Source organism: Primulina tabacum, chromosome 1, assembly GCF_025594145.1.
Source record: "Primulina tabacum isolate GXHZ01 chromosome 1, ASM2559414v2, whole genome shotgun sequence".
Classification (NCBI taxonomy): Eukaryota; Viridiplantae; Streptophyta; class Magnoliopsida; order Lamiales; family Gesneriaceae; genus Primulina; species Primulina tabacum.
The window spans coordinates 97,071-241,249 of record NC_134550.1 but is presented as its reverse complement, the minus strand read 5'-3'; the positions used below and the strand labels follow the sequence as shown (position 1 = coordinate 241,249).

Genomic DNA, 144,179 nt, shown 5'->3' with positions numbered 1-144,179 from the left:
TGATGCAACACGGTTTAATAATTTTCTATTTTTAATTTCCTGATGTATTTTGTATATTATTTTTTAAACTGCCTAATAGCATTAAAACTAGAAACTTAAACGCAATAGAATTACTATTACCTAACTGAACTAGGACTATTATTGGTATCTATCCTATCTATTTATACTATAGATAAAGGATAGGGTTCTTCGTGGTCCGACTCTGTGACACACTATAGAATATCTGAAGGTTGAGGCTTTTAATGGTCCAACTTTGTGAAACCAATTGATTTTTACGAAAATACCCGGATCAACTTAGAAAAGTATAACCCCGATCAACTCAGGAAAAAGAAAATTCAGAATTTACTCAATGATGAGCAAAAGGAAGCATCCATGTAATGCTGAGAGCATTGAGAAAATAATGAATACAGAAAAGCCACAAGTAATATGCTAAACACATTATATATACTAGAAGATCCTCGTAAGATGGAATATCATAGTTATAAGAAATGTGATGTGTATTGAGAAGCATTGGTATCATAAGCCTAGGCTCAAATATCAAGGCGTGGCACATACATTATTAAAGTGAAATACCTAGAGGGGTAACACTGTAAAGCTTAACGTTTGAAGAAAAATTCATAACACCTTAAAAACTGTTGAATAACAATGAATCAATATTCATGAATCTATGAACAAGATGATGCATTGTTATCTCGCATTACACCTAATTTACTATCCATGCAATTAACACACAATTAAAAACACCTCAGACGTTTAGCATACACCAAGGTTAAGACTTTGGTTTTACAGACTTATGAGGCACACTACATCAAAAAACTAAGTTTTCGCATGTGTCGAGGCACAAGAGCTGAGCCTCACTTAAATTCGAGCATAGGCACACCACACACATTGAGGGCTTTTAACAACTATGCGCAATGTACTTTTGATGCATTCTCTCACTCATTGTAAGTTTAACAAAACAACAACAATTTCTTGGATTAGACTTGGTCCTTGCTGGATAAGTCTTCAAAATAAATGAAACCAAAAGGCACAACTTCAAGGCCTCACAAAGTAGGTTCAAACCATGACAGCTGAATAGCTGATGAAAGGATATCACCAAATAAATTTAAGAAAAAATAAAAGAGACTTATTTAACGATATACAAACACAAAACCAAAATATGATAGCGGGAAAAGCGTTAAAACTCGATCAAAACAAAATAAGAAAATTTATTTGATAAAAAGGCCAAGAGTTGTTCAATGAAATATACAGAAACATAGATAGTACAAAAGAAAAGAATGCATATTAAGACTTGCCATATGAGGAAAGGATTTCCGAAATGGAAATTATCCCCAGCAAGCAATTCTTGAACAAGACTATCAGGCTCAGCTTCTTTGGGTAGAAATTGAGATAGAAGACTTCTTTCATTTTTGGAGAACAAACTCTGCCATACCTATACATAACAAGATTCATTGAACAGAAAATTCCGCAGCAGCGGGGGGTGGGGCGCGTACGACTTATGGAACCATGCATCCATAGTTACCTCATAAGTCAGAATCTCAGATAAATTTTCTAATTCAAATATCTCCTGAGGAACAGAAAAAACATCAGCCAATATATTATGGCTATGAGGTCCAGGCTCAATAAATGGAATCCAGTGCCTCTGAGAAATACCAATCTGATCCCTCTTTGAGACAACACTCTTCTTCTTGTTATCCCACTCCAGAGAGATAGTAGGTGCCATATTCAGGGCCAGCTGAGGTGGTTTCAACTTCTTCCTTTTTACCATATATTGTTCATAAGATTTGCAGCCAACCAAACTGGAAGCATTCACCCATTTTCCGCTGATTGGCTGTCATATTCCAAAAAAGATATATCACAAGAGTCCCCAAGGGAACATTGGCTATTTTGCCCTCAGCAAGCAAATCTATTCCTTCAACATGAAAAATCATCAGAAAAATAATAACGTCAACAGTTAAGCATGCACCCCCATTAAAATATACAAACTCAGAGAGATAACTTTGTTCCTCGAAAACACCAAAATCACTATATTTGTCCCATGAACGTCCTTATATAACATTTGTGATTCTTAAAAAGTTCAGCAAATATAGTCAAAACCATGCGTTGTGGAACTCAAACATTCTTCAGATAAAGAGATAAGATGACGCAGCATTCAACGCCCAACCACCTGATTATTACGTTTGTTTTTGTTTCTTGTGGGAGGGGGGCATAAAACCTAAAACAATGAAGAAATTTCACGCGGAAAAGCTAAATAGTGAAACAGACAAGCGACTGAGTTAGAATGTTATTTGACAACGAAGAAAACGAGGGGGTGAAAAATGGAAGGCAATCGCAAACAGAATGGGAAATCAGAGAGATGCAGAAACCCCAACAGGAAAAGGCAAACCACAATTAATTGAATCCAAAAAGACAATTGGCAAATAAAAGATGAAAAATTAACAACAGTCGCACGGTCAATTGAAAACATGAAATAAACCCTAGAAATATAATCGGAATACCTGAAACGTAGTGAACGACCGAGAGAAAAAAGGGAGCTCGACGCCGCGAGTATACGGTAAAATAATAATTTCGCGTGGGCAGGGAAGAAACAAGGGCTGGGGAAGAGTCTGTGGGTCGTTATGCGATTGACGAAGAGGAAAAGAGAGGGGAAATGAAGAAAACCCAGAAAAGGGAAATTTAGGGAAAAGGAGGGTATTTTGAAGTATTTAATAAAAAAGATCCATAAGTCAATTTAGTTAACTGTATTTGTATTTTAAGTGTAAATATATCATTAAATTTGATTACATATATATATATTTACTTTAAATTTAAACTCGTAATTTATTCTCATCGGTCGACTCAACCTAAATCTTCTCTGTCGACCTCCTTTTCATTTTCTTTCTGACTACAATTTTTCAACACAAATCGACGCAATGACTAATAATAATCTGATAATATTAACGTTTATTTCGATTTATTGTTTATTTTCGTTGGTCGATCGACTGATTGAAAAAGAAAACTTCGACCATGTTTTGGTCGACCCAAGCATGAATCGACCAAGCTTAGATCGACCATCTATCAATGGTCGACCAACCAATGGTGACCATTGTTTGGTCGACCATTGCATTGGTCAAAGACCAATTGTTGGTCGACCAAATAATGGTCGATCAATCATGGTCGACCATTGTTGATTGTTGGGTCTATCCAAGCTTGACATTTAGGTCGACCAAAAAACAGCGTAGGTCACTCATGTTGTCGACTCAATGACAGCCCCAATACATTGGGTCGATCATGGTCGACTATATTGATTTTGGATCGACATGTCTCGATTTGGGAAAAAAGACTCGTAAATTTTAATTGAGGGAAGATGTGTGTTGACAGAGAAGAAAACGAATGAGAGAATTAATTAAGTTAAAGAGTTTAATTGCAGTTAATGTAATAATCAAAAGTCAACTTCTTGTTTCTTAAAAAAAAGTCAGAGTCTTTATTTTCTAAATACTTTCTATCTCACTCTTACTTTTTTAACTGACCCGAAACAGAAGAAAACGTACTTGTGGAAATGTTTATTAAAAAAAATGGATCGAATGCTATTTACTTTTTTATTTCATTTTTTTAAATTTGTTTAATTTTTTTATTAATGTGTATAATTTATTATTTTAATTTTATATATAATAAAATTTATAATTTAATTAAATAAAAAACTTACATGACTCAATTCCACCCAACTCAACTCAATCCACATCTCATTCCATTTCTTCCCAATCTTCACAAAATATCTTCTTAAATTCTCAACCCTCCTTACCAAATATATTGTTATTTTTGTTTGGTTTCTGGCTAACAATGAGTCTACAAGGTATTCTTCTGCAAGAGATCGAACGAAAGAATCACGTATTGGTAAAAAATCAACTTTTTATTTTGAATTTTACTGCATCGAACTCGACCAATGAATTCGATTGATGCGATCGACCATTCGACTCAGGAGAGTGTGAAGAGCCTCGACCCACGTGGTCGAGGACTCGACCCAATTTTTAAAAATGACATTATTTAATTTTAATTTTTGACATCTAATAACATTTTTGCTTTTTTGTAGATTTACTTCTCCACTAGACTTGGAAGGAATCAATTCTTTGAATGTAAGTTAATTTTAAGATCAAAATACGTTGAGATTTGTAAGAAGATTGTATCATTTTTGAATGAGAAAAAATAGACTATTTTGTCCAGCATACACAATTCGGTAATTTAGTTATATGTGCTAAGGTTTATAACAATTCGAATAAATTGTTATAGTTTTTTATGAGTAGAAAATTTTATGACAGTGGATGTAATGAATTTTGGATGATATATCGTAAATGTCTTTTACGATTTTCATTGTTAGAATATTGTTTGCTAACGGGGCTAAATTGTTCAAATTTTTATCCTGATATACATGAGGAAGATGAATTTAGGTGGAGATATTTTGGTGAAAGAGACAATGTAGGTTTGGGGGATTTCATAATTATAATGGATGAGTAGAAAATGACTTAGGGGATGTGAGGATTTCATAGTTAGAATGGATGAGTACGAGAATGACAAAGGGGATGATATAGACATAGAGAAGTTGAAATTGGGTAGTCTTTAGTTCGTGGCAGGTGTATTGGATAAACAAAGAAAAAATAAAAATGATACAGTGGATTTTGAATGGATTAGATTAGTTAATAACTTTGATAGTTTTATTAACTATCCATGGGGGTAGAATAGCTTTCGAAGAAGAACTGTATGGACTTAAAAAAGATATCGAAAGTAAGTTCAAGAGCTATGAAAATTTGGTCGCACGCCGTGGAAATGATCTAGATTTCACGGTAGCTTCCATATAAGTGGATTTATCTATTCTTCACGATATCTCCAATCATATCATCAAATACATATATCGTCTGTCACAACCAACTCCCATCCTTCAAAAACGTCATCATTTTCACCACTTATCAAAATCATGCATATATATAATTTTTCCTTAAAATCAAGCATGCAACGTATTTTCATAATTATATAAAAATCATATACATGATGCATAAATATTTAAAAGCATGATAAATTTGTGATCGGGGCGCTGCCAGGACCAAAAATTCACCCTGGGTGCAAAATGATCATTTTGCCCATAGAAACCCAAAATGACTGTTTTACCCCCGGAACTCAAAATTTCAACCCGAAGTCAACCAAACACCTTAAAACACCCGAAACATAGTAATAAGCCTTTCTTAGACGTAAACTCGAGCCATTTTCAAAACTTAAACAATTCTTTTTAAAACTTGGACCGAGGTCCCGGTTTTAGCCTGAATCAACCCGAATCTTAACCAAATTTTTCTCAACTTAAACCATGACTTAAACCTACATTACCAGCCTATAAACCACCCATTCGAGACCACTTATGACCCATGAAACAAGCCCAAAGGTTGCTGGAAATCTCCAGCGTATGCACACAAATTTTCACAGCTTGAGCGCTGTTACAATAAAAATCATATCTATCTCATTTCTTATCAGAAAATTACAAATTTGCTATCGAATCGAAGATAACACAGAGTGCTACAATCATATGTTGAACATTTCCAAAAAAACCAAATTATAAGTCGCAGAATTTGAAATAATAGAGGATGATGGGTTTTGTGACACAGAAATTTCATAGCTTGCGCGGTTTTACAATAAAAATCATATCTCCCTCGTTTTTTATCTGAAAATTACGAATTTACTGTCGAATGGAAGATAACAGAGAGTGCTACAAATCAGATGTTGAACAAATTTCCAGAAAACCAACTTATAAGTCGCAGAATTCGAAATAACAGAGGGTGACGGGTTTTGTGACACACAAATTTCGCAGCTTGTGCAGTTTTACGATAAAAATCATATCTCCATCGTTTTTCATTAGAAAATTATGAATTTGCTATCAAATTGAAGATAACAGAGAGTGACACAAATCATATGTTGAACGTATTTCCTAGAAAACCAAATTATAAGTCGCAGAATTCGAAATAACAGAGGCTGACGGGTTTTGTGACACAGAAATTTCACCCAAGACTCAATATATCGATCAATTCTCTCGTAAAACCCACAAAGCTTCAACTCCAGCCTTACGACACCATCATTTTCAACGTGAACAGCCCCTTGAAAACACAACTTGGCAGCCCCCTTACACCAAATCAAGAAACGTGAGTTTGTAACAAAAGGAAGCACTTTTCATGTCAAAACTTTGGACAAATGAAACCACATGATAGATTAAGGGATTCCTCAAGAAAGTACATATATATCAGCATATAATTGGTGTAAATGATGAGAAAAAGAGATACATGGCGTGCCTTGATGTTTTTACACTAGAAAACTTGAAGATGCGCGCGTAGGATGAACACCAGATAAGCGGGGAACGTTTTCTTGAAAGAACCAAGCTATGGCTGAAATTTGCAGCAATGTCGCTACTGGTTTTCACATGAAAAGAGTGGCTGATGGAGGGGTGGGCGGCTCCTAGGGGAAAAAGTAGGTTTAGGGAGTGCTTAGGGTAGTAATTAAATAGTAAACAAAAATGCTAATGGGCCTTAATTATATTTCAAAAAGTTTACAAAGGGTCTTGAGCCTACTAAGCTTTAAAAAAGGCCCACCAAGTCCAAACACATTCTCGAAAAATATTTTGTTTAGGTACGTTTTTGAAAATATTGCCCGAGCTCTCAAAAAGCCTTCTGAATCGTTAAAATTTGTGTAACGGCTAAAAATATAACACGGCGGGTAAAAATATCCAACCAAAGCCCATTTTCAAAAACCATACTTAAAACACCTCATATTAATTAATTAAAAATAATTACTCAGTAAAAATATTTTCCTGAATATCACCGGTCTCCGTTCCTCGTTCGAGCGCGAAATGCAACTAAAAACCCTAATGCATGAAACTTTAAATAAACCATGAATTAAAACACATATTAATGAAATAAACATGCATTTAATGCTTTAAAAAGAATTTAATAAAATACCAAAAAAATTTAATAATTTGCATGTATGTAGTTCACGTGGACCTTCAAGTTTTCGGGACGTTACAACATGAGTCTCAAACTCATGAGCTACACTGATGTGATGGATGTAAGTTTGTTGCATGACATCATTATCATCCACATGCACTGCATCTATGTCCTCCGCATCATTTTCTCTTCTTCTCACATCATTCTCTTCCATATTTTTAGTTGAACATTAAGTATTTATATAACGTCCGAAAAATCAACATACGTAATCGGCATGCATACAAAATTATTTTAATTGCTTACTTGTTTTATTTAGTTGATTTTAAGTGCTAGAATGCTATTTATTATATGATTAAATGATAATATGACATTTTTACATGAAATTAAGTATTTTACCCGAATATTCGATAATAGACAGGAAAAAAGAAAACCGGGGCAACCAAGACAAGAATATGTATTTTTAATTAAATAATGACAAGGCTTCCTAATATGAGTAAAATTGATTTAATTTTCCTAAAAATGTTGGAGTTCGAATTATTTTACGAGTCGAGCTCGATTTTTCCCGAGAAGCCGGTTTTGGGTAAACAAGGAGTTTTAAAAGATCAAAAATATTATTTTATGGAAACTTATTTTATAAAATTTTATTATTTAATTAACTAAGTGTTATTGGGCCTAATTTAATTATTTAAAGTAGGCCCAATTACCCTTAAGATTGCAAGCCCAAAACCAAAGTTCATTAATATATTCATTAAATTATAAATAAGTGTATTAGGTCTTCAAAACCTCACAAATTACCTTCAATCAGCCGTGAATCACCTTTCACACACCTTCAATAATTTCAAAAAAATAAGGAGAAGGAAAACTTGTGTTCTTCGTCGCCCGTTCGTCCCTCCTCGTCGACGATTGAAAATTCGAGCGTTATAAACGCAAAGGCACATTTTATAAACCCTTTCAAATGTCATAAAAATCATACTATGTGTGTTTTAATTGATTATGCATGAAAAATACGTGGGTTTGATTATTTTATGGCATGATACGTAATTTCAACGTTTTTACGATTTTACATTTCTTTTAAAAGAATCGTTATGAACCCAACAGATATGCTGCCAAAACATGATAAAATATGATTGATTATGATCAAAACATGATAAATTTAAAAGAAAACAAGGCTGGAAACCATGGGTTTAATTCAGAATAAGAACCGTAGGTTTGTTGGGTTTATGCAAATTCAAGAAACTCGGTTACTGTGCATGGCGTCAAGGGGTCCGACCAGGTCTTGAGGATGGCTCTTACAGGATGTGGTTAGGTCCTAGAAAAGGTCCTAGAAGGGCTAGGACTCGCGCTAGGTGGCTGGAGAAGAGTCCTTGCATGAAAGGACTCTTCCCACGCATGTTCAAGGGTGGCCTAGAGGTTTCAGCGGGATGCTTGAGAGGGGGATGGGCTATATGGTTTAGGTGTTGGCTCAGGGTGGTCCAAAGAAGGCCAGGAAGGTTGGGACTCGAGGGTGGCTCGAGCAAGAAGTCCTAGCCGAAGTACGAAACTCACAGCGCCTAGGAAGAGCACAAGCGCGCGGCTGCTATCTCACTTCGAGTGGCTCGCGACGCTGTCTATGGTCTGGGCTGTGTGGTCTGGACGATGCCTTGGGATGGTCTAGTGAGGGTTAGGAATGGTTGGGCTCGGTGGTGGCATGGGTTGAGATGTCCCCGTGCAAAGAAGCATAGTAGCTATAGGGAGGACGCGCAGGCTGCTGTTCCCTTCATGTGGCTGGCGCGCTGGGTTCAAGGGTCTGGGCTGGGCTTGGTTGGGTCTGGGCATGGTCCAGGGATGGCTAGGGTCAGGTGGGGCTCGGTGGTTTACGGCTGGAAGAGTCCTGGGGTCACTAGGAGTTCTTATGCGTTAGTTCATCTATGTGCAGATTGTGTAGCTTGGTTCCAGGAGAGTTTGGATGAGCTAGGGGCTGGTTCTTTGGGCTGGGCTTGGTCAGGAGGGTGCCTAGGTGGATTGGCTTGGGTTTGGCTCGAGGTGGCTCGGGCGTGGCTCGTAAATAAGGAGATGACTCGGTGTGTTCGATTGTGTGTCAATTTCAAAAATAATAAGACTAAAATTGAATCCAATGGTCCACGGGTGTGACTCATGATTTGGAAGGGTAGAATAAATAATAAAAATGTTATGTTTAAAATTTGGGGTTAAAATAATGAGTTTTGGATTTATCCGGGATTTAATCGCCTCACGAAACGCTAATTAAAATTTAATTGAAAAGCCTAATTTTAGACTTTATAAAATTATGAAAAAATTATATTTAAGTTTAAATAATTATTTAGAATAATCTCATGTCATTAAAAGTGAGAAAAAGATAAATTCGAGAATTTTTAAATCCAAGGCAAAACAATAATTTTACACCTAGGAAAATACGAAAAATGCTTAGCAGCGTCCCGAAGGATCATAATGCTTGTAAAATGATACATGATTGAAAGCTTTACTATTTTAATGATTTTATGATATATGATTTATGATGATGATTAAAGCTATTTTTAAAATGATTTATTCATGCTCAAAGCTTATATTTAAATGATTTTTAAAGGATTTATTTATGCTTAAAGTTATTTTAAAATGATTTTACGATTTATGATTTAATTATGCTTAAATGATTTTAAACAGTTTATTTATGTTCAAAAGATTATTTTAAATAAAAATATGATTTTTAAATGCATGTGATTGTATATGTATTATTTGCTATCCATGTTTAAAACGTGTTGAGTCGTTAGACTCACTAGGTTTGTATGATGCAGGATTTGATGATTTATAGGAGGCGGTGACGATTGAGTGGATCGAGTGCAGCAGTACACACCTGAGGGCCTTTATGTTTTCGCACTAGCTTGATAGATTAAATTATTTAAAGATTATGTTAAAGATTTTTATTAGAGATATTTAATATGGAATATGCTTTATTTTATTGTTAGTTGATCTTTTAAAGGTCAATTTAGGAAGTTTTGGTTAGGTAATGATTTAGGATTTATTTTATGCACTTGAGATTTAAATTGTTAAATTATTATGATTCATGATTATGTTAAACTATTTTATTTAGTAATTTAGAATTTATAATTTAATATTAGAAAAAAATAGAGGTCGTTTCAATTTATATCTTCCAATATATCATTATTGGTACAATGATCATTTGAAACAAAAGTTCTATCAAAATAGTGATCATACAGATTTGTTTCATTATCGACACAATCATCATCCAAATGAGTCACATTTAAATCCGCTGACATGATATTTTCACTTTCAACAATATCAAGAGAAACCATATTAAGTTCAATTCGACATGAAGTACAAGTCTTTTTTTTGCACATCCAAAATATAAGTATGTTTTCAAATCATTATCGTTCTTAATATAAATTGGACGAATATTGCAATGCTTCACATCAGGAAGATAACTTAATTTCAATTTTTCTGTGCCAACTAGATTCATAATGCTGTATATCTCTCTTTCTATATGTTTCATTAAACAATTATCAGAATCCAAATGAATCGCTGCCCACTTACCACTCAACCATGAACGCCATTTGAATATATTATCTTCCTCAAAGACAATAACGATTGGCATAACCTACAAAACATAGATAAGACATATTATTAGATTCAATATTATATTAGATACAAGATTATTTATTCAAAAGAATATGCTATTGAAGCGTCACTGGAAAAAAATGAGTGCCTAGGCGCTACAAACTAGCGCCTTGCATTTGCGAACCTCAAGCGCTAACTATACAGCGCTGCAACGCTACCTCAAAGATATCACAACATGCAACACTCGACCCATGAATTGCAACAGATACACATCACTAGACCCATGAATTGCAAGCTAACATCATTCGAACAGAGCTTGACCCACTCTTCACACCGTGTGAGGAGCTCGACGCCACTCTTCACACCATGTGAACAGGGGTCGAGAGTGATGGGTGAATTTTTCCTGACATTTGGGTCGATTCAACACACATGCTCGACCCACACACATGACCCACACGTGCTCGACCAACATACGACCACACACATGACACACATGTGCTTGACCAACATACGACCCACAAATCAGCACACACGACCATGCTCGACTGTAAATATTAACGCTAACCCCACCCACAAACATTATAACAAAAAACAACCAGAACTAAGCTGAAACAAATCTAGTTACTACAACATAGCATTACAAGTACTTCTCTTACAAATCTTCAAAATTTCAGTTGTTTTTTGATTATTTTGCTGTGAAGAATAGGGAAGAACATCAAAATAATTAAAATGAAATTTTAGACAAGATCAATTTAAAAATATTTTTTAAAAAAGTTAAATCTAACTAACTAATTAATTAGCTAATTAATGATCTCACCTAACTAATGAGAGTCAACTTCCTTTCTTCGATTTAAAAAAGTGAAAATTCTTTTTATTTAATTAAATTTTGAATGAATCATATATTTAGGACAAATTACGTTTTTGGTCCTGTAATTTGCGCTTTTTCTAATTTTAGTCCTGTTATGAGACAATTTACGTTCTTAGTCCAGTAATTTATAATATTTTCCAATTTCAGTCCTTTTCCTCCAAAATTGAAATATTCCTCCGGAAAATGTATGTATCAGTGCAAACATTTTCCTCAGTGCAAACATTTTCCTCATTGACAACCATTCAAAACCATGGTTCGATAATGTATCAGCAATGGAATGACTTTCTTTAAGATTGAGCCACTTTCAGAGATTATGTTTAAATAATTGTTGTACTCTTTTTCTAAAAAAAAATTTGGAATATGTTTGTGGATTTATTTTTCAAAGTGATGTGGATTTAGTTTTATTTTTTCTATTATATTATTTACTTACGTGGACTTTGAAAAGGCCACCAAAAATCAAAAACCCCAATTCAAATTACAGCTCAGCATTCCGGCCGCCAGCTATGCATTTTCCGGAGGAATATTTCAATTTTGGGGGAAAAGGACTGAAATTGGAAAATATTATAAATTACTGGACTAAGAACGTAAATTGTCTCATAACAGGACTAAAATTAGAAAAAGTGCAAATTACAGGACCGAAAAACGTAATTTGTCCCATATATTTATCTAGATGCCACATCCAATAACTCTTGGTTTTTATTTTTTTTTCATTTGACTACCCGTCCTTAATTTTGCGTGTACTGAATAAATTAATATAATAGACTAAATCTAACTAATTACATAAATCACATAAGACAAATCTTATATGACATGTTTATCCCAAAAAATGTTGATCAAAAAAAAACTTTTTTTATCATTTGTTAATATTTTATCGACTTCACCAACTCGAACAATCCCTTAAAGTTAATCCACGACTCATAATTTTTATTCCTTGACGACTTGGCTGTAGGCAATGTGTCACATGAAACTTGAAAAAAATTAAGAATTTTCGTATATTTTTTATTAATAAACCTTCATCTGTATTTGTATCATTTTCAATTAATTATTTTAATTTGTTTTTTCAATTTTATTTAACTCTTTTGGTCATCAAATTTTTCTTCATTTGTATTTACACGTTAATCATATTAGTATCGTACACATGTGATCATCACATGTCCGAGTCTTGTTTGAGTCTATCTACGAATGGCATGGTCTGGCCCATCTCCAAGTCGGAGGACCGGTTGATAAGTATAAATCTTATAGCGCTTTAAAGAATTTATTATGTTGTATCCGTGTTTATCTTTTTATTCTGGATTTTGTGTTTTAAACATGCATATTTTTATTGTTTGTAGGTTTGACTAAAAGTTCAAGAAAGCTTAAAATTAGAAGAAAAAACAAAACTTTACGATGCCACGTTGGAATTTGCCAGGAAAATGAGGACGAATAAGATGAAACAAGAAAAATGGTTTTTTAAACTCAGTGTCCACACCATGGATGGGGTCTGGGACCACATTCGTGCATTTTGCCGAAAATTTCCATTCTTGCGCAGAGAATTTCAAAAACTTGGAGGAAACTTCCTTTTTGGCTCGATTTTTACACAATTTAGCATCGAATTAAAGGATTTTTGAAGATTTTGGGTAGGAAAAAATATAAAATAAAACCTAGAAAGAATTGAAAGAGACTTTTGACGAATTTTAAAGACTAAGGATAAGGCTTGGAGTGAGGAGAAAAAGTCGTACTTCACACAACATCGTTGAGATTTCTTTTTCTTCTTTTGTTTCTTTAATTTCATGAATTCAAACATTATATTTTTTTCTAGTTTTGATTTTATGGAATATTTTTCTTTTGACTGAGATCACGAAAGAGCCATATTGATTTTTGCTCATGTATTGGATTATTGCATGTGATGTGATCCGGGAAGAATGAATGAGCCAGGTCGGGTGCTCCACCGAATCTACTATCGAGATGTTGGGAAAAATAAGAGCGAGACGTCTGGATGAACAGCTTGCTTCCGGGGATAAATGTGATTCTGCAACCCAGAAGATAACCACGTGAATGGGCGCCGGAGGGGTGTCCGGCGTGACTACTCCGATGTTTAAGTCAGTGAATAACTCAAGCAAAGAACCAATGTAACCAATTGATGGTTGTGAGATTGGTGTGGAAGGTGAGTAGTAAATGCACAATAAATGAGTGTATTCAATATCTGAATAGAGAGTAAATGCAAAGAGTGAACCTGATATTTATAGTAGGAGATGCAATGATGACCTCGTTCTTTGTGTTTGAGCATTAATTATAGTAGGGCGGCTGATTATACCCTATTGTTCTGACATGTCAAATCTCATACTAGTCACATCCAGCCTACTTGATTTTGTCAACCACTTGCACTAGTGTCAGAGATAGGTCGGCTGCACGCACCCTACTTTATCGGCGTTATTAAATGCGGCACTCATATCGAAGTGGCATGAGTAAAACGTTTTCGGGAAATTATACGAGAGCTCGGGCATACAATAGCCCGGGTAGTTTAAGTCCGGGTGTTCCAATGACCCACCCTCTTGACTGGCACATCCATACACTCTCCATGTCATGTCACGCTCTCCACATCCCGGGCAGTCCGAGATCCGTGCTTCTGGATAGCTTACCATTTTACTGACCCGAATCATGCGTAACTCGGGAAAGATCCATCCTCCTGACCCGGGACACTATCCATAGCCCGGGACATCCCGGGGTATCAGCATGTTTTGATTTGTTTTATGTTATTGATTGATATTTGTGTAGATTTTTGCATATAACATGGCCAAATAATCCTTGCAAAAAAAAAAAAAAAAAACATGGCCAAATAATTGTATTTTTGTCGTTTGATCTTGACTAGAAAGAAAATATATTGAAAATAGTTTCAAAAATATTGATCAACACATGATTAAACCGACTAAAAATAGTATTCGGTTTAAATGTACGATTTTAGAGACAATGCTAGAATTTCATAGTTGTCGAATGTGTTTTCATTTAACTAAATTCAATTAGAAATAATTGGATTATTAAATAAAATATGGTTATTAATCTAGAAATAGTTAATAATTAAGATAAAAAATATCATCGTGAATTTAAATAATTCTTGCTTGATTAAATCTGATACATGACAATAATTAATATTTGGTATCGTTGTGTGTTCTTAGTCATTTTATTGAAATTTGAATTTCTCTTAAGCTCAATTTGTCGTTTAATTTAATTCAGATATTTGTTTTAGCATAATTTAGTTATCGTAGTTAGGTTAAGCTATTTATAAAAAGATCACTTCTTTGGTGTAGCCTATATTAAATTAATTAGATAAAAATATATTTGGGACGACTTGGATTCCATCCAATTATATTATTACTTGACTTAGTGCATTTACTAGAATTCCAAACCGAAATCATCGGTCACTGGTCCACTAGAGCGAGAAGTTGGGGCAAGTCATGACAAGTGTGCTAAGGGCCGACGGTGTGCTAAATTACTAAGATGTGTGGTAAGGGGTTAGGATTTGAAGGGTGGGTAAAATAGATGGAGTTGTGTCAATAGTAGCCAAGGCGGCAATGATGGAAATGGGATATGAAGTATGGCACGTGAGGAAGTAAGTTAAGGGGTGTGTGAAAGGGTGTTGAATGTGCTAAATATCAACGTTCAAACACATTCAGCTCCACAGTTAGAGCAAGATGAGGAAATTATCTCGTGTAAATAAGAGTGATACCATTATTAGAAGCAATAAAGATGGAAAAAAAATCATCATAGGAATTAATGATACCCCGAGAATATTTACAAGTCCTGACACCGAGCAGGGATTCAGAACATGAATTGTCTGGGTGGGTTTGATGACCCGAGGAAGTGGTGATCGATCTCCCTAGAGTGAAGGTTGATCTAGCATCTTTACCTGAGTCGCTACTAAACAGATTAATAAGCATGCATTATTAAAATTTAGTAACAACAATTAAACGACGAAAATCAATAACTTAACCATCATACAGCAAAAGCAGAACAATAATATCGGTCTTAAATTTAATAAAACCAAATCAAAATCATAATAATACACTAGAATACGAGAAACAAAATAAAACCTCCACTAGATCACCACCGAAACCCAATATATATATATATATATATATATATATATGAACCGATCACATTATGAAATGAGAGTGATTTAAAAAATGTTTAGGTATGTGACTGTGCAGGTGAAGAGTGCTTAAAAAATTTGATAGTAACTACTCATATCAAGAAGGTGCATCTTTTTTTTTGGGAGCTCATCATGTTAAAACTCCAAAGTTAAGCGTGCTTGACTTGGGGCAATTCTGAAATGGGTGACCCCATGAGACGTTTCTTAGGATATGTGTGAGTGAGGACATAAACATCCTGGAAAGACTCGTCTTGGTACAGTGGGTATAGTCGTCGAATATGGGACGTTACAGTTGGTATCAGATCCGACCTCTCCTAGTACGGTGTGATTCGGGGACGAACCAAGCAAAAGCTGGTGGGCATGTGAGGCTCGTGACAGAAGAGGGTAGGGGGTGATCGCTGATGCCATGAGGTTGCATGGACAATGAGCGGCTCCTGACTAGCTTCTAGGAAAAAGGGAATATGAATGAACCAATCACACACCGGAATGAGAGAGATTAAAAAACTGTTCGGGTATGAGACTGTGCAGTTGAGAATTCTTAAAAGATTTGATAGATACTACATAAACACGCTGGAAAGATTCATCTTGGTACAGTGAGAACAGTCATCGAATCTAAAGCGTTATATCCACTAGCCATTGCAATGGCCTTAAGAACTGTCCAGCCTAAGACCTGTCGTGGAATATGGTGTTTAAGATGAAAACAATGACGTTAGAGAATATCACCCGGTATGAGAATATAGAGTATACAAACCGATATAATGCATGTGAAATGTAATATGCTCGGATATCAAGGATCAAGTCAAGAATTTCATGCTCAATTTATAGGCACCTGAATGTATAGACTCTGATATGTTATAGGCATGTTTTGACTTTTACACTCATCATCAAGGCGTGAAATTACAATGTCCAGGGTCATCAGAGCCCGCGGGCATCAGGGGTCGTCGCACACCGTAGCTCTTGATACCCAACCATCCACAATTCAAAATAGGACCGAGTGGCTCCAACAAACGATGTGTATCTCCACAGATATCAGGCCCAACGTGATATGTCATACATAATGTGTCAAATGAGTAAAACATGTATCATGCAACTAATAAATATGCAACATATAAGTATGTATATTACACTTAGATATTTCAGTGAGTACATCATATATCTCACTAAAACAAGCTGACAGAAAGTCTACTCGTCTGAACTTAGATAATACCAACATAATGAAATCACTATCATGCCAGATCCAGAATTAATAAACTAATTTCAAAGTGATTCATAATGATCCTTAAATCATTATTTAAGGTTTTAAAATTATACATGCGTCTGTCGTCAGTCGGATAATGATATCTTGATCTGCATGTCCCAGTCACCGACAAATCCTCGAGTCACACTAGTTTCGAAACTTCTCAATACTAAGATGCCCTAGAAACTGGCTAGGAAACCTAAGGTCCGTGGCTAAAACTCGAAGAGAGAAGCTGAAGAAAAGCGGTGCAGGAAAAAAATGAAATCAACTTCTATTTACAGGTTTCATCCGGACTAGTTCAGAAGATCCAAACTCAATCTTATTTACCATGTGTCATAATCTCATTTGTCTAGTTGAATTTCTCCGGATAATATAGTCAGAACTAGATTGTGCGGTCCATTTTAAATTTGGTGGATTCCAACAAACAGATCCTCAATTAATAAAATCCTTAATAATCACTACAAGAAAAATGATTTTCCGCAACATATCATCAACAACGTGCATTAAAATCATGATGTGAATATTAATTTTAACGGCGTGCACCTATATGTGCGCTGTTAATATTGTTGCACTTGACAGAAATAACAGCGTGCATTAAAAGCACGTTGCGGATAGTAATACTCGCAACATTCATTTATGTGTGCTGTTATTAAATTATATAAATGACATCGTGCAGTTATATGTGAGCTGTTAATAACCTATGTAATTTTCGCAGCGCACAATAAAGGCACGCCGTTAATAGTATTATTAACAGTGTGTATGTTTATGTGCGCTGTTAAAAGTAAATCATTAAAAAAAATCATGTCTAAACATTATCGGCGTACATTAATCGCACGCTGTCAATATTATTATACACGGCATGCATATTAGCACGCTGCGAAAAATGGAGTGTAATTGCAATTTTTAAATTAGCGACGGTTTTGGCTAAACCGTCGCTAATTTAAAAGTCGCGACGGTTTAAAATAACCGTCGCTAAATATAGCGATGATTTAAAATAATCGTCGCTAAATATAGTGACGGTTTAAAAGAAACTGTCGCTGATTTTAAATCGACGACAGTTTAACAAAAAAACCGTCGCTATTGGTGGCGGTTCTAACCAACCGTCGCTAATAGCCTATTAACTTATGTCACTCATTTTCAATCAGCGATGATTCAATAAAAAACCGTCGCTATTAGTGACAGTTCTAATTCAACCGTCGCTAATAACGACGGTTTAATTAAAAACCGTCGCTAAAATTCACAAATTGTCTATAAACATCATATTTCCGTTCCATTTTCCTCCACATCACTTCACAACACTTAAAATTTTTCTCTTTTATACGATTTTAGTTTCGATTCAACGTACATTTTTTTGTTTAATTTTTTGTTAATTTTTTAAGTGTTAGTTAAGATCATGAGTATTGTCGCGACGGTTTTGTAACTGTCGCTAAAGTTAAACACCGTCGCTAATTGTGACAATTTTTTACCGTCGTCGATTAGCGACGGTTTTGTCAAAAACCTTCGCTAAATTTAGATGTTCTATGAATATTAATGGCGTACATTGCACGCTGCAGATAATTGTATTAACGACGTACATATGCACGCCGCGGATAATAGTATTAACAGCGTGCACATGTACGCCGCGGATAATCTTGAACTTTCAACAGCTTGCAGTTGTGCAGCGTGCAATGTGCGCCGCAGAAAGAGAATTTGCGCGCTGCGAAAAATCATTTTTGTTGTAGTGAATGTTTAATTAAAAACTATTTAATCATGTTTAATTAGTAATTCATTCAAATAATGACTTAGATCGTTACATCATCATCTCTTTACAAAGATTTTGTCCTCAAAATTATATGAAGTACAAATAAAACCGAATAAAATACAACTCAACACAGATACGGATACTCTGAACGCATATGACTCTCTAACTCCCAATTCACATCTACGGTACTTCAGTGTTGCCATTGCACTAGAACAAGTGGAATTGTCTTGTTTATGAGCTTCTTCTATTTTTTTACCCAGAATTAAGAATGGATTATCGACATAAGTCAAGTCTTATTCAAGTTGGACATCTGTCGGGTCCAGAACGTGTGATTCATCTACTACATAACTTCGTAGCAATGATATATGAAGTATATTGTAAATGCTGGACATATACAGAGGTAAAGCCAATCAATAAGCCAAATAACACATTCCAATATCTTGAAAGGTTCGATGAATATTGGGGCTAACTTTCCCTTAAGCCTAAATCTCATTACCCTGCGGAATAGTGAAACTTTGAGGAATATTTTTCCCTGGCTTAAACTGTCAGGATCTATACTTAGTATTCGCATAACTCGCTTGAAGATCGTATGCAATTTTAATTCTCTTCTTGATTACTTCCACTTGTCAATCACTTATTGCACTAATTCTGGTCATTCCACTTTTCATTCTCCTACTTTGTCCCAAAACAATGAAGTACGACAACGTCTACCATACAATACTTTGAACGGAGCCATACCGATGTTGCAATGGTAGCTATTATTATATGCAAACTCCGAAAGCGGCAAATGATCATGCTATGTCGGTCCAAAATTCATAACACAAGCACAAAGCATGTCCTCGAGTGTCTGAATAGTTCTCTCAGACTGACCATCAATATCTGGATGATAGGCAGTTCTCAGACTCAATGTCATTTCCAACGCTTTCTGAAACTTCCCCATAACCTTGAGGTAAAGCTTGAGTTCTATCATTGACTATACTTGTTGGCACACCATAGTATTTAAAAATATATTGGATGTACATGCTTGTCATGCGATCGAAACTATATTCCCGACTATACGAAATGAAATGTGCTGGCTTAGTCAGTTGGTACACAATTACCCAAATGACATCACAATTTTTGACAAAATCCATTGTCACATACTCTCACTTCCATTCAGTGATATGAAGATTATGAAGTAATCCTCATAGTTGTTGATATTCAGCTTTTACTTGCTGACAAACAGATTTGACTACAAACTGGTAAACATTTCTCTTCATACCTTTCATCCAAAACCTGATCTTCAAATAATTATACATTTTCATGCTTCCAGGGTGGATACTCAACTTACTCTTATGAGCTTGAGATAAAATCTCTGTCTCTCAAATCAGAAGCCTCTGGAACTAACATTCTCCCTAATAGACACAAAGTTTCATATGTTTGAAATGCAAAGTCAGATGTGTTGTCTATGTTAGCTAACTTTGCTAACTTTTGCACCTCTGGGTCAAAAAACTGAGCTTATCTGATTTTGATATACAACGTCGGTTAGGATAAAATGCTCATTACTCGAACACTTTCCATCTATTTCTTATGACGAAAATGAAATCATAGAGAACAACATCTTGGATTACACTTGTGATGATAATTTTCAAAAGTGCAGATAATCTCACCTTGCGATTAAAAGCGTCAACTTTGAGATTCGTTGATCCTGGATGGTACTTGATTTCACAATCATAATCCTTTAAAAAATCCATATATCTTCTTTGGAACATATTTGATTCTGCTTGAATGAATATATATTTCAAGCTCTTGTGATCATTAAAAATCTTAAATCTCTCTCCGTAGAGATAAAGTCGCGAAAACTTCAAAAGCAAACACAATCGCTGTCAATTCCAGATCATGAAATGGATAATTCATTTCGTGTTTTTTCAACAGTTTGGATGCACATGCAATCACATGACCATTCTAGGTTAAAACACACCCAAGAAATTGAAGTGATTCATCAGTGTGCACAATGTACCATTCTGATCCAGATGACAAATATGAAACTGGTGCAGTCATGAAACGTAGGCGCAGTTCGTTGAAACTATTTTCACAATTCTGTGTCAACTCCAACTGCACATTCTTACACGTCAGTTGTGTCAATTACTTGGAAATATGAGATAATCCCGAGACGAATATCCGGTAAAAATTTTCCAAGCCTAGAAAACTTCTTATCTCCTGAGCTAATTCCAGTCGTGCCCAACTCAACACTTCTTCGATCTTGGTAGGATCCACTGATATCCCATCTTTGGATATGACATGTCCCAAGAAGACAACTGTCACGACCCAACACACTTGTGATATTGTCCGCTTTGGCCCAAGGTCTCACGGCTTTAAAACGCGTCACATCGTGCGGCTACCTCTCACACTGGATCTGATACTAAATGTCATGGCACAGCTCACTTGTGATATTGTCCGCTTTGGTCCAAGGCCTCACGGCTTTAAAACGCGTTACATCGTGCGGCGCCACTCACACTTGCTCTGATACCAAATGTCACAGCTCAACCCACTTGTGATATTGTCCGCTTTGGCAAGGTCCTCAGGCAAACTCCCACATCGCTAAACCACGGGAGAGATGATGGGAATTTAAATGAGCATGTAGCAACCCCTTGTGACGCGTTTTAAAGCCGTGAGACCTTGGGCCAAAGCGGACAATATAACAAGTGGGGTGAGCCGTAACATTTGGTATCAGAACGACTCTGCGTGGGTTTTGGATGGTGGGACAAATCTCAGCGAGGATTTTGAGTCCCGAAAGGGGTGTGAGAAGACCCTTAGGCGAAATCTCACATCGCTAAACCACGTGAGAGAAGTTGGGCATTTAAATGAGCGTGTAGCAACCTCTTGTGACGCGTTTCAAAGCCGTGAGACCTTGGGCCAAAGCGGACAATATCACAAGTGGGTTGGGCCGTGACATTTTTTAAGAAGGGCCCTTAGGCGAAATACCACATCTCTAAACCACGGGAGAGATGCTGAGCATTTAAATGAGCGTGTAGCAACCCCTTGGGACGCGTTTTAAAGCTGTGAGGCCTTGGGACAAAGCGGACATTATCACAAGTGGGTTGGACCATGACATTTGATATCAGAGCGACTCCGCGTGGGTTTGAGATGGTGGGGCAAACCTCAGCGATGACGCTGAGTCTCGAAAAGGGGGGTGAGAAGGCTTTTAGGCAAAATCCCACATCGCTAAACTACGGAAGAGATGCTGGGCATTTAAATGAGCGTGTAGCAACCCCTTGTGACGCGTTTTAAAGACGTGAGGCTCGGACCAAAGAAGACAATATCACAAATGGGCTGGGCCATGACATTTGGCATCAGAGCGAGGTTTGAGCCAGTGTGTGGCATCGCGCGAAGTGTTGAATTTTAAAGCCGTGCGGCCTCGGGCCAAAACGACCAATATCACAAGTGGGCTGGGCCGTGACATTTGGTATCAGAGCCAGTGCGAGAGGTAGCCGCACAAAGTGATGCGTTTTTAAGACGTGATGTCTCGGGCCAAAGCAGACAATATCACAAGTGGGCTGGGCCATTACATTTGGTATCAGAGCGAGGTTTGAGCCAGTGTGTGGCGCCATACGAAATGACGCATTTTAAAACCGTGAGGCTTTGGGCCAAAGCGGACAATATCACAAGTGGACTGGGCCGTGACATTTGGTATCAGAGCAAGATTTTAGCCAGTGTGAGTAGCGCCGCAATATGTGACGTGTTTTAAAGCCGTGAGGCCTCGGGCCAAAGCAGACAATATCACAAGTGGGCTGGGCCGTGACATTTAGTATTAGAGCGAGATTTGAGCCAGTGTGAGTGGCGCCGCACAATGTGACATGTTTTAAAGCAGTGAGGCCTTGGGCCAAAGCGAAAATATCACAAGTAGGTTATGTCATGACATTTGGTATCAAAGCCAGTGTGAGAGGTACCCGCACGAAGTGACGCGTTTTAAAGCCATGAGGCATTGGGCCAAAGCGGACAATATCACAAGTGGGCTGGGCCGTGACATTTGACATCAGGGCAAATCTCAGCGAGGGCGCTGAGTCCCGAAAGAGGGGTGAGAAGGCCCTTAGGCCAAATCTCACATCGCTAAACCACGGGAGAGATGCTGGGCATTAAAATGAGTGTGCAACAACCCCTTGTGATGCGTTTTAAAGCCGTGAGGTCTTAGGCCAAAGCGTACAATATCATAAGTGGGCTGGGCCGTGACATTTGGTAGAAGAGCCAGTGTGAGAGGTAGCCGTACGATGTGACGCATTTTAAAGCCGTGAGACCTTGGGCCAAAGCGGACAATATCACAAGTGGGCTGGGCCGTGACATTTGGTATCAGAGCGACTCCACGTGGGTTTAGAATGGTGGGGCAAACCTCAGCGAGGACGCGGAGTCTCGAAAGAATGGGTGAGAAGGCCCTTAGGCGAAATCCAACATCGCTAAACCACGGGAGAGATGCTGGGTATTTAAATGAGCGTGTAGCAACCCGTTGTGACGCGTTTAATGTCGTGAGGCCTTGGGCCAAAGCGAAAATTATCACAAGTGGGCTGGGCCGTGACATTTGGTATCAGAGCGACTCCGCGTGGGTTTTGGATGGTGGGGCAAACTTCAGCGAGGACGCTGAGTCCCGAAAAGGGGGTGAGATGGCCCTTAGGCGAAATCCTACATTGCTAAATCACGGGACAGATGCTGGGCATTTAAATGAGCGTGTAGCAACCCCTTGTGACACGTTTTAAAGACTTGAGACCTTGGGCCAAAGCGGACAATATCACAAGTGAGCTGGGCCGTGACATTTGTGACGCGTTTTAAAGCCGTGAGGCCTCGGGCCAAAGCGGACAATATCACAAGTGGGCTGGGCCGTGACATTTGGTATCAGAGCGAGGTTTGAGCCATTGTGGGGTGCCGCACGAAGTGACGCGTTTTAAAGCCGTGAGGCCTTGGGTCAATGCGGACAATATCACAAGTGGGTTGGAACGTGACATTTGGTAACAGAGCGAGATTTGAGACAGTGTGAGTTGCGTCGCACAATCTGACGTGTATTAAAGCCGTGAGGCCTTGGTCCAAAGCGGACAATATCACAAGTGGGCTGTGTCGTGACATTTGGTATCGGAGCCAATGTGAGAGGTAGCCGTACGAAGTGATGCGTTTTAAAGCCGTGAGGCCTTGGGCCAAACCTGACAATATCACAAGTGGGCTGGACCATGACAACAACTCTGTCGAGCCAAAACTCGCACTTGCTCTACTTAGCATGCAATTGGTGATTTTTCAATGTTTGCAGTACAACCCATAAATGTTGTGCATGCACCTTAAGCGACAAGAGTATTCCAGTATGTCGTCAATAAATACAACGACGAACTTGGCAATATACTCTTGAAATACTCGGTTCATCAAATCCATAAACACAACTGGAGTATTCACCAAACCAAACAAGATCATTTAAAACTTGTAATGTCATACATTGTTCGAAATGCAGTCACTACAAGAAAAAAAGCCTACGACAACGATGAAAAACTGTTGTCGTAGGTCTTTTAAAACCGTTGTTAAAACCATTGCTAATATTTTCAGTAGAATACAAAAAATTACTTTTATTAATTTAATAAATTTAAAAAAACTTACAATTTGAATAGGCTAACAATGTTCATGATATTAACTAACACTTAAAAAGTTAGACAAAATTAAAGCGAAAAAATTTATCCTAAATCGAAACTAAAATCGTGTAAGAAGAAAAATTTTAAGTGTTGTAAAGTGGTAAAATCGTGTAAGAGAGAAAAATTTTAAGTGTTGTGAAGTGGGTGGAAGAAAATGGATCAGAAATGCGGTATTTGAAGAAAGTTTGCGACGATTATTGGAAAATCCGTCGCTAGTAGTGACGGTTATACTTATAACCGTCACTAATTGACATACAATCTACGGTCGCATTATACTTAGTCAATAGATCTATTCCCATAATACAATCGAAATCTTCCATGCCCAATATCATCGAATTGACATACAAGTGTATTCCTTCAAACTCTAACTAACTATCTACTATTAGTCGCTTAGCTAAAATCTCTTGTCTCATAGGTGTAGACATCGACATTAAAACATCTAATGACACGTATGGTAGTTTATACTTCTTAACAAATATTGATGCTATGAATGAATGCGATGCCCCAATGTCAATTAATACATGTGTAGGAATAGCATATAAAATAAAATTATACGGAATGATTCTCTCGGTTTCCTTCTCAGCTTGTTATTGGTTTAAGCCAAAAACTTGCCATGGACTCATGGGCATTGCTGAGATCATTGCGATGTCCTTCCAAGACGGGAACCTTGAGCGGGAAAATCTTTCTGTTGCATCGTGGTTCAGGATGTTTTCTACTATAAGACCTTGGCATTGAGCCTCCACCTCACATGTCACCTTTCGACATTTCTTCATCCATTGGTTGCATCCGCAGTGGCCACATTGTTGCATCTTCCTACCAAAACTGTGTACTCCTCCAGAACCGGAAGAAGAAGAAGATACAGACTTCTTGAAAGGCAAATTCCAATGAACTAGAACTCTTGTTAGCTTGCATAGCCTTCCACCTAGATCATTGCCTATTTTTTGTAACATTACAATGATGATTTTTTTGCATGGCATTCGAATTGCAATTAGATTAGGCGATTTGTTGTGCGACAACTTTTGTTTACTATTTTTTTCCCATCGCACGCATATTTTGTTCACACTTTTTTTCTTTCCAATGTTATTCTCTTCCATCCCAAGAGTTCATTTCGTGTGAATACGTACATCTATTTAGACTAGTCGCTAAGAAAGAGAAAACCTTGCGGCAATAGCTTTTGTATTGTTCGGTGATAACGAGATAGAAGATAAATATCTAGGAGTGGTGGGAAAAAATTGGGTGATGTGTATTGTGTTTCACACAGCCAATCTCCTATTATCCAAAAATATCTTCTTGAATTTAAATTGGAGACCCAGTTAAACTGATCATTCAAGCATCCAACGAAAATGCAGCAGGCAGCAGCTTTAACCCTATCATCCCCTCTCAATGTTCCCAGAATGCTCGCCCCCAATCACTTCCCCAAGCCAACCTGCTTTGCTTCGATCAAACCATTAAATGCTCTGGCAGTCAACTACAGCTCTCCGATCGTAAGATTATTAATTATCTTTCTGTTTTTGTTTGTTGTCTCTGCAAATCTTTCTTGCTTGATATGAAGGATCTTTCCTGCGGAAGCCTGTGAAACAATTGGTGGAGATAACTGTGTGGCGGACGTATATCCCGAAATCAAACTGGAAGCAACCAAAACGCCACATAATATTTGGTCGCGAGGCAGTTGATAAGGAGTATGTTGATTACACCACTGATCACAAGACGTAATAACATTAACATCTATATCCATTTAAAGTCTATATATACATTCATGTACTGATACATTCTTTACAATTACAGGGTGCTGCTAGGTGAGGCTTGTGATGTTCTTGAGGGAGAATTCTGCGAGCCTGCCCAGATGGGCATCTGTTGACTTATCTACTTTGGATGGTGTATATCTTTTTATACATATATGTACCCTCTCTATATCTGTAAGGGTAAATAAATACTAGTTTCTTGTTACATAACATCTATTGCCTACCAAAAGAATCATCAATTTTCATCTATCACTTAACTACCACTCAATCACACACAGTGTGAGAACCCAAATTTTAGGGCATATAATTAAATAAATATAGACATCTATAAGAATTTATTTTCGAGTATAATAAATTCGAAAATATAAATAATACATAGTAATCGAAATTCAGTACAAAATATCACATTATTTTCGAAATTTAGGAAGGATATCAACCTATTTAGAAAAGTATATTGCATGGAAGACAGCTTTTCCCAACAAAGAAGTATATCAATAGTTATGGAAGGGACATCTCCAAATTTTGGAAGGAAAATCAATCGGTTTATGGTAGGATTCTCACCCAGCACCTATAAATACCCCTTAAGCCTTCAAAAATTTCATCCCTCATTCTAGAAAGCAATTTTCGAAATTTGCTCTCACAAGTGCTCCCAAGAATTTTCGAAATTTTGTTCTCCAAAAATTCTGCACGAGTCATCAAATCTTTTTCGAAGTTCAGAAATTCGTTTCTCTCGCTCGGCTGCTCGGAATCCGATCTCCACCGTTCAGAATATGCTTTCGTATGTTTTGAATAACATATCTAAATTTCAGCAAAATCCAACGATTAGTTTTTTGTTTATAGCCTTCGCAAGAAAACTGCTCAGATTTTAGGCGAGAAACAGCATACCTACGGTTTTTCGTGCATAAACAGGTTAAAACCATTCCGAACCCGATCTCCACCGTTCATAATTTATTTAACGTACTTGTGAACGTACTGTAAAATTTGAGCCCGATCCAACGGTTCAATAAGGTGCAAGGAATTTTACAAGGCGTCTGATTTTTCCGTAGATATGCTTGTTGCGTTTTCGAAGCATGATTCTTCTCTGGTTTCCGAGTTCTTCACGTTTTCTTCCGGTCTAAGGTAAGTGGGCTTGTGTTAAAATATGTTGTGTATGAATTATTTCGTTTTCGAAAGTTTCGGTTGAGCACCTTCACTCTGTTTCTACGTTTTTTTGTGCGATTTTGGTACGTTTACGTGTTGGCACTGTGAGGATTCACTGAAAATGGGTGGGAATCCCAACATATAGCCCTTCACGGTGGGATAGAACCGTTTTATGGCCTCGCCCCCTTAGAGGATTAAAAATTAGGGACTGATATCAGTAAACCATAGAAGGTGGAAAAATCGCAGTGCTGTTATGATATGAATATGATGATATGTTATGAAAATCATGATATGTTCATGTGTTATTTTCAAAAATTGTGAAAATATTTTTATGTTGTGCTCGAACGGCCCCCACTTGCTGAGTGACGACCATATCACTCACCCCTTACTCTACTCTCCCCAGATAAATCAGAAAAAAAAAATCGAGGAAGATGAACAAGACCAGTTTTAGGGCTGATAATAAGATGATTCAAGAAGTTTATTTTAGTTTTGGCTTAGTAAGTTGTAAAAGCTTCGGCATATTATTTTTATCATTTCAAGAATCTACGTGGTAAAGACAATCTTTTGATTGATTATGAGTAGTAAACTGGTTTTTGGTTTATACTGTACTACGAGGCTTGTTGTTTTCAATTGTGTGGTTGTTAAACAACGCATGTGTCAACTAACCCCGGTCTCGGGACGTGACACACAGAACTACCTGGGTCGATAATCAAGTTGATTTTGAATCGGAACTCTGTCTTTACGTCCTGACCACCTCCTCCTGGCATTGCTGCTGTGTTCAAGACAAACTTTTGTTATCCATTTAACTTGCCGAATAAGATTTAATCCATGTTCAGAAAGATAGATGATTGGCTAATGAAAATAAATGTGCCTTGGCACAGAGACAGACATACACACCCCCCTCGAGCGGTTGATGAATTGAGAAGAGAACGTTGTTGGTGGTGGTGTGCTGTGGTTGGGTAGTACGTAGTAACATTGGCAATGAGTTGATTTGGAGCTGGACTCGCAGCAGTAGTATTATCATGATATTTGAAAATTAAAAGATCGACATAGTATAACTAATTAATACATTGAAGAAGTGGAATAATATTCAATATATAAATAATAATATATTGATTTGATCGATTAAATTTCAGATAAGATGATAAATTATAATTTTATATTTGTTGAATATGAATCGTATATATATAAAGAGTAATATTGAAATTTTAATTCGATGATTTGATTGAGGTTGAATCAATATGCACAAAATTGCAAACAAATATTTGATTGATTCTAGTCAACATACACTACGAGCTGCCTAGTATATTGTTCAAGTTTCACTATACGTGAATTTGATAAATGCAAATACAAAGTTTAGCATTCCATGTCAACATGTTCTAGTAATCAACAAATCTGATCGTAAAGTGCTGCATTTTCAAAAGCCTAATAGCTAAAGTCTGATAGTATAGTTGATCAGTGGAATCTTTTAAATCACAGATACTTATTTGATGATTAGAAAATTGGTCTGGTGTTATTGTAACAAGTAAAAATTAGACATGCACTCTACTCGAGGCAGAACATAAACAAGAGAAAAAAAAAATGAAGCCAATAATATATAGGTAGATGCTTTCGTTCGGTCGGGTCGGGTCCGGTCAGGTCGGTAGGAAATGAGACGAGATCCAGCTTGTCATGAATCGAAACATAAAAGGTTAATGAACAATTACAATCAAGAAGTCAGCAGGACATGGGCTCATCGCAGTCTACTCCTCCACATCAGTTACCCTCTGAAGATGAACAGCTACCACAGCACGACGAAGAGGAAGACGAAGAAGAAGACGAAGACTCCAGAACAACAAGAAGAATACCCATCGACCACGAAGCTCTTGTCAAGAAAATCCTTCAACAGGAGCCTGAAATGCTGCCCTTCCACACCTCCGCCTCCCCTCTTTCCCCTCAGCTCTCCACTCACAATACCCCTCGTATTGCTCCTTCCATCAAGATTTGGGACCCTTACAATGTCCTCGCTCCTCGCCCACCTCCACATTCCAACTTCCACCGCTCCGATCTCACCACCGACGTCTATTTCATCTGCCATGGCGAGTGCCACATGACTTTGAGGCCCGATTTGGTTGCCGGGAGATGCCCTGATGCCGCCCTCACCCCCAACGGCAAACGCCAGGCCAGAGCTCTTGCCGTCTTTTTGAAATCTCAAGGAGTTAGATTCAATGCCGTTTATACCTCGCCTCTCGATCGGGTGCGTGCCACGGCGCTATCCGTTTGCCAGGTACAAATCTCTCTCTTTCTCTCGTCACTAACTGGTAATATGAAGTTGCTTTTCTTTCCACTTCTGCGATCACTACTGCATGTGTTGATCTCATCAATTATGGCAAAATGGGATCTTTCTTTTCTTGGAGAACTTAACTAATTGAATTCTGAAAAATGTTTGTGGAAAAATCTTTAGCACTACTATCTTTGTAACCTGTGATTCTTTTGGACTGGTTGAGCAGCTGGGATGGCACTTGTTTCTTGTCTGTTCAATGTGAATAATATAACATACATACATGAGTTATCAAATTATTGCAGTGGGAGTCAGCCATTGGGAAATAGCTCAGGCTTTTTCTTCGTTGTGTGAAGAAAGGGATTTGGAGTTTTTATGTCATTTAACATTCAACCAAATTATAGGGGAGAGTTCACGTTTCCCTACTGGTGTCCGTGCTCTACTGAAATTACCTGTGCGTGGCTATGATATTACTGTTAAAAAGATGTCCTACTTCCTCTGAGTAAGTACTCAGAAATGATGATATGATAGAAATAGGGTGTTATGGCTCTGAAAGCTAGCGTTAGTCTTTTGCTGTAGAATCCGTGCATTTTGAAACCAGGATCACACTTCCCTGGAATTTACTAAATACATCTTATCCAGGTAAATTTGACTGAAATGTCATGCATTATCATACTTGTCATCTTTTTTAAAATGTATTTGTACATGCTTCAACTTGATTTGTGGTATTGTGTGTATATCAATTTGGGATCAGTGGAGTTTTTGAGCTATTCGAAGTGTGAAGAAGCTGCTGGTTGTAGCTCTTTTCTGGATCTGTAAAGACTTGGCAACTGTGAAATGTATTTGTACATGCTTCAACTTGATTTGTGGTATCGTGTGTATATCAATTTGGGATCGGTGGAGTTTTTGAGCTATTCGAAGTGTGAAGAAGCTGCTGATTGTAGCTCTTTTCTGGATCTGTAAAGGCTTGGCAACTGCTCATTGCAATCTTTCTTGCAATAAGAGGACATTAGAATATCTATTCCTCGTCATTGTGCTTTTTGTTGCCTACAATTTGTTCAAAGACAAGAATTTCGGGGGATGTAAACCTTGATATCTAAGATTGTTTCTTATCATGGAAAAGTTGGATCGCCAATTACCAAGTGCCTCATAAGTGGGTGAAATAAATGCTTTTGGGTTTTACAGTAACGTTAACCCAATTAATGCTCACAAGTTTTACCAACCATTGCTTCTTGATTCTGGTCACTAAATTTTTGTTAATGAAGCCCATATGAGAAATATTAATCGGTGAACAAAATAATATATGCAGGAGTTGAATTTCTCAGAGGAACAGATACAACCCTCAGATGCACTTGTGGAGATGAGTCAAGGGCACTGGGAAGGATGTCAAAAGTCAGAAATTTTCACACCTGAAATGGTGAGCTTGATGGAGAGAACTCAGCCTGATTTTTCAGCACCCTCGGGAGAATCGTTGAGACAAGTAGAATTCCGGATGGTTCAGTTCCTAAATGGTAGGATCACGTCATTTCCGGACTACAAATTTGGATCTGATTTCTCCCAACCAGATCACAATATGGACAACTACGATCCAGCACACTGGGAATCACTTCAGCAGAGGCACCTACGTCAAGTGGGGTTCCCAAGGAAGAAATCGGGTAAAAGCAGGCTTCAAATTGTGAGTTCCAGTGGAGATCACGAGGCTGATGATGAGATGTCCCCTCGAGAACCCCCCATTAATCAAGGAGGGCTCATGGGTGACCTAAGTCATGTGAGGAGCACGAGCACGAGATATTCTTGTATTGGGATTTTCAGTCACTCGATTCCAATCAAATGTCTGGTGATGGGGGTGCTTGGGTGTAGTCCAGTAACGATGGATAAGATTTGCATAGATGATTCTTCGGTCACGGTGCTGCAACATTCATGGAAACTGGGTTGGCAGATAAAGAGGTTGAATGATACATCGCATCTTAGGCTTCTTTGACTCCATCCGTATTTGTTTCCAGCATTGATCTTTAGCTGTATGCCAGTTGTTTGAGTCTTGATTCTTTCACAGTCACTTATATATGATTTGTAGCTTTACTTTGCAGCTTTTCATATTCCTTTCTATTATTGAGGTATCAATCTGCCTGCCTTTGTAAAAATTCAATTGACTGACCACCCCTCGGACAAACACAGCTCATGGATATAAACACCATTTGCTCTTCTTCGATATCAATATACAATGTCCATACATGTTTTGGATGAATAATATTTGAGTTGAGATTATTATTATTATTATTATTATTATTATTTTGAAAATAAAAGGTTGAGATTATTAAAGTTAAAAATAGACTGGTAACTATATATATATATATATATATATATATGTATGTATATGTATATATAACTATTATCTATATGAATTATGATAATTAATAAATCGAGTTTTTTCAAATATTAATAAAATCGAGTTGATTCATAAAATGTTATTATATTTTTAATTATTATTTGGATAACAATAATACAGTTACATTAAATATATAATTTATAAAAATAATATGTGAAGTTGTTACTAGGATTAGATATCGTATTTATGATTAAATTATATGAAAATCATTAATCATCTAAATATATAGGTTATTTTTATAAAAATAAATTGATGTCACAAAGTCGGACCATTTATACATTGTATTTATATATATTATCTATTATTATTATAATTATTATTATAAAAGCGTGATTTTTCATTGTTTGTTCACTAAATTATCATCATGCCTTATGTTTGTCTTTTGGTCGCTCGAGAAATAGGGGCAACTCAGATTGTCATTTATTTAAACTCGCAGCTAGTCATTCAGTAGATGAAGGGATATTATGAAGTTCGAGAGGGAGATTGATAAAATACTTGAAGACTATTGAAGAATTATCAGAAAGCTTCAATGATTAGAGAGGAGAACAGACTCCGAGAGAAAAGAACACGGAAGCCAATGCCTTGGCTAAAAAGTCATCTTCTATAACCGAGGTGAAGGGTCGAGAATTAATTCAGCAAACCGAGCTTGTCTCTATGATAGGGGCATAAGCTCTTCGAGAAAAAAACATTGATAACTCATCTGCTTGAATATATCTTGACCACTAGGTTACCCGAGTACCACGGCCAGGCTCAGAAAATCAGGAAACAAGCCTTTCGTTTGGTAGTGCTAAGCAGAGCCTTGTACCGACAGTCTTATATAGGCTCAATGCTCAAGTGCGTGTCCGGAGAAGAGGCCAAGTACATACTTAATCAGATCCATGAAGGGTGTTGTGGAAACCATGTTAGACCATGATTCTAGCCCATAAATCAATGTTGGCTGGATTTTTTGGTAGCCAACTACGAATCCGAATTTTGTCAGAGTGGTCTGATCATGTGTAAGGGTGCCAGCGACATGGCAATTTTCACCATAGGCCGACCTCATTGATGAAACCAGTCCGAACATCTTGCCTTTTTTTATCAATGAGGTCTGGATGTTGTGGGGCCCTTCCCTACGAAGCACTGTATGGAAGGAAGTGCAAATCGCCGATTCCCTCGGTGAGAGATCAGAACTTGGCCCAGAGATTGTTCAGCAGACTGCAGACATGGTGGTCAAGATCCGAGACAGGATGAAGACCGCCCAGAGTCGCCAAAAGAGTTATGCTGACAAGAGATGAAGGGATCTCGAATTTGCCGTAGGAGATCACATATTCATCCGTGAAGGGTGTTATGAGGTTTGGGAAGAGAGGCAAGCTGAGTCTGAGATTCATAGGGCCATTCGAAATTCTTGACAGAATTGAGACACTTGATTATCGTGTAGCTCTACCGCCAAATCTGGCTGGAGCACACAATGTGTTCTATGTTTCAATGTTGAGGAAGTATATGACGAATCCTTCGCATATTTTGAGTTATGAGCCGTTGCAGCTTGCTCCAGATCTGTCATATAAAGAAAGACATGTCCGAATTCTAGACAGGCAAGAGCGGAGACTTCAGAACAAAGTGACCAAGTTGGTCAAAGTCCAGTGGCTGAATCAATCAATGGGGGAGGTCACTTGGGAGGCCGAAGCAGATATAAGAAGTCGCTACCCGGACTTGTTTGGTAAGATTTAATTTTGAGGACGAGATTTATTTAAGTGGGGGAGAAATTGTAGAGCCCAAAATCAGTACACGTAAACACATGCATTTTATTTAATAATTTACTTATTTAATTTTTAAAATGAATTTTAACGATGCATGATTTATGATTTGCATTATTTTAAATTATTATATTTTTATTTGAAGCACGTTAAAATGTCTTTTTAAGTTTTATGTTTCAGGCGAATATTCTATACGAAATCGAGCAAAGAGACCGGCGACGTTTTAGAAGATTTATGAAAATGTGGTATTTTATTTCAAGTCAAGAAAATTGATATTTTAAATGATTTATGAAATTTTAAGCTTTTTAAAGCCTCATTAATTTATTAGGTGATTTTAGGATTTTAAACTTTTCAAAAATACTAATTTGAATAGTTGAGGGTTTTAAATCTTGAAAATTTGACACATGTGTATTTTTTAAAATAAGGGGTGCTAGTAAATTAGTGGGGGATAGTATTTTAATTAGCATGTTAATTAGTTATTAGTATTTTCATTTAACTAATTAACCTCTAATTATCTCTTTAATCAACACACACACCCCTACACGTTTCTATACACTCACACACACACTTGGCATTCTTTCTTTTTCTTAAAGATCTATGGTTCTCGAATTTCAGCATTAGCCACCCCTTTTCCATGCAAATTTTTGGAGTTTCACGTCCTTTTTTCGAGCAAAAATCGTGTAGTAAGCTTCTCCCGGTCATTTCCATTAATCCACCGCGTCAGTATTCGTTATCTTCGAGCTTTTAGTCAAAAAGGCATGTATATTATTTCATTTTCCCCATTGATCATGTCATAGTAAATATTTTGATGTATATTTTGGGTAAAAATCCGTTTATGTTATGCAAAGTTTGAGCAAAAATGTTTGAAACAATTTTGGAACGATTTTTAGATCTCAAAAATCAAATTTTCTATCATTTCAAATCATTTGAATTTTTGGTCGGGTTTCTGGAAAAGTTTTAAATATATAAAATATAGTACTTTTCAATATCTTCGATTTAATAGTAAATCTGTAATTTTTAGACAAGAAACGAATGAGTTATGATCATTTTAGTGTGACTGCTCGAACTGTGTAAAAATGTGTTTTTTGAGGATTTTCAAGCCCAACCAAGTGGGCGACGCCCGAGAGGTAAGATTTTACCGCCCGAGCGCCAAGCTTTCTGGAAAAAAAAATTAAATTTTTTCTTGGGCAGACATGCAAAATGTATTAGTTGTTCGACGTGCAAAGAAAATGTTTTATGTTTTTGAGGTCTGCGAATTGTCTTTTGACCAATTATGAACGGATTTGGAAGCTGGAAAAACGTGTCCGGGGACCTCTCCACGACTCCACCCTGGTAAAGCATGACCGGCTTATGATCAGGATTGGGAAACGGTAAAGCATGACCAGAGACTAATCCACCCGTTAAAGCATGACCGGGGATCTTATGTATGTGGCAATGGACATCTCTGTCAGCCCAATACCGTGATTTAGTCTGATCAGGTGCAACATGCATGGGTCACTTGCTTGGAAACATATCTGTAGAACCCAAAATCAGTACATGTAAACCCTTGCATTTATTAAATGGTTAAAATTATTTATTGAATTATGATTTTTAACCATGCATGATATATGATTTGCATGATTTTAAATTATTACATGTTATTGTGATGCACGTTAAAATTTTTCTTGAGTTTTATGTTTCAGGCGAATATTCGATGCGGGATCGGGAAAAGAGACTGTGACGATTTAAGCAATTTATGAAAATATGATATTTTATTTCATGCCAAGAAAATTGTATTTTTATTGATTTACGGAATTTTAAACATTATAGAGCCTGATTTAATTTATTAGGTGATTTTAAGATTTTTAACTTTTAAAAATTTCTACGTTTAGTAGTGGGGAATTTTAAGTCTTGAAAATGATTTTTATTAAAAATTTGTTTGTGGTTAAATAATTAGATTAGTATTATTTTATACCTAATTATTTAACTAAACAATTCTTTAACCCCTAATTAATTAATTAAGCAAAAACTATCCCCCTAAACTTACACACTCACGCACACACACAACACACACTAACGTTATATTTTTGAGCCCATTAGTATGCAAGCATATGCCATTAGCATGGTACAAGCCTATGCCCATTAGCATGGTACAATGGCTCTAATAAACCATTAATGCATAAAAAAAAATATTTCGTTTAGGAAAGTTCCTGAAATTATTATTCGAGTTGTCAAAAAGTTCATATTTTCGTTGAAAATCAAATACCGATAAAAATTACGTCTCGGCGTATAAAATCACCTCAAAACTCCTTATTTTCGAAATTAACAAAAAGCATCAACCTTATTTAAATAATTAAAAATAATTATTTAATAAAAATATTTTCTATTTTTCAACACTCGATCTCCGTTCCTCGATCGCATGTCGAATAACCTTTAAAAATACAGTTTTACGCATTCAAGTAGAAAACTACTTTAAAACCATATAAACATATCAAACATAATCAATTTAAGCAATAAAAATCATTTAATTAGTTATTTTCTATTTTTCCTAGATTTGTATGCAATTGGATTACGTCGTCTTATTTTTGGACTTCACTTACAAGTTTAATGTCTTTGTGCAAGACTCACTCAGCTATTCAATAAGCTCAATTTTTGTATATGTGAGTGATTGTGTGTAAGTGTGTGAGAACTGATTTATGAATACAACACGAAAGTGTTCTCATACACTGAGAATTTTTCTTCTAGACTAAGCTGTTGGCATGCCCTATTTTTCTCTTCTTTTCTGATCTTCACACACTTTTTTGTTGATGGTTTTGATCTTGTATTTATAGAGGTTTCGAGGCCGTGCCTCAAGACTCATCAAATATGTCTGTTGCAGTTGAATATGTTCCTCGATGTTTGCGACTTGTCCTTTCTGACAGTCATTCTGGAACGTCTTGACTTTAAGCTCTGCTGCAACATCCAATATTGTCCTTTTACTGGACAATTGCTTTCCTTATTACGCACATCTGGATTCCACTTAGAAAAGCTTGTCGTGTTCTGCAAACTGGTCGGCTCCTAACTGATGTTCTGAACTGATCAGTTGAACTTGTGTGGTGAAATCAGTTGGCTCGTCAGCTGAACTGCTTTCACTGATTCAGTTGAACTGGTTAGCTGGGCTCTTCATCAGTTGAGTTCTTCATTAGCTGGCCGAGATTCTAAATTTCTTCTGATGAACTACCTATCATCTGGACAATCAATTGAACTGGTCTTGATATATCAGTTGAACTGGTTCAGTTTGGGCAATCAGTTGGTGTTTTCAGTTTGCGTCTGGGTAGCTTCAAATTAGGCTCGATAGCTTTCTGCGCACTTAGGTAAATTCATTAGAAACAAATTAACAAGTTTTGTTAACATCAAAATCATGATTGCGAACATGAAATGTTCCAAAACTCACAAAATATATTAAAACTCAATGTTCATCCCTACAATGATAAAGTTAGTGTATATAATGTTTACAAATCCAAAAGATTTTAAAATCTAGTTACCCAAATAATTTGGACTCTAAACTAGGTAAAAATTAAATCTTCCGCAGGTGGGCGCGCTCGGGCACGAGATTCTACCACTCGGGCGCCGAGTGTTCTGGACTAGGCGTGATCGGGCGGTAAGATTTTACCGCTCAGGCGCGGAGTGTTCTAGAACTCTACAGTGACTGTGGCACTCGGGTGTGATATTTTACCGCCCTATCGCCAGGCACGCGCTCGGCCGCAAAGTTTTATCGCTCTAGCGCGGAGCTCTCGGGTCCAGGTTCTTGATTTGACATCTTCTTCATCATTTAGCACTTTAATAACATTGAAATGTCTCCCAACTTAATTTCTATGCATGTCGAATTCTTTGAAACTTCGAATTTGCTTGTACGATCTTGACAACGCAGCTGTCTAGATCTCCTTCCAAGATTCAGCACGTCACGCCTGGCCAAATTCATATCATACTCTCCTTCTTCAAAAAGATTTGTCCTCAAATCTTGACTACGTATGAAAAAACAAAGCACATTAGTAATAAAAAGAATTAAATTATCAACATGCTTACCTTTCAATATTGGATTGTAGGCCATGTCACCGGTGTGTTCCATGACTTTTTGGAACCTCAATTCCTTGTTTGCCCTCTCGATGCAATCATCAATTACACCAGACATAATAACAAGGGTCATGAAATGATAATGATAATATCTCATTAAGCATCATAAAAACTAAGTTCCTCCTTTCTTAGACATAGTTAGCAGCATAACAAAATTCATACAAATGTACGACCATGGTTCACTAGGAATAAGAATTAGTTCATGTAGTACATAATAATTTAGCCTAGATGCTATTTTCCTAAATACAATGCATGATTCACAACTCCGCTCAACAACCAACACATATATTCATGTAATATTTCAATTATCAAACCACTAGAATATGCTTAACCATCACGTAATTCATGCAATGAATATATAATGTCAAATTTATTCTATTTAAACATATATTCATCATGAACAAAGTAATTATCATTTCCAACCAACAATATCTCAAAACCACCACCAACCAAATTTAAATCATGCAAATAGAACACAGTATATGTATTATGCATGCAATCATTTAACACATCACAAAGGTTTGAGCATAAAGCATACAATTTATGACCATGACTAAGTTCTATCAATTTGAAAGTTTATGAGAAATCAAAATCAATAACATATGAGCTTAACTCAATCAATGCCTCACCATTCTCACCTCCATGAATCCTTGACAAAATCATTAATTCACAGTTAGATCCTTTAGACATCACATTTTCTACACTCACTCCAAATTATTGAATACAACACAACAACGAATTAAGGTAAGGAAGCACATCATACCTATCAGATGTTGCGTTGGCAACTAACATTACCTCATCGCGATTGCTCTTGCATTCTTGCGGCTCAAACCATTGGATTATCCCTTCAACAAGACTCATTTGTCTCCTCGTCATGACAACTCCAAAATCCCGCAATGAAGAAATAACAATGCTCGGGATCAAATCGGCTATATTATCATAATGAGAATAAACCACTTTGTACAAAGGGACATGGAAGGGTTTATACAAATAAGCAACTATCTATCTCACTCTTTTAGGCATTCAAGATATTTTTCTTTTTTTTTTTATCTCATCTCATCTTCTTTTATTTTGATGGACATCTCACTCATTTGTCATCTCTTTCTTTCGGCCCTTTTAAATTATTTTTCACTCACTTCAAGTAAATTCAATTGATCCTCAAGAACAACATTTGGATTCAATTGAACAAATGAAATATTTTGTTTCTCAACAAATTTATGTAAAATAATTGCTCATAGCCTACTCCCTTCATCCATAGTAGACAAATTAAGTACTTCTCCTCCATCTAATGATTCAACCTCCATTATACATCGTTTAACATCATTCGACTCATCAACTAGTGAAATATTATCATCAACAACTTTCCCAGCTACAACCTCAAATTCAAGTTCAACTACAACCTCAGACTCAATTTGAAATTCAAGTTCAACCGCAACATCAGCCTCCATTTGAGATTTAAGCTCAATTGACGATTTATTACTGCCATCTCCTCACGTGTACATTGACTAATACTATGACCGACTTCTAAACACTAACAACATTTAATATAAATAGTATGAGGACTAGAAGTTTTAGATGCACCTCGATGTTCATGCATTGTAGCTTCATGCCTCGACTCAACCATTGGCCTTCACACAATTTTCTCGTTTCTATTGGACCGCCAGGTGGATGCCAACGAGTCATCATACATGCCATGCTCATATCCTACTACCTCTCCTATTATCGTGATTTGGAACAAATTGCTTTCTCATCACCCTTTTCATCTCATCCCACGTAACTATAGGGTCATGCCCACATCGTCTCCTACCCAGTACTAACTTATCCCACCAAGTAGTACCGTAGTCGGTAAACTCAATACAAGCTTGTTTTACCTTCATTGCTTTGGTATAATCCTCACGGCTCTCGAATATACACTCCATCCCATCCTCTCACTCAAGGTACGCCTTTGGATCGTCTTCCCCACTGAAAGATGGAACTGTCATCTTCATGCCACTCAGTCTATACCCCTCCCGACTTCTATACCCACTATTCTCTTTACATCGCCTACATCATCACGATTCACATGCCACATTCTGTTTACATCAACTTCTCTACCTCGCCTATTCTCACCAACTTATCTATCATATGTCTCCTCTTCCTCGCACCGCCTATACCTTCCACGTAGAGGCTTAAGCTCCTTCTCCCACATTCTATCAAACTCCCTTAACATTGTTTAAAATTGGCGATCGTGAGACATTATACCTGGAAGAAAAGGTCAATAGAAAACAATAAAGAATAAAGTTTCTCACCACGAATCCTCACTAATCACTCCAATGAAAATTCACTCAACTCTTTTTTTTTGTCTTCACTATAAAACCTCGTATGTCACTCCAAGAAATGAACGCTCACCTTCAAGTATTTCACTCGATTTTGAGAGTTCACTTGTAGGGTATACTTTAGGCTCTATAGCTTGTGTGCATCAAATTCACAAATTCAAACTTCACGACACTTGAAAATCGACATACACGGATTGCGTAAGACAAGAAATTTGAAAATATTTTTTTCATTGTGAGAGATACTTGAATATGCCTCCCACAAGAGAATAGAACAAAATTTCGAAACCAAACATGACAAATTTTTGAATTTTTGGTACTTGTTTTGTTTTGTTTTTTTTTTGGATTTGCACAAGGATGATTGTGCAACTCGAAAAATAAAATCATGACTCTGAAAAATTTCAAGAATCACAGATTTACGAACAACGAAGAATGATAGAACAAATAGATTTGTAAACAAAACGAAAGAATAAACAGATCTGATAATAACAAATTATAAACTTACTTGAATCAAAAGGAACCAAAAGCTCTGATATCAAATGATGTGATTCATCAATCACAAAAAGCAAACACACTCGAAAACAGAGTCATGCCCTCGATTCGATGAAACAAAGAACATTGTGTTGTCCCGATATTTTTGAAACAAGTAATTGTTGTAATATTTACCTCTAAATTACGAAGAACTTAACAACAAATATTAATGAAGATAACAATCAATCTTGAACGAACCTTCAAAGAACTCGTCTTGACAACCCGAGTGAAGAACAATCAACAAACTCCACAAAATGTTAATCCTTGATAAGTTTGATTTGACAAACATAAAAAGATATATACAAAGTCAAGCTTTGAAATTGAAAGAAAAACTCACAGAATATATTAAAACTCAATGTTCATTCTTACAATGATAAAATTCGTGTATATATTGTTTACAATTCTAAAAGATTTTAAAATCTAGTTACCAAAATAACTTGGGTTCTAAACTAGGTAAAAATCAAATCTTCCACAGCTGGGCGCGAGATTCTACTGCTCGGGCTCCGAGTGTTCTGGACTGGGTGTACTCGGGCGGTTAGATTTTACCGCTCAGGAGCGGAGTGTTTTTAAACTTTGATAAGTTTGATTTGAGAAACACACAAAGATGTATACAAAGCCAAGCTTTGAAATTGAGAGAAAAACTCACAAAATATATTGAAACTCGATGTTCATTCTTACAATGATAAAATTTGTGTATATATAGTTTACAAATCTAAAAGATTTTAAAATCTAGTTACCTAAATATTTTGAACTATAAACTAGGTAAAAATCAAATTTTCCGTAGGTGGGCGCGCTCGAGCACGAGATTCTACCGCTGGGGCTCCGAGTGTTCTGGACTGGGCGCGCTCGGCGATAAGATTTTACCGCTTGGGCGCGGAGTGTTCTGGAACTCAACAGTGATTGTGGCGTTCGGCCGCGATATTTTACCGCCCTAGCGCCAGGCACGCGCTCAGGCGCGAAGTTTTACCGCCCTTGCGCAGAGCTCTCGGGTCCGGGGTCTTGATTTCACATCCTCTTAATCATTTAGCTATTTAATAACATTGAAATGTATCTCAATTTCACTGTTATGCATGCCGAATTCTTTGAAACTTCGTTGTTTGTACGATCTTGACAACATAGCTGTTTGGATCTCCTCCTAAGATTGAGCACGTCAAGCTCGACCAGATTCATATCACAACCTCGTTTCTTTCCTCAACAATGCCTCAGTGTTGATGCTTGTAGCCTATTTTACCATCATGTATTTCTTTTTTGCTTTTTTTTCTTGTATATGTGCAGTGTGCTCTTACTCTTTATCTCTTATTTCCCTAGGATGCGAAGAAACTTGGACTGTGGGGTCTCTTTACGGGAGGACTTCCTCTTTGCATTGTCATGATTGGAACTTTCACAGGAGCCCAGTGGGGTATCTATGATGCTTTCAAATTTTTGTGGGCTTGTAAGCTTAACCCTTCAAATTTTCTTCAGCAAAACAAATTTGTGTTCACATGATAGGTCATGATTGATTTGTCTATTAGCTTTACATTTGTATGTGGTTTTTGTATATTTATGGTTCCTCAATGATGTAATTCCAGGCCTACAACTGGTGGTGCTGCTCTTGTTCCTACTCCTGTTTCCGCTGAACTTGCGAAGGCGTAGAGTCAGTTGTAGAATTTATTTAGAATGCATACTTTGAGATATAGGATGGTTTCGGAAGGCTCGGTAAAATAACGCAGAATAGCTCATGCTGCTTGGCTAGCACCGTAGCAGATGGAGAGTATTCATCATGTTTTTAAAAATGGGTGATAATTTTAATGGACGACAAATTTGATATGGAAGTCTTAATTCTCGAAATTTATTAAAACCATAATGATATTTTTGTTGGAGTAGAGGCACTCAAGGTCTCCATACAATTCCGGCCACTTGTTTTTCCCGAAGATATATTTTTGGTTATGAAGATTGGTGTTTTCTTTTATAAATTAGGGTGGGAAATTTTGTTTGTTTCCATTACACGCATTCCTATGCTTCCGATTCTTGATAATCTTTGGGCATCTTTTATTATTATTTGTTGCCCGCATCAAGTACCACTTGTGGTGCGTGAGAATCAATACAGAAAACAAATGAAACGTAACCATAACCATATTTTGTGGGCGCCATAATAGAAAGGCCAAGATTTGAAGCCCATAATTATCCGAGAAAACGCAGGTGCGAACTCCATTAGTTCATCATGACCTTCAGATTTCAGCACGTACACGAAGCTTGATATATCCCTGACTTTTTCAGAAGTTGTTCGCAACATACCATATTATACATACGTATTAAAGTCTGGCGAAAAATCTGGAGGGCATTAAGATGACCAAGTTCATGTTCATAGAGCTGTTTCCTTGCAACAGTCCCACGAAGCGCCATCCAAACCCAAAACAAGCCAACAAACTGAGTTGCGTAGTCAAAGGAAATCATCAGCAGTATATTTGTCAAGCGCTTCAAAAGACAAGTGCGATCCGAGGCATGCCAAGTTACTGATCGATTCTCCTACATAGTCCAGAGGACAATCATCCAAGAAGGTGGTGTCCTACCCGAACAACATCTCGCTTCCATACAAACCGGTTGCTGGGACTGAAGGGAGTCTCAACTGAAGATCATTGTATATCCCATGCTCTTCATATTCTTCTGATTTCCTTGCTTCAATCACCTAAGAGGCTAAAACAATATTAATTAACAATAATCATGTTAACAAGGTTGATCTCTTGCTTTAAAACACATTATAAGTCAGTAACTTACATATCTTCGATCTTCAATGTTCTGGTACACAAGAATGTAATCGCCCGACAGCAAACCATGGGTGTTGACAAAATCCCCTGATCATGGTAATTATTTAAAAGATTGCATAGAAGTTTAAATGCTCGAAAGCATCAGATGTGGCAGGAAAAAGAAAGAGAAATGAGATTCTTGGGGAGATGATTACCAGTGGATTCAAGCACATACATCCTACTACTATTATTCGGCCAGTACGTATCTGCATACAGAGAAAAACACAAACCTTTTTTTCTAAAAATCTACCAAGTACAGCTCCATTGGAGTATAATTAGGAAGTTAGTCAAAGAAGATAAAACGGGCGGAAGAAAAGAATAAACAGTAGATACCTGAACTTGAACCACCACTCATGAATGCCATCCATGTCAAGCATGCTGATAGGAATCCCTTCCTTGGCATCAAGCACAGGAAGATGGGCCTCAGCATCTCTCTAAAAATATTTATTAATTCAATTTGATCCCATCAATATTTGATTTTTTTACTAATCATCATCAGTTTCAAATTGGAAATTAAACATGTCTCGAAGCTAGCCGAGGTTCCATATTCAAACCTTTGGAAAGACCATTCTTCTGAGGCCGTTTACGTAACTGTTCTTCAGTTGTTTCTTGACAAGATAACAAAGTTTCGTGAGATCAATTTCCTGAAACAACATATATAGTGTGTGTATAATTATTTTAATTTGTTGCAAGTACCCCGCTACAAGAGAAGACTACTAAATGTAAGTAAGCAAACTAACGAAGTACGGAGTATAATTTAAGTCAGAGTGGCATGATTATTATTTATGAATATTCTGCCATACATCTCTACCATTAATGAACAATTAATGCTAGCTAGAAGTATAACATAGTGATGCCCTGGGAAGGGTTAGAGCCTGGGTCATCGAACCCTGGCCATCCTTTGACTTGGGCGGCATGGGTAATGCTAAGATGGTGTCAGCCCAGATTTGGTCCTGGGAAATAGAAAAGACCAGATGTAAAACAGTCAGGATAGTTATCCCAAACTCAGGAAGCTTGTCATACCACTACAGACTCGTATAAGTCCGGGCTCCTAGCCAAACCCGGGCAGCATCTGGATCCTAATTGAAATTGATTGTGGACTTTGTCCTCCCTCCATGTTTCCAGGCCACCCAACATGAGGTTTACCTTACTAGTCACCATCAGGGTTCAACCATACTTGGTTTATCCTATTTGGACCGATCACAAAGAAATGAGCACTGGGCCCACATGTATAGGGTACCATGTTTTCAAAATCATTAGCATGGTAATCAGTACCTATGACAAGACATAAGGTGGTTGGGATCATCATACTTCTTCATAATGAGCATGGCAGGAACAGTGGACAGGGCATGGGATGATCGAGCATTGAAAACGAGGTTATCATTACCCTCTTCCTATAAATACCCAAGTGTGCTAATTCATTTGGGCCAAGTACACACTCATTTTTCACAACCACTTGTTACATATTACCCATATAGCACTTCCTTTCTTTGCATGCACTTAAGCTGACTTGAGCGTCGGAATGACCACAACTAAAAATCTTTTGACGCCCCATTAACGAATCTTGTTTTTAATTGTGCAGATTACTCTACCAGGGTTATTCCTACTTGGCCATTCGCATTTGCAAGGAAAGTGTATTTCTTTTTGCTCGGTAGATTGTCCACCCAACTTACCTAATCTACTAGAGCGACACCATTGACGCTGTCTTTGGGAAATCAGATCTATAGACATCGATATGCTTCCCACCGAAAATCAACTCGGAGGGATGACTCAAGAAGGAGACGACAGACTCAGATGTACCTCGAGGAAATCCACCTCCTCAACAAAAGTTTATTATTGATCCAGAATATTTAATCCAGTGGATAGAAAAGGCTATCCAAAAAGCCCTGGCAGACAAATTACCACCCATTAACATCCATGTGGGTCGGGAAGAGGAATCTGAGGATGAGTCTCATCCTTGGGACAAAACTAAGAAGGAAGAAAGCTCACAATAAGGTCTGAAGGCCTTCATTGTGGACGAGGAGCTGGAAGAATTAAGGGCGAATGTGAAGAAGCTGGAAGGACAGGCTGAGTCCTCAAGAATTCTCAAAACTTGGTAGGATGTCCTTTCTCTGTCCGCATAGTAAATGAGCCATTATCATCTCACTACAAATCAGCTAAATTTGATATTATCGTGGAAAAACTGATCTGGAAGAGCACTTGACCCGATTCAAAAACATGGTCATGCTGCATTGTTACGAGGACATAATCAAATGTAAGGCTTTCCTAACTACTTTGGTGGACGCGACCCAACATTGGTTCGAAAACCTTGAGCCTCAAAGTATCCATTCATTTGAGGATTTCAAGAACATCTTCTTGCACCATTTCAGTAGCAGCAAAAATATAAGAAGACGACCTTTAGCTTGTTTGAAGTAAATCAGAACGTGGATAGCCTTCGAGGTGTCATCATGTGCCTCTGAGACCAAGATTACTGCTTTCACCCAGGGACTCCGGGAAGGAGATTTTTTTTTTGTCCTTAGTGAAGAATTTGTCTCGGGACTTTGAAGATTTTTTGTCCCCGGCAGAGAAATATATCAACATAGAGGAGACCCAAAGACAAAAGAGAGAAGTTACAAAGAGAGAGCGAGGAGATAGTGCGGGAAAGGTAGATGACCGGGTACCGAGAAGAAACCCTCTAGGGCGTTTTTCCCAATACACGCTCTTAAAAATTTCGAAATACCGAGCTGTGCACATTTGTAATGAAGACAGGGCTGTTCCAAAGCCCTCACAATCCTCTTAGGACTCACATAAAACTATGAAATTTTTCACATTTAACCAAGAATGCTACTAGTGAGTGCAAACAATTGAAGAAGACCCGATTTCGACAGGGCACAGTTTTAGGTAGGTCCTATGTTGAAGAAAGTCTTAGGACCTCCATGTTCCAAGAATTCATGTTCTGTCATTTCCACAACTACCCAGGGTTTACAATCCACGCCAGAAGGTCGGGTTGAATCCTCTCGAGGAGACAGAGGCCGAGAAGAAAGAAACCGGGGAAAGTCTCCTATTTTGAGTGTGATCAAAATTATCTTAAGGGGATCAACAGATGGAGATTTCAACCGGGCTCGAAAGGCTTGGAGTCGGTAAGAAAGCTTGGGAGTAGACATTGTGACCCGGAGAGAGGGGCTAGTGATCCATTTTGGCCCTCGAGATTGGCAGAGCATCATCATACCCTGGTCATCCAAGGTAAAATTGCCAATTATGATGTGATGCGGGTGTTTGTCGATTCGGGGGAGTTTGGTAATGTCATATTACAGGAAGTTCTCGATCAGATGGACTTGGAGGATTACCATTTAGAAGCAGTATGGAGAGCTCTTTTCGACTTTGCTGGTCACATCGTGTACCCCAAGGGCGAAATAATGCTTCCTTTGACAACATGATCCAATAACTTGAGAAAGATAGTTATGAAAATATTCACGATGGTCCAACACTTTCCTCGTACAACTTCATTTTGGGAAGGCCAACTAGGAATGGCTTCATGGCCATCGCTTCAGCTTACCATCAAAAAATTATATTTCTCATTGGAAGCAAAATATGAGAGGTTTGGGGAGATTTATCATCCTCCTGAAAATCATATGCTGAGACAGTTTAGGTAGAAAACAAGAGGACGAGGATAGTAGGAAGTGATAGAAAGTTTGGGAAGGGGGAGGTGTGCTCGGTTGAGGAAGTGCGAATGGTGATTGAGGAAGAGCAAAAAGAAGTAGATAGTTCACGAGCAACTCGGGAGGAAATCCAAAATATCCTAGGATCTGGACCCGGTAGCTCGGGTCAAATTTTTGTCTTATCGAGAGGACAAATCTGAGATGTCAACTTCCCTACCTGGCTCTCAAATGTGGTGAAGTCCCAAAAGCCACTGGCAAGTAGAGAATGTATGTAGACTTCAGGAACCTGAATAAAGCTTTCCCCAAAGATTGTTATCTTAACTCGTATTGACCAACTGTGGATTCCACTCCCTTTGGCCCGAGAATATTAAGAGAAGGTTATTGTTCCTCTCCGTGTTTCCAGGCCACTCGACTTTAGGTTTACCTTATTCGATTCCCATCGGGGATCACCATACATGGTTCATCCTATTTGGACCGATCACGATGAAATGAGCATTGAATCAACACGTATGGGCTATATTTTCCAAATAATTAATATGATTATCAATGCCTATGACAAAACCTAAGGCAGTTGGGATCATCATACCTCTTCAACATGAGCATGGCACTAACAGTGGGCAAGGCATGGGCAAATCACCGTTCATGAACAATGATTGAGCATTGCAAACAAGATCATCTTTATCATTTTCTCTATAAATACTAAGGTTTACTCATTCATCTAGGTCAAGTACACACTCATTTTTCACAAGAACTAGTTACATATTCCCCATATAACACTTCATTTTTTTGTGTACACTTTTGATTGACTTGAGCGTCGGAGTGACTACGCCGGAAACCATTCTAGCACCCCATTAACGTCTCTTGTTTTTAAGTGTGAAGATTACTCTACCCGAGTTCCTCTTACTCACCCATTTGCATTCACAAGGAAAGGATACTGCTCGGTAAATTTTCTACTCAACATACTTAATCTATTTGAACGACATCACATAGAGCCATTCGAACCAGCATTAATCATCATAAAAGAGAATGGACTAGATGTCTTGAAAACATAGTTGTATACCTCAGTAAATTAAAATATGAAAGTTTTCTTAATCTTCGTGCAAAACAAAACAAGCTTACATATGGATATGGAAAAAATATATGATACATGTTCTTTAAAGTGCGACTCGAATGTTTTGCAATTAAATTTGAGGCAAGGGTGATTTCTATAACAATTACATTAAAATAATTTAAATAAAAATGAATATATATATATATATATATATATATATATAAAAGTTGGAAAGGATTACTACACGTGGGAGATGAAGAGGTGGCACGTGGGAGAGTGGAAAAGTGAGGGAATGAAGGCTTGCTCGCGTGGACCTGGGCATCCTGGGTCCTCTCTGTATGGTGAAGCCCGGAGTAGAGAAAAGGTCGGCCCGATGGGACAAGTTCCATTGCTTGCTGCGGCGGCGGCGGTTTCTGTTCTTCGCGTCCCGAGTACTGCTAGTGATGTTGCCATGAAAATTCATCAAATCATGAGTAGTGCAGTAAGTAACCGTGTGTGTCTCCTCCTCGTTTCTGGCCATTGGTTTTTCTTTTTGTTTCTGGATGGAGTAGGATGAAGATCAGTTGAATTAAATTATGATAGAAAGAGGAGTGAGGTCAGAGATGGTTCCACATTTAGCGTGGGTGACATTTGTGCAAAGCTCGTTCATGCGGGTGGTCGTTTTGTGGGAGTGAGAGCGATGAAGCAGACGGGGTAATGAATGAGTGATTAGGTGAATGGAAAAATGAGGTGGTGTAATTGCAGAGGAGATGATAGTCCAGGTGTTGAAAAAGCTCTGAGACCTGGAAATCAATGGCGTTTGCTTTGTTTTGTAGCAGATTGGCATTGAAAATTGAACCCGCCCCGTAGAATCGAGTGAGTGATTCCAATTACCATTACCTGCATGCACATTCATATAGATAGAGAGGAAAATTGCTAGAGATTTTTTGAGAAAACGGTGGTCCGCCATGCACCACCGTCACGTGCATGGATTATTATTGCCACATGTCCACTCCAAATTTTTATTATCTTTCATATACAATATTCTCATTTCTATATATATCTATGTATATTTATAATAATAATAATATGGAATGAAGATAATATATTTAATTTTAATAATATATCACATGCTCTTTTATATATAATATATATAATAATATGTATATATGCACCATTCATTTTCACATTCTTCTTTTTTAAAATTTTCCCATGAAAATACATGGTACCAAGTTTGCATGTTAAAACATTTTTATTGCAAAATTCGTATTTTATGATTATAATTTTAAATTATTAGGAATGTTTAACCAATGCCGATTCCGGGAGGCAGCGGGCCTCTCGTCGGAGGGAGAGGCCTCTGATTTTCTTATCCAAAAACATTTTTTATTCTTAAAAAATCTTTTTTCTTTCGCTAAATTATTCTATTTAGGTGAGTTAGGTTTCTGAAATCGAGTCAATTATATATCATATCATTTTTTATTAAATGTGTTTTTTCTTGTCTACTTGTATCTTGTTTTTAATTAATTTGATTTTTTTTGTCTCCGAGATTCTATAATCTTGTAATTTGCTTATTTGGCTCCTTGACCCCTTTTTACTCAATTCACTCGGTTTTTTCTTGCATATGTTAGTAATAAAATTATAATTTGTATTTGTTTTGTGACAAAAAATATTTATTTATGCATCCTTAATTTAATGATTTTTATTTTGTTTATATTATACACACATTTATGTTTGACTCGTGAGATTAACCCTATAGAGAGTTAATCCATTGAGTTTTTTTTTTATATGTCATTTTTTGTAATTTAATAATTTACACAACATGTTTGATATTTGTGATAATTATGTGAATTTAATTATAAGCTGGTTTTTAATATTTTTATATTTAATAAAAAAATAATTTAAGACCTCCTAAAGTCAGGGCCTCCGATTTTCTTGTGACGGCCCTGTCTTTAACTTTAGAGTTCTTATAGTTATCAAAACTACATTTTCATATACTTACCAGCATATGTTTGTTAAGTAACTATAATATCGATGTTTCTCGTTGTGTATCAATATTAATATATTAATTTTATTTAAGATACAAGATTAATTGTGTTGATTTGTTTACATCCGAACGTCCTGAATAATTTAAGAGTGAGTTTTTTGTGAAACGAAACAAATCGATCATGTACGTATTTATATTGAAAAGTAAAATCTTTTACATAAAAAAAAATTATGAGCCATATAATTAAATTAATAAATCGTCAAGAAACAATATCACAAGATTTTTTGTAAAAATATATCATTAGTTATGTTGCCATGGTGCTAGGGCTCATAAATGTGAGGATATATAATATTTTGAATGTACATGTGAAATCGATGGGCTCTGGATTATCTGAATTTATGGATTGGTGAGAATTTAAATTTTTTATAAAAAAATTATTGGGTCAATTTTATTTTTTTTTTTTGGTCGTTTGGGATTGTGGTGTCGCTAAACCCTAATCTCCAGACCCCACAACCACAAGTTTTGCTCCCTGTCGCTCTCTCTCCCTCTCCATGGCAGACCCCAAACTTCCCGAGCCCGACGAAGTTGAAATTGGAGAGAAGAAAAGGGAGGATTCCAACAAAAAGCAAAAACTCGAATTCTCCCCAGAAAACAATGGAACAAAGGCGGAATCAGAAGACGATGAGGACTACGACGGTGATGAGGATGATGAGGAAGCTGAAACTGTTGACCCCAAGGGGAAGGAAATTGTGATAAATGAGAAAGGTAAGGGGAAAATTCTCGTGGATTCCGATTCTAGTGATGATTCAGACTCAGATTTGGAGGATGATCTCCTCGCCGAGATTGATTTGGACAACATTCTGCCATCCAGGACTCGGAATCGTACAGCTCAAGCCGGCCTCCGCATTTCCAGCAATTGCGACAATAAGGATACAGTTTAAGCCGTTTTGTGGTAACCCAGCTTATGAGATGTTTGCCGATTATTCAAATTACTTTCTGAAGAGCAAATAAAGATGATTGTAGCCATAGTTATTTCATTCTCTTTATCTAGCTGAATAGAAAAAGGTGATCTAGTTTTTGGTGCTTGTCGCAAATCTGATATTTAGGTTCTAGCAGACTACTTCATTTTGATCTAATTTACAAGGATCTTAATTTCCCGCGTCTACTCGATTGTGTTGAATGTTTGCAACAAAATGCTATAAGCTGGCTTGTTTAGGCATTTCTCCATGTATTTGCAGTGTATTATTATAATGCATCCATTATGTGCAAGAGGTTCTTGTTGAATAATTATCATTAGATTGCTGCATAGGATGATTACTTATCGTCAATGTTGTGTATTTCCTTGCAGATTTTTCTTTGTGACAGCGTTCCCTAATTAAATTGCCTCCGTAAAGAAGCTATACTGCCCTCTGGAGACATTTAGTTTGGGAAAGAGATGGTTACTACTCATTCAACAAACATTGAAATTTGGTCCCTTTAAACCTGTTCTGAGTGAGTGACTAGGTGTTGTCACCTCAAGGAATCAAGCTTAAACACTATCTGTTATTTGAATTACTCCATATTAAAGTGACGGGGATTTTAGGAGCATTTAAATGGTGGTCTAGTCTGCAAAAAGACAATCGTTATCGGTTATCTAGTGTAATTGCCCATGGTATCTTCTCTTATATGCATTCATATATTTCTCTGTATGATAGGAAAGCTAGTGGAGAGTGTGTTGAAGTTTTGTATGATTTTTAATCTGGAACTGTTGCTCAGCCATCCGATTGTCGTATTGTCAAACAGTCAAAGCATGATTCCCACTCTTGTTGAAAGGTTGTAAACCATATAAGCAATCTCACATTTTCTTTTACAATTCGTCTCTATTGGTATTCTAATGGTATACATTTGTTTTGATCTTTAACTGCTCCTTTTTCAACCTTTGTTCGATAAAAATTTCCAAGCAAAGCTCGTTACTTATTGGTCTGCTTAAGTTGATTAAGAATCATATTTTTTACAGCCCAAGAAATCACACCGAACCCTAAATGCTGGTGCACAAATGAATATTTATTTATATTGTTATTTCATAGTTTGTGCCGTATTTATTGGATGCTTTTGCGATGTGAAAGCATTTCTAGAATATCGTTGCTCCTTAACCCTAGGCTTTAGGCTCCTTTGAGTTGTGTGACATTGTATATTTATATATGCATTCACATATTACAGGTATGCATGTTATCGTTTTTCAGTTATTTATGTAGTCCGGGATGAGGTGTGTTCCTTTCTTATTTATTAGGAATGGGTTCAAGAAACTGATTAGGTTTGAAATTAGGGAAAGTCCTTTGGTGGGGCGGCACACGCAAAGAGTATGAAACAATGTGATCCCTTGCATGTCTTCCTGTGAAATGACCTTTAGGGACTTTAGGGCATGTAAGAGTCTGGCTGTGAAGATGCCAAGACTGAATGAAGGCGAACATATTCACGAGGTTAGAGTTGGAAAAATGTGATTGTAGATAACACAATGAAATAAACGTTGTTGTCATAATGATCTCTCCGATGCACTCATCGCCTGCTCTAATGCACAAAAATTTATTTCGATTTTTTTTCCATGAAAAACTATTCTGACTTTTTTCTTGGCTGCAACAAGAAAGCAAAAAACTCTTTAACAGTTCAAAAGTTAGTAACAAAACAATAATATAAAAAACCAGTGTGTGTGTGGCTTTCCACGTTCAGCTAATCATGTGGTGCATGTGTTGGACTATTTCTCGAGATAGATATGAAATTTAAGGATTTAATACCGTTATTCTTCGATGATGTGTATATTGATTTGGTTATAACTTACCGGAACCCTTTTTTCCTAAAAGAATAAAAGAAGACAACCACCATATTTCAACAAAGTATCATGTCATGCGTGTGCATTTCATCAGTCAGGACAGTTGCAAAGCCAACCATAATAAATCCACTCCAACTTCACTTTAAATAACTCAAGAATAGAATAACACATGTTATAAGAATACATTCTCATGAAAAGAACGGTATTTTCATGAGCTGGAACAATGATGCCTGCCTTGTCCCCTCAGAAGCAGCATTCCTCTAATACACAACAGCAACAAAGGGCAGCTAAACTGCACAGACAAACAAAAAATACACGATTTCTTAAATACAAATACTACAGAGACCTCGTATATTAGTCTGCAAGTAAAGTTATACGAGGAAAAATAGATCATAGTGACCAAATAGAATTTACCTTCATAGGTAGACTGAGTAAAGTTATGAAATAAGATGATGATAAAGTTCCAACTTGTATTCCTGTCTTACTCTAAGATAACTGCTATCTTTATCCTACTCAGTCGATGGACTCTACATTGGTTCATAACATAATATAGATCAAGCCATTTTAGTCCACCACCAGCAAAATCAGGTATTCTTTATAGCATTTAAGAGATAAGCAATAGTTGAAACTTTGCATGTGACAATAAACTTCAAAAATTTATCAGTTTGTTTCCCTTCCCTGAGTCTTTGACAAGGGGGTCAAGTCAGCATTTTCTTCACTCGTAGACAGACAAAGGCTCGTGTCTCTCTTTAGCTTGATAGTGTCAATCTTAGGCCTTATGCATCCAAGACCTGTACTCTATACCAAAGGATGAAATCTGTGTCTAGCAATTTATAGATGGATATTTGAAGCTAGGCTCATGAATTAAGGCCGAGTACAACTCTGTAAGCCAATAAGTAAGAAAACGGGCTGCTGTAGCTACAGGTTGTTTCATAATACGACCTGAGCTTGAAGAATACATTACCGTTCAGATGCTCAAACCAGAGAGTAAATTTTGAACAAAACAGACATCGTAACAATTTGTCATGGATCGAGATCAAATTTGTAGTCACTAAATTGGAAAAGAAAAACGCTAACTAAACCTCTCAGACATATTAAAAAACTCTGGTATAATCAATTGAAGATTTCTGTAAAATGAAGATTAGGAACATACCAGCCTTGTAAAAAGGAGGTACAACCAGAACCGCCATCGTGATCGTGATGATGGCAGTGGGAATACTGCGGTGGTGGAGGATATCCTTGATAACCGGGATAAGGGTAGCCATATGGGGGCGGCGGCGGTTGAGGTGGGGCACAAGGGTAAGCCGGAGGCGGAGGATAGATTGTCCCATACCCTGATCGAACAAACGTTAGAATCGATTTTTTTTATTATTTTTTTTTTCAAAAAGGAAATGATACCTTGGTAGTTTCCTTGCTGGTAACTCATTTGAATTCACCTCCTCCTTGCCCTGATTTGAAGAAGAAGAAGATGGATGGAATAAAATGGAACCCTGAATTCAAAATGGGTATTGAGAGACGGAAAATGTATCAGATTATTTGATTACAAATTGGATACGGAGCCTGAGATCTAAAATTGGAGCACCACTGGCACCGTGGGACTAGTAGGCTTGTCAAATTGGGTCGGGTCCGTCGGGTCGGCCCGCCCCGGCATAAAAATTGAGCGGGTTGGGTTGATAAAATAGCAGCCCGTTTGGAGGCGGGCCAAACGGGCTGAGCCCGTTTGGGTTGTGGGCCAAATGGGTTGAGCACGTTTGGGTTGCGGGCTAGCCCGTCAAATTAGGGTAGAATTTTATATTTTTAAGTTTTATAAAAAAAATCCTATTTTTTCCTTATTTTTTCTCATGTGCCTAACTTCAATCACTCTGGTAAAATCTCTATGCTTCTATTTTTTTTTTTTTGAAGATGTTATACTCTCCAACCTCCTCCCTTTTTTTAATGTTTAACTCGAACTAATCCAGAATTATCGAAATAATATAGTAAATAAAGTAATTATGTGTATTGTTGAACACATAATGTTTTCTGAAATTTGCAACCGTCTGTTTCCTCGATTTTCTGTTATCTTCCAATGTTTCTCACTTTTTAAGAAAATGTGGATAGTAAGAGCTAGGTGCCTTGTGCGGACAAACCAACCCTTAAGATCGTTAATTTTTTTTTTCTTGTGAGGACAAACCCTTAAGAAACTGGAGAAAGTGTATACTAAAAAAAGATTTGGAATTCACATTTAAAGGTTTCATTGTATTTACGGTTGATGATATTACATGAGTTAATTTTTAGTACATGTGTACGATGAAATCTTGTGTGAATTAGAATAAACACTTTATTTTTTTATGGATTATATTGATTGTTTTATGCTTTCAATGTCTTATTTCAATGTTTTTAAGTTTATTATAAAACTATTTGACTGAAATATATTTTTCTTCTATGTTTATTTTAATACTGTTTAGTATTTTTTTTAAAAAAATAATAAGCGGGCTGGCCCGCCTAACCTGCGGCCCAAAGTGGGTTGGGTTGGGTTGGCTATTTAGAGGCCCGCCAAAATGGCGGGCTGGCCCGCCCCGCCCCGCCTAATGGCGGGTTGCGGGCTGGCCCGCCCCGTCAGCCCGTTTTGACATGTATAGGGACCAGGAATATAGACATGTAAACAATCGAGTAGGTCAATTGTGAGACGGTCTCACGAATCTTTATCTGTGAGACATGTCAATTATATCGATATTCATAATAAAAAGTAATAATTTTAGCATAAAAAGTAATATTTTTTCATGGATGACCCAAATAAGAGATCTATCTCACAAAATACGATCCGTGAGACCGTCTCACACAAGTTTTTGCCAACAATCCAAACCAAATTAAACAATATCAGGCTTGAGTTTTGTTTGTTTAGGATTGTTTGAGGAGCTCGAGCTCGATTCGACTTCTATTATCAGGCTCGAGCTCGGTTTGTATTGAAATTATTAAGGTCGAAAAAAGCTCGAGCTCGGCTAGTTAGAAGCTCGTTTATCATGTTAATCAAGTCGGGCTCGAGCTTGATTCATTAATAGCTCGTTTATCATGTTTAACAAGCATGGCTTGAGCTCGGCCTCATTTTCGAGCTCAGTAAAGCATAGAATTGAATTCGAGTTTGAGCTTGATTTGAGCTTGTTAAAAATTAAATATATATATGAAATAATTTTAAATCAGACATAAAAATATAAATTCATTCATAAATAATCAAAACGACAAAAAGAACAACTAAAAAAAACATAAACCCATTATATTATTGAACATCCCAAAATAATACATCTAACATCCAGATAACAAATATTCGTCATACACTAATATCACCATATAAATAACATTGCAATAATTTCACTCCTTTAATACTCCATTCGCTGTGTTCCAAATAAATTTTATTTCTTAATCAATATAAATTCATTATATTCAATTTAATATAATATTTTAGGATAATAATTTTTAAAGTTACTCAACGTGTATATGACTTGGTGGTGTAAATTTTTTGGAGAAAAAAGAATAAGTTGATGTATTTCTGTTAATTTATTATGTTTTAAAGAACATTTTAGTATAATGATATGCAAGTAAGATAAAAAATGTAATTGTGACTATGTGGTGTAAATTAATCTTTTTTTCAAATATATTTTGTGTTCAATTCCTTCCATTAACATTAATACTAATATTTTTATTTGTCAACTCAACAAACGAGTCGATCTCGAGCTTATGAGCCACCTAAACAAATCGAGCTCGAGCTCGCGAGCCTATTATCAAACATGTTTGCGAGCCTATTATCAAACATGTTTGCGAGCTCACGAGCCTAATATCCTTAGGCTTGAGTTTGGTTTGATTAAATTTTCGAGCTCAAATCGAGCTTGAGTTTGGCTTGATATGATTGACAAACGAACTCAAACGAGCTTTTTATCGAGCCGAGCTTCGAATAGCTCGCAAACTATTTGGTTCATTTACATCCCTTGCACTATTATTTCGTTAGATTGTTAGAGTAGGTGTCTGAAAAGCCAACTTGTGGCTCGGGATTTTATGAACTCTAATGTAAAACAATCTTTATTTTAATAATATTGTACGATTTCATTCGATTATGATATTATATTTTTTCTGTATACTCCTGCAACATGTATAGATAGAGTCTTTCAATATATCATAGGTATCATGATGTCTGCCTCGCAACGTAAAATCATGAAACTCATTAGGAAGTGTACCGTTTATTCTAAACAGGTTCTTAGTCGAATCAGCCGTCTAAAACAAGGATAAAGGTCGCTCGAGCTCGAGACTAGCATCTGTGATGTAAACATCATGTTTCATTGGCAAGTACATGGAGATGTCCATTCACACAGATGAGTTATCATATGATGATGCACTAAACAACCCTCCCTCGGACTGTCCAAGTAGTTCTCATTTATCGAGTGGAATAGTCTGCGGTTATAGTAGTACACCATTAGTCCTTTGATCCATTCACCGACTCCATTGAGGGTCATCAGGTGGTGAGGTTGTGTGTATTTCGAAACACATAGGAGCAAATGCATTGTAGTCGGAGATTCACTGTTTGTCTACGAGTGAATATATCATATTTGATATGATGAATTAATAGTGCAAGTAGTCTATGGCCAGAGAAAAAATATAACAAAGTCAGTCCTTGTGGAAATGAAACTCTTAATTAGATTAGGATTCTCACTCTATATATACACCATAAATGGTCAAATTATATATATAAGTTTTACATACAACTTTGCACACAAAATTTCCCATTACCCTCCCTTTTTGCAAGACAAATCTCTCGGCCACCTTGAGAAAAAGTGAAGGAAATTTTAGGCCACTTGTTTATTCCATCGTCATGGCCTTCCGACGCTACATCGACTCCAGATTTTGGAAATTCGGAGGCCATAGTCTCAACGTACAAATCGCTTATGATTTTTAGTGCAATCTAAGTGAGGAGGATAGCTTATGATCGTGGACCTAATTAGATGATCAAGTTCGAAAAGTCGTTCGTAGGATTTAACAGAAGAACTATCTCCACGTAAAACCAGAATAGTTTGGAGTCCAACGTTTAATATGCATAGGTATAATCGCTTAACACCTTATAAATGGTTTGTTAGACACACGATGCCCAAGCAACGTTTCGAATATCGAGACACAAATTTTTAAACTTTATCTGCGTCTTGGATGCGAGAATTCGATTTTTCAATAATGGTATCATAGCCAGTTTTTTCTCAATTGTGTCTTTTAATCGTGTTGAGTTTATATTTCTAATTGCGTAAGAATTTTTTAGAAAACAACGCATGAAATTTTTTTTGGAAAAAAAATATTCATGCGGCTGCCCGGAAGCGCATGACCAGCAGCTGCCCGTGGTGGGCAGCACTGCCCCTTGAATTTAAAATTTTTTTAAAAAAATTTTAAGGGGGTGGGCAGGGCAGTGCCCTCCCGCGGGCTGCCTAAAAAAGTTCAGACAGCGCACAAGATGCTGCCAGAAAAGTTCGGGCTGCAAAGGAAGCCTCGGGCAGTCGAAAAATTCAGGGGCTGAATTGATATTTTATGAAAATATTGACGATTTTACCCCTACAATAATTTTTGATAAAATTAATATCTTACAAAATAAATATTTGAAATCTTAATTATTTATGCTAAAAAGTGTTTTATAAGAAATTTAATTATTTGAAATTAAATAATTTACGAGATACACGATTTTTTGATAATATGTGATATTATCGGATTAATATAATATATTATATCATATGGTAAAAGGATGATCGAGAGTCATTACCAATGTGCTAGGCGTATGTTAAGACATTTTGCGTGCTGTAATTTTTGACTATTTGATGATTAAAAGTGGACCTGGTTTATGGTCTATTCTCATCCCCTAAATTTATATCTCGATGTGCCATGAATATTTAATGTAAATATTAGAATTAGTGGGAGATCAAGATTTGAAGACGGTATGCCCAATCCTCGTAATGAGTTTTGAGGATCGAAGACAAGTAAAATATTGGAATCTTATGTAATATTGCATTTGCATCCCTGCATTTACCTAGGTTATGGACATGGATCCGTATGTGGCTCGTACGGATCAATTCTCTCTCGGTTATCGATATTTCTTTATTATTTATGATGTATGTTATATATTAGAAGTAATCATTATGTGTGCTATTATTAATATAATAAAAAGAGTTGCATGAATTCGGCAATCATACAAACAATCATGGCACGAGTTTTTAAAATTAATGATGAGACAAAATTTTAAAATTAATATCCCTCATTTTGGATGAGATCCAAAATTTAAATCAGCCAATTATAAGGATAATTAAAAGAAATTTTAATAATTCATTGTCTTCCATCAACAGTGGCTGCATGATGTACGCTATTCGTAGTCAATGTCTAGCTCATATTTGGAGAGACCTGGATGCCGGAAAGCTGTGACTTACACTAACATTTTTTATGTGAACTACGTGGAATTCTCATGACTTCGGCTCGTATTATTAGGGGATATCATGGCGACCATCTACTAAGGTTCGACATTCAAGGGTCGGCTCGACAGGTGAAGAGAAATGAGATCATAATATTGGACTCTCCTCAAACGTGAGACAGAATTACGTCACGGTTGCAAGGAGTTGCAATTGGGCTCTATATTTTTGAAATTATGATTGGCTAGTATTATTCATGATCAATATTTCGCAATTGGGACTTGCCTACTCACTAAGAAAGTTGGATTTTCCGTTTTCATCAGATGGTGGTAAAAATATCAAAAATACTGGGAGATAATTAGTAAAAACAAAAGTCCATCTTTTACGTCTTACAAGTTATTTTAAAATAGTCGATAACGTTTATTCTGTTTCCATATCAGTATATTTATGATTTCATCACGTAATCCATTTCTGTTATTAAAACAAACTAACCTAACACTAATTTTTAAGATTGGCTGGGAAAATTATTCTAAATTCGGAGAAAATAGCATACACACTAATGTAAGTCTTGCTGAACTGACAAAGCATGCAAGATGGTGGGATCATAATATGCAAACTAAAGTGTAACATGTTCGCTTCTATGTCAAATGAATTGTAGAGACAGTTTGAGAAAATGTTGAATGCTGCTGACATTCGAATACACATGCAAGAGTCGTCGGGTTCTTAAGAATCATAGTCTTTTCTTTTGTATGGTGCATGAAACCCGTACAATCATGCACACCATTTTCAAGGAGCTCATGACTACATGGATGCAAGATGGGGCTCTGGCTCATGAGCGTGGTGTATATATGATTGGACTTATTGAGAAGTTGGTGGGCCTAGAATAGGTGATTCCAAACGAGTTAATTCATGACATCAATTTGTTGTCATTCTCTTCCTCATTTGACGGGTTTATAGTGAACTTCAATTTGAATAAGATAGATGATAGCTTTGATAAGCAAGTCAATACATTTATGACTTATGAGGCCACCATAAAGTACAAAAATGTTTTCTTCTTGTGGGCCTCTTGTCAGGGAAGAAAAATGACCACAAGATAAGGGAAAGAAATGTTTTGCCCCTTACAAGAAAAACAAGCCCAATAAGAGGCAAGCTCCAAAAGGCACTTAAAGAGCCCAAAAGGGCCGATAAGATAAAACATGTATGTTTCATTGGAAGAAGTCTGGACATAAGAAATTATTTGGGCCGGAAATGTTTTGGCAATGATAAGTGAATGTCCAAGTAAACACGATTTCAACAACAAACAAAAGAAAAACAAGATAGTCTATATCAAGCACATCTGTGGCACGTTAGGCTAGGACATATTTCCCAAAGAAGGATACACAAGCTAGTGGGAGATGACGTGTTTGACTCGTCAGACGTAAACTCTCTAGAGATATGTGAGTCTTGTCTAAAAGAAAAAATGACCAAGGCCCCTTTCCTAGGGATGGAAAGTGGAACGTGCACATAATCTGTTGATCCATACGGATATGTGTGGTCCGCCAAGTGTTAGCACAAGAAATGGTCATTCCTACTTCATTACCTTTACCGATGACCATTCGAGATTTGGGTATGTATTTTTAATAAAATACAAATATGAAACTTTTGAAAAGTTCAAAGAATTCAGAACAGAAGCAGAGAAATATTTAGGAAAAAGTATTAAAACATTACGATCATATCGAGGGGGAGAATACTTGAGTACTGAGTTTCAAGACTACGTTAAAGAGAATGAGATTCTCACAGTGGACGACGTTATGACACACGGCCTGCCACACCCCAGTGGAATGGTGTGTCAGAATGTCGTAATCGGACATTGATGGACATGGTTCGATCTATGATGGATTAACTGAATTTCCACCATCCCTTTGGGGATTTACACTTAAAACAGCGGCAAGGTTGTTGATTCAAGTCTATACAAAGAAATGGATAAAATTTCATATGAGATATGGATGAGAAAGCAACCCAAATATTCTTACTTGAGAATATGGGGATTGCCTGCTTACGTGAAGCAGGTGGTAGGAGACAAATTTGATAGTAAAGCCAATTTGTGCTATTTTGTGGTATATCCAAATAACTCTGTTATATATTACTTCTATTATCTCAGTAAAACAAAAGTGTTTGTTTCAAAGAATGCCACCTTCTTAGAGAAAGAGTTTCTATTGAATATAAAAGGTGGGATGATAGAACTCGAAGAGATTCGAGTACCACCCATTACACAAGTAGCCGAACTCAAAACCCAACATCCAACCAAAGAAACACAAATTCCTAGGAGATCCGAAAGGATTAAAAGACCGCCTAATAGGATGAACCTGCTTCTTGAATAAGGCCAAGGTGAACCCATTCCTAGATTTGATCCAAGAAATTTCAAGGAAGCATTTTTCTGATGCCGATTAATCTAAATAGCTTGATGCCTTGCAGTCCGAGATGGACTCCATGTACTCGAACCAAGGATGTTCCTTAGTAGATACATCTTAGGGAATTGTTCCCATAGGATACAAATTGATTTACAAAAGAAAATTTGGAGCGGATGGGAAGGTGATGATCTTCAATGCTAGATTGGTAGCAAAAAGATATACTCAAAGGCAATGTATTGACTATAAGGAAGCCTTTTCTTCAGCTGTAATGTTCAAGTCCATTAGGATACTGATAGTCATAACAACACGATATGACTATGAAACATGACAGATGGATGTGAAGACATCGCTCTTCAATGGAGACATTAAGGAAGAGATTTACATGTCTCAATCTGAAGGATTCGCATCAGTAGGAATTGAGCATAAAGTATGCAAATTTCATAAATCCATTTATGCACTCAAACAGGCATCAAGGAGATAGAACATCAAATTTGACAAACACTGCCACTGAGTTTGATTTTTCCAAGAATCCTGAGGAACCTTGTGTGTACAAGAAGGTTAGTGGGAGTGAACATTCCTGGTGCTTTATGTTGATGACATACTATTCATTAGGAATGATGTAGATATGTTACAATCAACTAAAGTATGGCTAGCTAGTAAGTTCTCCATGAAGAAATGGGTGAAGCATAATATGTATTAGGGATACATATCTATAGGCATAGATAAAAGAGGATGTTAGGGCTCACCCAATCTCTCACGCCCAGGAATGAACATCTCGAGCGTGGAGTTTACAAATGACCCAATTATGGGCAGAATGAGTGGCCTAATTATAGGCAGTCCAACACATAACGGTGGAACCCGTGCTCTGATACCATGTTAAGATTGGAACTTGGACCTAACTCAACCCCAAAAGCTAGCTCAAGAGGGGATTCTTCTTTCTTCCTTCGTACGTTGTTTTTTAGTTGGCAGAAGACTCTTTTCTTGGGCTTTGTGGTTGGAATAAAGGGTATTATAATAAAAGCCACGTTTGATAGAAAGAAGGACTATTAATAATGGGCTGGGGCACGAGTTTATTTAAAACAGGCTAGTGCAAGATAGTCCATTTGACAGTTGATTGGGTGGGTTTAATTAAAAATGAACCAAACATTGGATAATCATGGATAAAATAACACAAACCTACTTAATACATGCTACCAAACACAGCCTAATAATCAATGGCGGGTACATAACAGATAAACAATTAGGCTAGGAATATAAGTTTTTTTAAAAAAAACAAAAACAAAAACTGCGGTGGGACGGTCTCATGTGTCAATTTTGTTAAACAAAATCCATAAAATATATTATTTTTTCCAAAAATATTATTTTTATTATAAAAATGAGTATGGTTACAATATACATATTCTTTTATATATCTTCCAAATTGACACATTATATATATATATATATATATATATATATATATATATATATTTTAAAGCATTTATTTTTTGAAAGAAATATTGTTTTGTCTAAATGTATATTGTTTTTTTATAAAAGTTGTGCTAAAAATACACTTAATTTTTAGAAGTTATAAGTTCTGGCTTATGGCTCTATTTAAAAATAATAAAAAAAACGTTTTTCAATATTTATCTTGAATACTAAAATCAGTTCTGTTTTTAAAATAAAAACACTTGAAAAAATTGAACTTATTTCAACATTTTTTTAAAGTTATATCCAAATTGGCTCATAATTTACTGTTTGTGTGTGTAAACCAAAAATAGTTGCAGCTAGACTGATGGTGTGGGCATGGGTGGTCTCCCAACGACCTGAGATTGGGAGAGTACCTAGCTACATAGTATTGTGCATTGTTTGCACAAAAAAACTATAATAAGTGAAAAGATGGAACTTGTTCGTATTTTAAGAAGTCCATTAAATTAAATTAATCTACTCATGCTTCATGTGCTTTATTTGTACAACAAAAAAAGGGGTTATAAATTAAATGAATATATAATTTGAGAAATAAAATCCCTAAAATGACCAATTCAAGTAAGATTCATGGCATTGAAAGACAAATGCAAGATCATCATCATATAATATTAATGGTCATGTTATCCAAAATAATTATTAACTAGACAAACATGCATATATAATATATAGATTAACATTTCAAATAAAACCCCCTAGCTGCTTGATTAGATGCTAGCTATATACCCTCCAGCTAATTTTACTTAAAATCCATCTTCAATATTCATTAATAAAATTAGTAGAAGGCAACAACGAATTAATATATATAATCGTAGCTGGGCGAGCTGTTGAATATCATCCATTCACAGACGAAGCGTGAGGTCCAGGTTGACACCACGCTCATCCTCAACTACTGCTGAACCAGACGGAGGATGCACCCAGTAATGCGCCCCGGAGTTGATTTCCAGAGGTTGGTTGTGGAGGCGTGCATGCGAGAGGGAGTCGGCGTGCATGCGAGTGGCGGCTCGCTCGCGCTTGTGGGCATTCTGGTGGCCCCCTAAAGCTTGTGAAGTGCAGAACTTGCGGTTGCAGTAGAGGCAGGAGAACATTCGAGAGAGATTGGAGGATGATGGGTGGTTCAGTATTCTGTTGGATGGCTGGCCGCTGGTGTTTAGGTTCAAGAAATCGTAGGTGCTCGGGACGTGGTCGCCCATTGATTAATTAATATAATGCGAGAGATAGAATGAAGAGATACAGAGAGCGATATGCATATGTATATATAGCTGTACGTGAAGGAGATGATGTGCGTACCTACTAGTGTCACAAGAGTACGTACAAACAAATGTAGTGTGAGTGGTAGTGGTAGTGGTAGTGGGAGTGAAGAGAATTGAGTGACGGGGTTTTAAGTCTGTTTCATTGTTTTGTCTCTTTTCGCTGTTGTTTCTTTTTTGTTTGGATTTATAAAATGCTGCATCCTTTCATTTCTTGAACTAAATGTCATTAACTCCATATAGAATGGCTCCTGAAAATTCATCCCCCCATCCAACTCTGTAGGCCCGCCCTGCATGTTCCACACTACAGCAAACTAAAAATATGCCGCTCCTTGTTCCAACAACAAAGTCAGAGTTGTTGGCTTTTCTTACCATTTTTTCCATCCATTGTTGTTTCTCCAATTTTGGGAACCAACCCAAGAAACAACAAATAATACATTCGCATTAAATTACTTGCTGTTACTGTACATAAAAGTAGGGGTCGGTTCTGAATAATGCAACCGATCAGAGGAGTAAAATTTCTTTTTTATACTTGCTACACAAACGGTACATTTATACATTACTGGGTTAACTGAAAAGCAAAACTAAAGTGATGAGACTTTGAGAGTATGGGCTTCACATCCCCAGATTGGACAAAATGATGTGAGGAGACGTGTACGATGAGAATTTTGATACACAAAGGAAAGCCCACATTGTCCAATCAATCCTTAATTATATATATTATATTATATTATATTATATTATGAATTACTGATATGCACCAAATGGGTGGTGGTTTCGTGTTCATCGCCCCTGTTACATTAGATAAGTTTTCGTGCAAGTGATTTTACAATATATAGTGTTAATTGGATGAATGATAACAGATGGTGAAATTGTGCATGGTTGATGACCAAAAACCAGGAATTAATCAAATAGTCTATCTCACACACACTCACGATCATCAGTTTGCTAAAACCTCATATATTCCATTTGAGATATCACTCTCTGATTGAATCACCAAAATGGCAAACAAAACGTCAGTGCACCAATTATCTCTCTCCAAATTCCCATACTTAATTGGTTTTCATCACTTCACATATAACAGATCCAATCTGCTTAACTGGTATCCATGATTTCAGTCATTTCCTGAACACCATAATTCGACACTCAATTTATTGATTCATACCTTTTCGTCGCATTGTAAATAACACCAACAAACCCCCACCCCCACACACATTTATAATCAATAACATATACACAATGCATACATTATTCAAACCCAAAAATTATATCTATGCCCCAACTTTATATGGATGTTGTGGGCTTCGGTGAATAATAGAGTTTCATCGACTTTTCAAGGGAGCTGAAGCGTAAACGTGATGTTCTTGACCACCTGCAACCCCAACCACCAGTGCTAATTTTACTTCTCCAACTTTCAGTCGGCTCTAGCTAGTCAGTCGTAAACAAATTTATCGGAAAATTGATCCTTGATGATTGTCACCACTGCTCATGTTATTAAAAATTGGATAGCAGATACATACATAAAACCACTAGATCACACAATTGCAGGCAAATGAGCCATATGCTCATCCAGAGGGAGAAGCTCGTGAGGATTAAAGTGTAGCAGCGGAGTAAAATTTTAAAGAACTCATTTTTATAATTCGAGAAAACATAACGCAGCCTACAAATTACGTACAAATCATTCAAATTCTTATACGGACACTAACGTAATTGCACCTGGTGACTAAAATGGTCTCGCAGCCTCTTCCATCATCTTCTTCACTCTCACTAGTCTTTCTATCTCCTTCAGAACCTGTTCAACATAAAGAGCAGGTGCATTCTATGACTTGGTCGTCAATTAAACATTTTAAAAAAATACATCATTTCCAAATTCCAACAACTATTCACCTCCATACACATATCTTCTACAGTAACCTCATTCAGTTCATCATAACCCAACTCAGAAGCTAATTCTGCCACATACAAGCACAAGAGTGCATAAAAGAACGCCATCCAAATGAAGAGGAACGATACATGTATGAGGGGAACATACTCTGAAGTGAAATGGTTGCATCAGCTGTAGAATACCCACTTCGCCCACTATTGTACAATGTAGTTAATTGATCGAGAATCTGATATAAACCACTACAGATTATTCATAAAACCATAATACACACATTGCTAGGATTGGTATGTATGTATATTCTACATAAACTCAAATCTGAAATGAATGAACCTCATCAGAAGAATTGCATATGGTAGTGTCTGATGCAGATAGTTGAATTCTATCTTCCATTATCTCTCTGGCCACCAAGTCTAAAGGCACATCGATCCAGATTGAAATGCCATGTCTCAACAATGCCCTAAAAATGCAAATGATTAATCAGAGTTACATACAGGGCATAATGGATCTTTGTATTTATAACAAATCACAGACACTCCTACAAATTCGACGAGCTTTTAACAGCACCATTTCCAGCGCAAACAATCAATCGACCCATTGATGACAACTGCTTCAGTACTTCAGTCTAAAGACAGCAATTCCATGCATCAGCCATAAATTTCATCGTGCATGAAACTAATGAATTTTTCAAAAAAGGAGTGACCTCCGATGCAAGATATCCCTCTTTTTCGCTCTCAACCAATGATACTGCAGCGCCTTTTCCACCAACAGCTTCCTCCACCAAACTATCACTGCATTGTGAAACTACACTTAATGAAGGCAATCATTCTAGCATCTGAGAGAACATTTAATCGAGAAACAGCGGGCTTTAAAAAACCTGTCAAAGAAATAATATCGCAAAGCATCCGCCAGAATTACCCCCAAGCTAGATTTATAGGAGTTGTTCATTCCTTCAGTGATACAACCTCGACATTAAACTCTGAAATATGTTTGAAAGGAGAAGAAAAAACACGCTCACCAACTAAAAATATGGAGGTTCCCTTTAAATCTGAGGATATCTCCGAAGCCCTCTTCTGAAATAAAGTAAAGGGTTATGAATCCTAATCAGATTATCCAACAGAAGCATTCGAAGTCAAGGACTCACTTTAATGGCTGAGAAAGGATCGGCTTCAATAACTTTCTCCACCACAGAATCTAACAAAAAGAGAGACACAATTATAAAGACCATATGGAAGTTAAGCGATGGAGGACAATAGGATTTTACCTGAAGTGCTGTTCTCCAGGACAGCGCGGGCAGTAGAGTTAGGAGTTGGGAAAGATCTGCCGGAGAAACCGGAAAATGGACGGAAAAATGGAGGCGGCAAGCTGTAACGGCAACAGCCACATGATTGGTATTGGATTATCGACATTGTATTGTGTTTGGTTCGAAAAGTCGGATCACACTGTAATGAAATGTCTTAAATACCTTTGGATTTAAAAAAATATATAATTATTTTGTTTAACAGAGCATTGAAAGATGTACAAGAGAAAATTTGCATTGCAAACTCTAATAAATATAAGCCCATATCAAATGACAAGGAATATTTGCCAACCTAGACATTATATTATCAAATATAATAATCAATGAAGCACTTGTCATAAACTTCGAACATATCACATTATAATAATAACGATGCCACAAAATGAAAAACGAGGAGGATGATGATGATGGAATTTTTTTATTTTTTTATTTCGGGACTTACTTTGAACACTTGTTTCACAAGTATTGACAAAATATAAATTATTGTGGTAATGAATTTCCCAGTTTCTTTAATGCCATCTTCACATCCGAACGTCACCGAAATTGTAATTTTCACACCTTTTTCTTCAATTGAAAACATACACTCGCACACAAACATACACGTCTGTCTATACACACATACATTTCCACAATTTTCTAATATTTTAGCATATTAGCGGACGACACACAAACCTCTTATTTTGATGTTATTGTCGTATAAATGAATACGTTCCACCAACCTATGGACATAGTCCGCCACGCAATCCTCGGTGTATTATGGGCTTTTGTGTTGATGGCCCAAAAGAGCAGCTCATTATATTTATTGTTTAGATCCTTCCGTAGAATTTGTCAAATGAGAAAAATAGTGACAGTATTTGAAGAACGCTTGTGACATGATCTCAAGACCCAATTCATAATCTCTTATTTAGATTATCATGAAATAATTTTTTTTATGTCAAAAATATTAATTTTATTATAAATGTAGACAGTTGACATGGTACCTAACCTTTAACGAAAAACGTTTTTCGTTCTTACTATATATTAGTTTAATTGCTTTCAGGCACAAAAAACAAGTACACTAATCATATAAAACGTCAGCTATGGACCATTAAATTTAATTGACATCCAAATAAAAATTGCTGCCAAAGAAGCAATAACGTCTACTCAAGTTTATCTGCAGGTCTCGTTTAGACATAAACATACAGTAACATATATTCCTATTAGCACAACATATCATTCATATTTCCAAAATTTTCAAGAAGCAATTTTCGAATGGAGTTAGTTAGTTAAGAGAAATCAGCATACATTCTACAAAATCAAGCATATGATAATGGAAACAGCTCTGCAGTCAGAGCAAAATTTATGGAACTATATTTACAGACCTTTACCCAGCAAGAAGCTAATAAAACATACTCAGCCTACAAAGCCAAAAGAATGAACGCAGACACTCCTTGTGCATATGGAAGATAGTTCAGTTGCCACCTGTATCAATTGAACAAAGATTAGGATGAGTAGATTGTCTCCCAAATATCTAGTATTTTCTCTTTCCCATGCTACTTAATCGTTTGATATACTATTGTAACGGAGAGCAGGAAATAACAACAAAATCTTCTAAAATAATCAATCAGCCAATGCATTCTGGATTGTAAATCATGACTTACCTACTTGAGCACTAAAATGTACGTGCTTACGCATGTGTATCTACTATAATAGTGATTACCTTGTATTTGCCCAGAGTTTGGTAACTTCATGTTCAGCAACGCTATAGGTGTTAACGGAGGAGAAGCTACTTCAATGTTTTGTGAAATTTGAGAAGATTGTCGCCCCTTGCCAGCATGTAGAGATATGGCCTCTTGACTACTAGTACGTATAGAGAAACTTCGAGAGATGCTTAGCCGTGGGAGTGGAAGTGGTGAGCCTTCTTTAGATGACCGTAAAGGATTCCTATATGTTGGAGATATTTCTCGATTTCTATTGCCTAGAGGAGCAGAGTGCCCGAGAGCAACAGCAGAACGAACAGGATTTGAAGCCAACGAATCGGGAGGCCTAGGAAGCTCATGAAGCTCACTTATTTTAGGGGAAGATAGAAGAGGATGTGCAGCATTGTGAGGTAAGTTTAGAGACGAGGGTGGTGGGGGAGGACCACAAGTTACATGAGAAAACATTCCAGAAATTGTTTGGGGTGGTTCAGTAGAACCAATGGGTCCATTGGTAAATAACTGGAGCTTGTTAGATGATGGCTTGGGAGCTAATGGACCAGAGAATGCTTGTCTTTTAATTTTTTGAGTATCGATTCCACCATGTCCATCAACTTGTGGTACAGCAGCTACTTCGTTCAGAGGGCGAGGAAGTGGGAGAAAGTGCTTATCACTGTTCTCTTCGACTGCCACTAGAGATTTGGAGGTACTGTGTGCAGACATATGATCATCTGTGAATTTCTTGTGCTTTTCTGTGTCGAGTGGAGAAGAATGCCACAGATTTTTTGAGCTTTTATTGGGTAATGTCGTACTTGTAGGTGGTGTACAAGTATTTGTTCTTGAACTCTTAGCCTCAGCTGGAGTGGGCAACACATGGGTATTAAGTTTCCACACAGTAGCCTGCATTTCTCTGATTCTTTCAGCCGGACCAAACTTCTCTGAATTTATTGGAGCAGAATGACTGCCTGCTCGATGTTGTTGATTAAGCATCAACTCCGCTTGGTTGTCTTTCATTCTCGACATTTGTGGATTTGGAGCAACCACGTGGTCCAACTACAAATGCCATTTCACAAGCAAAGTCAAACATAAGGGCAGGACAAAATGACAACAAAAAATATGCAATGAGTTATGAGTCAACATGAAGTAATTCACTTCGGAAGAACACACTCCTCCCTATGCTAAAGGTGAGCAAAGAGCTTAGTGAAAGATTGATAGTTGATACGGTATATCATAAATACGTAGCACCCTAGTTCTCGCATTGTGTGCATTCACAAACATAATAAATTACTGCATCAATCAACTAATGGATATCTAGCTCAACAAATATATCCAGAACTTGGGTTTCCATAATAGCCTAAGGATCAAAGACAGGGATTTTCATTGTTTTAAAGTGCGCCAAAATTTATTAGGCATCCAAAACAACATTCAACATTTGAGACAAGAGATCACAGAGAAATTAGAAGTACTACGTTAATTATAATGATTTTCCAAAGAGCTGTTAATGGAAAAGACTGGGCTAAAATTTGAAACCAAATAATTAGCCAGAAAAAATCTACTCACCTCCATTGAATTTCTTGATACAGAAGCATTGTCCAGATCCTGCTTACTTTGTCTATAGTCAACACTCAACTCTCTGTCATCATTAGTATCAAAACTGTTCCCTTCATCATCAACAACTTCCCCATCACACAACTCACCAAGCTCATAATCAATGTGATGAGTTTCTGCAACATTTTTAACACGTGGCTCAACAGCTTCAAGAGATTGAAGTCCTTTCCGAAAGAAATTTAACTGTAGTTTGGAAATAGGGGTAAAAATAAGAGACTTCAAAAAGATTTATAAAACACATTAAACTTTGATCCGTGAAAATAAGAGAGAACCTGAGCTGCATGGTGACGAGCTGCCTGTGTCAACAGGCTTCGACATTGCCCTTGCTTCAGCGATTCAACACGAAAAACACAGAGCCTTGCTGCTTCATCATATTCTTCACGAACTGCATGGACTTGCTGTGAGGTAAAAGTCTCCCCTTTCCCATGTCTCGATTTTCCTTTTTCTTTAAGCTGTCCCACCATATATTCAAACATCTCTCTGCAAATTATCCAAGAAATTGTGATCCATGGCATAAGGAGAAAATATCAAAGTTCTTAAAAATGAAAAGGCGTGAACCTTTTCTCATCACATTGCAACTTCATCTCCTGCACCAGTGAAAAATAGATCATTACTGCCATTACAGACTAAAACTTGCATTATTAAATAGTCTATGTAATTAGTCAACATCTAGGGTAAAAAGTGTAAATGTGAGCCATTGAAAATACCTCTTTCCCACAGCGATAGATTTTTTTTGGTTTGGTTAGATTTGTATATTTTATTTGTTTGTTTTTTTGGGTACGGTGGGGAACAGCTGATATCCAATTGTTCTCTCAGCCGATGAAATGAAATTGCATGATATTATCTAGGACAGAGTCACACCACTATCCTGGGAGATTTTTTTTTTAAAAAAAATCCAAAATACTAGAACCCACAAAAGGCATTATTAATTGTTCAGACCACGTCAATTCTATATGCAAGTTTTTGCCAGGATCAAAGGATTTGATCAACAGTTTTGAACAAATAGTTGATTCTAGGTATAATAGATTTCACAATTAACTGGGTACTACAGAAGTCCACCACCCTCTTACCCAATTTCAGCACCTTGAGGAGGGAACAAACGAAAAAAGGGAAATAGAAAGGGAAATAACACAAAAGAGAAAACAATCAAAATATAGGAATTTTTTACTCACGCATCAACTAAAAAATTCAATCAGAGCTTCTAGCATAGGAGATATCGAACTTTTAACAGGCACGATAGGAGAGGAAAAAGACCAGTGTTAGCCTCTTGCTGTTATAAATAGTCTAGCTCATAACTAATCAGAGCATCACAAGTTAAAGCTCAACTCTTTATTATTGCTGTTGTTGCAGATAAGAGAAATAAATCGCTAGCTAAGCAAAAACAAAACTTATTCCCAATTCATGCCTTCAGATATTGTTATTGTCAGGAGATGTGCATACGGATGCATAACACAAATCAGAGAAGCCGTTCACTACCTCAGAAGCATCTCAACAAGAATTAAACAAAAAGCTTGAGATTCAGGAACAGATTTTCGATAACCAAAAATAAATCACTGAATCTGACGGATACCTCCACTTTTCGAAGCTCGCTAAGAAGAGATTCTGATGGATTTGTGATTGTCATGATGACATGAGACCGCTGAAATGTAGAGAATAGCATGTTATGATGGAAACCTCCATATCAATTGTAATTCAATTCTAAAAATGGCAACATATTATACACTGACATAAATATCAACAAATTTCCGAAGTTCAAGCTGCACTCTTCCGAGAAGTGATAATGTTCCTCCTGTGAAATCGCGGAAAACAAGGTGCCCATTAACTTTGATTTCAAAACAATTAGCACTAGAAGGCAACCATACCAAAAGTAAAATGGTAAAGCTTCAAAAGGTGAAACAGGAGGTGAAGGAATCAAGAATAACATAGATGCGAGATTAAATGCACCAGTATTTTACGAAACGAGCTGTGCATATCAAAAAATACCTTGAAACCACGACCATTTCCTATATATAAAAAAAGAAGTTATTTGTAAAAAGGTATTTGTCAGCGTAAAAATACGTAGTCATTATTCAAAAAATATAGCACCCTTCCTTAATACGAACATAGTAAGTAGCACGTTTTGTTTTTCACCAAAAGTGCCAAATATATGAACAGAATATTTCAAATAACATATACTGCAATAAAATGAGGCTCAAGATAGACCAGTCGAATCAGATCTGATCATTGACCAAATAAGCCGCTGTATAAATGAAAACATAAAATTAATTCAACAGTCGCTTGACTTCATTTTACATATCAGATAACGTCAAAGAAAGAGAAAAGCAGCAACATGCGACGATGCTCTGAGGGAAAAAAACTGTAGATTCTAGAGAGAGACGGAATTGATTGCATACCACTTTCTCCATCGTCATGAATTGCAGTTTTATCTAGTAGACAACTTCCCATCTCCAGCAATGACTCTGAAAACTCTGAAGTGAAACATGTATGCGTGATGATAAAATTTATGCAATGTGTCTAATAAGATAAATCGATAGGCACTCAGGCAGTTAGGTGATATTTCAATTTACAGATTGAAGTAACTGCAGAATAAAGTTTTACTGGCTAAAATAAACTAGACTTGGCTATTTATCTTTTTCCTATTTCCACCCACTTGATCATCAACCCAGTTTCAACTTCCCGCCATTCCAAAATCCTTCCGAGATCAGGCAAAAGCCAAGTAACAATTAATTTTGTTGTGATGCAATATCTATCAAATAAAACACTTTTTTACGACAGCATTCTTCACATTTTATACTTCCACTGTAAAGATGACAACAACTAGGTTCATGCTATCCATTATGGCCGCATAATCTCCATTAATAAACATCTGCCACTCTCCACTCCAAAAGAGGTATTTCTGCAGAATAAAAGGTGCAGGTCTCCCACTCTCTTTTCCTCAACTAAATGTGATATCAGAAACGTAATAAATGATTCAATTATTATTTACCGTAAGCGCTATTTGCCGTAGCAGCAGCCGCAGAAAGCAAGCTATCATAACAAGTTCTCATATCTTTCATATCCTGCAAACGATGCAAGTAACAAAACTCATAGTCTAAAAATGCAGAGGACATATGGAAAATCTTGGAATAACGCGGCATCTTATTGATTTCGATCGAATTTTGGTAGTATTAGCTACCAATCAAACTGCAAAATTAGGTCGACAGTGAAGAAGGAAATAATTAGGGCTGAATCAAAAGAAAGTAGAAGCACCTTAGCTGCTTGAGTCAATCCATCTATGTTGAGATCCCAATTATCCTTGGGCTCGCTCTTGTTCATCGCGATTTTTCTCAGCTTAACCAAAGACGATTTCATTTCCACGAACAGAAATTTCTGTGTTTTTTTGGACTCAGAGAGAGACCTCTTTACGCTACCAAATCAAATGAAATCAAAGGAAAAGTCAAAAGTCAAAGTTAAATAAGGATTTGTATTAAATAAGTAGACTAAATAAAATCGAGGAAGGCATATTTTTAAATAAATAAAATATCAAAATTTAAAAAACAAAATATCCTTGAAAATATCGCAAATTTATAATGATTTTCATGTAATGTCGTTGATTTATTTCGCAGGACTTTTATCGATATTTATAAATTTTTTTAAATATAATTTTATGAATTCTGTAATTTATAATTGTGTTTTTTAATTTATTTGAACTAACAGTTGAATATGAATAAATTTTAATTTTTTAAAATATTTTTACTTATTAATTTAATTTACAAAACCATAAATAAATTAGTACTAAATTTATTCTAGTTAAACTTCAATTATTCAAACATTAAAATGTTAACTAATTTAATGGTAAAAAGTTTCATAAAATTCTCAAGAATGACACAAGTTTCATGTATTCTTATTAATACAAATTTGAGTGTCAATAACGGCCAAAGTTCGAATGTGATGAGAACTCAAGTTATGATGATATGTCTTTTATAGTTCGAGCTACTTCAATGAACCGATATCCAAAGAATAGTGTGTGGTTTGTTTGCTTAAAAGTTTAATAGTGATACTCACTAGAATTTGATGGTCCATATTTGAGATCCGAATCCAACTTGAACCCAAAGCTTCAAGTCCAAGATGAACATGAAATCAAGCAAAGACTGTTAGAGGGGACCGAGAGGGTGTCCCGTTGTAACCCCTTCGATGCTCAAATCAGAGACTGGACGAATAAGCAAATGAAGGAGTTTGGGCGCCTCTTGAAACGAAAGTAATAAGTTACAAATAAAATGAGCAAACTTGGTATTTATATGAATAAATTTAGGGGACCACGCATACTCCGTAGGACCACATGTGTGTAGCTCACGCGCTTCTCATCCGAGCTCGCCCTCCTAGAGCAATCCAGTGTGTGACCTCACCCTTAAGGCAAGGTTGAAGCTACGGCCCTCGCCCTTGAGGCGAGGATGAAGCTAGGGCTCCCCATATCGGGCGCGCTCTACCTTAGCTATTTTCTTCCACCATCTGCTCATCATCTTTCACTTCTCTTTTCTCCCTTTCATCATTCAATTTATCTATCCAATCCTTGATTTCTCTTCTTAGTTCATCATTTTATATTATCATGCTATCTCTGCTCATACTAGGACCCTTATGGCTAAGGAACTTCCTTGGAAATCGTTAAAAGTTTTGAAACAATACCAGAGTCATCCTCATCTTCAAAATCCACTTCTAAGCTTCAACCATAGTAGGAAAAATGTGAACTCTTAGTCTCCACACTTCAAGTTCTTCACCTTCATCTTCAAGATCTTACACTGAGCTTTAGATATAGTAGGAAAAATGTGAACTTTCACTCTCCGCATTTCAAGCTCCTCGCTCTCCTCGCCTCAAGCTCATCACCATCATCTTCAAATCCTCTTCTAGGCTTTAGCCATAATATGAAAAATGTGAACCCTTACCCTCCACACTTCAAGCTCATCTATTTAGGGTCCAAGCTTCACCCTCACCACCTCAACTCATCTACTAGGCATCAATCTTCACTCTCACCACCTTAAGTTCTTCTACTAGGTTCCAACCATAGTAGGAAAATTATGGCCTCCATACTTCAAGCTTTTCACTATCACCACCTCAAGGTCATCTACTGTGGGGCCCTTAGCTCCTAATCGTTATTACAATGCAATCTGATTAGGGTTAAGTAATTACAGCGGAAAACGAGTTTAAATTTTCTTTACAATGAGCCCAAATCATTTGATTTGAATACTAAAAATAGTATTTCATTTCACGTCATAAACATGCCCACACGTAATCAAAACCAATCATATACAAACAGCTCATATCATCGGGACATGCCCCGGTATATAGATACATATACATATATACTGGGAACAAAACATAAACCTCAACTCAAACTGTGACTCCCTCCAGAAGTACTTCTCTCCGGTCTCCTGATATCCTGGAGTACTTGCCATTGTCCACATACAAAGACAACAACAGCCCCCCTTGGGGGTGAGCAAAGCTCCGTATGGAACAACCAATCATATATACCACAAGTATCTAAACAATGATATATGGTATGCAATGCATGTATGTCGTGGAGGTATCAGGTCAAATGCCCATCCACTGAGCACATGTCAGAATCAATCGAATCGCTATCAAATCAATGCTCGAGCTGGCACACCGGCCAATATGGGATAATCGTATGATAGCGTCGGCAAAGCGCCATCAAATCTCAAATCTCATATACAATCATATGGGGCCACAATTGTCTATGCTTTACGGGTCATATAATACCGGCATAGCGATTGTGTTCACAAATCCCGGAATCCAATCCAATCATATCAAGGTATCCAAGGATCATAGCTCAACGTGCATGTCATGTATCGATGTATGCATAAAATGATGTGTGTTAACAAAACATTTATTTTATACATCGATATCTCAATCTCAATGTCATGTATGACACATCAATCAACAAATAAGGCATATAGACACATAATCTTATTCCAATCAATCAAATCAATCCGACATATATCATATAATACAGATACCTGTCGTATGTTACCCGGTCGCAACATACATCAATTCTTCGTTTCCAGTTGATGTAGCCTCAAGATATTGAAATTACACTTTATCTACATCAATAACATACTCATTCCAATCAATAACATACTCCAAAATCATTAATATGAGTTTCAAATATCATTTGAAACTTCAAAAATTCATATCAAATCAAATTCATATCATAATTCAATTTCGACTTCGAATATAAGTTTCTTGTCGGTTATTCTACTACATATAGGAAATTCAACTTCAAATACATGCTATTCCAGCACTTTGATATTTAGAGCTGCTGGAACCAGAAGAAAATTGCCTCAGTCAGAAGCCCTCAATGTGAAGATCACAAATATATAATTTGTTTCGCGTTTAGACAGCGTTTCGAAGTCGATTTGGACGGAAGAAATCGAAATCTCGAACTTTCCTCTCGAAACTACGGTGAAGAAAAGAAGAAGAAACAAACAAAAATCTGATTCTTATCTCCACCGCTCTCGTGCTCGGGCGGTAGAATTCTCGCGCCCGAGCGCAAGACATTCTGCCCCCGGCTAACAATTGCACCGCGCTCGGGCGGTCACAAATTACCGCTCGGGCGCGTCATGTTCTGCCCGAACACACATTTCACATATCCTGGCGCTCGGGCGGTCATTTCCTACCGCTCGGGCGCCACATGTTCTGTACAAATATTGGCGTCCGGCTTCTCTGCTCGAGCTCTTACAACGTCAACTCATATTCAATATTCATTTTCTCAATTTCATTGTCATAATATACATCAAATGTATAATCACATATCAAATTCCTGAATTATCGATAATCATATAAGATTTACGATAATATGATACACGGTCCTTACATCTACTAGGCTCCAAACTTCATCCTCACCACCTCAAGCTCTTCTACTAGATTTTAGTTTTAATAGGATATTTCATACTTCAAATTCTCCACTCTCACCACCTCAAGCTCATCTACTAGACTCCAAATTTCACCCTCACCACCTCGAACTTCTCTACTAGGCTCCAACCTTAGTAGAAAAAATTATGAACTTTCACCCTCCATACTTCAAGCTCTTTACTCTTATCACCTCAAGATCATCTATTAGGCCTAATCTTCACCCTCACCACCTCAAGATTCTCTAATTGGCTCCAGATATAGTAGGAAAATTATGAAAACTCACCCTCCATACTTCAAGCTCCTCACTCTCCTCACTTCAAGCTCCTCTACCTAGGCCGAGCCATGGTAAGAAAAATATAAATTTAACTTCTATCACCTCAAACTCTTCTACTTTGCCTTAGCAGGAAAATAAAATTTTCAACTCATTGCCCGATAACTCCTATGATAGGTCAATCCTTAGCAATAAAATAGAATTTCTTCATCTTCATTTGATAACTCATTTGCAAGGCCATGACCTAATAGGAAAATAGAATTTCCACCTCTTTGCCTGATAACTCCTCTACTAGGAAATCCTCTAGAAATAAAATAAAACATCCATTTCCTCGCGCCCTTGACTCCTCTATTAAGACAGTCCTTAGCAAGAAAAATGAAATCTCCTTTAACTCAGCCCTTTATTTCTTTGCCAGGCTATTCCTTAGCTGGAAAATGAAATCTCCACCTGTAATGCCCTAGATGTGAATTGGTAATCAGCAGTTATTAATGCATGATTTGATGTATTTATCGAAGGCCGAAGAAGCGACGTTGTGATTCGATTTTAGTTGCAAAATATATTGTTGGGACAGCAGAGACAGTGCACCCGGGTTCAAAAGACAGTGCACCCGCGGTCGTTTATCATGAAATGTTGAAGGTTTACAGTAGGCGTATCGCACCCGCGCCAGAAAAGCCACCGTACCTGCGGTAACCAGACCGCACCCGCGGTAGAAAGGATAGCGCACCTGCGGTCGTCGCTTCTGCAATTTTGAGTGTGGATGAGTATGTTCAGCGCACCCGCGGTGAGACATGTTTTATGAAGAATAAGCCACTTGCCCCTTTTCATGCATGAGATGTATATATATATAATCGGCCCTTTTCTCCTTAGAACAAGAAGAAAACAAAAATCCAGGGAAAGCTTTGATCCTTGATACTAGAATTCGATTTGCGAGAAATCCGCCCGTCTGATTTTGAATCCAACTTCGGTACTGTGTTCCTATCGACGCAGGATACAACTGGACGTAAGTTGTGTTACGTTTTGATATGTTTTGAAATTATGATGTTGTTGAAATCGGATAGAATTCATATATGTTGTTCTTGCGATATCAGACATTGTATAATCGAAACCGGATCGAAGAACAGATACCGTATGAAATTGTTATGAATTTCAGAGTTGATTTGATTGTAATGAGGTTGAATTGATATCAGATTTGTGCTGTTATTGATTATAAGGTGTTGGGATTGATATCTGACTAATATTGTATTGCTGAGTATATTGATATTATTCAGATTTGGATCAGACGAGTTGTTGATTCGTATGTACTGATATTGTATCGCCGGTATTGCGAGATTATACAGATTTGAGATTATGGGTCGTACGAATACTGATTATGATTTGTGTTATTATATCTGTGATGTTGAAACTGACGGGGTTAGTGAGATTGTATTATTATGCCATCGAAACATCAGTAGATTGATTGCGATCGGATTCAGTATTGATTGAGATTGTATCATGATATCGTTGATATGGATCAAATTATGTTTGATTTGAGTATTGATTGGAACAAGTTTTGAATTTAGTTATACATTGATACAGTATATTCGATATTGTCATTTCAGATTTGATATGGATAGATTTGACTTCGAGACTTCGACTTCGTCAGATCGAGAAGACAAAGGTATAAGTCAATGTGGTATTGGGACATCGACTCAAGTGGGATATACTTGAGTTTCCCTAAATCACATACTTCTTATTATTATGTTCATTGATTTGACTTGATATGCTTGTTCTATGGATGTATAGAAAGCAGGTATTAGTCGAGTAATCTTTTGACATGAGTGCCTGATAGTGGTGGGATCGCCATGGGCACATTGCATTGATTTGATTTGATATGCTTGTTCTATTGCTTTATAGGGAGCAGGTATCAGATAAGTATTAGACGAGTGATCTTGTGACAGAAGTGCCTGATAGGGGTGGGATCGCCACGGGCACATTGCACGATGTCACAGGATAGGAAATTGGTGAAAACTCCAGTCTGTGACGGTTAGGTCAAGACACTGGATGCTTGGTTATATCGACGTGGATAGAATCAGAGTTTCTTCTATTACTGTTGGTCGATATAGGAATGCCAACGTCTGGAAATCGGGATCCCTAGACTAGGATTGAGTCTAGTCTGAAACGTGGAGTCACGAGTTTGATTGGCGATTTTATATGGATTATATTTCTGATTTTGTTACATGTTACTGATATCTGTTACATGTTTAACATGCTTTTACATTGTTGATATAACTGAATGTTTCGTTGATTTATACTGGGATTTATTTCTCACCGGAGTTATCCGGCTGTTGTCGTGTTTGTATGTATGCATGACAATAGGTGGGACAGGTTAAGGGTCGAGGAAATGAAGATAGATCGTGATTAGAGTGGAGACTACGGACTTGGATTAGAGATAGGGTTTGGACACTTGACATTTAGTTGTTAAACCTTAGTTGAATGATTGTATATATAGTACAGATTTGTACTTGTAATATACTGATATGTATATTTGCATGTATTCCATTACGTTCCGCAATTTAAAAAAAAATTTAGACCCTGTTTATTATAATTGATTAAATTGTCCTAATAATGATTAAGAATATGATTAGCGTCCGGGTCCCCACACCACCTCTTCACATATTTACTCATCTGCTAGGCTATGCCTTATTTAGAAAATGAAATCTCCACCTCTCTACATTTTTACTAATCTCCTAGGTCATGGCTTAGCAGGAAAATAAAACTCTCACATCATCACCTCATAACTTCTATGCTAAGCCATGTCTTAGCAGGAAAAATGAAATTTTCACCTCCTCATCTCGTAACTCCTCTGCTAAGCTGGGCCTTAGCATGAAAATGAAATATCCTTACCACCTTGCCTCTCCACATAACTCTTCTTCTAGACATAGCCTTAGCAGGAGATATGAAAGACATCTTACGACCTCGCCTCTCCACATAACTCCTCTGCTAGACATAGCCTTAGCAGAAAATTTGAAATACCCCTGAAAGAGGGCTGTAGCTCATAAACGTACAGAAATTAATAAATTGTGTGTATCAGAATTTAGTGTTGTGCTCGGGTGTTGTCAACACAAGCGAACAAAATGCAGCAGAAATTGATTACTTAACAAACACGTAAACTTTTAATAAATAAACACCAAATTTAAATTATGCACAAGTACGAATACTTGTGCAATGCCTCATGGCAAAAATTCACTAGAATATTATGTAGATCGTTTACACCAAAGCAATACTAGTGAGTTAAACAAAACTAAATTATTTGACACTCCAAGAAATTAAGATGCATCAAAAACTCAAAGTAAAGACTAGACGCACGAAACAAAAACGTATTGCTTAAAACTTAATGAAACCACTCTTCGCTCAACACTCTGCGTAAGTGTTGTTCTTTGAGTATTGGCCAAACCAATTAGCAACATGGTAAAGCGATCAATCCGATCACACAAAAACTTCACATGAAATCTTCAATACTGAACTTTTGAATGTTCAGAAAAAATCCTGTAGCTGTGTGAATATCTCTCTCCAAAAGTCGTGACATTCACCTTTCAATATTCCGTATATATGCAACAATATCTTGGCCACATTATCTTCCCATAATCAATCCTACAAATATGAAAACAAGAGTTTAATATGCATAAGACTCTTTCAAACAAGGATAAAATATCTTATAGATAAATAACATATTAAAATCAAATCTTATAATATCCAGAAATAAGTCAACCAAGATATTATCATCTAGAATTAAATCAAGCAAGATTTTATAATCTAGAAAGATATAATCTTAAATTGATAATATCAATTTTGCAAAATAATGAAGGAATAAAATATTCTTTCAATCTCCTCCTTTTTGTCTTTATGGACAAAACATCCAAAAATGGTAATCTTGGCAATCATCGCTGTCAATTAAGCTCCCCCGGGTAAAAGAGTATTTTTCCCCCTGCGATAAAGTTCGTCTCCCCCTGAATTAAAATCATGTTAGATAATTGGTGTTGTCGACAGTTGAAACGTCAACTACTCGTTTATCTTTGAAATATGCTAGAATTTTTTCCCCTATTCTCCTAGTCTCGACCGAACCATACATATACATGTATAAAATATTTTGACACTAATTTACAATAAAACATACCAACTAACTTTGAAAATTCAGAAGAAAGCAATCTGAAACATAAGTTCGCAAATCTTTTCAAAAACCTAACTTACCAATATTTCAAAATCATCCTACCTCTAACATCCTCTCCAAAATCACTCAAAATCATATTTTAACGTAAACTTAAACGTAAATCATAATCATAATGAGGAAAATCTAGCGTTGGTCATCGGGTTGTGTGCACCTTCAATCTAGTAGGATCAACCATCAAAACCTCCATCATCATTAATATCATGCTCATCTGCATCCATCACACCTAGTGAGTCTAATGACTCAGCAAACCATAATCTTGATAACAAGTAAAATATATATAATCTCATGCAACAGTGAAAATATTTTTACATAAAATAACTTTTCCTGGATATGCATAAACATAAACATTTTTCCTTTCATCCTTGCATAGCATATATCATTTCATCATAAACATTTTTTTTCATCATAAGCATATATGTTTTCCTTTATCGAATTCGGATCGTTAATTGTGACTTTCTTTTCATCATAAGGTCGATGGATCCATCTACATGTAACCACATTACTGGGCGAGGGGGACATCAGCGACACTCTCACCCGTCAACTTAGCCTTGGCCTATCATCATCATATGGAAATACGATCGTTGGGCTCTTTCTGAGGCCTTCTCCCATAGACAGGCTCCCTCTAGGGCCATCTCCAGTAAATGGGCTCCCTCTGGGGCCTTTTGCCTCACCTCACGATATCCCCAATCATATCATCATAACATCATAATAATCACAATTACCTTTTCTCCTACAACGTTTCAAATTTTCATCACTTATAAAAATCATGCACATAAATATCATTTTTCTTTTAAACCAAGCATGCAACATATCTTTTAGCTTTAATGTTTTATCATAAAATTCCTTAAACATTTAAAATAAGCATTTTATCATGATTACAGCATTTGGGGCACTGGCATGATGTCCACCCATTTTTCAGTGTAAAATGATTGTTTTACCCCTAGACGTAAAATTTCTCGAGTTTGAATTTTTCTTGCTTTCATTGACTCTCGACCATCCTAAATAATTATTTAAGCTTGAATAAAATTTCTTATATTTTTATTTGGACTAAATTCATGGTTTTTGATTTAATTTCATATTTATTAATTTGTTGACTCTTCGCTTACTGCTGTGCTTGAGTCCTAGCGTGGCTAGGACCCTTCCTCACACACAACCATGCCTAGCTCGAGCCCTGGTCGAGGCATGCGTTGGTTACTCCCTTAACCGAGACCCTAATGCATCAACATGCTTCTATTTCAATCAAGCTCAGTTTTTTTCGTGTGCAGCCACAAAACTGTGGTCTAGGGACGTTTAAACACCCTTAAAATATTCCCTTTTGGTGACCCTATGATGGCAGCCCCTTCATGCAGTAATATATCCAGTTTTGGAACATAAAATCATGAGTTTTTGACATGTTAATGCATAAAAACGAAAATAAAGCAATGCCATCATTTTTTCCATTCAAACACAATTCAAACAAGTATTATGGTGTGATAGATGAGGAAAAAAAATATTAATGGCGTGCCTTTGCGTAATTTACGCACGACAAATTTCGTTGAGATGCGAAGAACGATGACGAACAGAGGACCCTTGGTTGATTTTCCTTCAAAATAGTGACCTTACTTAATGATTTCTCGTGTGTGCGTGTGTTTGAGGGGGAGGGGAGAGTCCTTGTAAAATTGAGGGGAAGGGGACGTGAGTTTGAGTGTTTGGGGTAGGGGTTTTAGGATTTTATTTTGATAAATACACAAGTGTACAAGCTTAGGCCCATTAGTATGATATACTAGGCCCATTAAGCCCATTATTGCATATTTAAAAAATTTCGTTTAGGAAAGTTGGTGAAAAATATTAGCCGATTTGTCTAAAAGTTCATATTTTCGTTGAAAATCAATTACTGTTAAAATTTACGACTCGTGGTATAAAATCACCTCAAACACTTTATTTTCAAAAATATCATTTAGCATCAATCTTATTTTAAATAATTGAAAACAATTATTTAATAAAAATATTATTTTTTTTAGCCATCAGTCTTCGTTCCTCGATCGCATCTCGAATAACCTTTAAAAATACAGTCTTATGCATTCAAATAATAAAATCCTATTTTAACATGTAATCATGCATATATCAATTAAGTCATGCCATTAAAGTCATTTAATTGGTCATTTTCCATTTTTCTAGATTTGCATGCAGTTGAATTATGTTTTCTTATTTTTGGACCTTACAATGCATCCCTCCCTTAAATGAAATTTCGTCCACGAAATTAAAACTTATCGAGTAACTTCGGATAGCGAATCCTCAAGTCCCTCTCGGTCTCCCAAGTAGCTTCTTCTTCCGAGTGATTTAGCCATTTGACTTTGACAATTGGAATAACCTTGTTTCGTAGTTTTTTTTCTTGTCTTCCTAGAATTTGTGTAGGTCTCTCTTCATGTGACATATTTGGAGTCAGCTGCAGTGGATCATAATGTAGTACATGCAAAGGATTCGACATGTACTTTCGCAACTTCGAGATGTGGAACACATGATGCACTACGACTGGCATCGGTGATAATGCCACTCTATAGGTTAGTCTCCCAATCTTTTCCAAAATCTCAAATGGTCCAATGTATCTCGGACTGAGCTTTCCTTTCTTGCCAAATCTCATAACACCTTTCATAGGTGCCATTTTCACAAACACATGGTCACCAACGGCAAGCTCTAACTCCCTTCGACGCTTATCGGCATAACTTTTATGTCGACTCTGTGCAGTTTTCATCTTATCTCGAATCTTGACTACTAACTCAGCGGTGTGCTTGATCAAGCCCGGTCCAAACTCTCTTCGTTCACCAACCTCATCCCAATGTATGGGTGATCTACATTTTCTCCCATATAATGCCTCGTATGGAGCCATCCCTATTGATGATTGATAGCTATTATTATAGGTAAACTACACTAGAGGTAATTTGGACTCCCAACTCCCTTGAAAATCGATCACACATGCTCGCAGTAGATCCTCCAAAATTTGAATTACTCTTTCAGACTGACCATCACTTTGAAGATGAAATACTAAAGTGAATAATAATTTAGTCCTCATCGCTGCATGCAGATTTTTCCAGAAAGATTATGTAAATCTCGGATCTCTGTCAGAAACAATAGTTACCGGAATCCCATGCAGTCGAACAATCTCTCGAATATACAAATCGACATACTGTGGCATAATGAATGTCGTCTTGATAGGTAGAAAATGCGATGATTTCGTAAGACAGTCCACTATCACCCATATAACATTAAATACCTTGATAGTCTTCGGTAATCTCACGACAAAGTCCATAGTGATATTTTTCTATTTACACTCGGAATATAAAGTGGCTTAAGTTTCCTTGCTGGCCTCTGATGCTCAGCTTTAACTTGTTGACATGTCAAACATTCGGATACAAATCGCAGGATATCACGCTTCATGCCCGGCCACCAATATAATAATTGCAAGTCTTTATACATCTTCGTACTTGCAGAATGTGTGGAGTATGAGTATCATGAGCTTCTTTCATTACGACTTCCTCAAAAAATTGCCACTAGGAACCCATAGTCGATCTTGATATCGAACTATGTCACCTTCTTCAGAATACAGTTTCAGACCCTTGGCTTCATTTCTCAATCTCCACTTTTGCAATTGATCGTCAGTAGACTGCCCCTCACGGATTCTATCCCTCAAGGTCGACTGTACTGTCATGGTAGCAAGATTAGGGGCCTTGCCCCTAGCATACATCGCAAGCTCGAATGGCTGAATCTCGGACTGCAATGATCACTGAAGTGATATTTGTTTAATAAATGATGTATTTCTACTCAATGTGTTCGCTACTACATTAGCTTTTTCCGGATGGTAGCTAATGTCACAATCGTAATATTTTACTAATTACATCCATATTCTTTGCCTCATTTTCAAATTCTTTTGTGTGAAGAAATATTTCAAACTTTTATGATCGGTGAAAATCTTGCACTTCTCCTCATACAAGTAATGTCTCCAAATCTTTAATGAAAATACGACAGTCGCGAGCTCAAGATCGTTTGTGGGGTAATTTTTCTCATGCAATTTCAACTGTCTCGATGTATAAGCTATAACCCGGTCATTTTGCATCAGAATTGCGCCCCAACCAAGTTTCGAACCGTCGATATACAGAACATACTCTCCTTGCCCCGATGGCATTGATAATACTGCCGTTGAGATAAAAGCTTGCTTCAACTTGTCAAAACTTTCATGGCACTCAGATCCCCATATAAACTTTGCATTATTCTTTGTCAAGACGGTCAAGGGTACCGCAATAGATAAGAATCCTTGAATAAATTTTCGATAATAGCCAGCTAGTCCCAAGAAATTACGTATCTCGGTTACGCTCTTAAGTACGGGCCATTCTTTCACTACTTCATTAGACATAGGATCACAAAGACTAAAAGCTTCATTTGCAGTGTCACGAAATCTTCGATCATATTCAACAATGGTCTCATTTTCCTCCATCCTTAGGCTCTCAAATTTGGAATTCGGCAGTCTCAATTTGGTTCTTCAAACACTTTCAGATCCTTTGCAGTGCTTTTGGAGAATGTCTCATGCTTCTTTTGCTGATATGCTGTTTGTGATTAGGCTGAACATGTTGACATCAACAGAGGTAAAGATGAGATTAAGTGCCTTAGAGTTGAAACTCGAGGTCTGAACCTCATCATTAGTCCATGAATTCTCAGGCTTGACTCAGCTGTCACCATCAACATCCACAATTATAGGTGGTGACCAACCATCGAGAACCCATTGCCAATCTCTTTCTTCGATGGACTTTATGTACATCCTCATCTTGACCTTCGAAAACGCATAATTCAATCCATCAAAGACCGGTGGTCTAAAGGCAACACTTGAAGCCAACGCGTCCATCGAGCTATTAGTATATTTCCTGTAAAGACAACAGAAGACCAGAATCAATCACTTAGTGTATCAAGCGTTGGCTCTGATACCACTTGAAAGGGGGATGTAGCTCATAAACGTGCATGAAATTAATAAATTGTGTGTATCAAAATTTAGTGTTGTGCTCGAGTGTTGTCAACACAAGCGCACAACACGCAACTGAAATTGATTACTTAACACACACGTAAATTTTTAATAAATAAGTACCGAATTTAAATTTTAGCAATGCCTCATGAAAAATATTCAATAGAAAATTATGTATATCGTTTACACCAAAACAATACTAGCGAGTTAAACAAAACTAAATTACTTTACACTCCAAGGAATTAAGATGCATCTTAAACTCAAAGTAAATACTAGATGCATGAAATAAAAACGTATTGCTGAAAACCAAACGAAACCACTCTTTGATCAACACTCTGCGTCAGTGTTGTTCTTCGAGTGTTGGACACACCAATCAGCAACACGGTAAAGCGATCAATATGATCACACAAAAACTTCACACGAAATCTTCAATACTGAAGTTGTGTACGTTCAGAAAAACTCCAGTAGCTGTGTGAATGTCCCTCTCCAAAAGTTGTGACATTCACCTCTCAAAATTCCATATATATGCAACAATATATTGGCCACATTATCTTTCCATAAAATCAATCCTACAAACATGAAAATAAGAGTTTAATATGCATAAGACTCTTTCAAATAAGGATAAAATATTATAGAGATAAATACCATATTAAAATTAAATTTTATAATATCTAGAAATAAGTCAACCAAGATATTATCATTTAGAATTAAATCAAGAAAGATTTTATAATCTAGAAAGGCAAAATCTTAAATTGATAATATCAATTTTGCAAAATAATGAAGGAATAAAATATTCCTTTACCACCCCACCCCCCCCCCCCCCTTATGACCTCGCCTCCCACATAACTCCTCTTCTAGGCATAACCTTAGCTGGAAAATAAAAGTTCAACTTCCTCACCATTTTACTCCTCTGCTAAGCTATGTCTTTGCAGGAAAATAAAACTCTCTATTCCTCAATTCATAACTCCACTTCTAAGTCGGGTCTTAGCATGAAAAATAAAAGATATCTTACCATTTTTCCTCCACACATAATTCCTCTGCTAGTAGCCTTAACAGGAAAAATGAAAAACTCCTTACCACCTCGCCTCCCACATATCTCCTATGCTACGCATATCATTAGTGGGAAAATAAAATTTTTCCCTACTCACCCTCTAATTCATTTGCTAGGCGATGTCTTAGCAGAAAAATAAAACTTCCACCTCCTCACCCTCTGTCACCTTAGAAGAAAAATAATAAATTTAATATGCAATAAAATATAAATGAAAGTATTATTTATACATGTGATAAAACACTTTAAGAGCACAGTGCACTTGATCCCCTCAGTATACTGATGCAACAAGCCACATTTTAAAACCTCCCTGGTGTTTAATGATCAATACTTCCATCACATTCTTATATATTCTATTGATTAGAATTTGACGAGAATCCCTCTCACGTAATAGCAAAGAAAGAAAAGAATTTCATTTTCTTTTTCCATCACTACTTTCTTTATCTAAATTCACCCCACTCACCCTCTCTCGAACATTTGCACGCCTGACCCTTGTGCTCGTCATGCTCGCCTGACATCTCCACAACTCGCCCACCTAATCATATCAGACCTCCGCCTATCACCTTGCCTCGCCCACCATCACCACGATATCTATTCACCCTAATTCTATGCATGATCTTGTCACGACCCAGCCCACTTGTGATATTATCCGCTTTGATCCGAGGTCTCACGGCTTTAAAATGCGTCACATCGTGCGGCGTCCTCTCACACTCGCTCTCATACCAAAGTCACCTTGTCCTTTCCCTTGCGCCCAAGATCTTTGCCCACCAAATTTTTGACATTCTACATAGAACCCCAACTCCTCAGCCTAGCCCCAACCCACCACTATCACCTTACATGCCTTTTTTCCATCTCTCCCTCAATCACTTCCACTAGCCTCGACCACTCTCTACTCGATCAATCCCTTATGTAATTGTTGTTGATCCTAAACTTCGAACAATGGGGGGTACTTGGTTCTTTCTCATAGAATCCTCCATTGTGTCATTAATGATTTGGCATAACTGCTCCATGGTCATGTTTCCCACATTCACCTCTAGCGGAGGCTGCTCAATCCTTGGGTGAGGACGTGATGACACTGAGTTGGTTTTTATAATTTCTCTAATGTGTTCCATATCTACGTCTTAGCTCAAATTTTCCCACAGATGAGGGGTTCGTATTTGAAATCCGAATCCAACTTGAACCCAAAGCTTTAAGTCCAAGGTGGACCTGAAATCAATCAAAGAGTATTAGAGGGGACCGGGAGGGTGTCTAGGTGTATCCGCTCTGATGTTCAAGTCAGAGACAGAATAAATAAGCAAATGGAGGAGTTTGGGCTCCCCTTGAAATGAAAATAATAAGTTACAAATGAAATGAGCAAACCCAGTATTTATATGAATAAATGTAGGGAACCACAGATACTCCGTAGGGATCACGAGCGTGTAGCTCACGGGTTTCTCATCCGAGTCTCGTCCTCTTAGAGCAATCCAGCGTGTGACCTCACCTTAAGGCAAGATTGAAGCTACAGACCTCGCCCTTGAGGTGAGGCTGAAGGTAGGGCTCTCTCATTACGGGCGCACTCTACCCTAGCTACTCTCCTCCACCATCTTCATCCTCTTTCACATATTTCTTCTCCCTTTCATCATTCAATTTATCTCTCCAATCACTGGCTTCTCTTCTTCATTCATCATTCAGTCTTGGCAGTGTGACGAGGTAGGGCATGGGCCGGTGTATGGTCCTATGAAGTGACCCAGCACTGAAAACTATGTCATAATTACCACTTCTCCTATAAATACACAGGTTTGCTCATTCATAGGAGAGTTCAATCTAATTTTTTGCACAAGCACTCTCTATAAAACACTTTCTTTCTTTTGCAAGAATGCTTGACTGATTTAAACGTCAGAGTTGCCAAGTCGGAAATACTTTCAGTGCCCCACTAACATTTTTTTGTTTAAGTGTATGCTGACCATCCCACCCGAGCTCATCCTATCCAGTCACAGCATCTTGCAAGGAAGAAACAATCTCTGCACGATAGATTGTCCCAATAACTTATCTAATCTCGGGAGGCATGAGACCCGACCACTTATTTAAGCCCGAGAGACATGAGCCTCCGACACATTATCTAAACCCAGGATGCATGAGACCTCGATATTCTAATAAACCCGAGAAGCATGAGGTCTCGGTATGCTACTAAACGCTAGAGGTATAAGGCCCCGATATCTCATTTAAGTCTGGGTTGTATCAAGTCCTGACACTTTTGATAGGATCGACTGAGGGATAATCGATGACCTACAATAGCTCGGTTCTTAAAATATTGAACATCGATGAATTAAATCAAGTTTTGTTTTCAAACCAAGCGTAAGACACTCAAAATAATTATCGTAAAAAACGATTAAATATTTTGTAAAACATTTAAGATATACGCAAGTTGAATGAGTAAAAATATTTTGGTTGAAGCATTTTATCAAACAATTTGTATGCAATATTTTGGTATTTGAAGAACATATAAGATGCTTCAACAATGCACCTTAAAAACAATAGTAATAATAAGTAAATATGATAAAAAAAATATATACGAATTTGTTTTTGGATGTTCAAAGATTAACAACTTCTATGTCATCCATTTTCCCCTTAGGAATGATTAACTAGAAGTCTTTGATTTATGCAACTCATTGTACAAACCCAATTCAAACTAAGACTTATCTCTTGTCTAATTGAAACTCCTATCACATTCTCGATTGTAGGCCAAAACCTTACAATCCTCATAATATTTAACGTCTCTTATGCAAAGACTAAAAACATAATCTTTAATATTTTTGTGTGAAGACTCACTGAACTAAACTTTGAAATTCAACTCTCATATATATGTATGAGTGATTGTGTGTGATGATTTTTACAATGTATGTATATATTGAATGTATTATCACACTTGGACTTGCTTTAATTCTAGCTATTTTTCATGTAGGTTGCTAATGCTTTGAATCTCCTTCACAAGCTTGTATTTGATTTTCAATATATTGTATTCATAGCTCCAATAGTGATATTGTTAGACACAAGAATATAACTGTTTGAAAAATTTATATATTGTTTCTGATATTGAAACGGTCATTTCTATCTTGCTGGTCACTTTCCCCGAGCACAACTATTTTGACGTTTTTGTTTAGTTGCGCTCGTCTGCTAGACTTGTCATTTAGTTTGGCTCGGTAGCTAGACTTATCATTCATTTGGGCTCGTATGTTAGACTGATAATTTATTTGGGTTCGTCTGCTAGACTGGTCATTCAGTTTGTTCTTGCAACCATCTGTCTACCTAGATAACATTTGATTTAGCCCAACTGACGTGAAATACGACTTGTCCCAAATTCAGTTTTATATTTATAAGTTTTAACGATTTGTTATTTTCATTATCGAGCCGTGAGATATCATCAAAAAATTGAAACTCATCGGATTTTCAGTTTGGTTAAATTCGAGTTCCATCTTCAAACTTGAGTTAGCAACTTCATACTTGAGTAAATATATTAGAAACAAAATCAAGATTGTTAGAGTTTCTAAACCCAACAATCTCCACGTTTTTGACAATCACAAAACTTGGAAAATTGGATAAACAATTATTTCAACTACCACATTTCTACACCTTTTGTGTGTAAATAAAAAGATAAATTTTAAAATTAAGTTAAGCACACAATTTTTCTCTCCCATAATATTTAAAATTAATCTCCTCCTTAAAATCATAATTAGTTCTCTCCCCTATATTTTTGAAAGTTAAAAATTTATTAAAGTATATGAATGACTAACAAATATTTTCAAAATGATGATATTTTCAACATATAAAATGCACAAATAATAGCAAAAAAGAAATATCCAACACATAAATCAAGTTTCTAGCTTCAACAAGAATAAACAAGTCAAACTCATAAATTTCAACCAATACAAAATCAAGATATGGTTGTCAATTTCAATATTCATAAACATTAAAATTATCCCTTATTAGTCATTAAGCATAATCGACAAATTCAAAGGAATTGCTAGCCAAACTAGCACAAGATAGAATATCTAATTAACATTTTCCTCAAGTAACATAGAATAAATAAAACATGGAGCTAGGGTACCAAGTTTTATTGAGGATATGTGACCGAAATTTGAGTTTTGTCGCATTTTCCACTGATGATGGCAACAACCTTGGATTTTTTGACAAAAACTCCAACTTTTTCCTTAGCCTATTTTCTTGTGATAGCACACTAACTGATTTTTCTTGTCCACGACCATGTTTAAATTTTTATATTACCATGATCCTCTATGAGTCTAGTTTGCAATGTAAAAAGCGATTTGTCATTTGGACAACCGAGCAAGGAGTTATGCCATTTTTCTCAAGGTTGCTGCAAGTTGCCAGAAAATTAAAACTTTGCATTTGTGTGTTAGAAAATATGAAAAACAAATTTTAAAAATAAAAATCAATTTCAAATATTCTTTCAATAATAACTCTCTCTGATACCACTTGATAAGATCGATTGAGGGATAATCGTTGAGAAATAATAAATCGCTTCTTGAAATAAACAACGATAAATTAAATCTAGGGTGATTTTCAAACCAAGCGGAAGACTCTCAAAATAATCATTAGTAGAAAACGATTAATTATTTTGTAAATCATTTAAAAGATATGCAATTTAAATGAGTAAAAACACTTTGGTTGAAGCATTTTATGAAACAATTTGTATGAAATATTTTAGTATTTGAATAACACATAAAATGCTTCAACAATTTATATTAAAAACAGTAGAAATAATAAGTAAATATGATTATATAAATATATGTGAATTTTTTTATGTATGTTCGGATATTAACAACTTTTATGTCACCCCTTCTTCACATTGGAAAGGATTCACTAGAAAATTTTGATTTATACAACTCTTCGTGCAAACTTATTTTAACTTATGACTTATCTCTTGTCTGATTGGAACTCACAGCACACTCTCGATTACAGGCCGCAACCTTACAATCCGCATAATGTTTAATGTTTCTTATGCAAAGGCTACAAACACAAAAATTATTGTCTTTGTTTGAAGACTCGTTCAACTAAAATTTGAAATTCAACTTTAATGTATATGTGTGAGTGATTGTGTGTGAGGATTTTTACAGTGTGTGTATTATATCAAAATGTATCATCGCACTGGAGCTTGCTCTCATTCTAGTTAATTTCTTCATGTTACTCTCATTCTAGCTAATTTCTTCATGTAGGCTGTCTATGCTTTGAATCTCCTTCAAAATCCTGTATTTGAACTTCAACATGTTGTATTTATAGACTCCTAGAATGATATATACATTAGACACAATAATACGACTGTATGGAAAGTTTATGTACTGTTTCTGATATTGAAATGGTCTTTTCCATCTTGCTGGCAACTTTTCCCTGAGACTAACTGATTTTATGTCTTTGTTCAGTTGGGCTCTTCAGCTAGACTGATAATTTAGTTAACTCGTCTGCTAGATTGATCATTCATTCAGTTAGGCTCATATGCGGGACTAGTCATTCAGTTTGGTCTTGTCAGCTATACTCGTCATTCAGTTTGGTCTTGCAACCATCAGTTTTCCTAGATAACATTCGATTTATCTCAATCGACATGAAATACGACCTGTCCATTTCATGTTAAGTAGTTTTGACGGTTTGTCATTTTTATTATCGAGGTGTGAGATATCATCAAAATACCGAAACTCTCCAGATTTTCAGTTTGACTAATTCGAGTTTCAGCTTCCAACTTGAGTTAACAACTTCGTACTTGAGTAAATATGTTAGAAACAAAATAACAAGTTTTGTTATCATCAAAATCAATATTGTTAGAGTTTCTAAACACAAAAACTTTATTTAAACCTTGAGCCCCATCATGGTCATAAGTCTATGTTCCTAAAGATTCCATCTATCCGGCCCAAACTCACAACGCCTTATTACTCTTCAACACTTAGAACTTTTTTTCCAATTTTTAAGGTTATTGGAATGTTCAGTCATTATTGGGTGGGGAAGCGGCCGAATGTCCGGAGTACAAAACCTATGCTACTTTCTCAATCTCTTTTTGGCACGACGGCTCTAGTAGTCTTCTCCCATATCTCTTCTAGAGCCTTCTCCGAAAGAGAGTTGATGGCTTTGTCAAATATCATGGAGGTTCTCTTTGACTGCGGGGAGGAAACCGGCTTCCTCAAACTGCTCTATGCAGTTCTGGAAGCCAGTTTGGAAGAAAGAGATGGCCTTATCATTAACAGCCTCCTGAAACTCCCGGGATAGGAGAAAAGAAGCCCGCCACTCTTTCTTTGATCTAAGTGTCAGAGTGGTCATATTGGAAATCCTTCTGACGTCCCACTGACATTTTATTGTTCAAGTGTGTGCAGACCATCCCACCAAGCTTATCCTATCCGGTGACCAGCATCTCTCAAGGAAGAAACACTCTTTGCCTAGTAGATTGTCCACTTAACTCGACCGATCTACTCAAGCATCATCAACATGGATTATTATTATCATCGTCGTCGTCCAGCCACGATTTCCTTGGTCTAATTTATTCCCCACCAATATTGCTTGAGCTGAATCATCCTTGCCTCCAACACCTACCTTCTTTCCTGAAAAATATATTGGACTATAACAAGGTCAAATATTCTTGCACAGATTAGCGTTCCCCCTTTTTTTTTTTGAGGAGTTTGTTTCCCAAGTTGTGATTATCTCGGCAAACACATCCATAATCTCTCTCAATATAAATAAATACTATGTTGCTGATTATAAAGTAATTCTTCATTTAGTTGGGATTATGCATCACGCTACAACTTTATATACTATATTATTAAATTTGTATTTTGTGTCATCATCCAGTCTTACCAAATTTACTCTTATTTAATTTAGCATTTGTTATTTAAGAAGAAAAAATCTATCATTATTTATCAACATTAGAAAAATATCTTGTTTCTCAAGAGGAAAATCTTTTTCGTTCATATGTATTCATAGATGACAAAAACAAATATACTGGATTTATTTATTCTTTTTGGTGGTGATACAAGACATGTTGCTAATCTTTAGGTGGGCAATGTGTATTATTCAAATTCCAAAACTGTAAAAATTGCATTCTTGATTCTGATCAGCTACAGACTATATGGTACCTCAGAAACAGTACAAACAAGTCCAAGACGAAAACTGAAACTATAAACTAAGCAAAAATGGGAAAAAGAAGCAGCAGTAATGTCCCCTCCAGTGAAGCCAACTGTAGCATCGATGAAAAATCTCATGACTTCTCTTGCAGCGAATTCAATATCGAGTTGGCCAGGATACCGGTATTTTACTCTGTACACTACGATGAAATACACCCATATGTATGTATGTATATGCTGATATCATACTTTCCTTCCCCTTGGGGATGCATTCCCATCGAACAACTCGTCGATGTATGTTTCGATATCTTCAGCCTGATACTTGACATACTTCTCTGTTTGTCTTCCTGGAGTGAACACTTGACTGAACCTTCCTAAAAATGACCTATAAGCAGGAATCACCATGTTCGATATTGAAACCCTTAGTTCTGATTGAAGCTGCTCATCGCTAACCACCCAACTGCTCTGTGTCTTGTGTATTTCATCGAACATTGCATTGAAACTCTTGAATCTCTCCTTCAGAACCGGCTTCGCCACTTTTCCATTCACCGTCAAGCCCTCGGGATGCAAACAACCCAATAATTTGCCCCAGGTTTCACGCTGATATCCCCTGTGATATTGCCTCAGATCCGATGATCTTTTTCTGCACCACGTGTTGCCCATCAGGCTGTTGATTTCATTTGACCCTTTAATCTTCTGCATAATGTACCTACCATTGTTCATCATGAAAATCATGCTCAATGAAGGGTCCCTGTAAAACTTCGATTTGCCTTCTAGATTTGAATCCAGTAAATCCATGACCTTTATCATCTGAGACAGGAAGGGTGATTCCTTCGCTGTAATTTCATTGTTGAGATTCTGGGCTTGTGAATTGTAATCGAAATCTGATCCTGTGGCGGAATCAGCTCTTTCAATCTTCTGATGCTCCCTGAAAACTTGCTCTAATGTTTCTTTGTACTCGATTGCATATTTCAGATAATTCATGATGTACCGAGTCAACGGATGAACTGCACCGCCTGGAACCAGAGTTTTCCCAGAATCGGAATTGATTGAGTTTTCAAGCTCCATGAAAATCAGAACCATGGCTTCGCCAAGATGACTTCTTATCATTGAAGCCTCTGTTTTGAGCTCACGTGCCAACTCTTGCGGGAAGAAACTGTCAGTTGTCGGGGGAACATCTCTTAGAGTCTCATATAAATCAAGAAACTTGAACAACTTTTCAGCTGCTCGTTTCGTCAGAGCAACAGCCTCGGCAAAATTGAGGAGCTGCGTCATTACACAATTTGCCAGGCTGCCAAATAGGCTTTCAAACATTGAAGGATGATCTGAGAACACCGAGTCTGCGAGCTTCCGCTCCCTGGGGAAATGCACTGTTGTGCATTGGTTGATCGTTCTGATCCAGGCAACAATCTCTCTCTCCAGTGATTCCCAGTTCATTTTTTGAACATCATCGATGCTGTATTTCTCAAATCCAAGTTTGTGCATGGTCTCTTCCAATGCATTTCTTCTGGCCAAAAAATAGACCTCGCAACACTCCTTTTCATAGCCTCCATCAATCATTGCCTTTGACAGTCTAATCAAGTTTGAAATAATGTCATCTGAATATCCTGGAAAATGGTTTTCCTCGGGTGGGGCAGATTCTGTGGGTTGATTTTGATCCGCTTCTTGATTAGAACTTAACGGTGTTGATTGTTTGGGTTTTTTTTCATTGGTCTTACATGGATTTGAATCAGGGATCTTATAATCTTCGAGAAGTGATTTGAATTCTTCCTCCAGGTTGGACATTGCATGCTGAAGAACCCGGCCAATGAGGTTGATTGAATGAGCGTACTTGTATTCCGAGGAGAATTGTGAAATGGAGTTGAGCAGGGAACAAACCCGATCAACAACTTTGAGAAATGAATTCGAATCATCTTCAGTCAATTTACTCCATTTTACGGGGCTATCGTATTCATCGATCTTGGCTTCGACAAGAACGGCAAATTGCTCGACGAAAATGGGCACGTCAAGGGGGGGCGATTCATCTCCCTTGGATGCAGACAAATCGGAAATGTATTGATCAATTTCTTCAGAAACTTTGCTGAGATCAGGAGGCAAGGGGGACGATTCTTGGAGCGTGGTTTCACCTGGCTTATCTTCCTCTACAAGTTCGGGCTCCGGAAGTGGTTTGGGCGAGGAATCTTGATCCGGGTCAGGCTTTTTGGTTTCATCATTGGTTTCTATGTCATTGCTGGTGTTGTCTGTGGTGGGTGATTCTTTCTGTAAATCCATGACAGATTTTGAGACAGAGGGAGAGGAAGAGAAGGGAGTAGCTGAAAGAAGATGGAGACCCGAAAGTGAAGGGGAACAAAGTATGCATGCTTACAAGGAAGGGGCTGAGCGGACAGTGTGGAAAATGACTTGCTCTCCACCACTCTATCATCATCAACCATCCAAAATATTTCTTTAAATTCTTCTTATTATAATCTTATGAATCCGTAACATATACCACGTTATAAATTTAATACAAAATCTCATGATATAATAATAAATCATCACTTATAAATATCGATATACAATATATTTGTTACGTGGAGAGATACATTTAGCTTATGAAATTGATAAAATTTTAAATTTATGTCTTGATTCAAGGGCAGTTTCGAGAATTTACGTTACATCCACATATTTTGGGAATGTAATAAAAAATATATAACTCATTTAAAATTTAATTAAAATGAAGGGTGTCTGAATTTTTTTATTTGGTGAAAGAGAATGGACTTATTAATGTATTAATTAATAGAGTAAGGTAAGATTACATAAAACCATCTATGATTTTTATAATTTGGTTCCCGCCTCCACATTAAGATCCTGATATTTGTTCTCTGAAAGGAAACCAAATAAATACTGAAGCAAAGATCATTTGAAAAGCGTAAATATAATTTTACAATGTATGTTTTATTTATACCCAACTTTTATAATGATCTATTTGTTTATGATGTAAAAGAAAATGTTGTGTGTAATTTACATGTGTTGGGTTGATTTAAGGGTTTGGGTTGAGTTTTTGGGGCTGTGTTTCAGCATTGTTATTGTTTGAGTTGTGAGTCGAGTATCATGATTTTGGGTCGTGTTTCGTCATGTTGGATCGAGTGACATCATGTTTAGTGGGGTTTCATCATTTTGGGTCGTGTTTCATCATTTTGGGTCGAGTGACATCATGTTTGGTTAAGTTTCATCATTTTGGGTCATGTTGCATCATGTTGGGTCGCATATCATAATGTTTGGTCGAGTTCCATCAAGTTAGGTCGGTTTTTTTATTGAAATAAAGATTTTGAATTAATAATTTTTCTATTACACTGGATTGATGGTAGCATGTAACATATGTTTTATAATTTTATAAGATATATAAACAGTTGTTGTCTTTGAATATGATGGTGTATGAGAAAATAATTAAGATAATATATTTAAATGGCATCGATAATCTACTGTCCGTCAAATCCCCAATCACATAGGAGTGTGAAAATGAACCTGAAAAACTCAAGTTATGATTGGGGGTTTTTGGGTTCGGGTTAGATCAGGTTGTACCTAAAATTTAACCCGAAAAAATAATTGTATTCCGGTCGACCCTAACTGACCTGATTTATTTTTAAAAAAGTCATCACTGTTGTGAAAAGTAAAAATTTATAGTAAAAATTAAAAATCTCAAACTCTCAAAATTTACCAAACTACACACTTTATAATATTTTTCTCTCTACTCAATTGTGAATTTCTTCACAAATGAGAGATATATTTATAGGAAATCTTTACAAATAATCCAAAAATAAAATACATCATTACCTACATCATCACACACTAATTTTCAATATTTACAACTCTTATTTTCAACATTCAAATATTCAATACACACATTTTAAATATTATTTTTCAACATTTAATATATTATTTTCAACACTCCCCCTTGTGATGATGATCATGATACGAAGATGTCTTCATTACGTGTTTTTGTACTGCCTCGTTAAAAACCTTACTAGGAAAAACCCATTGGGATATAAATCATAGTAAGGGAAAAAGAGTGCAGTCACGTAAGCTCCCCTTCATGTTGACACGAACAATTATTCACAAATTTCGTAGATTGCGCATCTCAATATTATATATGTGCTTTCTGAATATTGACGTAGGAAGTGCCTTTGTGAAGAGATCTGATGAGTTTTCACTTGATTGAATGTGACGAACATCAATACATTTATTCTTCTCTAGCTCTTTGGTGAATGCGAAGAACTTAGGAGGAATATGTTTAGTTCTGTCGCTTTTTATGTATCCCTCTTTCATTTGAGCAACACATGGAGCATTATCTTCATATAGTATCACAGACTTCTCGTCGAATGATAATCCGCATGAGATTTGGATATGTTGGGTCATTGATTTTAACCACACACATTCACGGCTTGCTTCATGTAGTGCAATAATCTCGGCATGATTTGATGAAGTTGTTACGAGCGTTTGTTTCTGTGAACGCCAAGAAATTGCAGTGCCTCCACGAGTAAATACATATCCAGTTTGGGAACGTGCCTTGTGTGGATCAGATAAGTATCCAGCATCGGCATAACCAATTATACTTGGATTAGCATCTTTTGAATACAAAAGTCTCAAGTCTGTCGTTCCTCTTAGATAACGGAATATATGTTTAATTCCGTTCCAGTGTCTCTTTGTTGGATATGTGCTAAATCTTGCCAACAAATTTACGGCAAAAGATATATCAGGCCTTGTACAATTTGTAAGATACATAAGGGCACCGATAGCACTTAGATATGGTACTTCTGGACCAAGAATATCTTCATCATCTTCACATGGACGGAATGGATCCTTTTCTATGTTTAATGATCTAATAACCATTGGAGTACTTAAAATATTTTAATTTATCCATATTAAAACGTTTAAGGATATTTTTTGTATAATTTGTCTGGTGAACAAACATTCCACATTCTTTTTGTTCAATTTGTAAACCCAGACAATACTTGGTTTTTCCAAGATCCTTCATTTCAAATTCTTCCTTCAAGTATGACACAACTTCTTGAAATTTCCTTATTTGTTCCAATGATGTTTAAATCATCAACATATACAACAATAATTACGCATCCGGATGTTGTTTTCTTAATGAAAACACAAGGGCATATTGAATTATTTACATATCCCTTTTTCATCAAGTGATCACTTAGCCGATTATACCACATTCGGTCGGATTGCTTTAACCCATATAACGATCTTTGTAATTTCACAGAATAACATTCTCTGGGTTTTGAACTTTGTGCTTCAGGCATCTTAAATCCTTCAGGGATTTTCATATATATATTACTATCAAGTGATCCATATAAGTAAGCTGTAACAACATCCATAAGACGCATTTCTAAATTTTCAGATACCGTCAAGCTAATCAAATACCGAAACGTAATTGCATCCATCACGGGAGAATACGTTTCTTCATAATCAATTTCAGGCCTTTGAGAAAAACCTTGTGCAACAAGTCGAGCTTTATATCTTACTATTTCATTTTTCTCATTTCGCTTTCGAATAAAAACTCATTTGTATCCAACAGATTTTACACCTTCAGGTGTAAGGACTATAGGTCCAAAAACATTTCGTTTATTTAACGAATCCAATTCAACTTGGATGGCTTCTTTCCATTTTATCCAATCCTGCCGATTTTTACATTCACCAAAAGATTTTGGTTCATAATCTTCATTATCATTTATGATGTCAATTGCCACATTATAAGAAAATATATCATCAATTTCTTCTATATCTTTTCGGTTCCATATTTTTCCAGTATTAATATAATTGATAGAGATTTCATGATTCTCGTCGGTTTGTGGTTCTGACAGAACATTTTCATCATCATGTGTTTCTTCAAGAACACCATTCTCTATTTTGTGATCATCATGTGTTTCTTCAGGAACATCATTCTTTATTTTGTAATCATCAAGTGTTTCTTCAGTAACATCATTCTTTATTTTGTGATCATCGTGTTTCTCTATGAATTTTCTTCTTCGAGGATTTTTATCCTTGGAACCGACTGATCTTCTACGCTTCAGGCGTTTAATGACATCATGAGTATTTTCAATTTGTTTCTTCGGAATTTCAATTCGAGCAGGGGCATTTGCAGCATGTATATATGATTTAGTTACCCCTTTTGTGTCTGCAAATGCATCTGATATTTGATTTGCTATTCTTTGCAAGTGCACAATTTGCTGTACATCTTTTTCACATTGTTTTGTTATTGGATCCAGATGTAACAATGATGATACATACCATGTAATTTCCTTTTCGGTATGTTTTTGTTCTTCCCCTAACATTGGGAAGATTTCCTCATTAAAATGACAATCAGCAAAACGTGCTGTGAACACGTCGCCTATCTGAGGTTCAAGATATCGAATGATTGATGGACTATCATAACCGATATAAATTCCAACCTTTCTTTGAGGTCCCATTTTCTTTCGTTGTGGTGGTGCAATAGGCACATACACCATACATCCAAAAATTGTCAGATGAGAAATGTCTGGTTCTTTACCAAATGCAAGCTGCAATGGGGAGTATTTATGATATGCACTTGGTCTGATGCGAATTAATGAAGTAGCATGTAAAATTGCATGTCCCCATATAGAAATAGGGAGCGTTGTTTTCATAATCATTGGTCTAGCAATCATTTGCAAACGTTTAATCAATGATTCAGCCAATCCATTCTGTGTATGTACATGAGCAACATGATGCTCAACAATGATTCCCATAGACATACAATAATCATTGAAAGTCTGGGAAGTTAATTCACCAGCATTATCAAGTCTAATTTTCTTGATTGTATAATCGGGAAATTGATTCCTCAATTTTATTATTTGAGCAAGTAATCTTGCAAATGCAACATTTCGAGTTGACAATAAACATACATGTGATCATCTGCTGGAGGCATCAATTAATACCATAAAGTATCTGAATGGTCCACATTGTGGATGGATTGGTCCACAAATATCACCCTGAATACGTTCAAGAAACATTGGTGATTCAGTTTGAATTTTGGCTGGCGATGGTCTTATAATAAGTTTTCCAAGAGAACATGCTTTACATTGAAACTTATTATTTTGAAAGATCTTCTGGTCTTTCAGTGGATGACCATGTGTATTTTCTATAATTCTTCGCATCATTGTTGAACCAGGATGTCCTAATCGATCATGCCAATTGGTTAATATTGAAAAATTATCTACTATCATGTTTGATTCAATATGACTTATATGTGTATAATGCAATCCAGTAGGGAGCATTGATAGTTTTTCAATCACATATTTCTTCCCTGATTTATATGTGATAAGACACATATATTTCTCATTCCCTTCATTCATTGTTTGAGTATCATACCATGGGAATATATATCATTAAAACTCAACAAATTTCTTTTCGATTGTGGTGAATATAAAGCATCATTGATCAAAAATTTTGTACCATTAGATAACAAAAATTGTGCTTTACCACATCCTTCAATCAAGTTTACAGGACCTGATATTGTATTCACCGTTGTTTTTGTTGATTTTAGTTCCAAGAAATATCTTTTATCTCGGAGGATAGTGTGCGTTGTACCACTATCGGGTATGCAAACTTCAGCTTTGCTCATAGCATTTTCCATATTTGAACTTCAAAAAAAAAATGCAATGAAATAAGATTACTGACAATACATATGTTAATATAACACATATCATAATTGTACAATAAAACATTATTATATGAATACATGAAAAATAAATTATTGTACATTTATATTCTACCATTATATTGTTCATTCTCAGAGAAATCATTGAGAAAATCAGTAGCATCAATATTGTTAATTTCTATCCCACCAACATATTGATCATTTTCAGAGAAATCATTCATAAAATCAGCAGCATCAAAATGAGTTAAATCACTCAAACGGTCACTGCGTTCAGTGAAGTTGGTCTCTTTTTCTTTCCCCTTTATCGATTCTTTATAGAGCTTGCAAAGGTGCTCAGGGGCTCGACAAATACGAGACCAATGTCCTGGAGTGCCGCATCTGAAACAAGAACTTTCAAATCTTTTCGAGTGATTTTCATTAACACTCATGTTCTCATGATGCCTTTTCTGTGGGTGGTTCGTGACGCCCTTTTGGGATGAGTTATAGAAATAACTATCTCTATTGTTTTCAAAACCACGGCCTCGACCACGACCACGACCACGACCACGGCCAATTCCACGTCCACGACCACGATCACGTCCTCGACCTCGACCTCGACCAAAACCTTGTCTTTGAATTTGATTTTGGTTTCCAGGTTTAAATTCATTTTTACTCACAGCATTTACTTCTGAAAATGCTGTTGATCCAGTGGGTCGAGACTGATGATTTCTCAATAATAGCTCATTGTTCTTTTCCGCCACAAGAAGACAGGCGATGAGTTCAGAATATCTCGCAAATCCACATACTCTATATTGTTGCTGTAAAGTTATATTTGATGCGTGAAACGTTGAAAATATTTTTTCAAGCATTTCCGATTCTGTAACCTCATGTCCACAAAATTTTAGCTGCGAGATTATTCGATACATCGCTGAATTATAATCACTGACTTTCTTAAAATCTTGGAATCTTAACATATTCCATTCATCACGGGCGGTCGGAAGTATAACTTCCCTTATATGTTCAAATCTTTCTTTCAGTCCTTTCCACAGAGCCATGAGATCTTTTTCGATGAGATATTCACATTTTAAACCTTCATCGAGATGTCGAAGCAAAAATATTATAGCTTTTGCTTTTTCTTGTGATGAAGATATACCATTTTCTTTAATGGTCTCGCTTAGACCCAATGACTCAAGATGCATTTCTACATCGAGAGTCCATGGCATATAATTTTTTCCCGTGATGTCGAGCGCAACAAATTCGAGCTTTGTCAAATTTGACATGGTGGTACTAAAAAATTACGATGCATTTTATTAGTTAATGAATATTGCAATAAAAAGTAATGGATAAACAACAATTACAAGCATTTGTAAAAATAAAGAAAACACACGAGGAGGATATTCTCCGATAAATAAAAGACTCGTGAGTATGATAACCAAAATAATTAAAAATAACCTTGAGAAAGTCATCTTCTTTTTTCTTCGAAAAATTTGATGAAGAATAATTTTTAGAGAATACAAGAAAGTTGGAGTGATTGAAAGAGTTTGTGAGATCATATTTATAGGGCAAAAACTAGCCGTTTTGTTACCGTTGGTGTACAAAAAAATAAATGTATGTATTTGTATAATTTTATGGTATTAATATGGTGTATATAATATTAGTCATGTTTAAATAATTATGTATATCATATCACATTATTATAATGATGTGTCATAAGTTATTTTGTTTAAAAATCTTATAGGCTTTTATACTTGTCGTATCCCTTACCGGGAGTGTGGGATGTCGTCTTAACATCCTCCCATGATTTATAACAAGTTTTTGAAAAATTTATTTTTATTATTTCTAATAATAACATTATATTATATATTAAATATATACACAATAAATAAATAACAGTAAAATAAATATTATTACTTTTGTTACCTTTTTCTTCTGTTTGGAGCTTGGAAAAGTATGAAGGGCTTTTAGAGCTTCGTGCTGATAACGTGTTGTGAAAAGTAAAAATTTATGGTAAAAAGTAAAAATCTCAAACTCTCAAAATTTACCAAACTGCACACTTTATAATATTTTTCTCTCTACTCAATTGTGAATTTCTTCACAAATGAGAGATCTATTTATAGGAAATCTTTACAAATAATCCAAAAATAAAATACATCATTACCTACATCATCATACACTAATTTTCAATATTTACAACTCTTATTTTCAACATTTAAATATTCAACATTCAAATATTCAATACACATATTTTAAATATTATTTTTCAACATTTAATATATTATTTTCAACAATCACAATTAATATAATATATATAATCATTTTCATCGAATCTTTCTCACTCGATAAAATTAAAACTAATATTTATGAAAACTCATTTATTACTCTATTGACATATTTGAGTACATAAAAAATCGAGCTTATTTTATTTATTTTTGAAATAAATAATGCTTGAGAAAAATTGTTTCTTGGTTGGTTTGCACCCAATGGGTTGAGTTGTTTCTGGGTAAATTTGAGCTGGGAGTGAACGAAGAGTTACTTTTGAGAGTGGTGACTATTATTATTATTATTATTATATTGAAACGGTCAACTCTTGAATAGCTGGAGGAGAGGAAATAAAACAGAATGGCGTCTTGCTGCTGCAATCCACCTTCTTCTCATAATAATGATAGTAATGACATCCACAATGATGATATAATACATGTGAGTCATCCAAATATTCTTTCCATCTAAATATTCACCATTATATATCATTGATTTGTGTGTCAGAGTAATACCCGGTTACAAATTTATAACCGGGTATTGCAATTTTTTTTTATTTCTTCAAGCCAGCGTGAGTTTCACGCTGACTTGAGACACGTGCGTGCATTGCACTCCCGCGTTAAAACCTGTAGTTGACAATTAAATGGAATCCGAGATCGACCAAGTTTGGGTCCACGAAAACATTGGTCGACCAAAACTTTGGTCGACCAATTGGTTTCAATTAAGAACGTTATAAATATTGTTTTATGGTAAATTAGTTTTGCATAGTATGTTATAAATTTTTTAATTTTATTAATATTTATTTTATTCAATAAAAATATAATACTAAATAATAGATGAAAGTAATTAAAGTGGTTAAATGATTTTATTTGAATTAAAATAAAATATTAATTAAAGTGATAATGAGACTTAAAAAATATTTGGTTGGTGAGATATTTGATTGTGAAATATGAGATATTTGAGTAGAGAAATATTTGATTGATGATATGGATTATGAGATCCATAAATATTCGAAGAAAATATTTTTTTTTAGTGGATGGCTAATATCCGATAGAAAAGGAATCCATTCATGCCCGCTACAGTTATAGTAATAATAATGATGCAGGAATAGTATCAATTAATAATAATAGCAAATCTGCGAGTGTAACGAGGAGGATTAGCTGATCTCCATGTCCCCTCCATATTTATATTGAACTTTCACACGCATCACCTACCACCATCTCTCTTTCAATCGGCCATGGATTCGAAGCAGTTGCGCCACGTTGAGTCTATGACCACTCGTCCACTCTCCCCTCTAAAGCTGGCAAAGATCCCCCAATTGAATGCTCTCATCCTCGGCGAGGCGCTTGCTTCCGAAGAGGGTCATCCCCTGCCACTATTTCTCTGCGCAGGCTCATGTCTCTTCCCCCGGCTAGGTATTTTTTTAAGTCGTTTTGATCTTTGCTTCATGCATCCCTTCTTTTTTTTTAATCGTGCTGAGGTGGTGCTGCAGTATCTGGAGATGTATGGAAAGTCTATTGAGGACCCTGCTGGATTTTGGTACGACTTTGCATCCCATTTTTACTGGAAACAAAAATGGGAACAATTTGTCTACTCGGAGAATGTCGACATTCGAAAGGGGTCTATCAATATTGAAGTCATTTAGATATTCGCTTCCCTCATTTCTTTTCGCTTTTCGTTGCACTTCTCCTAAACTTGTTAAATGTTTGACTTTTATTTGAGATTAGTGGTTCAATGGTGGGATTACCAACATCTGCTACAATTGTTTAGATGCAAACATCGCACCAGGAGATGGTGAAAAAATTGCAATGTATTAGGAAGGAAACGAACCTTGAGTTGACGCGACTTTGACATACAAACAACTCCTGTAGAGAGTTTATCAGGTCACTTTATCATTACTTTGCCTGTTGACTCTCATAGTTTATGCTATAAATCGCTCTAAAAGTGATTTTCATATAATAATTATGTTTTTATCCCTTGCTTTGCATCACAACAGCTTGCAAATTACTTGAAAGATGTTGGCATCCGAAAGGGTGAAGCTGTTTTGATTTATCTGCCTATGATCATGGAATTGCCTATCGCCATGCTTGCTTATGCGCGAAAAGGGGCTGCTCACTCGGTACTCTACTACAATATGTTGGTTATATCTTCATTTTTTGTGCGGGTCATCCACTCCTGAAAAATATAAAGTTGATCTGCTCGCTTGTTCAGGTTCTGTTTGCTGGATTTTTCTCGTAGTCTTTTTCCCAGAGGATCATTGATTGCAAACCAAAGATTGTAATAACCTTCCATGCTGTTCGGAGAGGATCCAAGACCATTTATCTAAAAGGCATAGTCTATGCTGCGGTAACAGAATCTACCAGCAATGGTACTGTTGTTGGTGAGTATGCTGAAGTGATGACTTTCTAGCTCTAGCACTCATCTGGATATTATTTTAAATTTCTTATTATTGTCTGTAATAGAAAAAGGGGGAAAGGGTGACATTTTTCACTATTGACTACTTAAAACAGATATATTCATTCGTATGTATTTAATTGTTTATTTGATTCCTAACAACAAGAAATTAAGGTTTCGTCTTTATAATGCCGCAACTATGGGGGTTGAAACCTGTTTCATTTTATGTGGCAACTCTTTCATGCTTGATTTTTTTGTTTCTCCATGACTATTGAAAAATATCATTGAATTTCTTACATAATACTTCTCTGGTTGGTGCTCAAAGGGGCAAATCAGAAGCATTTATTCTACAATTTCATTCTGAACCTTAAAAGGATACCTTTTTTATATCTTGTGTATATTGGCTTTACTTTTGCTGACCTAATTTAAATTTATTTATTATCCAGCAGATTTTTTTCCGCATATCCTATAGGAAAATATAGGCATAACTTTTTGGACAGATGAACATATTTGTGAATCTTTTTATACATTATTCGTATGTTCTGGCAGATAAATGTTTGACGTATGAAAATGGTTCTTCCTTAAAGAAGGAAAGCAATAACTGGGTAGAGGGCAGAGATAAATGGTGGCAGGTTGAATCACATAAACAAGGAAGTGGAGAAGTTATATGCTTGCATATCTAATTTGGTCACGTAAACCATCTTGATGAAAAAATTAGTTGAATGCATATACTGTTGTATTTTATGTTTTACCTAAATGAAAGTTCAGAAAGCAACCTTGTGATCTCATGCACAAAATAATTCAGTATCTGGGAAATTGTGATATTTCATTCATACCTACACTTCAATTCTCTAGTTCAATTGGCAACATCCTTAACTTTCTTCTTCGGTTGCCCGTGTGAACACTGCAGAATTTAAACTGAAATTAACACGGTCTTTGGGGTAGTAACAAATTTCGGGATGTGTTCCGAAGATCTGACTGAGTATAGCGCACTTAAAAAGAACTATTGAACATCTGTGGCTGCACCATCTTACCCCTCTTAATATTTGAGTTTTAATAATGGAGCGGCATAGTTGAGATTTTTATTCATATGTTTCTGCTTTTCAACTCTAACTCATCCCGTCTTTCCTTCCCATATCTACCATGACGTTATTCCTAAATATTCAGATACTTGTGATGTGGAATGGGTCGACGCAGATGATCCGATTTTCTTGCTCTATACCAGCGGCAGAGCACTGGGAATCCCAAGGTATGAGGAATTCGGCATGACGGAAACTTCTACACGTTTTGTTTCAAGTTATTCAAGAAAGTTGCTTTGGTTTATTTGCAAGGGTGTCCTGCACATAACTGGAGGATACATGGTGTATACAGCAACCCCATTTAAATTTGCTTTTGACTATAAACCTTCAGATGTTTATTGGTATGGCCAAACTCAAAATTTTATTAGCATTTTGATTTGTGACATCACTGGTCAATGTCAATGATGGTTATATGTCTGGGCTATAAGTGCTTTGTTTAGGTGTACAGCTGACTGTGGATGGATTACTGGACTTATGGGCCTTTGCTCAATGGAGCAACAGTCGTAATTTTTGAAGGGATATTTTCATTTGTTCCCATTGTGTAATTTAAATCAATCGGATTTGCTGTGCATGTGATTTGAATATTAGTGTTTAGTGGGTTAACACTGATGTTTGTTTCTCGTGATACATTATTCCAAATCTGATTTATAATTGATTTCCTTGGTTCCAAATATATGGAGTTGCTTGATTTTACAAATTTTTTCAGCTGTGTTCTAATATAGCACTAGCATAGGTAGCTGACGCGTTCAAATAAATAACTAAGTTAGATTTCCTGCAGGCTCCCAGTTTTCCGGATCCTGGACGTTGCTGGGACATTGCCCCCACATTCAGGGACGGATTCAGGAATTAAGAGTTGGGGGGGGGGCTTGAAGTCAATATGATAAGTTATATATTATTAAAAAAAAATTTACATTATATCGTTCAACGAATTTGTGCCCTACGAGATTTTAAAACATAAAATTCATCAATAATAGAATTTACATCAATATGTTTAGCTAGATCTCGTTCAATATAGAGTGTCAAACAATCGGCAAGAAAGTTATCCTCCATTTTATTGCGAAGTGCCGTCTTCACATGCTTCATTGCTGAAAAAGCCCGCTCAATAGTGGCAGTAGACACAGGTAATGTCAAAACAAGATGAATCAATCTAGTCAACATAACATAAACACTTGACCGTTCACTCTCGGTCAATTGCTGACACAACTCAAAAAGTGTAGAAACCTTTAAATTCTGCATCACATAAAGTTTATAATGTATCAATTCATACTCCAAAGCAACAATTTCTTGATCTGTGAAATCTCCAGGATAAAACTTCTTCGCAAGCTTGCAAATATCATCACTGTTAAATGAGTCAAATGAATTTTTAGGATCTAAAGCTGTACTAAGAGAAAGAAGTTCCACCGATGACTCATTGAACCGAGTATTTAACTCCATCAAAATGAAATCTATTGCTGCATTAAAAACATCAAAGTGGTAATGATGTTCTATTGTAGTTTGCCGACAGGAACGTCCAATCTTATATAGACAATCAAGGTCAGGTACATCAATTTCATTTCTTGAGCATAAAACTTTAACTTCCTGAAGAAATTCATTCCACCCACATTCTCTAAATTCTTGAAGGTAAGTTTTGGTAGTAGTGACAAATGTGATAGCAGTCAAAATGTCTTGAGATTTTCTTTGAAGAATTTGACAAAGAGTATCTGTTGTTCTCATAATTTTATGCATTAAGTGCAAAATAAACACAGATTCAAAGCTTGCCATGTTTCTGTAAATCCCCCGAACTTCAGCCTTAACTCTTCCATTTGGAGAATAATCACTGAGAACTTCAAAAACTTTGCAAGTTGCAGTGTACATACCTATCAAGCTTTTTACCGAATCATAGTGAGAACTCCAACGAGTAGCTCCTGCTCGTTGCAAATTACCAATCTGGTTTGCACCACTTCCAGAATCACGTTTTCTCCAATTGACAACATATACTCAATTTCATTTCTCTGTGCAGTATGTAATTCAGCAATGCGCTTAGTAGAAGAAGTGACAATATTAACAATATTGTCCAAATGAGAAAAGAATTCTCAAATAATACTAACATCCTTAGCTGCAGAAATCAATGTCAGTTGTAAACGATGTGCAAAACAGTGGACATAGTATGCATAGGGACAATCTTTGAGAAATAATGCTTGAAGTCCATTCCACGCTCCACGCATATTGCTAGCACCATCATATCCTTGACCTCTGATTTTCTTAACATGGAGATCATGATGAACAAGAACATTTGATATCTCATTTTTCAAATTCATTGAGGTAGTGTCACTAACACTTTTGATGGCAAAAAATCTTTCTGTCAAAATCCCATGATTGTTCACAAACCTCAATATAATGGCCATTTGCTCTCGTTTAGATATATCTCGGGCTTCATCAACAAGAATACAGAAGTATTTATCTCCAACTTCTTCACGAACCATCTGTCGTACTCTATTGGCCATAATATGTAAAATCTCTTTCTGAATTTCTGGAGCGATATATTGGGCATTTTTTGGAGCATTCTCAAGCACAACTTCATCAATTTCTATATTCATTTTTGCAAAAGCCTTCACCAATTCAAGAAAATTTCCACGATTAGATGAAGATAGAGATTCATCGTTACCTCTAAAAACACAACCTTGAAGTGCTAGCCAACGAACAGCTACAATTGAGGTGCTCAAACGCAGACGATTTTTCTCTTTTTCCTCTTTAGATTGTGCATGCATCACTTTATCAATATGTTGTGAGGGTCTCATCAAATTTTCAGCCCTTCTCTCACACATAGTATGAGGTGAAGAAGCTGCAGAACCAATATGGGCAAGAAAAGCACATGTTTTTCCTTGGTTTACCCTTTTCCAATTGTCAAATCCTTCATTGACCAATGCCGAGATATTAGATGAATTAACATCATTCAGGAAAAGAAAACAATAGAAACAATATGTCTTATTTGTTGAAGGCGAATACTCCAACCAATAAAATTTTTGAAACCAATTTTTTTGAAAACGACGATTCTGGCTTCCAAATTTTGTACCTGGATACTCCAACATATCTGGTTGATAAGGCCCCATATTTAGATATGAACGTCTTATCTCATCTCGTACATTAACATGATATTCATATATCTGTTTTCTTTTTCCTGGATCTCGTTCAATAAAACTAGACGAAGACTGATGATCGTCTCTAGGAGAGGAACATGAAGGAATTTGGATATTGGGAAATAGAAGACTTTCACTGGATTGATGTTGCATTGTAAGGACCGTAGGAATTGAAGTATCTTCACTAGCTTGACGATCTCTCTTCTTAAAGAAAGAGGATATAAATGTTTTTCCTTTTTTTGCAGCAGATTGATATTCCATTTTGAAATAGTTCAATTTATAATCCTAAACAAGAATAAAATAATTATTAACCAAATAAACAAGTAATAGTCACTCAACAACTCAACAACAAACAATCAAGAAACCACAAATCACACACAGAGAAGCTATAAAAAACAAAATAAAAAATGTATAGCCGATTCTTACCTGGATTGTTGCCTTGCCGATGAGCAATTCGATTTCTTCGGGAGTCCGTAATTCTATTATGTCGCTAAAGGGCTTGGGACTTGGGAGAGAAATTTTGTAGAATTGAGGTGGGGCGGATCAGAGGATAAATTTGGTCTCATTCTTGTAAATGGACGGGACTTGATTGGACTAAGACATTGATGTACGACGGTTTTTGAAACAAAGCGATGGTTTTTCAAAAAACAGTCGCTAATAGCGACTGTTATTAGCGACTGTTTGAATAAACCGTCACTAGTAGCGACGGTGCAATTAAAACCGTCGCCGATCCAGATCGTCGGCAGTTTTACTAAAACCGTCGCAAATATTAGCGACGATTTTTGAAAAATCGTCGCTAAATTATTAAAAAAGTGGGCTGGGCTACAGCCCAGTATAGTCCTAGAATACATCCGTCTCTGCCCACATTAGTACGATCATTGATACGTGAAGGGAATGAGATAAGGACATAACATTCTATGATACTGCTTATTCTTGTTTGCCAATAGCTTTATATGTATGCTAAATTTTAATACACTTTCATACTTGCTCATGATTTATTTTTTAAGAGCGCCTTTTGGAGGATGGATGACGACCTGCATAGTAAATTCAGGATAAAACACAAGATTTATAGTGGTTTGGATGTGGTATAGTTCTTGTACGTCATCTTCTCTCTCACTTAGAAGAAATCCACTAAATAATCTTTGTTCTACACCAAACTATGAAGTTTTCACCAAACTCCTTGGATTTGCAAGACTCGATTACTAAATACATCTTGATAATATTAACTAGTGAACTTTCTGGTTTTACATCAATATTGTGCCTTTTTATGATGGTTGCATGTTCTTTACTATCTATGTACAAAGACTTTTACTCAAATATTCTATCAGGCATATTCTTTACTAGCTATGTAGCGCCCTTACCCGATCCACTACTAAACAGACTAATAAACATGCAACATTTAAGCTTCATAACAACAATTAAACAGCGGAAATCAAATACTTAATCATCTTACAATCCAAACGAAAACAAAACAATAACAGCAGTCTTAAACATTAATACAACCATAACGAAAACATAACTCTGAATGAGAAAACGATAAACCACAGAAAACCTCTACTGGATCATCACTGAAATCTAACTGCTCTAGCCACTGCCCTGGTCGTCCGAACCATCCAACCTAAGACCTGTCCCATGGAATGGGGTACCTAAGATGAAAACAAGGACGTGAGCGACAATCGCTCAATACGAGAATGTACGAGTATACAAACTGATATGATGCATGCAAAATGCAATATGCTCGGATATCAAGGATCAAGTCAAGAATCTCATGCTCAGTCTAGAGGCGCCTGAGTGTGTAGTCTCTGATCTGCCCTAGGCATGTCTTGGCTCCCATACTCATCATCAAGACGTGGACCTACAATGTCCAGGTCATCAGAGCCCGCGGGTCCCGTCGGACACTGTAGCTCTCGATGCCCCATCGTTTACAATACAGAATAAGGCTGAGCGGCCCCAACAAACGAGGTATATCTCAAAAAACATCAGGCTCAACATGATATGTCATGCATAATATGCCAAAGCAGTAAAACATGTATCATGCAACAGATAAATATGCAGCATATAAGTGTGTATACTACGCTTGGATATCTCAGTCAGTACATCACGTACCTCACTAAAACAATCTGACAGAAAGCTCTGAACCTAAACAATACCAACATAATGAAATCACTATCAAACCAGATCAAACATGCTACAAGTTCTCCCTAATGATCCTTAAATCACTATTTAAGGCTTTAGGATTATACCTGCGTCCGTCGTCAACCCGCTGATAATGACTCGATCTCAGATCACCGACCCTTCCTTGAGTCGACACTATCTCCGAAACTTCCCGACACCAAAGTGCCCTAGAAATTGGCTAGAAAACTTAAGATAATTAGAACTCTCTCTGAAGAATGCGGTGTAGGAAACAAAAGAATCGGCTTCCATTTATAGGCTGCATCCGGACTATTTCAGAAAATCCGAATCAATCTTATCTGCCACGTGTCCAAATCTCATTTGTCTAGTTGGATTTCTCGAGATAATGAAATTTGAAGTAGATCGGTTTATCTTTTTTTTTTTTAAATTCGGTGGATCCAACAGCTTGATCCCGAATTATCAACTCCTAATAATAATACTTAATTAACAACTCGTTAATTATCTCTTAATTAATACTTCATTCAAAACAAGTATTCGAGTCATTACAATCTATGTACCTTTTTAGGATCCAAAAGTAGCTAACACGATAATATTGAAATTATTGCTTAATGAGTTAGATGACATTAGACAATTTGTTTGTTCTTCTAATAGTGTGGTAGGGTCTCATCAAATTGTATTGCTCGAATAATTTATTTTTAAACTTTTGACCATACAAGCTACATTTCACGGTAGTGTTATTTATGATGCTTCCTTTAAACCTCAGTAATAAGTTTTATGTATGGGTAAATGATAGTGGGTAGATAAATGAGTTGCTATTTTTAGTGTTATAAAATTCAGGCTAGGCGCATCGAAACGGTTCTAGGCGACCAACCTATGCAGCAAGGGGGCCTCGATGCTCTTAGGCAGGCCTAGTCGGGTCTAGGCGGTTCAAGGAGTGCCTAGATGTTAGAAGTTTTTTTGGCAATTTTCTTTGGGTTTAAATTTTGGAATTAAACTAATTTTTGGAATTAAACTAGAACATGATATAAAGAAAGAATTATAGGCTCTTGCTTTTAAATTTTTGGGATTGAAATCCCAATTTAAACCATGATTTGTTGTCATGCGCTTGCTTTAACACGTCACTCTCATCTTCTTTGTCTGTTTACTTCTGCACACATAAGAAAATTGAACCAGATCCTAAACATAATTTTTTTCCTTTATTTTGATTTCTTTTGCATTGCCTATTATTTGGATCCTCCTTGAGCAGAAAAAGCAGGAGTAATGAACCAAGTGTCAATTGGATTTTAACAAATTTTAGGCTGAAATTTAGTTTAAGAACCATAATATTCTCTTGATAAAATGGAATCCGCCTAGACGGCGCCTAGTCCCCGCCTAGTCGAAACATGGGAATATCTCGAGCCGTTTATTCAGACTCGCAGCTTGTGATCGAACAAAGCAGCGGAAAATTCGAGGTGAAAAATGATAAATCGATCAAGTATGCCCAAGCCTTTAACTTGGTTTGGGAAGCATTCTCCGAGTTAACCAATCTGAACATACCCAATACTGAGAATTTAAAGGCCGATCATCTGGCCAAAATGGCTAGTGCTTTAGTCCTACCCTCCAGTTCTAACATAACATGGCAATAGTTGATTTCTCAGGTCGCACACACTCGGAAACTAAGATAGAAATTTGAGAAAGAGATTGAAGATTTGATATTTATCAATAATTGAGCTCGGGAACCCTCTCTGCCGAGCAGAAAAGGAGGTGGGAAGTAAAAAATAGAGTCTTTTGCTTTGTCATCCTAAGCAACATTCTCTGCAAAAGATCTCTCTCCCAACCTCTCTAACAATGTTTGGGGAAAAAAGATACTAATTACGTTCTACAAGAAATCCACGAGGGCTGTTGCGGAAATCACATGGGCGGCATGGCTTTGGCTCGGAAAGCCATCCTGACCAAATTCTTCTTGCTTAATTTGAAGAAGGATGTCATGGCCATAGTCAAAAAATTGTCGAAGCTGTTAGCAACATGCTAACTTGCATCGGTCGGCTGAACTCATGAAGTTTGTTATTTCTCCGTGCCCATTTGACCAATGGGGCTTAGACATTGTGAAACCTTTCCATAAAGCCACATGCCAAACCAAATTCTCACAGTTCGCAGTGGACTACTTTTCCAAATAGGTGGAAACCTAGCCATTCACGGAAAATAAAATGTTACAATTTCTTTGGTGAAAACAGTCTTTTGCTTTCATATGTATTTCTGCGGGTCAAAAGTGCAAACATGGTGCAAAGAGATGAAAATCGCAACCCTCAAAGCAATGGCCATGTGGAAGTCACTAGCTTGTCGATTGTACAAGCATTGAAGCTGAGGCTTGGCTCCACGAAGATAAAATGGGTAGACGAGTGTCTTATGGGCTTATTGTATTATTGAACTAGCTGGGACGGGATAAACTCCTTACAACATGGTTTAGGACTCAGAAGCCATCCTACTAGCGGAGATTGGACAAGACAATGTCCGGGTAATAATCTATGGTTCGGATAACGACAAATTGTGGGCCATGGTCTTAGATTACTGGAAGAAAAAAAGAGCCGAGAAGTAGTCCGATTGGTTGCTTATAATAGTAGTGGAGCGACGTCTGATGATATTCTTGGTTGTGATATCAGTCGTTGTTTAGAAACAACGAATGAATGTTTAGATAGTACGAATGAGTCATAGAATATTTCTCTTATGATTTCAGTTACATTATGTTGTCAATATAACTTTTATTTATTACGATAATGTTTGTTGTATATATTTATCCTTCTGGGATTGTTTTTATAGAGAATATATTTTATTGTCGTATTCAAGTTATGTATTGTGTAATGATTTTAATGTCTCTGTTATACTGATGTAAATAATATGTTAGTTGTATAATTTTGTCGTATACTATATTATTATGAAATATAAGATATTTGAATATAGAATCGCATTTTGGAAAAATAAAAATTAGAGGCTCTCACTTTATTATTTTATTTAAAAAAAATTAATAAAAAGTTGGGGTATGGGAGAGAGACATGGAGCAAGGATCCTCCACTGTGCATGCCATAATGTTGTACATTATAGAGTCGTTAGATCATATGGTTCATCACATCAAATCTAAAATCTAGGGGCCGATGGCTTTTGTGGGGCTCTTAGCTCGTTATTACAACACAATCTGATTAGGGTTAAGTAATTACAGCGGAAAGCGAGTTTAAAATCTCTTTACAATGAGCCCGAAATATTTCTTCTATAATTTAAATACTAAAAATAGTATTTAATCTCACGTCATAAACATGCCCACACGAAATCATAACCAATCATATACAAACAACTCATACCCTCGGGACATGCCCCGGTATATAGATACATATATATATACTGGGAACAAGACATAAACATAAAACCTCAGCCCAAGCTGTGGCTCCTTCCAGAAGTACCCTCTCCGGTCTCCTGATATCCTGGAGTACCTGCCATTTTCTACACACAAAGACAACAACAGCCCCCCTTGGGGGTGAGCAAAGCTCCGTATGGAACAACCAATCATATATACCACATATATCTAAACAATGATATATGGTATGCAATGCATGTATGTCGTGGAGGTATCAGGTCAAATGCCCATCCACTGAGCACATGTCAGAATCAAACGAATCGCTATCAAATCAATGCTCGAGCTGGCACACCGGCCAATATGGGATACTCGTATGATAGCGTCGGCAAAGCGCCATCAAATCCCAAATCTCATATCCAATCATATGGGACCACAATTATCTATGCTTTACGGGTCATATAATACCGGCATAGCGATTGTGTTCACAAATCCCGGAATCCAATCCAATCATATCAAGGTATCCAAGGATCATAGCTCAATGTGCATGTCATGTATCGATGTATGCATAAAATGATGTGTGTTAACAAAACATTTATTTTATACATCGTTATCTCAATCTCAATGTCATGTATGCCACATCAATCAACAAATAAGGCATATAGACACATAATCTCATTCCAATCAATCAAATCAATCCGACATATATCATATAATACAGATACCTGTCGTATGTTATCCGGTCGCAACATACCTCAATTCTTCGTTTCCAGTTGATGTAGCATGAAGATATTGATATAACACTTTATCTACATCAATAACATACTCATTCCAATCAATATCATACTCCAAAATCATTAATATGAGTTTCAAATATCATTTGAAACTTCAAAAATTCATATCAAATCATAATCATATCATAATTCAATTCCGACTTCGAATATGAGTTTCTTGTCGGTTATTCTACTACATATCAGAAATTCAACTTCAAATACATGCTAGTCCAGCACTTTGATATTTCGAGCTGCTGGAACTAGAAGAAATTTACCTCAGTCAGAAGCTCTCGACGCCACGATCACAAATATATAATTTGTTTCGCGTTTAGACAGTGTTTCGAAGTCGATTTGGACGAAAGAAATAAAAATTCTCTCGTGTTTCTCGAAACTCTGAAATGTAAAATGAAGAAAACAAAAGAAAGAACTTATTCTTATCTCCACCGCTCTCGCGCTCGGGCGGTAGAATTCTCGCGCCCGAGCGCGAGACATTCTGCCCCCGGCTAACAAGTGCACCGCGCTCGGGCGGTCACAAATTACCGCTCGGGCGCGGCATGTTCTGCCTGAACATAAATGTCACATACCTTGGCGCTCGGGCGGTCATTTTCTAACGCCCGGGCGCCACACGTTCTGTACAATTATTTTTGTTTGTACTAAGTTGGCGTCCGGCCTCTCCACTCGAGCTCTTACAACGTCAAATCATATTCAATATTCATTTCTCAATTTCATTGTCATAATATACATCAAATGTATAATCACATATCAAATTCATGAATTATCGATAATCATATAAGATTTACGATAATACGATACACGGTCCTTACATTTCTCCCCCTCTTAAAAGATTTCGTCCTTGAAATCTCAAACATCTCTATATACATAACATTGGCAAACATACATATGTCACCCGTTGTAGTACATATCAAAACTAAAATCAGTAAAAGGATCAGAATACATCGAATACAATGGAACAGATGGACTAGCATCAAATAAACGCGGATACGAATCTCGCATCTTGCTCTCCAATTCCCACGTCGACTCTTCAATACCATGCCGTGTCCATTGCACTCGAACTAGAGGAATCGATCTATTTCTCAATATCTTTTCCTTTCGATCCATAATTTGAACAGGTTGTTCGACATAGGAAAGAGAAAGATCAAGTTCAACCTCATCAAGTGTAAGCACATGTGATGGATCCGGTTCATATTTCCTCAGCATAGAAACATGAAACACATCATGAATGGCAGATAGAGCTGGTGGCAATGCCAATCGATACGCAAGATCACCAACTCGATCCAGAATTTCGTATGGACCAACATAACTGAGGAGATAATTTCCCTCGCATGCCAAATCGAACAGTGCCTCTAAAGGGAGATATTTTCAGAAACACTCTGTCACCTTTCTGGAATTCCAAGGGTCGTCTTCGTTTGTTCGCATAACTCGTTTGACGATCCTGAGCAGCTTTCATCTGCTGTCGAATCTACTGAACGTTATCGTTCATTTCCTGTATCATTTCAGGTCCAGTCAATTGTCTCTCACCAATCTCATCCCAGAATAACGGTGATCTACATCGTCTCCCATATAGAGCTTCAAACGGTGCCAAACCGATATTCGTCTGAAAGCTATTATTATAAGAAAATTCAACCAATGGTAAGGCATCTTGCCATCCCATTGTGAAGTCCATCACAACAGCACGCAACATATCCTTTAACGTTTGAATCGTACGCTCGGTCTGGCCATCAGTTTGAGGATGATAAGCAGTACTCATAGCCAAACGCGTACCCATCGCCTCTTGAAAACTACCCAGAATTTAGAAGCAAATCTGGGATCACGATCAGATACAATCGAGACTGGCACACCATGCAGTCTCACAACATTCTCAATGTATAAACGGACCATTCTCTTATAAGGATAAGTCCGTTCATACGAAATAAAATGCGCAGATTTCGAAAGCCGATCAATAATCACCCAAATAGCATCACAGCCTTTGGGCGAGGGAGGTAAATGAGTCACAAAATCCATAACAATATGTTCCCAATTCTATTTCGGGATTTCAAGATTACGGTCCACGGGCAAAAACCGGAGCGGTGACCAAAAGCGGACAGTGGTCAGAGAAAGTACGGGGAAGATGTTCAACACGAATGGAGCTGAAATGATCACCCCAATCAACGGAGACCATAACCCTGTCCAACCGCTTCCAAATGGTCTTATTCGTCCAGGTGAACGAAGAGCCCTCAAAACCGGCATCAACCAGACCAGAATCCAAAATGAAAGTATTGAACTCCTCCATGGGTAGAAGCCTACCACCACGGGTGCCCAAACACTCAGATGCATCTCTGACTACATTAAAATCACCACCAACAAGCCAAGGACCCAGAGCAGGCTTGACCTGAAGAAGGGAAGACCAAAGATCTCTGCGCTCAACGTAGCCGCAGCTGGCATAAACAAATGAACAAAACACCTCAGTCGGTAAAAAAAGGAGGACACCTTGATGTGCAGGAACTGAGTATGATCAAAAACACACTCAGTCTGCACATCCGCAGATGAAAAAACCCAAATATTACCAGAAAGATTCGAAATAACTCTAGAAAAACCAAAACGGCGAGTCATGAATCTCTGGTCCAACATGATCATCGGCTCCAAAATGGCCAAAATCTTAATCTGATGCGCCTTCACATAAGCATGAAGCCGCTGTTGGGACTCCGAACTCCGAAGTCCCCGAACATTCCAAATGAGGGAATTCATGGAGATCGATGAGGAGAAGCACCCAGCCGCCGCTTAAACGAATCTCCCAACGTTTCCTTTTTCCTTTTATTCACGTTCGACATATCAGTATCCTGAGCACCAGAATTAGAATGTCGATCAAACCCCGTGTCGAGGTCATCAGCAGACATACGCTCGACAATCCGCTCACAAACAGGAGACCCCTGTTGAGCAACAAGTTCCTCAAGATGAGAGGAAACATCTGGAGAAGAAGGAATGGAAGGAATCGAATGGCAGCTGTGATTCTCCATGCACTGAACAGAAGTGCCAAAACCCCCCTGCTCAAACTGATGAACCAAAGACTGAACAGACACACAAGCCGTACCCGAAGGTAAGGCGTCAACAATGGGCAGACCCAAACTAATCGGGTCAACATCAATAACAGGAACCTGATCCAAAGGAGCATCTCCAAGTAAACCATCACCCACAACCTCCAAGTGGGAACCAAGATCAGGATTGAGACCAACCAACTCAGTAGCATCGCAACGCTGAGCATCATCATGCCAGGGTGACAAAACCTCAAAGGCATTTGAGGAAGTAACTTGATGCGGAACATCAGGAACTGTAGGGGGGGCTCCAGCAGGAGGACCCCTGTGCACAGGCCGCCTCCTCCGTCTACGTCTAGGGCCATCGCCATTTAAATGAAGCTGAGGCTGTGGTCCAGGATTAAAGACAGGAACAGCACCCTCCTGGGTGTTTGTGCTTTGGGAGGAACTGGATCTTGAGATTTTTGAAAAACGGGCTTAGGCCTCGACGGCCTAGGATTCTTCCCGTGAGAATAACACACGGTAACTGAATGTCCCAGCATCTTGCAGTCAATGCAATATGCGGGGATCTTTTCATAAATGACATCAATAACCTGTGTGTGATCACCCCAACCAACCCAAACCTGCTGAATGGGAGGATGTAAAACATCAATTTCCACACATACTCGGGCAAAAGCGCCTCGAGAGACATCAGCGGTGTGGTCGTCCATCTTAACAGGCTTACCTACAAGACTCGCAAGAGCAAAAAGAGTACGCTTGTTGAACAAATGCAAGGGTAAGCCCGGAAAACGGATCCAGACTGGCGCAATGGGGGATTCCTCATGCAGATTAAATTCGGGGGTCCACTTAGAAAAACGGATCCCAAGTGGTCCCACAAAAATGTTCCCCCTCGACCAAACGCGCGCGTAATCTTCTTCACATGAGAGAGAAATGACCAAAAAACCTCTGGGTAAGAATTTCAAGTCAAACGATCGCACTAGTCCCATTTTTTCGAAAGCCACAGAAATCGAAGAATTAGGGACTAAGGACCTGTTCCCCGAAATTTTACCGACTAGAGCATATTTAAAAGGTTCGATCAGTGAAGAAATTACCTCAACCGGGAATCGGATACCCGGCTTACCATCCAGAATAGACGGCTCAGGCAGCTCCTCCATCGAATTACGCACATCCTCGAAACTTTTCTGCACGGTGCGAGGAGACGGAGGTGCAAGAGCGTCACGAAAAGAAACAGTAGCCCGAACCTCAGCACGAAGGACGGGTTTGACCGCAGATGCAGAACCATTGATTGCCGAGTCAACTCGGTCAACACGGCGGTTTGACTCGCCCGAGTTGACTTGAGAGTTACCGGCCGGAGTTGCAGCGATCGCCGGCGACGTCATGGGGAGTACAGAACCGGTTTCCAAAGCACGAGAACCGGACGTCAGAGGGGCCGATTGGACACTAGAATTGGATGAAATCGATTGAAAATCGCCAATTTGGGCGTTTCTGATCGGCGATGAATTAGCTGAAATTGAAGATATAATTGGATTACCCATCGATCGTGGAGTATACGGTTCAGAGGAATTGACCAACGGAGCGGGGACGACGCCGGAATTGAAGAAAAACCCCGTCAGGCGGGTTTCTGCGGCGGAAAACGTAGATCTAAAATTCCCGTCGGAGTTGAACACCGTTGACGATGGGGGTTGGGGGTTGTTGGGGGGTTTTGGGTTAGGGTTTAGGGTTTAGGGTTTTTTTTTTTTTTTTTTTTTCCGGAAAACACCGCCGGATGCAGGGCGAGTTAGGCAGACCCCTACCTGTATATATCCACAAAATAAAAAGTAACAGCAGAAAGAAAACCTAAAAGAGGAGGGGGACTATACCAAGACCTCCTCAAAAAGGCTAAAGCAGTAGAAACATAAATGCAAAGTAGCCTAGGGACCTAAATACAAAAGCAAAAAAACCCTAGACTACGACCAAAAGTGCGCCAAAAAACTAATCAAATACGAGCAGCGCTAAGAGTCAACACGGCGAGGAAGACCAAATGATAACTGGGAGATGAGTGCGGTATCCAAGAAGAAACTCTCATCTCTGAGCCATCACCCTGAAGAATCCAATCTGTCAAAACGACTCTAATCCGAGACCGGATAACTGTATGAATCCCGGCAGTCAAAATAAGAGCTGGCCAGGAAATCACTGTACAATGACGATAAACGGCAAAATGAAGATCGCAATCCAGCCAGAACAAAAAAGATCCAGCATCTGAAGTATGAATCTGACGAAGGTATCATAAAAATGAAGAGGATCGTCCGGAAATAATCCCTGGAACCACCACGACATCCAGTAAACTCCTGTAAAAGAACTGATACGGCGGGCAAGGAGAGCCTGCCGTAAACGCCCGCCAGGGACCAGAAATAGACCAAAGAGAAGCACAAATAGAGATAGCGCTCCAGTGAATATGAGAGGGCCAAGAAAAACACCAATAGGGATAGTGCAAGAGCCCACACAATCCCGAGGAGACCAAACATGTAGTGTGCGAGTGTCTGTGCCCACTCACACTAGACTGGCAAACCGGGGAAAAAGAGAAACCCCCAACAGAACAGTACCTGCAAAGAAAAAATAAAGATATACATATAGATATACCGAAGAAATGGATCCAAGTGAAGGAAAGGGCTGCAAACAGCTAAGAACATCTATATCTCAGGTAGGGGAGCCCGGAGGTATCCGAACGTACAAGTATGGAAATGTGCCTAGGGAGGGAGGGACCTAACTCTAAGGTAAAGTGCCTAAGGGTATGGGCCCTCGCCGCCAATGCATCTGCCACCGAATTACCCTCCCGGAATATATGCGAAATATGAACAGACCGCCCCCTCAAAAGGACCAGAATCCTGGATACCATGTGATCAAGACCCCAGCAACATCGACGGGAACGAATGAGCTGAATAGAAGTCAGAGAATCAAGCTCGATCCAAAGAGGGAAAAAAGAATGATCAGAACAAAGGAGAAGACCCCTCCAAACCGCCCAAAGCTCAGCCCGGAGAGAAGACCCAGCTCCGATGAACTCGCTGAATGAGAGCACAACCCTCCCGGAATCATCCCGAACAACGCCACCAGCAGAGGAGTCCCCAGATGTACCACGCGAGCTCCCATCCACATTAAGCTTGAAACACCCGGACGGCGGTCGCAGCCAGCGAACAATCGCCGTCCTATGGAATCTGCGGAGAGCAACCGAAATACCCAGCAATCTCGCCACATGAAACACACCCAGCCAATGTCTGGGCTTGACAGTACGCGCAGAGTGGGCAAGACGCAGGTAATACAAAATCTGATACTTCACCGTCTCCCCAGAAACAGGGAGATGACGGTGCTTAGCATCGTTCCGCGCAGTCCAGAGGAACCACAGAACGATGCAGGGGAGAAACTCCCGCACATGGCCCCCCCGGGACCAGACCAAATCTCTCTTCCACGCACTGAGGAACAAACTGAAATCCTCAGTGTCGGGAATACGAACCCGAAACACGGCACCAAAGAAGTGCCAGACAGACCGAGCAACCGGGCTACGAATAAAAATGTGTGTGAATGTCTCAGCCATATCACAACACTGACATCTCGAGGCTAACGCAAAACCCCGGCGCTGGAGCACCTCATCAACTGGGAGCCACTGATGCCAGAATCTCCAAAGGAAGAACGACATGGTAGGCCTCAACCAACTGCCCCAACACGGGCGGAAAATATCTGAAGACGGAGCACGCTGACGAATCAGCTCCCAAGCAGATCTCACAGAGAAAGCACCATCGGAGCTATGGATCCATCGTGCCATATCAGGGTCTCCCGAAAGAACAGGAATCAAAACAATCTCCTCGGCAACCGAAGGAGCAACAACCGCACAAAGGCGATCAAAATCCCAGGACCCCTCAGACAGAAAATGAGAGACCCGAACATCACGGCCCCCGCGGACCACACACCGGGAGGACAAAGGAACGTCCCCAAACCAAGTGTCATCCCAAAAGGAAACATCTCCGAGACCAACACGCCAACGAATGCCAGGCTCCGCGCGAGGGCGGATCCTGAGGAGACGACGCCAAATGGGGGAAATGGAAGCACGGGCGGGGACACAGGCAGGAGCATCCAGCCGGCAATACTTCCGGAAAAGGAATCTCGCCCATAGAGAGGAGCCCTGCCGAAATCTGAACCATAATTTTATAGAGAAACATTCCACGAGATCTTTCAATCTGCGGAATCCAAGGCCCCCCTCAAGCACATGGAGGCAAGCTCGGGACCACCGGGCCCAGTGCCACTTCCTTTCCAAGGGCCTCGACCCCCAGAGGAAGGCATTGAAGGCTCGCTCAAGCTTCTCCATGACAGCCAGAGGTGGCTGAACCACCTGAAAAAGATAAATCGGCATTGAGAGGAGCACGCTACGTATCAGGGTCATACGGCTACCCGGGGAGAGGGTCCGAATCTCCCAACCCTCTAACTTCCTACGAACAGACTGTAGGAGGGGCTCAAAAAGGGAGCACGTGCGATTACCCCGATAAAGGGGAACTCCGAGGTACTTGAGGGGCAGATGACCCTCGGCGAACCCGGTGATTCGCAAAAGCCGGGAGCGGAGGTGCCCAGAGCACCTCGGAGGCAAAATCAAAGAGCTCTTAGCAGCATTCACACGCTGCCCCGAACAATTCTCGTAGTGATGCAGAAATCAACAAGGCGCTGCATACCACGAGACCCACCACTGGAAAAAATAATGACATCATCAGCGTAAGCCAGGTGGGAAATCAAAATATCACAATCAGACCGATACCTAATCGCAGGATGCTGCAGGTAGAGTCGGTCAAGGCCACGAGAAAGATACTCCGCCCCCAAAATGAAAAGAAGGGGAGACAATGGATCGCCCTGCCGGAGGCCTCTGGTGGAACCAAAAAACCCCGATAGAGAGCCATTAATGTTCACGGAGAAATGACAATGGGAAATACAGGCCGAGACCAAAGCCACAACACGCTCAGAAAAACCAAAATGTCTCAAAACATCAAAGAGGAAAGACCACTGGACCCTATCATAGGCCTTGGCCATATCCAACTTCAAGATGACATTACCACCACGAGTGGGGAGAGTAATGCTGTGAGTGAGCTCCTGGGCAAGAAGAATATTATCAGAGATCATCCGACCCGGAACGAAGCCACTCTGATTCGGGGAAACAAGTCTCTCCACCACATCCCTCAACCGAGAGTACAACAGCTTCGAGATGATTTTGTTCGTGACATTGCACAGACTGATCGGACGGAAGTCCGACCAGGCGCGTGCACCCTCGACTTTGGGAATTAGAGTGATCGTGGTGGCGGTAAAACCCTGAGGCATAAGAGATCCCTGAAAAAAATCAAGAACAGCACCAAAAACATCCTGATGGACAATCTCCCAGCAATGCTGAAAGAACGCCGAAGAAAATCCATCAGGGCCAGCAACGCTATCAGGGTGAATAAAGAAGACGGTCGCGCGGACCTCCTCCAAAGAGGGAATCGCAGCAAAACCATCATTCTCCACGTCAGAGATAACCGAGGGAAAACCCGAAAAATCAGGGCAATCGAGCGCAAAGGGCTCCCCGGTAAGAAGATCCTGGAAAAACAAGGCTCCTGACTGCTGAATCAAATCCTGAGACGTCAGGCAGACCCCATTCTCCCATATGCGGAAAATTTTATTCGCAACGCGCTTTTTCCTCACCATATTATGGAAGAGTCTGGTGTTCCGCTCACCATCCTCAAGCCAATGGCAAGCCGCTTTCTGTTTCCAAAAATCCTCCTCCATGGCGGTGATACGGGCCAGATCCTCATTGCGATCGGACAACGAAGTCCAATTCACGTCAGAAGGGTCGGCCTCACACACAGCCTCGGCTGAACGAACAGCCCTCTCGGCCTCAGTGAGTCTATCAAAGATGTTACCAAAAACATCCCGATTCCACCACCGGAGGTGATGCTTGAGACGCTTCATCTTGGCAAAAAGCCGAGGCATGCCGCTCAGACTGCAAGGCAGATTCCAATTAAGCCTCACAGTCTGCAAAAAACCATGGTGCCTAACCCACATACGCTGGAAGCGAAACGAGCTCGGCCCACGGGCAAAAACAGGAGCGGTAACCAAAAGCGGACAGTGATCCGATACAGTACGAGCGAGATGTTCAACCCGAATCGAGCTGAAATGATCTCCCCAATCAACAGAAACCAAGACCCTGTCCAACCGCTTCCAAATGGTCTTATTCGTCCAAGTGAACGAAGACCCCTCAAAACCAGCATCGATCAGGCCAGAATCAAGAATAAAAGTGTTGAACTCCTCCATGGGTAGCAACCTACCACCACGGGAGCCCAAACACTCAGACGCATCCCTAACGACATTAAAGTCGCCCCCAACCAGCCAGGGACCCAAAACAGGCTTAACCAAAAGCAAAGAAGCCCAAAGCTCCCTACGCTGAACATAATCACATCTAGCATAGACAAAAGAACAAAATATCTCTGTCGGCAAGAAAGAGGCAGAGACTTTGATGTGAAGGAACTGAGCATGATCAAAAACACACTCCGCCCTCACATCAGCAGCAAAAAAAACCCAGATATGACCGGAGAGATTAGAGATGACTCCAGAAAACCCCAAACGGCGAGTCATGAATCTCGGATCCAGATCAATCATGGGCTCCAAAACAGCCAAAACCTTAATCTGTTTCTCCTTCACAAAGGCATGAAGCCTCTGCTGGGACTCCGAACCTCGAAGCCCCCGGATATTCCAGATTAAGCAATTCATGGGGAACGGGTGGAAGAAGGATCCGATCGCTTTTTACGCGATCGCCGACCATCATCCTGTGGTCTTTTTCTGGGATTGGACATGTCAGTGTCCAGAATACTACACTCAGACCCACAGCTAACCCCAGACACAGAATGTCGATCAAAATCGTGATCAGGATCATCAGCCGACATGTGACTGGGAATCATCTCAAGAATAGTGGGTCCCTGTCGAGCAATCAACTCGTCCAGCATAGAAGTGGCATCAGCAGGGGATGCAGGAAAAGATGGGACCGAGTGACTGCTATGATTTTCAATACATACCTCCGTGGAGGCAAACACAGGCACCACGTCCGGGCGTGGAGATCCAAGGTCATCCACGCAGTCCACAAAAGGAACACTCTCATCGTCCTCAGCCACCGTGACCTCAGGACGGTCAGAAATAGGGGTTTAGGGTTTAGGGTTTAGGGTTTTTTTTTTTTTTTTTTTTTTAGCTAAAAAGTTTATTTATTAACAAATAAAACCTAACGGAGGGGGACTAGGGTTTAGGGTTTAGGGTTTAGGGTTTTTTTTTTTTTTTTTTTTTTCCCGGAAAACACCGCCGGATGCGGGGGGGTTAGGCAGACCCCTACCTGTATATATCCACAAAATAAACAGTAACAAAATACAGAATACAGAAAAAAAAACCTAAAAGAGGAGGTGGATAAAACCATAACCTCCTCAAAAAGGCTAAAGCAGTAGAAACATAAATACAAAGCAACCTAGGGAAGGAATTACAAAAGCAAAACGAACCCTAGAAGACTACCAAATAAGCGGCAACCACTATTCAAAAAGGAGAAGCGCTATGAACCACATGCTGAGGAAGACAAAATGATAATGGCTAGATGATCGCAGAGTCCATGCAAAAGCTCTCATCCCGGAGCTATCATCCTGGAGAGTCCAATCTGTCAATATAAATATAATCTGGTAGCTGTCAACTGTACCAAACCCACTAGTCAAAAGAAAATCTGGCCAGGAAGCCACTATACAATGGCGATCACAGAGTAATATATAGATCGCAATCCCGCCAGAACAAAAGATATCTAGCATCTGAATCAAAAGAGCAGAGATCTCGATCCCATGAAGTAGGAGTCTGACGAACATGTCATAAGAAGCAGAGGATCCTTTAGAAAGCACCCCATGAATCCACCATGACATCCAGCAAACACCTCTACAATAACTGATACGGCGGCCAAGGAGAACCAGCAGTAAACGCCCTCCAGGAACCATGAATGTGCCAAAGGAAAGCACCAACAGAAATAGGGCAGAAACGCACTAAGAACAAACAAGAATACACACATCATGTGCAAGTGTCTGGACCCACTTGCACAGACCATACGGAAGTGAAAAACAACCTCCAAGTACACTAACCTGCAATAAAATATATATATATATATATATATATGTATATAGATATAAATAGATATAGAGCCAGAGACCATAAAGAAAGAGATCCAAAAAAGAAGAAGGGGCTGCAAATGGCTAAGAGGATCTGTTTCTGAGGTATGGAAGCCCAGAATGATCAGATCTAGCAAGGGTGGAGATGTCTGGAGGTAGGGAAGGACCTAACTCTAAGGTGTACTGCCTAAAAGTATGAGCCCTCGCCGCCAAGGCATCCGCCACAGAATTCCCTTCCCGGTAAATATGCGATAAATGAACAGATCGCCCCCTCATCAACAAAAGAATCCGTGTAACAAAATGTTCAAGATCCCAGCAGCACCGACGAGAACGAAGTAAAAGAATGGAAATCCAAGAGTCAGTCTCAATCCAAAGAGGGAAGAGATGAAGATCAGAAGAAATGAGAAGACCCCTCCAAATAGCCCATAATTCTGCCCGGACATTGGTCCCAACTCCAATGAACTCACTGAAAGAAACCACCACATGCCCAGAAGAGTCACGAACAACCCCACCAACAGTAGAGGCCCCAGGACTACCTCTCGAACTCCCATCTACATTCAATTTAAAACACCCGAACGGCGGTCGCAACCAACGAACAATCGTCAGTTTACGAGCCCTACGCAACTGAACAAAAATCCCCATAGCCCTCGCAGCCTGCAAAACACCCCGCCAGTGCATGGGCTTAACAGTAGACGCAGCGTGAGCGAGGCGCAAATAAGACAAAATCTGAGACTTAACAGTCTCCGCGGAAATGTGCAAATGACGGTGTTTCGCATCGTTACGAGCCGTCCAAAGAAACCATAAAACAATGAAAGGCAAAAACTCCTTCACGTGGCCCCTAGGAGTCCACCCCGGATGCCTCTTCCAAACACTGAGGAAGAGTCTGAAATCACTGGTAAGGGGAATACGGACATGAAAAACAGCCCCAAAGTAATGCCATACAGACCTGGCAAGAGGGCTATCAATGAAAATGTGCGTGAATGTCTCAGGCATCTCACAACACTGACATTTAGACGCCAGCTCGAAACCACGACGCTGGAGCACATCGTCAACTGGAAGCCATTGATGCCAAAACCTCCAGAGGAAGAAAGACATAGTAGGCCTCAGCCAACTGCCCCAGCAAGGAGTGAAGATATCAGAAACTTGGTCTCTCAAGCGGACAAGCTCCCATGCGGATTTCAGCGAAAAAACACCGTCAGAACTATGCACCCAAATAGCCGAATCGGGCTCCCCCGATGCAATAGGGATCAGAGTAATAGTCTCAGCAACAGAGGGTGGGACAACTGAGCAGAGGAGGTCAAAATCCGAAGCCCCATCTGAAAGAAAGTGAGAAACACGGACACCCCGATCCCCCCTAAGCAGGACCTGACTAGACAAGGGAACATCCCCACACCAGATGTCATCCCAAAAAGCAACATCTCCCACCCCAATTCTCCATCGAATGCCAGATTCAGCACGAGCCCTAATCTTAAGCAAACGACGCCAAGTGGGAGAAATGAACCCAGCAGATGAAACATAAGCTGGATGCACCAACTGGCAGTATTTTCTCATCATGAATTTGGCCCATAGGGATGAACCTTGACGAAAACGAAACCATAATTTAATGGAGAAGCTATCCACAATATCTTTGAGCCTGCGAAATCCAAGACCCCCTTCAGAGACAGGAAGACATGCACGAGACCACCTCGCCCAATGCCATTTCTTATCCAAGGATCTGGATCCCCACAGGAAACCATTGAAAACATTCTCAAGCCTCTCCATAACTGCCAGAGGTGGCTGGACTACCTGGAACATGTAAATGGGAACCGAAAGGAGGACACTCCTAAGGAGAGTCATACGGCTCCCCGGGGAAAGAGTTTTAAGCTCCCAACCCTCCAACTTCTTACTCACCATCTGCACAAGGGGATCAAAAAGAGAGCAAACTCTATTCCCACGAAACAAAGGAACTCCGAGGTATTTGATAGGAAAACAACCCTCCCCAAACCCAGTGATACGAAGGAGACGGGAACGAGTACGACCAGAACACCTCGGAGGCAAAATAATGACACTCTTAACTGCATTCACCAACTGCCCCGAGCAGTTTTCATAGTGATGCAAAAAATCCATGAGACTGTTCATCTCACGAGTCCCACCATTGGCAAAAATAATGATATCATCAGCATAGGCCAGGTGGGAAAGAAGGAGATCACAACCAGATCGGTACCTAATCGCAGGATACTGACGATAAAGACGATCAAGACCACGCGAAAGGTACTCTGCCCCCAAAATGAAAAGAAGTGGGGACAAAGGGTCGCCCTGCCGGAGACCCCTAGTGGATCCAAAGAATCCAGTGAGTGAACCATTGATATTAACTGAAAATTGGCAATGAGAAATGCAGGCAGATATCATCGACACTACCTGCTCTGAAAAGCCATAATGCCTCAAGACATCCAACGAAAAAACCATTGGACCCTATCATAAGCTTTAGCCATATCCAGTTTCAAAATAACATTGCCACCACGGGTGGGGAGAGAAAGACTATGAGTGAGCTCTTGAGCAAGGAGGATATTATCCGAAATCACCCGCCCTGGAACAAAGCCACTCTGATTCCACGAAACCAGCCTCTCCGCCACCTCCTTCAGCCGAGAATATAAAAGTTTGGAAATTATCTTATTAGTCACATTACACAAGCTGATAGGACGAAAGTCCGACCAAGCCTGAGCACCCATGACTTTGGGAATCAATGTGATCGTGGTGGCAGTAAACCCCTGTGGCAAGGGACTACCCCGAAAGAAATCCAGGACCGCATCAAAAACATCCTGATGGACAATCTCCCAGCAATGCTGAAAGAAGGCCGAAGAGAATCCATCAGGCCCCGCCACACTATCACGATAAATGGAGAAAACAGTCGCCCGCACCTCCTCCAAAGAAGGAGGGGCAGCAATATTTGCGTTCTCCAAATCCGAGATCACCAAGGGGAAATCAGAAAAATCTGGGCAAGAAAGCACAAAAGGATCCCCAGTAAGCAGGTTTTGAAAAAAGGCGGCCCCAGACTGCTGAATAAGCTCAGGGGAAGTAATGCAAGAGCCATTATCCCAAATACGAAAGATTTTATTAGCCACCCTTTTTTTCTTGACCATATTGTGGAAGAGTTTGGTGTTCCTCTCACCATCCTCTAACCACCTACAAGCGGCTTTTTGCCGCCAAAAATCCGCCTCCATGGCGGTAACCCTAGCAAGATCTGCATTGCAATTGGACAAACTAGTCCAATGCAAATCCGAAGGAGCAGCCTCGCAATCTGCCTCAGCAATCCGGACAGCCTGCTCCGCCTCAGCAAGTTTGGCAAAAAGATCACCAAAAACACTCTTATTCCACCACTTCAGATGGCTTTTGAGGCGCTTCAATTTCACAAAAAGACGGGGCATACCGTTCAAATGACACGGTAAATTCCAATTAAGCCTCACCGTCTGCAAAAAACCATGGTGCCTGAGCCACATGCTCTGAAAGCGAAAAGAACTCGGCCCACTAGCAAAGACCGGGACTGACACAAAAAGAGGACAATGGTCAGAGACCGTACGAATGAGGTGCTCCACACGAATAGAATGAAAATGGTCACCCCAATCAACAGACACAAAAACCCGATCAAGACGCTTCCAAATGGTCTTGTTCGTCCACGTGAACGAAGACCCCTCAAAACCAGCATCTACTAACCCAGAATCCAAAATAAAGTGATTAAATTCTTCCATGGGAAGCAACCGCCCACCAGAAGAACCCAAACACTCCGACGAATTCCTGACTACATTAAAGTCGCCACCAACAAGCCAAGGACCCTGAGCAGGCTTAACCTGAAGCAAAGAATTCCAAAGCTGTCTGCGCTCAATGTAGTCACACTTAGCATAAACAAAGGAACAAAAGACAGTGGTCGGCAAAAAAGTAGCAGAAACCCGGAAGTGAAGGAATTGAGTGTGATGAAAAAGACACTCAACCATGACATCCTCAGCAAAGAAAACCCAGATATGACCCGAGGAGTTCGATATAACTCGAGAAAAACCAAAACGACGAGTCATAAAACGAACATCCAGATCAATCATGGGTTCCAAAATAGCCAAGATCTTGACTCTCTTATCTTTAACGTGGGCATGTAGACTTTGTTGAGACTCCGAGCTCCGGAGCCCCCTGACATTCCATATGAGAAAATTCATGGAGAATGGGCACCAGAACCGCCCTGTCGCTTTTTACGCGACCTATGAAAATCATTCTCCTTCCTTTTCTTAATATCCCCCATATCAGCATCCAGAATACGACCTTCAGACCTACAGCCATCACCCGACTCAGAATGCCGATCGAATTCCTGATCAGTATCTCCAGCAGATTCCAGCCGGAAGACCAGCTCACTGACAGAAGGACCCTGCCTAGCAACCAATTCCTCTACCGTAGAGGAAGCATCATCAGGAGACAAAGGAACAGAGGGGATGGAATGACTACTGTGATTCAAAGTACAAGGCCCCAGAGAACCAAACACAGGAAACTCACTAGTAGACGGGACCCCAATACCATCCACACAATCATCCAACTGTAACCCTCCATCAATAACCTCATCACTGAGGATCACACCCTCAACAAGAACAGACTCCAAAGGATCCTTTCCAGAAGACCCAACACCGGCATCCTCCAGATTACCACATGGAGGGTCCATATCAACACAATCTAATCCAACAGGATCAGGCTCCGCATCCTGCCCATGCGAGAGCACCTCAAAAGGATTCAACTCAAGAGGATTCTTTCTTGGAAGAACCTGCCGAACTGGCCTCTTTCTCCCTCTACGTCTGGGACCCGTGCCAGTTTTCTGAAGCTGAGGCTGGGTCCCCAAATTAAAACCAGAATTAACACCCCCTGGAGGGGCAGACTCTGTAGATGGGGGAGACTGCTATTCACAAATGAGAGAAAAAATTAGGGTTTAGGGTTTTTTTTTTTTTTTTTTAGCTAAAAAGTTTATTTATTAACAAATAAAACCTAACGGAGGGGGACTAGACCAAGACCTCCGGAAAGGCTATATCACAATCATAACATAAAAACAGAAATAAAGACATACTACAACAGGGCAACCTGAAATAAAGCACAACAAAATACAAACAAACCAGCGAGTGCCCCGGAATACATCACACAAATAGAACAAAATGGTGAGCAAGGAGAACTCTGCAGTGAACGCCCACCACATACCGCCAAAAATGCGGAAAACGAAATCAGCCTGGATCAAGAGGTCGCCCATAGGGCAAACTCGCCTGAGCCGCCTTCTGCCTATAATAACGCCGCTGATGAGATCGCGTACGGCCCGGAAGTGGTAGAGATAAACATCCTTCACTCACTGAACCCATCTCAAACTCTGGCAGAGCAGTAGAAACAGGAGTATCACCCACAGGATCCGGAACAGCAGGGGCAATCTCAACAACCGGAACAGTAACAACCACAGGTGCAGTAACAACTGCTCCAGAAGTAGATGCCACCTCAACCATATCCGTGGCCTGAGACGAGATAATCGGATCCAAATCGTCGTGAGACAGACTACTCACCGCAGCATTCTGCTCTGCCGCAAGCTTACTAAGAAGGGACTTAAACCTCTGGGGACGGGGTTTAACGGTACCCGAAGTCTCACCAGGACCTGAAGCAATGGGTAAATCTTGCAGTATCTCATAGTAATTCTTCGTCGAAATGGGCCGAGCCGGATCTTTCCTCACAACAGGTCGGCGTCGGGGACGCTTGGAAACATGTCCTATAAAATCAGTATCACCGGACTGTGGCGGATCAGACGCAACACCCTGAGGCTGCTCGGAAGGAACCGGAAGCGGGGAATCCGATGCAACACCCTTACCATGAGGTCGGGTCCGGCGCGGGCGAGAAGACTTTCCATTACGAGAGCAAAAATCAAGTGAATGGCCCAACAACTGGCAATGAGAACAATAATGGGGAACTTGGTCATAGACCACCTCCACAACCTGACTATGATCACCCCAACCCACCCAGATACGCTCCGGACGAGCCTGAAGAACATCAATCTCAACACAAACTCTAGCAAAAGATCCTCTATTCCCATCAGCGGTAATCTCATCAATCTTAACTGGATTACCTAAAATCTTAGCAATAGGAAACAAGCTCTGTTTAGCATAAAGATGCAATGGCAAATCAATAAATCTGACCCAAACAGGAGCAATAGGAGAATCCGCCTCAAACTTGAATTCGGGAGTCCATTTCGAGAAACGAATCACTACAGACCGAATCGAAACAAGAGGCTGAGTCCAAAACCTCAAATAATCCTCCTCACAGGAAAGGCTGAGAACCATATACCCACGAGGAAGAAAACGAAAAGTATGAGAACCCAACAAACCAATACAAGAGAAAGCAGATAATATATCAGAATTGGGAGTCAAACCCCGGTTCCCAGTGATACGCCCTACCAGAGCAAACTTAAAAGAAGCAGAGAGGGACGAAATAACCTGATCCGGGAACAAAATTCCGGGAATCCCATCTCGAACAATCGGAGCGGGCACCTCATCCATCGATGCAGCAACATCAGCAAAACTCTGAGCCTGCGACGGTGGAGAGGAACGACGCAAAACATCCCCGAAAGACACCGCAGGAGGGACAGAGCGAGGAGAAACAACTGCCGGAGCAACGGGATTAGGAGAAGGCAATGGACTTACTGCCGAGTCAACCCGCATGGGTTGAATGGGTGACTCGACCGAGTCAACCCGGAACGGTACCACCGGAGGACCACCGTCGGCCGGCGATGAAGGGAGGAGCATGGAACCGGTGAGAGAACGTGAAGAATCGGCCAAAACAGGAGATAATTTGACGGAAATCGTTGGTTGACTCGGCCGCAACTCGCCAAATTGGGCGTTTCCGACCGACGGCTGTGAACCTGCAATTGACGGTGGGGAAATATTACCCAAGACCGGACGATCATAACCGGAAGAGGAATTTCCCAAAGGAGCTCGGACGCCGGCGGAATTGACAGAAGAAGCATGCGCGACGAGGGTTACAGGCGGTGCCGGATTAGATCTAAAATTCCCGGTGAATGTGAACGATTCGGGCAACGGGCCATGGACGAACTTATTCGTGTGAGGACGGGCATTCCAGATCGGGGCTTGGATCGGAGAAAGGACGCCGGAACTGACCGGAATCGAGCAAAACGCGGACGGCTCCTGCGTGAACAGTGCAGGCGGAACTTTCGTGGTGAAATCGGGCGGGCAAATCAACTCTGAATGACTTGAAATTTTCACAGTAGCCTCGCCTTGACGAGACAAATCCAACGGTACCTCATTTGTAAAAAACTGAGTTGAAATCGCCGGAGATGAGATTTTGGCCAGAATTTGCAGATTTTCGGATGAGCTTTTGGTCGGGCAATCGGACTCCGTTTGCTTTGAAAATTTGACAGCAGCATCGCCTCGTCGTGGCGGTTCAGATGGTCCGGTGAACCGGCCGGGAACCGGCTCCGGCATGTGAGGCGAAAATTTGGAGATTTTTTGGCTTTTTATTTCACTATTCACTTTGAGAGAAAATGTTTTGGGGGCGAATGGTTTTTTTTTTTTTTTTTTTTTTAGGGTTTGGGGTTTGGGTTTGGGGTTTCGGGGTTCGGGGTTCGGGTTTGGGGTTTAGGGTTTAGGGTTTAGGGTTTTTTTTTTTTTTTTTTTAAGAAAATTTTATTTATATACAACAAAAGAGCAGTACAAAGAAAGCCTGATGGGAGGGGGACTAGGCCAAGACCTCCGCAGAAAAAGGCTACAGAAGCATAACATCATAACAAAAATAACGACATACTACAACAGGGCAACCCAGAATAAAGCAAAACACAGAAATAAAAACATCGGGCGCCCCGGAATACATCAGACAAACTAATAACACTGATGGGCAAGGAGAACTCTGCAGTGAACGCCCATCAGAAAATCATATCAACCTGAATCAGGCGGTCGCCCATAGGGTAACCCCGCCTGACTCTTCTGAGATCTGTAAAACCGACGCTGCTGTGAGCGCGTGCGACCTGGTAATGGCAAGGACTGACAGGAAGTAGTAGGAGGAAGATCCAAATCAGCCACTCGAGAACCATTCCCAAGGTCGATGTGTAGCGAAGTTATGGGACCAGAAGCTGTAGGAACAACCATCTGTGCCGGAACAGTGGAAACAATCATCGGGTCTGTTACCAATGGAACAACATCCACCAGAGAAGAGCTCGCTCCAGAACCAGACCCCTGAGCATCACCTGCAATAACTGATGTAACAACCACAGGTATAGCAGGAGGAGACTGCATCGGAGCCACAACAACCTGAGGCACCAATGGAACATCCTCAACAATAGCCCCTCTAAAACATGAGAAGAAGACGATGGGCATGAAGATGAACCAACACCAGAATTACCACCTGGAAAGGAATCTCCTGAAATGGAGTGAAGAACCGCAAACTGATTACTCGAAATAGGAGACTGTGGAGTAACCTGACTAGAAGCCTGGCGGCGCCTACGTCTCTGCTGAACCCATCCTGACTCAGTACTCCCAGAACCAGGACCACTAGAAGGAACCGAGCCAGGCGGAAAACCTTGAGGCTGACCCGAAGAAGGAGACCGCTGCCCCTGAGCAAAAGAACGGCCACCAAGAGCCTTATAACCAGAACGAGAACAACGCTGCACTGAATGACCTAGCATCTTACAATCCGTGCAAAAATAGGGGACTTTTTCATAAACCACCCCCAAAGTCTGCCGGTGGCTGCCCCACCCGACCCAGATCTCATCCAGACGAGGAAGCAACACATCAATCTCAACACAAATACGGGCAAAAGATCCCCGAGAACCATCAGCGGTGATCTCATCCACCATAACAGGGTTTCCTAAGAGCTTACCAATCTGATAAAGACACTTCTTGTCATATAAATGCAACGGTAGATCAGGAATACGAACCCAAACCGGAGCAATCGAAGACTCAGCCTCAAATTTAAACTCCGGTGTCCATTTGAAAAAGCGTATCGACACTGACCCAATAGAAACTAAGTCCTGAGGCCAGAACTTCAAATAATCTTCCTCGCTAGAGAAAATAAGAACCAGAAATCCTCGGGGAAGAAATTTCAATGTAAATGAGGCCAAAAAGCCAAAACGAGAAAAAGCAGCCAAGATATCACTATTGGGTGTAACACCCCGGTTCCCTGTAACACGGCCAATCAACGCAAATTTAAAAGGCACTGGCAGAGAAGAAATAACCTGATCCGGGAATAGAATACCCGGTATACCATCAACAACGGCCGGTTCAGGAATCTCGCCCACCAAACCACCAAACCCGGCAAAACTCTGTCTGGCTGGAGAAGGAGCAGTAACATCCCTAAAAGAAGCCAAGGGAGTTGCTGAGGAAGCGGAAACAGAAGCCGGAATTGCATTTGCAAAAGAAACCGAAGAGTTGACCATCGGTTGACCGGCAAAAACCGGCGACGGCGAGACAACCACCGGAGCACCACCAACCACCGGCGACGACGAGGGGGTCACGGAACCGGTGACCAAAGGTGAAGAACCGGGCTGAAACGGAGGCAATTGACCGGAAACGTTCGCCGGAAACGAACCAAACACTTGATTTTGGGCGTTTCCGATCGGCGATGAATTTTCCGAAATTGAAGGCATAGAAATCTTACCCATGACTTGATGAGTTTGTAGTAGAGAGGAATTGCAAAAATCAGCAACCGATCCGGAGTAATTGAGTTTTGAAGCCAACGCATATATAACTTGGGGGCTGAAATTCGTAGATTTGAAATTCCAGCCGCCACCGGACGCCGATGAAGCAATTGAAGATACCAATGGACGCGCCTGGTCCTGGGCATCCGGATCGGGGTCTTGATCGGAGAACCAAGACCGGAACTGGCCGTAATCGGAGCCGAAACATTCGGCGTCGCGGTGAACAGTACTGACGGAACATCGCCGGACGATTGCGGGATGCAAATGAACTCCGTTTGGGCTGATTTTTGGACCAGAGGATCGACTGGAGGAGACGATTCGAATGGTGTAACAATCGTCGCCGGACGATGGTCGAAGACAGGTGTGATTCCGGGCGACGGAATCTGCGCAATTTCCGGAGCTTTGACCGTCGATTTGGCCGGAGAAACGACCTCCGTTGGACCTGAAATTCGGACAGCAGCCTCGTCTCGCCGAGGCGCACCTGATCGTACCGGTGGCCGGCCGGAAATCGGCGCCGACATGGGGGCGATTTTTAGGGCGAAATTGGGGCTTTTTTGACACTATTCACAAATGAGAGAAAAAAATTTGGGGCAAAATGGGGTTGGTTTTTGGTTTAGGGTTTAGGGTTTAGGGTTTCGGGTTGGGGGTTGGGGTTTGGGGTTCGGGGTTCGGGTTTCGGGTTTGGGGTTTGGGGGTTGGGGGTTGGGGTTGGGGTTTAGGGTTTAGGGGTTAGGGGTTCGGGTTTCGGGTTAGGGGGTTTGGGGTTTGGGGTTGGGGGTTGGGGGTTGGGTTTTAGGGGTTTGGGGGTCTGGGTCTGGGGTCTGGGGTCTGGGGTTTAAGGGTTTGGGGTTTGGGGTTTAGGGTTTTAGGGTTAGGGGTTTAGGGTTTTCGGTTTGGGGTTCAGGGTTCAGGGTTCGTGGTTCAGGGTTGAGGGTTCAGGGTTGAGGGTTGAGGGTTCAGGGTTCAGGTTTCAGGGTTCAGGGTTCAGGGTTTAGGGTTTAGGGTTTAGGGTTTTTTTTTTTTTTTTTTTTTTATAGCTAAAATGTTTATTTATTAACAAATAAAACCTAACGGAGGGGGACTAGACCAAGACCTCCGGAAAGGCTATATCACAATCATAACAGAAAAAAAGAAATAAAGACATACTACAACAGGGCAACCTGAAATAAAGCACAACAAAATACAAACAAACCAGCGAGTGCCCCGGAATACATCACACAAATAGAACAAAATGGTGAGCAAGGAGAACTCTGCAGTGAACGCCCACCACATACCGCCAAAAATGCGGAAAACGAAATCAGCCTGGATCAAGAGGTCGCCCATAGGGCAAACTCGCCTGAGTCGCCTTCTGCCTATAATAACGCCGCTGCTGAGATCGCGTACGGCCCGAAAGTGGTAGAGATAAACATCCTTCACTCACTGAACCCATCTCAAATTCTGGCAGAGCAGTAGAAACAGGAGTATCACCCACAGGATCCGGAACAGCAGGGGCAATCTCAACAACCGGAACAGTAACAACCACAGGTGCAGTAACAACTGCTCCAGAAGTAGATGCCACCTCAACCATATCCGTGGCCTGAGACGAGATAATCGGATCCAAATCATCGTGAGACGGACTACTCACCGCAGCATTCTGCTCTGCCGCAAGCTTACTAAGAAGGGACTTAAACCTCTGGGGACGGGGTTTAACGGTACCCGAAGTCTCACCAGGACCTGAAGCAGTGGGTAAATCTTGCAGTATCTCATAGTAATTCTTCGTCGAAATGGGCCGAGCCGGATCTTTCCTCACAACAGGTCGGCGTCGGGGACGCTTGGAAACATGTCCTATAAAATCAGTATCACCGGACTGTGGCGGATCAGACGCAACACCCTGAGGCTGCTCGGAAGGATCCGGAAGCGGGGAATCCGATGCAACACCCTTACCATGAGGTCGGGTCCGGTGCGGGCGAGAAGACTTTCCATTACGAGAGCAAAAATCAAGTGAATGGCCCAACAACTGGCAATGAGAACAATAATGGGGAACTTGCTCATAGACCACCTCCACAACCTGACTATGATCACCCCAACCCACCCAGATACGCTCCGGACGGGCCTGAAGAACATCAATCTCAACACAAACTCTAGCAAAAGATCCTCTATTCCCATCAGCGGTAATCTCATCAATCTTAACTGGATTACCTAAAATCTTAGCAATAGGAAACAAGCTCTGTTTAGCATAAAGATGCAATGGCAAATCAATAAATCTGACCCAAACAGGAGCAATAGGAGAATCCGCCTCAAACTTGAATTCGGGAGTCCATTCCGAGAAACGAATCACTACAGACCGAATCGAAACAAGAGGCTGAGTCCAAAACCTCAAATAATCCTCCTCACAGGAAAGGGTGAGAACCATATACCCACGAGGAAGAAAACGAACAGTATGAGAACTCAACAAACCAATACAAGAGAAAGCAGATAATATATCAGAATTGGGAGTCAAACCCCGGTTCCCAGTGATACGCCCTACCAGAGCAAACTTAAAAGAAGCAGAGAGGGACGAAATAACCTGATCCGGGAACAAAATTCTGGGAATCCCATCTCGAACAATCGGAGCGGGCACCTCATCCATCGATGCAGCAACATCAGCAAAACTCTGAGCCTGCAACGGTGGAGAGGAACGACGCAAAACATCCCTGAAAGACACCGCAGGAGGGACAGAGAGAGGAGAAACAACTGCCGGAGCAACGGGAATAGGAGAAGGCAATTGACTTACTGCCGAGTCAACCCGCATGGGATGAATGGGTGACTCGACCGAGTCAACCCGGAACGGTACCACCGGAGGACCACCGTCGGCCGGCGATGATGGTAGGAGCTTAGAACCGGTGAGAGAACTTGAAGAATCGGCCAAAACAGGAGATAATTTGACGGAAATCGATGGGTGACTCGGCCGCAACTCGCCAAATTGGGCGTTTCCGACCGACGGCTGTGAACCTGCAATTGACGGTGGGGAAATATTACCCAAGACCGGACGAACATAACCGGAAGAGGAATTTCCCAAATGAGCTCGGACGCCGGCGGAATTGACAGAAGAAGCATGCGCGACGAGGGTTACAGGCGGTGCCGGACTAGATCTAAAATTCCCGGTGAATGTGAACGATTCGGGCAACGGGCCATGGACAAACTTATTCGTCTGAGGACGGGCATTCCAGATCGGGGCTTGGATCGGAGAAAGGACGCCGGAACTGACCGGAATCGAGCAAAACGCGGACGGCTCCTGCGTGAACAGTGCAGGCGGAATTTTCGTGGTGAAATCGGGCGGGCAAATCAACTCTGAATGACTTGAAATTTTCACAGTAGCCTCGCCTTGACGAGACGAATCCAACGGTACCTCATTTGTAAAAAACTGAGTAGAAATCGCCGGAGATGAGATTTTGACCGGAATTTGCAGATTTTCGGATGAGCTTTTGGTCGGGCAATCGGACTCCGTTTGCTTTGAAAGTTTGACAGCAGCATCGCCTCGTCGTGGCGGTTCAGATGGTCCGGTGAACAGGCCGGGAACCGGCTCCGGCATGTGAGGCGAAAATTTGGAGATTTTTTGGCTTTTTATTTCACTATTCACTTTGAGAGAAAATGTTTTGGGGGCGAATGGTTTTTTTGGTTTAGGGTTTGGTTTAGGGTTTTGGGGTTTGGGGTTTGGGGTTTTGGGTTTAGGGTTTAGGGTTTTGGGGTTTGGGGTTTTGGGGTTTAGGGTTTAGGGTTTAGGGTTTTTTTTTTTTTTTTTCCGGAAAACACCGCCGGGGTTTAGGGTTTGGGGTTTGGGGTTTGGGGTTTAGGGTTTAGGGTTTAGGGTTTAGGGTTTTTTTTTTTTTTTAATAAAACACCGCCGAAAGCGGGGGGGTTAGGCGGACCCCTACCTGTATATATAAACACAAAAGAAATACAAGATAAGGCCTAAAGAGAGGGCAGGTATACCAAGACCTCTCTAAAAGCGAGTCTGACAACACATAAAACATAAAGACATAAAACCTAGGGTGGCAAATACACGTGCCAAAATCTAATCCCTAGGAAAAGCGCATAATAAAATGAACATATAAGAGCAGCGCTAAATACATCAAAACAAATCGAAACATGTCTAAACTGTAAAGATCCGACTCAGATGTAGGTGCAAAAGACAACCAATTGTACCCATCTCTGAGCCGTCTGTCGCTGTAAGTCCAACATGAAAATGGCGTCCTAGTCCGAGATCGGTCGCAATCCAGCTGAAGTAAGAGAAACTTCAAATCCCCAGAAGAAGGTGAAAACGTATGGAGCTCATAACGTCATAAATCCAAGCGTGACTGGAACGTTGATATAAGAGGTAGCCAAGAGATAACATGGAGAGCCACCAATGCACGTAGCAAAAGCAGAGAACATATAAATCCCGACATGAATGGAGCTCTGGGCCAGAGAAACCACTGAGAGAGATCATCCAAAGCCACCATAAAACCCGGCAAGAGAACACAAAATATAGAAAGCGGCGGCCAAGGAGAAGCCTGCAGAGAGCGACCGCCAGAGAACAGGGTGGTCCAAATAAAAGCACCAATGGAGAAGGTGCGAGAGTCCACCCAGATCCAAAGAAACAAAGCACTCCAAAGAGACAGTACCTGCAAAGGAAAAAATACATATAGATATATATAAATATATATATATATATAGAAATAGATCCAAATAAAGGAAGGGGCTGCAAATAGCTAAGAACATCTGTATCTAAGGTAGGGAAGCCCGGAGATATCCGAGCGGGTCAGTATGGATATGTGTCTGGGTAGTGAAGGACCTAACTCTAAGGTATAAACCCTAATGGTATGAGCCCTCGCCGCCAACGCATCCGCCACCGAATTTCCCTCCCGAAAAATATGTGAAAAATGAACCGCCCGCCCCCTCAAAAGAAACAGAATCCGAGTGACTGTATGATGAAGGTCCCAATGACACCGACGAGAACGCAGGATCTGAAGAGAAATCTGAGAATCGGTCTCAACCCAAAGGGGAAAAAGACCGAGATCGGAACAGATAAGAAGGCCCCTCCAAACCGCCCAAAGCTCCGCCCGGACATTGGTCCCGACTCCGATAAACTCGCTGAAGGAGAGCACCACCCTGCCAGAAGAATCACGCACAACACCACCGACAGACGACTCCCCAGGATTGCCCCTCGAACTCCCATCAACATTCAGCTTAAAGCACCCAGGTGGTGGACAGAGCCACCGGACAATCGCTAACCTATGGGTCCGCTGAAAGGCAACAAAAATTCCCAGCGATCTCGCCGCCTCAAAGGCACCAAGCCAGTGCTTGGGCTTAACAATGAAAGCAGCATGGGCAAGACGCAGATAAGACAAAATCTGAGACTTCACAGTCTCCCCAGAAATACGCAACTGACGGTGCTTCGCATCATTACGAGCCATCCAGAGAAACCACAAAACAATGAAGGGCAGAAACTCCTTGACGTGGCCCCCAGGTGCCCAATGAAGATTTCTCTTCCAAGCGCTAAGGAACAACCTGAGATCCCCTG

The 144,179-nt window shown here is 38.7% G+C and overlaps 9 protein-coding genes, 1 long non-coding RNA gene and 1 pseudogene across 13 annotated transcripts in view; 4 read left to right on the top strand and 7 right to left on the bottom strand.

Moving 5' to 3' along the window:
- The window catches only part of LOC142528866 (uncharacterized), a 7,966-nt gene extending 5,328 nt beyond the window's left edge, over positions 1 to 2,638 (bottom strand). Inside the window, exons 1-4 of the mRNA XM_075634506.1 lie at positions 2,615 to 2,638; positions 2,499 to 2,549; positions 1,523 to 1,831; positions 1,296 to 1,432 (exon numbers count right to left, since the gene is read on the bottom strand). Coding sequence (XP_075490621.1) covers positions 1,296 to 1,432; positions 1,523 to 1,768 — 383 coding nt within the window. The 5' untranslated portion in view covers positions 1,769 to 1,831; positions 2,499 to 2,549; positions 2,615 to 2,638. The remainder of the gene's footprint in view (positions 1 to 1,295; positions 1,433 to 1,522; positions 1,832 to 2,498; positions 2,550 to 2,614) is intronic.
- Positions 2,639 to 25,439: 22,801 nt separating this feature from the next.
- Positions 25,440 to 27,761, top strand: LOC142526873 (uncharacterized). The gene is made up of 3 exons (XR_012815397.1): positions 25,440 to 25,843; positions 25,920 to 26,153; positions 27,708 to 27,761. It is a non-coding gene; the product is annotated as an uncharacterized LOC142526873 (long non-coding RNA).
- Positions 27,762 to 28,541: 780 nt separating this feature from the next.
- Positions 28,542 to 31,407, top strand: LOC142526129 (uncharacterized). Its single transcript, XM_075630741.1, has 2 exons — positions 28,542 to 29,282; positions 30,586 to 31,407. The coding sequence occupies exons 1-2, from the start codon at positions 28,743 to 28,745 to the stop codon at positions 31,255 to 31,257; spliced, it is 1,212 nt and encodes a 403-aa protein (XP_075486856.1). The 5' UTR covers positions 28,542 to 28,742; the 3' UTR covers positions 31,258 to 31,407.
- An 18,807-nt stretch (positions 31,408 to 50,214) lies between these two features.
- LOC142524828 (uncharacterized) lies at positions 50,215 to 51,660 on the top strand. Of its 2 annotated transcripts, none has more exons than XM_075629964.1 (3): positions 50,215 to 50,530; positions 50,637 to 50,717; positions 51,131 to 51,660. In XM_075629964.1, exons 1-3 carry the CDS (start codon positions 50,317 to 50,319, stop codon positions 51,142 to 51,144), a joined length of 309 nt encoding a protein of 102 aa, XP_075486079.1. In that variant the 5' UTR covers positions 50,215 to 50,316; the 3' UTR covers positions 51,145 to 51,660. The 2 variants fall into 2 exon arrangements, with proteins under 2 accessions (XP_075486079.1, XP_075485357.1); XM_075629242.1 differs by having other exon boundaries at positions 51,114 to 51,660.
- Positions 51,661 to 52,604: 944 nt separating this feature from the next.
- On the bottom strand, positions 52,605 to 54,167 carry LOC142528220 (uncharacterized). The gene is made up of 3 exons (XM_075633476.1): positions 53,970 to 54,167; positions 53,725 to 53,905; positions 52,605 to 52,863 (listed from the first exon to the last, which is right to left on the bottom strand). The coding sequence occupies exons 1-3, from the start codon at positions 53,995 to 53,997 to the stop codon at positions 52,815 to 52,817; spliced, it is 258 nt and encodes an 85-aa protein (XP_075489591.1). The 5' UTR covers positions 53,998 to 54,167; the 3' UTR covers positions 52,605 to 52,814.
- Positions 54,168 to 64,958: 10,791 nt separating this feature from the next.
- Positions 64,959 to 67,423, bottom strand: LOC142523055 (putative inactive shikimate kinase like 1, chloroplastic). Of its 3 annotated transcripts, XM_075628204.1 has the most exons (11): positions 67,223 to 67,413; positions 67,103 to 67,152; positions 66,977 to 67,031; positions 66,836 to 66,908; positions 66,662 to 66,749; positions 66,501 to 66,583; positions 66,292 to 66,418; positions 66,109 to 66,187; positions 65,964 to 66,028; positions 65,793 to 65,868; positions 64,959 to 65,448 (listed from the first exon to the last, which is right to left on the bottom strand). In XM_075628204.1, the coding sequence occupies exons 1-10, from the start codon at positions 67,365 to 67,367 to the stop codon at positions 65,800 to 65,802; spliced, it is 834 nt and encodes a 277-aa protein (XP_075484319.1). In that variant the 5' UTR covers positions 67,368 to 67,413; the 3' UTR covers positions 64,959 to 65,448; positions 65,793 to 65,799. The 3 variants fall into 3 exon arrangements, with proteins under 3 accessions (XP_075484319.1, XP_075483164.1, XP_075483695.1); XM_075627049.1 differs by lacking the exon at positions 65,964 to 66,028 and having other exon boundaries at positions 67,223 to 67,423; XM_075627580.1 differs by lacking the exon at positions 64,959 to 65,448 and having other exon boundaries at positions 65,688 to 65,868; positions 67,223 to 67,412.
- A 1,034-nt stretch (positions 67,424 to 68,457) lies between these two features.
- Positions 68,458 to 73,983, bottom strand: LOC142522280 (uncharacterized protein At2g33490-like). The gene is made up of 10 exons (XM_075625945.1): positions 73,792 to 73,983; positions 73,529 to 73,601; positions 72,936 to 73,010; positions 72,270 to 72,331; positions 72,113 to 72,181; positions 71,101 to 71,129; positions 70,815 to 71,022; positions 70,495 to 70,725; positions 68,958 to 69,987; positions 68,458 to 68,719 (listed from the first exon to the last, which is right to left on the bottom strand). Exons 1-10 carry the CDS (start codon positions 73,891 to 73,893, stop codon positions 68,709 to 68,711), a joined length of 1,890 nt encoding a protein of 629 aa, XP_075482060.1. The 5' UTR covers positions 73,894 to 73,983; the 3' UTR covers positions 68,458 to 68,708.
- A 21,215-nt stretch (positions 73,984 to 95,198) lies between these two features.
- LOC142521607 (exocyst complex component EXO70C2-like) lies at positions 95,199 to 97,528 on the bottom strand. The gene has a single exon (XM_075625015.1). The coding sequence runs from the start codon at positions 97,324 to 97,326 to the stop codon at positions 95,299 to 95,301; it is 2,028 nt and encodes a 675-aa protein (XP_075481130.1). The 5' UTR covers positions 97,327 to 97,528; the 3' UTR covers positions 95,199 to 95,298.
- Positions 97,529 to 106,060: 8,532 nt separating this feature from the next.
- LOC142527395 (acetyl-coenzyme A synthetase, chloroplastic/glyoxysomal-like) lies at positions 106,061 to 109,356 on the top strand (annotated as a pseudogene).
- An 18,201-nt stretch (positions 109,357 to 127,557) lies between these two features.
- On the bottom strand, positions 127,558 to 133,157 carry LOC142520979 (uncharacterized). Its single transcript, XM_075624150.1, has 6 exons — positions 132,719 to 133,157; positions 131,874 to 132,496; positions 131,538 to 131,774; positions 129,457 to 131,427; positions 128,407 to 128,853; positions 127,558 to 127,965 (listed from the first exon to the last, which is right to left on the bottom strand). The coding sequence occupies exons 1-6, from the start codon at positions 133,155 to 133,157 to the stop codon at positions 127,558 to 127,560; spliced, it is 4,125 nt and encodes a 1,374-aa protein (XP_075480265.1).
- A 9,799-nt stretch (positions 133,158 to 142,956) lies between these two features.
- Positions 142,957 to 144,179, bottom strand: part of LOC142520972 (uncharacterized) — a 3,528-nt gene continuing 2,305 nt past the window's right edge. The window contains exons 1-2 of the mRNA XM_075624141.1: positions 143,470 to 144,179; positions 142,957 to 143,280 (exon numbers count right to left, since the gene is read on the bottom strand). The exon at positions 143,470 to 144,179 is cut by the window's right edge and continues 2,305 nt beyond it. Coding sequence (XP_075480256.1) covers positions 142,957 to 143,280; positions 143,470 to 144,179 — 1,034 coding nt within the window. The remainder of the gene's footprint in view (positions 143,281 to 143,469) is intronic.

Excerpts from the sequence above, each read along its gene's own strand:
- LOC142524828 (XM_075629964.1), top strand. The coding sequence starts at position 50,317 with ATGGCAGACCCCAAACTTCCCGAGCCCGACGAAGTTGAAATTGGAGAG. Across the intron at positions 50,531-50,636 it reads AATTGTGATAAATGAGAAAG|GACTCGGAATCGTACAGCTC; the intron begins GTAAGGGGAAAA and ends TCTGCCATCCAG.
- LOC142521607 (XM_075625015.1), bottom strand. The coding sequence starts at position 97,326 with ATGGATTTACAGAAAGAATCACCCACCACAGACAACACCAGCAATGAC.
- LOC142528220 (XM_075633476.1), bottom strand. The coding sequence starts at position 53,997 with ATGAGTTACCAGCAAGGAAACTACCAAG. Across the intron at positions 53,906-53,969 it reads CCAGCAAGGAAACTACCAAG|GGTATGGGACAATCTATCCT; the intron begins GTATCATTTCCT and ends TTGTTCGATCAG. Across the intron at positions 52,864-53,724 it reads ACCTCCTTTTTACAAGGCTG|TTTAGCTGCCCTTTGTTGCT; the intron begins GTATGTTCCTAA and ends TTGTCTGTGCAG.
- LOC142520979 (XM_075624150.1), bottom strand. The coding sequence starts at position 133,157 with ATGAATTTTCTCATATGGAATGTCAGGGGGCTCCGGAGCTCGGAGTCT. Across the intron at positions 131,775-131,873 it reads CCCCTCCTTCTTTGGAGGAG|GATGTTTTTGATGCGGTCCT; the intron begins GTGCGGGCGACT and ends ATTGTCCATCAG. Across the intron at positions 128,854-129,456 it reads GTGACTCTTCTGGGCATGTG|TGCGTTTCTGCCCTATTTCT; the intron begins GTGGTTTCTTTC and ends GTTTGTTCTTAG.
- LOC142522280 (XM_075625945.1), bottom strand. The coding sequence starts at position 73,893 with ATGAAATCGTCTTTGGTTAAGCTGAGAAAAATCGCGATGAACAAGAGC. Across the intron at positions 73,602-73,791 it reads GATTGACTCAAGCAGCTAAG|GATATGAAAGATATGAGAAC; the intron begins GTGCTTCTACTT and ends CATCGTTTGCAG. Across the intron at positions 72,332-72,935 it reads TCATGACGATGGAGAAAGTG|GAGGAACATTATCACTTCTC; the intron begins GTATGCAATCAA and ends GCGATTTCACAG.
- LOC142526129 (XM_075630741.1), top strand. The coding sequence starts at position 28,743 with ATGGGCTCATCGCAGTCTACTCCTCCACATCAGTTACCCTCTGAAGAT. Across the intron at positions 29,283-30,585 it reads CGGCGCTATCCGTTTGCCAG|GAGTTGAATTTCTCAGAGGA; the intron begins GTACAAATCTCT and ends TAATATATGCAG.
- LOC142523055 (XM_075627049.1), bottom strand. The coding sequence starts at position 67,367 with ATGTCGATAATCCAATACCAATCATGTGGCTGTTGCCGTTACAGCTTG. Across the intron at positions 66,584-66,661 it reads AGGGATATCTTGCATCGGAG|ACTGAAGTACTGAAGCAGTT; the intron begins GTCACTCCTTTT and ends TGCTGTCTTTAG. Across the intron at positions 66,419-66,500 it reads GTTAAAAGCTCGTCGAATTT|GGCATTGTTGAGACATGGCA; the intron begins GTAGGAGTGTCT and ends TTGCATTTTTAG.